This window comes from Eucyclogobius newberryi, unplaced genomic scaffold (assembly GCF_026437365.1).
Source record: "Eucyclogobius newberryi isolate DKJ021-1_F unplaced genomic scaffold, fEucNew1.0.hap1 SCAF_16, whole genome shotgun sequence".
NCBI lineage: Eukaryota > Metazoa > Chordata > Actinopteri > Gobiiformes > Gobiidae > Eucyclogobius > Eucyclogobius newberryi.
This window is the reverse complement of record NW_027315790.1, coordinates 25,668,069-25,792,879: the sequence shown is the minus strand read 5'-3', so window position 1 is coordinate 25,792,879 and position 124,811 is coordinate 25,668,069. Positions and strand designations below refer to the sequence as shown.

Sequence of the window (124,811 nt, the reverse complement as noted above, 5' to 3'; positions counted from 1 at the left end):
TAATACAAACCCAACATTAAAGCTCCCAGCCAGATAAAAGGTGTTGGATCACAATCAAACCTCTACAAAGCAAGATAATATGATAATAAAACATTTTGACCGCCTGTCTTTTGTACATTATGAAATGCGTCCCTTGAAGGCAAACATTTGGACACCCCTGGTATATAAAGTATGAATATAGATAAATTGATAATGAAAAGGTGTAACTTTATCAGTCCAGATTGGTTTCATTATAATATATCAAATTCAAATAAAGCATAAACGTCATTAATAAACGGAGAGTCTTACAAAAATGTCACCTTTTAATGTGTCCTAATTTTTCAACTCATTCAAAACACTTAAGAAGTCGTGGGATCACACCAATACCAAAGAGTTCTTTCCTTTAAGAAGATGAATTACTGTATTTTCTGGACTATAAGTCGCACCAGCCCAAAAATACATAATAGAGAAGAAAAAAACATATATAAGTTGCACTGGAGTATGAAATAAGGTTGCAAGTGTGAAAATAACAAATAATATCAAATATAAGTTACTCTGGAGTATAAGAATATAAGTCGCACCCGGGCCAAAACTATGAAAAAAGTGAAAAAAAGTAAGAAAATATGGTAATAACAATCATATTATCTTCCATTTATCAAACAGTTGCATTGATAGAAAGATACTTTATTGATACAGTAGGAAATTCAAAGTTCGACAGCAGCGAAAACAAAAAAGACATTTCAAGTTAAACATCTACTTTACGTGCTCAAATCTGAGTTGTTTTAGCAGAAACTCGTGTCTGTGTATGCACTTAAACAACTTTGACTCTTTTGTCTCCCTCATCCTCTGTATCACACGATGCTGTTGAGCCTTCATGGCCACGATGTCTGTTTGTTTATGTCTGTAATGATCTGGTATTTACCGGTGATACCTCTTTCTGGACAATATCCTACCCCTTGGTTACAATTCAAACAGCCATAAGAGTGACTTTTGTCTTTCACGATATGACACATTTTAGCATTGTCCGTGTCACATGCTTTTTTACTCTACACGATATGACAAAGTAGACCGCAAATGGAGACAAAGCTTTCATTTTTTATTTTCTAGTAGTAGTTAGGTAGTTAATGTAGTGAAGATATGGTCTTTGATGTGGTCTTTTTACATATAAATGCACAGTTTCCTCGTACTTTTCTATGTAAATATTTGTTTTTGCGTGAATTCCCGTGCGACTTGTCGTCCTGTGAGCGCAGTTTGGGTCAGATACATGGTCAAATAATCGTGATAGTTTACATTTGCCTTTTTAGTCTACTTATTGATCGGCAGGGTATGTTTTTAGTGAACCAGAAATGTCACTTCAAAACAGTCCGTTTGGTTATTTGTTATTATTTGATAGATTTATTTTTTTAAAGCTGCAACAAAAATATCTTTAGTCAACTACAGCCCTAGAATTTCATACATTTTATTTACTACACACTTTTTGTAGACACTCAAGATTGCTGTTTACGACATTAAAAAGGCATAATTTAAGAGAAAACATAAAGTTGACTGCTGAACTGATTGTTACCTTGTTGGCTTGAGTTTAAAACAAAAGTGGTTTTCTCATTTGGAGGTTCAGCAGCCACAAAGACAAGACGAGGTTTCAACAAGAAGCCATCTCGCTCCCAGACGTTTCTGTGTAAATAAAGAAGATACGATCAGCAGCCACGCATACACAATACACAAGTGAGACACAACCATCGCGATGATAACTACCTATCTAAAGCACACCTCTGAATACATTTTAAATAGTTAATCACAAAACATGCTTGAAACACTGATATTGAAAAATAAATGGAATATGGTCTTATGGTGCAAGAATCGTACAAGATGAAGAGGTACAGGAACTGAGAGCTTTGACAAAGAGCAATGGAAGGCTCTGAAATAAAAAGCTTGATATAAAAGTGGCTCTAAAGCGACGGATTGTGCCAAAGAAAGCGTCGCAGAAAGAAAAGATGGATTATTGTTAGACAAGAAGAGTACTGATCAGGATATTGAGGCGATCTTCATTAGGCTCAGAGAAAGTCATCCTTTTCCCATAAATAAATAAATAGGATATATTTTATCGACTCGGACAACATAAATGGGGAACATCACTATAGATTTAATTGCATTTTAGTGCGAAGTAAACGATTTAGAAGATCTTGAAGAAATGTGGGGTGTCAATGTCAGAGATCATCAAAGACACAAAGAGGAAATCTGAAGATGAAAAGTGCAAAGTCAGAACCTGAAAATAGAATCACTTTAACAGGAAAGACTCTTCCTCATTCTTCTATTAGTTTCAGAACAAACAGGGCTGTGTAAATGAGGGGATTTTAGCTCAATGACTAAGCTCCTTTGTGTTTTAAACGTTTCCTACCTAAAGATGACTCAATTGAGAGGATAACTCTATAGTTCCCAGATAGATACATAATGTATATAAAAACAATAGTGCGACATATGCCTTAAAAATGGCACATACATAAATCATCGCAAGGTACAAGTTGTGCAGACTCTTGAAGGTACAAAACGATCTATAAGGGCTACAACAGACAAAAAGTCACTTCAGGCTTAATTACCCCGATGTTTATGGTCTCAGGTGACAAAGCGAGCGTGTTTAGTCCTGACACTGGCACCTGAATGATATATGCCAGGCAGATCAAGGGCACGTCAGTAAGACTGGATAATACACATTAAACAGGGCACTTTGGTATTGAAGGAGCACTTTGTAACATATTTTAAGGAATAAATAAAGTAAAAAATATACAGGAAAATCTGAATTTTGACTGGTAAATTATGCACAAATACATGCCAACTGCAGTTCGCTTAAATGTATATAATATCAAATGTCAAGTTCATTTCACTTAACAGATTATTATATTTTTGTCATTAGTTCATCCATGATCACTTTTCATCTCCGTCTGTCCAGTTCCAAGAAAAATCAGTTCACTCAAAATACCTCCACAGTCGACTGCAGTCTTTATGTGCATTATTAAAAAATATGAATGGACAATTACTCACATTAATTTTGAAAACAAATTTGATATGTGAATTTGTTAAAGCAGCATATTCAGAATATTGTTATTGTGGGGGATAAAATATGACAATAAGAGCTCTTGTGGGAAACATGGAGTACATTTTAGGTTGTTGCTGGTCTCCCACTATTTATATCTTCATTATTGTATTTTACCATGTGTTTTTATTAGGCTGCGTTTACATGACGTCACAAACTGTATCTACCTGCGTTGCACCAATGAAATTTCCCCATGTGGGACAATAAAGGAATATCTTAACATTGCAGATTTGTTGACCTGGTTTATGGTTAATATTTCTGTAATTATTGCGTCTATCAACATAAGACAACAACTGGCACAAGGTTCAGTTGCTTGTCTCCGTGGACATAGGAAAATGTAATTACATAGTAGGCAAAATAGTAACAAGTAGGCAAATTAGTAACATTTCAAGACAAGCAGGTGGTGAACTCTCCAGCAGAAAGGTTTCAAAGTCCACTTTTTTCATATGTATATATATATGTACAGGGGGAAAACTCAACTCCTTTTTCATGAGCTGTAGAATACAAAATACATAAAACAAAGAGTAACACAGAATATCTGGCTAAAATGTCAACAAAACAATCAATAAGTTAACATATGTATAAACACACATTTACACACACAATATGGAATAACTGGCCTTGTGGGTACTGTAACAAGTGTTTTGAATGTATTAAAAAGCACAAGATTATCTAATTTAAAGTTTTGTTACACAGACAGGGAGCAAAGTTACTGAAGGCCTTTTTTTCCCTGATGCAGTGTTGAGACGGTGCGACTGTAATTTAACGATTAGTCCTGAGATCTCACTCAGTGAATACTCGATCTGATATTCAACAAACTTGTTAAACAATCAGGCAAAATACCAATTACACCAATTAGAGAATTATAAACAAAACAAAGCCAGTGCTGTTCTCTTCTTGTTCATTTAAAGTGGAACTAATCTCAGTCCACATCCAGAGTCCAAATAGAGCTGGTAATCTGGGCAGTGCCTGGAGGACTTAAGGGACTTCAAACTCTGCCCCTGCAGTAGGTGTGTGTCATCAGAAACAGAGGGCAGGGCAGTGATGTCACTTGGAATGACACAGGCCACTGGAGGCAGCACACACCCACTTTCGACTGTATTTAACATGGATCTATTATATATTATTTAACCAGAAAGCTGCAAATTTAAAAATGGTCTACAATACAGTAGACAATACACAGACGGTTAGTTTAGTAGTAGATTAATTTAGTCTTTACTTTAAGCAGCCCTTTGAAAATAGTTTATAGCTGCAATAAAATAAGGTTACAAAAATGGCAATAGCAATTTCCTTGCTCTCCTGGCTTATTTTCATATTTATATTTTGTCTCTAAGTAGCAGCATCCAACATATTTCTGACACATCTGCTAAAACAAGGCAACAACTTAAACGTTACCACTAAATGCCACTCAAAAAACGCGTTAGATTCATAAATCCAATCACGCAAAGTGTCGCTGAGACATGACCCCGCGTGTTTCTCACCTGTCGCGGAGCTCGCGCGCGGAGCTCGCGGCGTGTCTCCGCCCCGCTCCGTGACGTTACCCAGCAGTCACCGCGCTCCACCGCAGAAACAGCAGCACGACGCGGGGCAGCCGAAGAAGATGCGGGTCGGTACGTAAACTCCGCTCCAAAACACACGCCTTTTCCCTTCATTTTTAACGCGCCCGGTAACTCCCGTGATACACATTTCCCTTCCGTTTACCCCTCGCGTGCGTGTCGCGGTGACGGCGAGCGTTTCCGGACAGTTTTCTGCGTTGTAAAAGAAAGCAACAGGAAGAGCTTCGGGAAAAGTTGTTGCGCTGAAGAAGAAGTTGACGCCTGCTTCTTCTCCCAATTATTTCGACGCGTCAAAACAAAGGACACGTCTGTTTTTTTTCTTCCTCCTTTTGTTTTAAAAGTGTGTCGTGACAAGCTCGAAATGCGCCTTGTTGATGTTTTACCACGCGATTTAAACTCAAGGAGAAGGCGATATGTCTCGGGAAACGTGATCTGTTTGAATTGTCACACGCGACGCGGCTCCTGTCAGTCAAGTGTACGTCATGTGTCAGCTGAGCCGCTACAAAGGCAAAAGACAAACGAATATGATCAAAATGGGACGACGACCAGTCACTTTGAATACATTTATTGTCATTTACATAATGGTGTTCTCCCTGTGCAGTCTTAGTTGTGACAAAAGAGGTTATTTTTAGGTTTATTTTGGTTTGTTTTTAAAGAACAAAGAGAGATTGTAATGGAAGTCACAGCGGTCTCTTTGATTAGATTAGCTCAGTCACAACAGGAGAAAACAGGATCAAATCATTGTCACGCAGCAAAAAGCAAAGAGGCATTTGCAGCTGTTAAAACATCTGGAGGGCTGCAACAGTTATTCATAATAATCTAATAATCCTTGGTCATTTTAATACCGTAATTGTAAATCGTTGTCTGAACTATACTAGGGGTGCAACTAACAATTATTTTAGCAATCGACAGTTGACTTGTCAAACCATTTGAGATTGTTAAAAAATGTTATCAACTGAACAATGAAGGTAGATAGAATATTAACAAATTTAGTGCTTCTTTGATGAAAGTCAAAATCGGTTTAGACTCTCTTTTTTTATTTTATTTTTTTAAACCTTTTTATTCTACTGTCTTTATTTTAAATACCGTACTTTTGGGGCTATGGTACGCTCCTGAATACAAGCCGCTCCAAAGAAATTTACAAAGAAATTGTACATGTACGCACCTGTCAATAAGCACCAATAAGGTGCCCACGATGTTTACACATGCCGGTTGTCTTTTGAACCGGGGGTCTCGCAGTGGACTGTACCACGGGTCTAATTAGACCAATTTCTCAGTGAATATGAGTTGGATTTTAATAAAACACATCACAGCTGTCCCTACTGTCCCCTCTGTCCATTGATTACTCTGTGTGAGCTGATTTATCTGCGTCTTCACATCTGGTTCATCTGCTTGTCTTTTGATACTTCATAAGAATCATGATGTTTGTTGCACTGGAGCTGCCGGAACTAACTTGGACATTTGGACATTTTATACTTAATCAGAGGTTTTTCCCTCATCCCAGTTGGGACAAGCTGGAGAAGGCTTTGTGCAGTGGTCACGCTCTCCATCATCAATACAAGATCTTTGTGAAAAATAATGCAACACTGGATGGAAATAAATCTTTTAATACTGCAGAAGCTTACTGAAACTATGCCACAGCGAATGTGTGCTGTAATCAAAACTAAAGATGGTCCTAAGATCATGTGTCCCTTTTTCTCTGGTGAAATGTATTTTTTTTCTTACAAGAGTAAGTATGCAGTATCTATAAGGACAGTGGAGAGTGGTAAACCCCTTTTATGAAGCAGCTCGGTATGCAGCAGCTCGGTATGCAGCAGCTGTGATAAAGAACTGCAGACTTCAATGTTGCCTGAAGTCAGCTCTGCTTCAGGCTTTTTGAAAACAAATCTTTTCTGACAGCTGATGATGCACAGGGCTCTGGCTCATCGTATGAGGACCGTAATTAAGCCTTTGAACTGCATTTTTCAAACACAGTAGTATTACATCGATGACTGTAGCTAAGGCGAGTTGCTACAGAACATCAAGTGAAGGATGAAGTCAACATTCGAAGTACAATGTTTTTGTTGTTAGGGCTTCCTCATCCAAGGCCATTGCTCCCCCCGCAGTCAATACTATTCAACATTTTATTGCCATTATATTTTACTAAGGTTTTTTAGTGTCATGAAACCCCCAAAAATAATAAGTGGTTACTGTTGTTTATATTTCATGTTCTTACCTAAGATAAATGGTCTATCTTCCTGGAAAAATATATAAATCAAGAGACGACTTAAAATAAAGGTAAAATAAAAATGTCTTCAGTCAAAACAAGTTGTCTTCTGTCAAATTGCACTTCAACCTCTGACCAAGCAGATAACAGGGGAGTAACACTGTACAATCTGTACGTTATATTTACTCTGTACATCACATGGTTCCTATGTCAACCACAGCTGATAAAACCCACAATGCAGAAGTCTCCATAGTCTCTGTGTGTCTTTTTGTCAGCTTCAGACATGGACTACAGGCTCGTGTTCTCCAGCCTAAATGAAGCCTGTGACGACACGTTGGCCTCGCTGTCCCACCCGGAGGACCTGCCGTACGGAGAGGTGGCCGAGCGACTGGCCACGTACGTAAGGCAGATCCAGGCGCACGGCTCCGCGCTCGAGCCTTTGGTCGCCAGCTTCACAAACGTGTACCACCACTACGACTTTGACGAGCAGACGCCGGGGAACGGTTACCGCACGCTCGTGAAGGTAAAGCCCTTCCACGATCAGCACCAAAACACGTTTATACAATATTAATATTCCAATTAGACATGGTATTTTTCTATTTTTCATGGTATTTTTCATGATAATCTGTCATTAATTCATTATGATTAGTAGAAAAAATAAAGAATAATAATCAATAATACACTTAACATTTCTCAGAATATTCTATATCAGTCGCCATTTTTCACCAGCTATAATGTATTGTAAAAGTCTCAATGTATAATAGAAATAATCGTTTGACTAGTTGACTACTAAAATAATTACTAGTTACAGTCCTACAAATTATTACACCTTAAATCAGCTGTATGTATGTTTATTATTATTATTATTTCACATCCCAACATCTAGACAATATTTTTCAAACAAACAATGTGCAAAAAATAGTGTTGTATTGGAGATTGTCTGATTTAAGTTTGCCCTGGTTCATACTGTGGTGCTGGAGAGGGCTTGGCTGTGCTCTTTGTAAATGGATTATGTGTAAAATGTGTCAGCCATGTTTAGATGGTCATTTGCATTCATTAGAAAAACAGTGAGTCTGTGAGTCTGTGAGTGATCACATGTCTGTGAGGAGTACAACCACTACATTTGTTTATGTTCAAGATGAAAAAACTTCACATAGGATTGCAGTAGATATTGTGCACTTAAGTCAAATCCAAACATGCAAATGGACATCTAACATTTCTGGACTGTAGGAAGAAATTGGTTATTATTTTTATGTTTAATTCATAAATGGCTGACTCTAAATGTCCAGCTAGTCCATTTTGTCATTGGTAATGACTTGTGTGTAATGGCTTGTGTGAAGCAACAAAGAAGGATAGAGATAAAAACTTGCTCTAATGTATCTTTAGTCTTTGCAATACATTTTAAAATGATAATACATCAAAGGCTAATGGACACAGAGACGCTCTGAAACGTGGCAAAAATCCTTCGTCCACTTTGTCTTCTTAAGCTATATCCACTTAGGTTCTTTTGAAAGACAATCAATTAGATGTTATTACCTTGTTATCCTTGTCTCTGCATCTGAGATTTAAACGTGTAGGTGGTTCTTTTGATGGGTTCGGGCCTCCTCCAGCTTCTCTAACTGGCACCTTTGACACCTTCTTTTTACATAATTTATTACAAGGTGATGGCATCTCCTAATTGATAGCCTAAAAGTGTGTTATAGACCATGAGTTTGTGTAAAACATTGATCTAAAATATTGTGCAAAATTTACTTTTTTGTGCTTTTAATCAGGTTATAACATGGTTCCCTCATCCACAACATACTTGGAGTCGTATTTTGGTTCATTCACACTTGTTAATCAATCCTATTGACGAGGTCCTCGGCCTCAGAAAACACTCCATATTTCCCAGTTTTGTGATGTTGTAAGTTGTGCTCCAAGATGATCTGCTGTGTTTTTAAGTCCATAAATCATCACCAGACTCGTTCTCAGCATTTCTGCCATCATCACGTCATAAGGCGCTGGTACAGCTGGCAGCCCGGTGTAAACGCTCTCTCTTCTTTCTCACACTTATTGTGCTTTATCTCCTATATTTTGTAAATATAGTTAGTATATTTTTTCTATTTTACTGTACGATAGGGACACGCGCTGGAATAGTTTTTTAATTAACTTGTTTTGACTTTATTCGGCTGGATTGAGTGTTTTCGTCGTGTCGTTGCGATGTGTCTTGGCTCTGAGTCCCCCGGCTCCGGCCCCGCCCCCCCGGCTCCGGCCCCGCCCCCCGGCTCCGGCCCCGCCCCCCGGCCGGCGCCGTACCGCGAGGAACTCATGAAACTGCGGAGAACAGTCGTCTCACCCGGAGATCGTCACGTTATCCCGGCGCAATACTGACCTAACCTAATACTGATGTGCAATTCTGTCATATGTGCAATTACTGTTGGAATTCATGTGCAATTCATGTGCAATTACTGTGAAATTCATGTGCAATCTATGTGCTGTCGTGACACATATTCATGTGCAATTACTGTCGTGATCACATGCAATGGTATTTATTTATTTGTCTATGGGAGTTTTTATTTATCTTTAGGAGATCTTCTAGTGAAAGTGTTTTTCAGACTTCCTATAAGTGATCTGTTCTTCTGGATCTACCTCTGTATCTACCTGCGTTGCACCAATGAAATTTCCCCATGTGGGACAATAAAGGAATATCTTATCTTATCTTATCAAACCGCGTTCATTATAACTGCGTACCAGCATTAGTGTGTTTGGGGCAAGCTAGCTTTTGTTCATCCCCCTTTGCAATTCCCCGTGCTTCCAGATGGAGCTGTAACACAGATGAGGTAACCTTTCACTGATATAAAGTAATGTGTGCACAGTAGATTCAAAACACGATATGCCAAAGCAAAGGTACTTGAACGGGTTTAATGGTCGATAACAATAATGCATTATATACGTGTCTTTTGAAGCTCCTAGTGGTACCAGAATTAAACTAATTCTGATTTGACCATACACATGATGTGGTTGAAACTGTTGAAATGTGTTTTATCTTTTAGGTCTTGCTGTCGTGCCTTTTACACATCATCCACAAAGCTCGCTACATCTCGTCCAACATCAGAGGAGCCTTCTTCAGAGCAGACCACAATGCAGCAGAGCTGGAGGCATATTTGAGCGCTCTTTGCCAGCTGAGGGCGCTGCTCCACCTGGCCCAGAGACTGCTCAACGACACCCCATGTGGAGAGCTGTGCTCACTGCAGGACGTTGAGTTGAGCCGCAGGTTCGTGCAGGAGTACAGCTCCATGCACAAAGCCTGCTTCTACGGCCGCTGCCTGGGCTTTCAGGTCAGTATACACTTCTCAGACTATTGTGAATGTGTTTAGATTCAATACTCGAAATACTAGAGAAAAAAATCTGGTTGCTTTGAAGTAGACATATTATGTTTTTGTGTTTTAGTAATAAACCTGCAGAGGCCCTGGAGTATGTTACAAATGTGTATATATATCAACAAAGAGGCACATGATGTTATCTTGAGGGAACGAGATAATCATATTGAGATTACGACATTTGGATGGAGTTAATTATCACATGCGCACCACTTACTAGCACATAGCCTGCGTCTGTTGCTGTCCAATTTGGGGCTTAAACATGGTTCAGCTGTGCATTGTTGGCAACATTTATGTTAGGTCATTGTATTGTGTTTTCTCTGCAGTTCTCACCAGCTCTCCGGCCGTTCCTTCAGACAGTTGTCATCAGCATGGTGTCCTATGGGGAGACCTATGGCAAACAGCAATCAGGCATAGGTAAGTCTGTTCTTGATGGTCTTAAATGCCATTAAAGTCCCTACATGGGGAAATACTAAACTTCTTTTCTCTTCCTCTCCAGGCCAGGCGGCGTTATCTCTTCTAACTTCAGGGAAATACGTCATGGACCCAGAAATGAGGGGGGCGGAGTTTGAACGAATCACTCAAAACTTGGATCTGCAGTTTTGGAAATCCTTCTGGAACCTCACAGAAAGCGGGCTAATCGCAGTAGGCACGGCCAAATAACTACACATTTCAATTGTTTAAGTACTTTACAATACGATTAAAGGGGGAAAGAGTGAGCATATGTATCGGCACCTCAAGATATTTTTAAAAATGATGCAAAAGTAGACAAATATCTGCATAAGCAATAAAAGTACATTAATCAATTGATATATTTCCAAATAAAGATATAGGCAATATATAAATAAAAATGAATAGTAGCGCAGTTTTTTTATTAGATTTTTTAATATATTTTTTTAGATATAAAAAAAATCTAATATTTAGTGTCTATATAAAAAAAGAAAAAATACAATAAAAACTATAATAACCTTTATATTTCTGCACTTTTGAGGTTGATTTCATGGTCCTTTCACATTGTATGCCGGACTTGAACCTCAACAAACACATTTTTGCACATTCCTGATACATTATTAAAATCTTGTCTGAAATGCAAAAAAAGAGATACATTTTTGCCCGTCTCTGCCAGGGCTTCAGCAGGATCGCGTCAAGCCCGGTGCAGGTGAACCTGACTCTGTCTCTGCCTCCCGTGACGCTGCAGCTGCCTCTGGCCTCAGACCCCGGGCTCTCCACAAACGTGTCCCCTCCCATCGCACACTGGGGTCCCGGGCCGGTGCTCATGAGGCTCATATCTTTTGAGATTCGGGAAGGCCAGGTACGGATCTTGATCTAATCTTCTGTTCCTCCATACTTCAGTAAAATGTGGAAACGGTTGCATTCACATAATATAATGGATGACGCACAGTGTGTATTATGTTACCTCGGCCCGTCACAATAATTACCGATACTATATTTACTTATTCAATATATGGAAGCTGCAACACTATTTTGGGGGGCTCAATATATTCCATGTGTACATACTGATTCTTTGGACTTCTGCAGAACCTTTTACTTATTTTTTTTGTAGCACGACAAGATACAGTATGTGTTGTAGAGTCGTGAATAAGTAACTTGGCTCAAAGCACTTTTGTGTTTTTATTGTGATATTTGTCATGTTTTCTTTACATTAAGGGTTTTCTGGGATCTGGCTTTAAGATTATTGTGTCCGTGGCATAAAGGTTAAGTTTCATCCGTTTTCATTTGTGCTGCTTATTGTGACTTTCTGTAGCAATAGAAAGATGTGGTGAAAATGAGGGGGGAGAAACGAAACAAATGGAGCTTTTATTGATTTGACTCATCTTTTCAAATTTCTGTAATTGTTATGTTTGAAATCTAAAAGAGGAACTGCAATCTCAACTGAAACTGGGTTGCCAGTGCCTAAACCTGCTTTTTTTAAGGCACAAGTTGGAGGATCTGACAACCCACAGTGAGGAGCTCTTTCAGATTTTAGATTTAGATTTTAGAATCTGTTTGCAACCATCCATCCATCCATCCATCCATCCATCTTCTGCCGCTTTATCCGGGGCCGGGTCGTGGGGGCAGCAGTCTGAGCAGGGACTCCCAGACTTCCTTCTCCCCAGACACTTCCTCTAACTCCTCCGGGGGGATCCCGAGGCGTTCCCAGGCCAGCCGAGAGACATAGTCTCTCCAGCGTGTCCTGGGTCTTCCCCGGGGCCTCTTCCCGGTGGGACATGCCTGAAACACCTCCCGAGGGAGGCGCCCAGGAGGCATCCGGAACAGATGCCCGAGCCACCTCAGCTGGCTCCTCTCGACGTGGAGGAGCAGCGGCTCTACTCCGAGCTCCCCCCGTGTGGCCGAGCGCCTCACCTTATCTCTAAGGGAGCGCCCAGCCACCCGGCGGAGGAAACTCATTTCGACCGCTTGTATCCGCGATCTTGTTCTTTCGGTCACTACCCAAAGCTCATGACCATAGGTGAGAGTAGGAACGTAGACCGACCGGTAAATAGAGAGCTTTGCCTTTCGGCTCAGCTCCCTCTTTACCACAACGGTCCGATGCAGCGACTGCATCACTGCAGCCGCTGCACCGATCCGCCTGTCGATCTCACGCTCCATCCTTCCCTCACTCGTGAACAAGACCCCGAGATACTTGAACTCCTCCACTTGGGGCAAGGACACCCCACCCACCTGGAGAGGGCAAGCCACCTTTTTCCGGTCGAGAACCATGGCCTCGGATTTGGAGGTGCTGATTCTCATCCCAGCCGCTTCACACTCGGCTGCAAACCGTCCCAGTGCATCTTGCAGGTCCGGGTTTGATGGAGCCATCAGGACAACATCGTCTGCAAACAGCAGAGATGAGATCCTGTGGTCCCCAAACCGGACACCCTCCGACCCCTGACTGCGCCTAGAAATTCTGTCCATAAAAATTATGAACAGAACCGGTGACACAGGGCAGCCCTGGCGGAGTCCAACATGCACTGGGAACAGGTCTGACTTACTGCCGGCAATGCGAACACAGCTCCTGCTCCGGTCATACAGGGACCGGACAGCCCTGAGCAAAGGGCCCCGGACCCCGTACTCCCGGAGCACCCCCCAAAGGACACCCCGAGGGACACGGTCAAAAGCCTTCTCCAGATCCACAAAGCACATGTGGACTGGTTGGGCAAACTCCCATGAACCCTCGAGCACCCGATGGAGGGTATAGAGCTGGTCCAGTGTTCCACGACCGGGACGAAAACCACTCTGCTCCTCCTGAATCCGAGGTTCGACTATCGGTCGGATTCTCCTCTCCAGTACCTTGGAATAGACCTTACCCGGGAGGCTGAGGAGTGTGATCCCTCTGTAGTTGGAACACACCCTCCGGTCCCCCTTCTTGAACAGAGGGACCACCACCCCGGTCTGCCAGTCCAGAGGCACGGTCCCCGAACGCCACGCGATGTTGCAGAGACGTGTCAACCAAGACAGTCCTACAACATCCAGATACTTTAGGTACTCAGGGCGGATCTCATCCACCCCCGGAGCCCTGCCACCGAGGAGTTTGCGGACAACCTCAGTGACTTCAGCTTGGGTGATGGATGAGCCAGCCTCCGAGTCCCCGGTCTCTACTTCCTCTTCAGAAGACGTGACTGAGGGATTAAGGAGATCCTCAAAGTATTCCTTCCACCGTCCGACGACATCCCCAGTCGAGGTCAGCAGGCCTCCACCCGCACCGTAAACGGTGTTTGTGAGACACTGCTTCCCCTTCCTGAGGCGCCGGACGGTTTGCCAGAATTTCTTTGGTGCCGACCGATAGTCCTCCTCCATGGCCTCCCCGAACTCCTCCCAGGCCCGGGTTTTTGCCTCTGCGACAGCACGAGCCGCGGCTCGCTTGGCCTGCCGATACCCGTCGATGACCTCCGGAGACCTACAAGCCAGAGTGGCCTGATAGGCCTCCTTCTTTAGTCTGACGGCATCCCTTACTTCCGGTGTCCACCACCGGGTTCGGGGGTTGCCGCCACGACAGGCACCGGAGACCTTGCGACCACAGCTCCGAGCAGCCGCATCAACAATGGAGGCGGAGAACATGGTCCACTCGGACTCAATGTCCCCAGCCTCCCCCGGGACATGGGAGAAGCTCTCCCGGAGGTGCGAGTTGAATACCCTACTGACAGAGGGCTCCACTAGACGTTCCCAACAGACCCTCACAATGCGCTTGGGTCTGCCAAGTCTGTCCGGCTTCCTCCTCCGCCAGCGGATCCAACTCACCACCAGGTGGTGATCGGTTGACAACTCTGCCCCTCTCTTCACCCGAGTGTCCAAGACACGCGGCCGGAGGTCTGATGACACGACAACTAAGTCGATCATTGACCTCCGGCCTAGGGTGTCCTGGTGCCACGTGCACTGATGGACACCCTTGTGCTTGAACATGGTGTTCGTTATGGACAATCCGTGGCTAGCACAGAAGTCCAATAACTGAACACCGCTCGGGTTCAGATCGGGGAAGCCGTTCTTCCCGATCACCCCTCTCCAGGTGTCACTATCATTGCCCACGTGGGCGTTGAAGTCCCCCAGTAGAACAACGGAGTCCCCGGTCGGTGCACTGTCTAGTACCCCTCCCAAGGACTCCAAGAAGGCCGGGTACTCTGCACTGCTGTTCGGCCCGTAGGCCGCCACAACAGTGAGAGACCTGTCCCCCACCCGAAGGCGGAGGGACGCGACCCTCTCGTTCACCGGGGTAAACTCCAACACGTGGCGGCTGAGCTGAGGGGCTATCAGCAAGCCCACACCAGCCCGCCGCCTCTCCCCGCGGGCAACACCAGAGAAGTGGAGCGTCCAGCCCCTCTCGAGGAGATGGGTTCCAGAGCCCAAACTGTGCGTGGAGGTGAGGCCGACTATATCTAGTCGGTATCGCTCAACCTCCCGCACAAGCTCAGGCTCTTTCCCCCCCAGCGAGGTGACATTCCATGTCCCCAGAGTTAGTCTCTTTGTCTGGAGATCTGGTCGCCGAGGCCCCTGCCGTCGACTGCCGCCCAGATCTCTCTGCACCGGCCCCTTATGGATCCTCCTGCGGGTGGTGGGCCCACGGGAGGGCGGCCCCACGTCGCTCTTTCGGGCTGTGCCCGGCCGGGCCCCGTGGGGTAAGACCCGGCCACCAGGCGCTCGCCATGGAGCACCCATCCCAGGCCTGGCTCCAGGATGGGGCCCCGGTGACGCCGATCCGGGCGACGTGAACTGCCTTGATTGTGTCGTCGTCATAAGAGGCTTCTGAACCGATCTTTGTCTGACCCGTCACCTAGGACCTGTTTGCCTTGGGAGACCCTACCAGGGGCATGAAGCCCCCGACAACATAGCTCCCGGGATCATTCGGGCACTCAAACCCCTCCACCACGTTAAGGTGTCGGTTCAAGTCTGTTTGCAACCAAGAAACATTATTATTGTGATGATTAATAGTGTTCATGAAATGCACTGCCTTGCTTATGCCATTGAACTGCCTTTAGCGTTCATTAAAAACTCACATTCACTTTGTCGGCGTTGTTGACCTTGACCTTGTTGAACATATCATTTTTCTCAAAGATCTTGTACTGATTTTTACTTGTGTTGTCGTACAGGACAGTGAGGAGCTTCTCTCTTTCTGTCGGACCGAGACTCGTCCCATTTCCATGTCCCAGCTGCCCTGGGTCCAGAAACAGCCCCTCTCTCCCTGGTTAGTTGTTCATTTCCACGGAGGAGGCTTTGTGGCTCAAACATCCAAATCCCACGAGGTTTGTTAGGGTGCAAACATGTTAGCAGCTGGCATTCACGGCTATTTGATTTAATTTGCGTCTTTGATCTGCAGAATTATCTCAGGAATTGGTCGAAGGAGCTGGGCGTTCCGGTCCTGTCCATAGACTACTCTCTGTCTCCTGAAGCGCCGTTTCCCAGAGCGTTGGAGGAGTGTTTCTATGGTTACTGTTGGGCTCTGAAGAACTGTCATCTGCTAGGTTTGTATAAGTGTCAGGGTCAGTCCACTTTACGACTGATCACGATGATGGAAGAAACAATATTTGATTTAAATAGAATCTAGATTTATAAACCAGTGTCCTGAAAAACACAATGCATTTTAAAAGAAAGCGAAATAATACAAAAAGTATGAATGAAGTATATCAGCTATGTTTATTTTATGCGCAATAATGGTCCATTTACAGATTAAATTTTTACAAAGCTGCTTAAATCAACACCAAATATTCATTTTTTTTTTATCACATCATATTATATTTTTACATTTTGTTGCCAAAACTGTCACATTCAAGAAATGTCAATAGTTTGTCAGCACTAAAATGTAACTTTGATATCACTGATTGCACCTCACTGCATTAAACCCTAAAGCCCTCTAGAGCAGTGTTGAATTGAATGTGTTTTTGCTTCATGTGCCAGTGCCGTGGTGCCAGCTGTGTATCCAGAATATACAGTGCCCTCTTCTTTTATTTCACCGTCCGCTGCGCTCAGTCGATCACAATGGCAAAACTAAAGCAGCCGTATTTACAAAACATCCAGTGACTGCAGACTGTCTAAAGCCAGCGGAATTAGCAGTTCTTAAAGCCAGCAGAAACACACTGACCTTGAGCCAGCCAAATTCACACCTCCACACACCCATTAACTCTAATTAAAATGTAAAATTACCAAGAAATATTATTACTATAGTGGGCCAGGGATCATTCGGAAATATTGTTTTCAATGCTGCACTTTTCAAGCATAAATAAAAGGCTTTGCATCACATTGTAGAAAAAGACACATCTGGACATCTGGACGTTTAGACACTCATCCAAGATGAGTGTCATCGATTGACTACGATATTCAATTTTTTATTTTTTTTTCCAATCTCATGAAATTATACAATAAAAAATCTGTAATAATACTCTTATACCCTTATTTTAAAGATTACAGTACATATATGTTTAATAACCCGATATAACTCCCACCTCTAACTACAAAATGGCAGGATTAGAGGTCGGCCAAGTAGATTTCATAATGAATAGATTTGTCTCTCATTTAGGCTCCACAGCAGAGCGTGTTTGCCTGGCCGGGGACAGTGCCGGGGGAAACCTGTGTATCACTGTGAGCATGAAGGCCATATCCTGTGGAGTCCGGGTCCCAGATGGCATCATGGCCGCTTACCCCGCCACGCTCCTCACCACCCATGCCTCGCCCTCCCGCCTGCTCACCTCCATCGATCCCCTGCTGCCTCTAGGGGTCCTGGCCAAGTGCCTGAACGCCTACACAGGTGAAGGACGTGAGTGTTTGAGCAAACGCGTGTGTGACGCCGTTGCATTGCGGCTCATTTAGCTTTAGAGCATTTTCCGGCACAAGGGAGCAAAAAAACACAACCAGAGGGATTGATGTGTAAACCCGACCATGTGGGAGGACACAGAGATGAGACAAGGCACATTGACTAGGAGCAAACAAATTCAGTCCAAGAGATTGTTCTTTTTACTGATTTTATCTTGCATGAAATCGGAAGTGTTGCATATTTAATGGTTATTTCACAAAGCTTCAATATCTTAGGATGGTGTCAGACGAATTCAGTTATAATCCATGTCAGAGGTAGTTTTATATACAAAAGCTATGTTATTGAAGCAGTTGAGACACAGGACAATACACAATTCTTCTCACTATTCCAATTTATGTTTTCGGATCAGTATGGCACATTTTAATCAAACGCAAACTGTTGAACTTATTTTAAAAATCACATAGAGAACATGCAGAACATGTTTATAAAGGATTAACAATTTTGTTTCTCTAAAACAATAGATTTTTGTTTTTGTTTTTTTACAGCAGACATTCCATCACTTAATTACAGCCTTTTCAATTTGACAACGCTTAAAATTCAAAATAAAGGCACAACGCATACTGCTTGTATTATACTGCCATTCAAGTGTCTATACCATATTTCTCTTTCATTCCATGATTCTTGTACTGCTTCATTTGCTGCTGATTTAAGTTGTTGATATAGTTGCATTGTTGGTGGTGTTGTCACTCTCTTGTGGGTTTGTTGTTGCCGTGTTGTCATTCCTAACATCTGCCCCTCTCAGGAATGGGCTCGGAGGCGGTGCAGCGTGCGGCTCATCGGGGCAGCCTCAGTGCTTTGGGCCGCGACACAGCTCTGCTCCTCAGTGACCTCACACAGGGCGCCTCCAACTGGATCCAGTCGTTTTTGGACCCCAGGCGTAACATGGAAAGACCACGTCCTCAGTCTCTTGTCAAAAACTTCTCAGCCCCGTCTCTAAACCACTCGGGGCTCAGTGACACGCAGGACTACCCAGAAGGCTTTGCACCCCTTCGATCTCAGTGCCTCGCTGTTATAAATCCGACCTCTTGTCCCATCCTGAAAAACCCCTTTGTGTCGCCTCTTTTGGCTTCAGAGCAGCTACTGAGAGGTCTGCCGCCTGTGCACATAGTGGTAAGAGATCTGAACTTACATTTTAGTTTAATAACTTACTGCTGTGTCTTTAGTCTGTAATCTATCTAGTATTCTACTAGACTATAAATTATATAAAATGATGTACGTCCATGTAGAAATGGTCTACTTTGTGCCTAGGAAGTAACAAATATGAGGAGTACGAATAACAAAATAGAATCTATAGCTGGCTTAGTTCAATGCAACAAATGCAGACCAGTGGTTTATATCCAATATAAAATTTAAATTACACTTTTTTTTTAAATCTAAACTTAATATTTGTACTTCCCCCTTTTCCACCTCAGGCCTCTGCTCTGGATGCCTTGCTTGACGACTCTGTGATGTTTGCAAAGAAGCTGAGAGCCATGGAGCAGCCTGTGACCCTGACTGTGGTAGAGGACCTTCCTCATGGGTTCCTCAGTCTCTCTCAGCTCACCAAAGAGACAGATGTGGCAATGCGTGTCTGTGTAAATAGAATCAGGGAGGTTTTCCAAGGACTAAACAATGAACCCACTTTAGAAAATCCACCACAACAGGATGGGACGCAGCAAAACGCAGGTCAATGATTTATGTAAAATAAATAAACAATAGTGCATTGTAGAAAAAATTCAGTTGTATCATCTTGAGTCGTTTTTTTAGCAGAACATTCTTGTCAATCTTTGTGTTTCTAGAAACAGAGTCCAGATGATACAACTGATTTTTTTTCTACAATGGAATACTCCTGGACGAATGAGGGATTTCACCGGATAAATAGTGCACTGGAAACTGTTTAAAAGCTTTTTAAAAACTTACAGGTTTAACAGCCATTAGTTAAAATATATATGCTGAAACAAAGTGGATACTGCACTTGTGCTGGGAATTGTATATTGTCTTAACGTAAAAGTATGTGCTAACTCGTTTTGGGATTCTACATTTGTCAGTGTTTACAGTAAGAAACTGTAATTATCAAGGATATTTTTGTGATACTGTATTTACCAGATTAACTCTACTTTGCACTGCCTGATAGTTAAATCTTACAGCATTCTTTTAAAGAATATTTAAAAGAGTTTACCAACCTCTTAAGCACTACTCTGCTTTGGGTTTACTTCTAAGGCAACAGATTTTCCAAGTGTTTTGATATACTATTTATATCTGAACATTGGGCAGCACCATTAACATGTGTAGGTAGATTAAAACATGCTTTTGTTGTATTGTATGTGTTAATATACATGAGACCCTTTACATTAGTTGAAGTATTGGAGTTTATGTGCCTTATGTGTGGATCACCTGAAAGACTGTTTTCATGAGTCTTGATACTGAACTGTTAGTGGAAAAACAGGCTGCTCTCTTTGACCAATGTTTACAGACATCTAAAGAATTTTATCTGTAAATATGATCTAATGTTCATTTGTTTTATGTGAACTAAATGTGGCGTTATTTACCAAAGTGTCTGGAAAAAAACTAAAATTATATTAAAACGGTATTCAACAAATGATTTATGTAGTTATTCAAATGTTTCTGATGGTCTCACTTGACAAGACATGGACTGAATATCTTAATCTTTTTACTGACGAGGCCGGGGCTTTTCTGTGTGGAGTTTGCAGGAGTTTTCTCTCTGAGTCTGAGTGGGTTTTCCTCCAGGCTGCAGATTTACCCTTCAACACAAAACATGAACAATAGGAAAATTCTCCAGCGAAGATCCTGACAAATCCTTGCCCAAGATCTGTAGATGGCTGAATTACGGCACCCATTTGTCCTGACAGGTTTCCCTGGCAATGTTGAATAATGGGTCAAATGTACAATTAAAGTGCACTTCGGGTTACGGGTTGGAGAAAATGGCATTCAAACACTTCCAGCTTAGCGCAGGGGTTCGCAAACTTTTGAAGTCGGGACCCCCTAAATGGCTATGCAACTGACTCGTGACCCCTATGGTAAAATTAAATTGATGCCGTAATTATTTTAAGTTTATTGTGTTATTTAACCTAATTTCACTAAATCAATATGATCTCATCAATCAATATGATCTCAATCCATATGATCTCAATATATCTTGACATCTTATCACAACCCCCACTTTGGGAACCACTTACCTACTCACTTAAGCCTACAGTGAAAGCATACCTTACCCAGACTGGATCTCTCAGACTAGTCAATTATCAAAATACTCATAATTGTATCTATCTGGCCTATACAGACTCTAGAACAAATGACGTTTTATAACAGACAGCAGGATTATTGAGCCAGAATGTTAGAAAATACATATTTTCTTTCGAGAAGAATTCGGTCACCATATTTCACCCTACAATACATTACAATACAATATACTTAGTTGCAGCTTGTTTACATGGTATTTCTCCATAAAATATTCAGTGTCTCTCTCACTTGTATTTCTACCTGATCATTTCTGTTGCGACTAAACCCAAGAACTCATTGCATAATAAAATCTGTATTTCAACCCTAATAATTTTAGCGTCTCCCCATCCATATGAAATATTACCGTAGATAATGTTGTGATGTCATCTGAAACCCAGAAATGTGTCTACGTGTGAAGTTTATTGTTGTTATCTCGCACTGACGGCAAGTGGCGCTCGCGAGGTTCGGCCCGAGCTGTGAAAAGGAGGCGTGAGCCCCCGAGGAAGAGGAGACGAAGCAGAAGGCGACCATGTTGATTTAAGAAGAAACACAAAGAGCGAATCTTTTCAACGCAAATACAACGAACTAAAGTCAATGGTGACAAAATATTTCATTACCCGCAAACTCGGCATCCTTTGTAAGGGGATACAGACGCACAGGTACGAATTTAACTGTTCAAACTGCGGCGACAAAAATGAAAAACAATCGGGTGGCTGTTTGTTAGCTGCCGTTAGCATTGCAGTCATTTTGGCTAAAGTAGCGTCGAGTTTAGCTCAATCTGAAGAGCTTTATTAAACTTTAAAGGTTTTGTTCGTTTTAAAATTGAAATGACAAAACACAAACCAGCAGTCCAATCGGACGTGCTTACTACATATACACAGTTATAATTCAATACATAATAATTAATTTTCTGAGCATTAGTGGCTAAGCTGTTAGCCTCATTAGCCAAACCGTGTGGCGTTAACGCGAGCTAACCTGGAGCTAACATTAGCCATATTGTTCTGAACAGATGCTGATTTCCGTCAACAAGTTTTATGGTTAGTAAAATGGAAAACTTATGTGTTCTATATCTGCGTAGACCGTATAATTTCCAACTTAATTAGTGTGATAACATTAAAAGTATTGTGCAGTTGAAGTGGGTCATTTCAAATCCAACCCTGTCGCATTTGTTTGCTCGATTTAGCTTCTTGGCGTTATTCACCGCGGTACCCTCCAAAAGGAAAGGCCACTTTAAACGTAGAGCCTCAACTAAACTAGAATTAAAAACGAATGTTCCGAAGCTTTATTAATCACACTTCTTTATTTCTCAGTTGTGATTCACTAGCGAAAAGTGAACAAAAGCTTGAATTATGGGTGGGCGATTTTTATCTCAGGTCGCCAACATTATCATAAAAACAAAGCGCTAAAACGTCATCAAATGTCTTTTGTTGAGGTTCAATTATCCCGAAAATTATTAATCAACCCTAAAATTAATCGTAAGTGCAGAAATTTCACTTGCAATTACATTAGAATGTTTTATTATGCATTTTTCACATCTCCTAAACTGTAAATTACGCCCCCAGTTGTAACAAAACTTCCTGGATGAGTTGAATGTGGTTTTACACATGATTGCTTGACATGTTCTGTGATGACGGGAAATGAGCTTCACAAAAAAACCCGATATGTAAAGCTATGCAATTATAGAAGAAACGAGTTTGACAGGAACGTCATCACGAGTATGAACCAAAACCCTTTACGATGATTGTTGTAAATCCTCATGGTTCTTTGTGTTCAGGTGACCAGTTGGAGCAGTTGGCAGAGTCCAGAAGCCGCGGGTTGATCCAGGCCTCAGTCGGAGCTGTGGAGTTCAGGACGCTGAAGGACGCACACGTTAAAGACTCGAGGGGTGGAAAGCAGTTTAGCTTTGGACTTGAAAACCCCTCGTAAGATTTGAGATTTCAGGCTCTTATTTGCTTTTTCCATAACGCAAGAAACACTTAGCAACGCTTTGGAAATAAGCCGAAATATAAAAGACTATATATATATGATTTTTGAAATAATCTTGTACAAAGTTGGACTTTCTTTTTTCAAGGACAGGGATAACAAGCAACACCTACGGACTCAAAGTGGAACCAGGAAATATTGATTTAGAAACAAAAGCTAAATATTGAACTAAGATTATTTTGAAAGAAATTATTTCAGAGTTCAGATTGCCTTAGTTGTTCTATTTCAGGACTTGAACCGCTTTGATACTTGTTCACGTATAATTTTCTATATTGTGGACAAGTAATTTGATGCAGATTTCTCTTCATTTTGAAGAGCTCTTGTGTATAGAAGTGTTTTTCTTGTTGTTGTACATCAGCCACTCTTGTTAAAGGGACCGAGCTGAATGTACATGTGCATATGTAAATAATACAAATTGACTTCTGTTTAAAAGCTTTGGACTGAAGAGAATAGAGAATATTGTTCGTTAATGCTTTATTAAGACTTTTTTACTTTTGGAGAGAATTTTTTAAAGAAAAACCTAAGAGGCAAAAACCTAATACTTTAACGAAAACTCAAGACAAGAAAATGGCAACGGCCAGAACAGAAAGTGTTGGGCCCATGGTGATGGGACTGAACAAACAAAATGGGCAACTCCGAGGACAGATCAAGCCTTCGGTCCAATCTGCTCCAGGAAAGACTTTGGGAGCTCTACAGAAGAGCTCCATCCCACAGGAGTCCGGAGGCATCAAGTTTGGAGATGACTGGAAGAAGAACTTGCAACTCCCGCCCAGAGACCACCGCGTCAGAACATCTGTGAGGCGCCGGTTCTGTTTAAAGACTGCGACAACCTAAACGCTACAGCACCACTAACCTTTCCCTCTGTTGCAGGACGTCACAGCCACAAAGGGGAATGAATTTGAAGATTACTGTCTCAAACGTGAACTGCTGATGGGCATTTTTGAGATGGGCTGGGAAAAACCATCGCCTATTCAGGTATGTGCCTTTGGTTATAAGATATGTGCAACTTCCATAATAAAGACTGACACTTGATCAAAATGTCTGTCTTCAGGAGGAGAGCATTCCCATTGCCCTGTCTGGACGGGACATTTTGGCTCGTGCGAAAAACGGAACAGGAAAAAGTGGAGCGTATCTCATACCGATGCTGGAGCGGATAGACCTCAAAAAGGACCATATTCAGGGTGAGTTACACTGCCACCTCAAAATGTCTTATTGGTACAATGGGTCTCATTCTCAAATCTAATTCTTACACGTTTATGTTCTGTCAGCACTTGTGATGGTGCCGACTCGAGAGCTGGCGCTGCAGGTGAGTCAGATATGTATCCAGATCAGTAAACATTTGGGCGGTGTCAAAGTCATGGCCACAACTGGTGGAACCAACCTCAGAGACGACATCATGCGCTTGGACGAGACTGGTGAGCTTTTCCTCCTGTAATTCACCGGAACAATATTAAATTGCAAAAACTAAAGTGCACTTGTATTCTTTACTGCTTTAGTGCACGTGGTCATTGCCACGCCCGGGAGGATCCTGGATTTGATAAAAAAGGGAGTTGCAAAAGTGGATCGAGTCCAGATAATGATCATGGATGAGGTAAAGGAAACTAGAGACTAGCTAACACATTTTCTGGGGATTCCATTGAATTTTGATTTCTGCAGAAATGTTCCAAGACATGTCCTGTTATGTGATCTCACTTTTACAGATCAAATTGCAATTATACATGTTGGTAGATTTGAATAGATTCTGAGGGTGTTCAAAATATAAATACTTTGATGTAAACAAAATGTATAAAAAGTCCTGCTCATATTTAGGTGGCGTTTGGCCCTTCATCTCAAAATATCTTAAGACTTACCATCAACGCAGTTGATATAAAGTAGTACATTGTTCTGTTTTGCATACAGAAACTATGAAGGAGAGAAATAACATGCCCATGTCAATCTGTATCCCATGCAAACGTCAGACTAAATGTTACATCACACAATGTATAACTTTTTTATGTCCCCACTTACTAGTATCTTATAGTTTACCTACTAGTTAGTCACATTTTGTGCAGTGCCCTTTATTAAAGCGTTTAAAACCAAGTTTCATGCTTTTGCATTTGTCAGGTGGGCTGTTAAAACAGAAGCTTGAAGTTTGATGCCAGTTACAATGCTAGTCTCATGTTTCTCACACACTTTTGTCTCTTCAGGCAGATAAGCTTCTCTCTCAAGACTTTGTGGTGCTCATTGAGGACATCATCAGCTTCCTGCCCAAGAAACGACAGATCCTACTCTACTCCGCCACCTTCCCCATCAGCGTGCAGCGCTTCATGGTGAGAAACGTCAGTGACTCGATCATGATTATACAAATTTTAATTCCTAGAAGTGCACATACACCAATAAAACGTTTCATGTTATGTGGTAAAAGAAAAGTATAAAATCATCATTCATAAAGCTGACCACAAGTCGTAAATTAAAATGCAGTGAATATGAAGGTGATTCTAGTTCATAGTTGACACTAAAATTTGACCTAATGGTGAGTCGAGTTGGCCACAGTCTGGGCTCAGGCTTTTGGCCACTTTCGTTTCTCTCTCTCTCTGTTTCTCTTCCTGATGCAGCAGATACTTGACGCTACTCTGAGGTTGTCTGTTTTGAGGGCGGCTGTGGCTCATGGCTAACACTGAGATTGTGTCATTATTTTGATAAACGTAAAACAAAACAAGCTTCAGGGTAAAGTATAATGGCTTACATTTTGGCTTTGGGAGGAACTTTACTCACAAACTGATTCATCAAATTAAACCACACAATTCTGCAACAGAATGTGGTTTTATTTTGACTGTGTCGCAACCCTACGTCAGGGTAATTTCACATTCCAGTTCAACATGTAGAGTACAGATTGCATTTGCTAATCTATGGAAGCCCAGGAAGGACAAACTAATGTATAAACTAGGTCAGTAGTTTGAGGGAGTAGACGTGGCTGATCTGTTCATTATTTGAGCCACATTATCAGAGATTCAACATTACAGAACTTGAATGGCTTGAAAACATGTTTTTTGTTAAACAATGTTTGCCGTTAGTCATTTAATCGGTGGTGTCCTGAGTTGTGACTCGATTATTGAAATGTCAACAAATTTGGCAATCAAATAATTGTTACCTGGTCAATACTGACCAATAACGTGTCATGTGCCGGGAGAAAAGTTTTCATGACTGTCAGGATTGCACCACAAGGGGAAAAAAGAAAGATTGTCTGTCAACACTCAGATAAAAAGGTCCAATCTGCAGCACGTGATCTTCATTTCAGTAAAATTTACCGTATTTTTTTTCCTTGCCCTAATGCCAGACCTGGGCATTTGTGGCCCCAGGGGTAAAATGTGGCCCCTAGAAAGATTTTAGTTTAAATTTAAATGTCTGACATCTTTCTGCACTTTTATCCTTAATAAAGATGACATGAAATTAATTGATTCAATAGCCTATATTTGACAGAAAAGGTTCTTTTTATTTTTTGTTTTTTTTTTAATGTTTATTATTTTTAATGTTTGTTTTCACACCAATAATTGCGGGCTGGCTCTCCGCTACTTGCCTGGATTTGAATATGGCCCTCGGAGGAAAATAATTGCCCACACCTGAACTAAAAGTTTAATCAAAGCAGCACTCTGTTAATCTAATAGATTAATGTGTTTGTCAAAATCTTTTTTAATTCTAAACCGGCGTGAGTTTTCTTGAGATTTGGGCTTGAATTGTGGGTTTGATCTGCCTTTTTACAGATGAATGTGCTGTTTACGAGTGCTTTTCTGTAGAAATTGTTACTACGTGTTTTTCCTGTGCACGTTGGGTCGGTTACTTGTTCTGATCATAGAGATGCTTCATAGTTAAGAGCTTTTGCCAACACCATTTAGTCGACAACGGCCCAGGACTAGATAATAATGGGGTACACATTTTCTCATATCTACTGCTTATTAAACCTTTAATTCTACAATGCACTGTCTCTTCCTCCTCACTCTAACGTAAGCTCTTTCCCTCCTGTTGTTTTTGCTTCAGGCGTCTCACCTGCAGAAGCCGTACGAGATTAACCTGATGGAGGAGCTGACGCTGAAGGGCATCACTCAGTACTACGCCTACGTCACTGAGCGCCAGAAAGTGCACTGCCTCAACACGCTCTTCTCCAGGGTATGGCTCTCACACACGTAGTCTTTTTTTTCAATCACAACAACAAAATCACTCTATTTCTTATTCTTTACCTTATATTATTAATTCTTATTCCTGCATGCCATACTTTACTATACCGACATTGCCATTATTTGTTTTATGTTGCACCTAACGCTGAGACCAGTTCCAATGTTTGCGAATAAATGTCAAAGTGTTATATTTGCACCAGAGTAATATCACTACTGTATATCACACAATATTTAAACTACTTTATTCCACTGATACAATAACAAAAAAGGTTTATGGAGATTATCTTTTGATAACTGTAGAATATAATTAAAAACATGAACTGCAATAAATAAATGTGAGAATGGAAAAACGTCTGACTAATAATGGATATTAAAGGCGCGATAGAAGATTTTTCGGCAATTTGAGAACTCGGGCAGAAGTGCGCATGCGCACTCCCCTGTGCGGACTGATACAACACACTCGTGCGTTTATCAGCGAGACGGATCTCATCTCTAGTCTCCCGTAGATTTCCGTCTCTTATGAGACAGCTCGAAAAGTCTTTCTCAGTCTTCATTTTGTCCCGTACACTGAGGGAACTATATGATAGATCTATACGCTTAGACACGCGGAAACATGCTGCTCTCATGGGGATGAGCCGTTGCAGGTGAGCGGTAGGTGCGTTTTTATGATTGATTCGTGGCAGGACTAATCGGCAGTCCACGCCACGATGAAATGAGACTCAGATTTGGGCCAAAAAAAACGTCCACTCAACCTTAAAGTTCTAGAAAAATAACAAAACTTTCCCCACTTCTGAAGAAAAATATTGACTTTATTGAGTCTATTTCTATTTATTGAACTGTAACTCAGCAGGCTGAGAAATAGATTTTCAAAGTTAGAGGAAGTTAAGGGGGCCCCCCAAGCAATTTCAGGGGCCCACAAGCGCACGTGGCGTCATAAGAACAAGATAAATGTGGTGTTTTAAACCTGGTTATTAGCATGTAAAACAATTTAAAGTACTTTTATCTGTTATTTGATATGAAGAGCACAAATACTGAATCATATAAACCAGAGATAATGATCTTTAAAACTGTTTCAGTATTATATTTCTTAGATACAAAATAAATACTGTTTACAGCATTTGACACAAGGAGATCTTGTGAAATATATGAAATTACGTCCTACAAAATAAACTACTAACATATATACATTGCCCCGAAAATCAGACCGGGCATTTCCAAGGACACGTGAACGCAACACGAACGCAGCGGCCAATCAGATGCCCGCTTTCATCGATACGTCACAGAGACCGCTCGGCCAATGAGAAGCATGTCTGTCAAAACGAAACTTAAGCGATGAAAATGCCCCGAATATGGCCAAATTACTGTACTAGTTAAATCTTGAATTTTTTTTCGAGGAGGGGCACGGCGGGCCCCCTCCTATTTCAAACCGCGTGCCCGCCGGAGATTCATCTGCTTCCGGGCCCCCGTCTAATTCACAGCTTGCTCAGTATTAGTTATAGAACCAAAATAAAGGTTAAAACATGGCCAAATGTTTTAGATTGGGAATATTTGTGTAAAATATATAAATTATAAAATATATAATTGCAAATGCTTAATTCCATTTATGGCATATATTGGTGTCAACTTTTCCCAGAGCGTGAATATTTTCAACAAATTTATTTCTAAATGAGATGATCACAATATACTGCAATAACTCGAGACTGTCTGAATATAGTTGTGTCCAGCAGCGTGCCCTTTTTATAACGTGAAAGTTTATTATTTAACTGTGTCCACAGCTTCAGATCAACCAGTCGATCATCTTTTGTAACTCCACTCAACGCGTCGAGCTTTTAGCCAAGAAGATCACTCAGCTGGGATATTCCTGCTTCTACATCCACGCCAAGATGATGCAGGTGAGAAACGCTAGAGCACTGCGTCTCCAGTTTAAGAGTGTGTCCAGCTTCTCCTAAACAACTGCTCGACAATTTTTCAGGAATACAGAAATCGTGTTTTCCATGACTTCAGGAACGGACTGTGCAGAAACCTGGTCTGCACCGGTGAGAATGTCTTTCTTTTTATTGATTTGTTATGAATGAAGACTTATCTAATGAGACCTTTTGTGTCCAGACTTGTTCACTCGAGGTATTGATATTCAGGCCGTCAATGTCGTCATCAACTTCGATTTCCCCAAAAACGCCGAGACGTACCTGCACCGAATTGGAAGATCTGGTACGTTTCACATGGGTTCAACGCCACCGACGCAATAGACGAGGCAGGATTATCCCCGAAAAACTGTTCTAGACGTACAATAGAGTAAAAGGCTTGAGCTGGAAGAACAATACATACATTTAAGTAGTACATTTGTGTCTAGAATGAGTCGTAGGAGGAACGTTTTCAACATTCTACACTTCAAATCTTATTGTAGTTCAGTCCCCCGGTATTGCAAAGAAAAACATTTAATTCTTATGACAATTCTAACCTACAGAGTTGGCAGGTTTTATTCCTCCATAAACACAATCTTTGCCTGAAACAAGTAAAGTAATCTAATCATTATCTGGACTTTAGACCCAAAAGGAATTGTTTTTTGATGAGCACCAATTCTTTTGTTCTTTGTAGAGCATAAATAACAGCCTCTGTGGTTTGATTTTTAGATCTGATTTTTGTGTTTGCGTTTCCTACAGGACGGTTCGGGCACCTGGGTTTGGCCATTAACCTGATCACGTCAGAGGATCGCTTCAACCTGAAGTCCATCGAGGATCAGCTGGTGACCGACATCAAGCCGATCCCGAGCAGCATCGACAAAAACCTGTACGTGGCAGAGTTCCACTGCGTCAACGACTGCGAGGGCGACGAGAGCGACAACAAGCGCCAGGACGGCACCTAAACTGTGAGCACAAGCGCATTTTTACAAGTTCTTCTACGTTTAAACGGCTGATCTTCAGATAAGTTTAGATTAGTCTTAAGAGCAGTATTTGTAGCCACTAATTGGATTTAATTGTGACTTATTTGCACAAGAACATGAATTTATCTCGCACGACGACTACCTCTATTGGTGTATATATTTATTTATTTATTTATTTATTTATTTATTTATTTAGATTTAGATTTAGATTTAGAAGTTGCTCCATGTGACTTTTCTGATGTAGGGTCGGCCTCCTGCTAGTCTCCGTGGATATTATTGCTGGGCTGAAATATTCCACAGTATGATGGCGTGTCATTTGACTATAAAACAAGTTGGACAATAGGATTTTTATCTCCAAATTAGACTGCGTGAGGCTGTGAAGAGGGGAAAGACTGGGTTTGAGTAGGTCATGGTGAGTTTAGCGAAATGAGAATGAATAAAATTGGGGAGGGAGAAGGTGCCTTCTCTGCCTCCTACAGCTTGTGCCTCTCAAAGTTACAGCTCCTTCTGTTGGCCCCAGAGCAGGATGTGTCTCACTGCAGGTGTGAAGAAAGCATGCTTTTTCAGCCTGTGTGGAGTTTGCATGTTCTCCCAGTGTCTGCGTAGGTTTCTCACTAAAAACATGAACAATAGGCTCCTCCCCTCTGGGACCAGGACTCCTGTAAATGGAGCTACACCTCCAGTGGGACTTTCCCGCTTAAATAAAGGTCAATAAAATAAACAAATCACCCAGTGTGTGGCACACTCATGCCCAGTGCGGCACAGCATCCTGTGTGTGTTGGCCTTAATTTTAAGTTGAGTTGATTTTCAAAATCTGATACCTTTTTACAATTCACTTTTTAAAGCAGAATATTATATTTTGAATGCAATAACAATGCATTCCATCCTTTTGAACAACTAAACTGTTTCTAAATACCTTTTTATATAGATATCTATATATCTATCCCTATCCCCCTTGTGAGTGGTTTGCCTCTCCACAGATTTGGCCTGGTGAAGTCACCGGCTTGTTTCAGTTAGGAGGTTTAAAAAATTAAATTTTTTAAAGGTAGTGTCTACAGAGCTGCGGCGTGCGTCCGAAACTACCATGTTATTTTGTGCCGCTGCTCCTGAAACTGCTGGGCCATTTGACTGCGCCGGGTTGGGGTTAGCCATGAGGCTATATGGCACTGCCGCGGCTCTGCAGCCACAGCCTTTTTTTAAGGAGCTGTAGACTGGGTTAATTCAGAATGTGAGCTGATGTGACTCTCCAGTTTGTGTTTCTAACTTGAGCGTTTGTTGTTTCAGAATGGCACTGGTCTTCTGCACAGACCTCGGCCCACAGGCTCCAGGCGACTCTTCAGTTTCACATTTCCTGTTTTCGCCGCCTGTGATGCAGATGTTGAGGCCTTTTTTTTTTCTCCTTTTTTCAAAGCACATTTTCGCCCCGTTTAAATTGGCTGCCATTGTTTCTCCGAGCCGACATTGCTCCTCACTGCTCCGCGCTAAATCTTTTTAACTTCCTCGGCCGTCAAACTGATCTGAACCCTGGTCCTTGGAGATCTTTTCCAGCATTCGGTCTTTAGTTCACTGTCACAAAGGTGCATCAAACCCTCGCGCTACTGTTGTCACTCAAGTGCCTTATAAAACCCATTCATCCCGTCTGCCGTTTTAACCCACTGCAGACAATGAGCACAATACAACGCTGAAACATAAAACAGTTTTAATTTTAGACATTTTATGCAAGAGAAAATTTACTCTAATCTTTCATCCTGAATGTGATTGTTGCAATAAAAAATAAGGGCAGCTTTGTTCAAATACTGCACGACTGTTTCCGGATTCTGTTGTCGATCAAGCGTTTTAACCTCGCGGTGCAAATGATGCTGGAGGTTAATGTGCGACGCTGCAAACTGGAAGCATTTTTAAACTCTTAAACGTCGTCTTCTCGCAGATGATCGTTCAACATAAGCCACAGCTGCTGGTAAAAGATGGGACCGTCGCATCGGTTCAGATAAGTTTTGATGTAGAGTTTAAATTTCCAGCTTTTCGAGTGTTTGGCGCCGAGCAGTGGCAGGTAATGACAACGGCTTTTACCCCGTGACATATTTATTTTGTTTTAAAAAGCCCCATCATGTCAAAAAAAAGTTGGTGAATGTATTTGTTGCCAATGTATTTTTAGTGGTTGGATGCCAAGCTCTTAAGCGTTGTCTTTTCATTTTGTTGCTACTCGATAATCGCTTATTTTTGTTCTAAAACCGCAAGCAAACGTGTTATTTTGTGGACCACGCTTCAAACTTGAACCCAACTTTTCTTTTTTTAGATTAAAAAAAAAGTGATTATCGCAGTAGCAACAATTTAGATTTTTCGATCTTTACAATCTTTTCGAGGGTCGGGGTGTTTTGTCAAAAGCAAAATTGTAGCATCTTTGAAGAGGCAGCTGTGACTTTTTCATTTTGTTCCCCTTCCCTTACAGAGTATACTAACTACGAAAAAAAGACATAAAAAGAATATTTTTGCTTTTTTAAATTTATTTTTGATGCTAAAAATCGACAGAAGGTCTAGGGGGATCAAAGGTTTGGGCTGTGATTTCTCGAAGCAAAGTTATGCTCCACTTTGACTAGTTCTTAAAATCATTTGGAAAGGAAGAAAAAGATATTTTAAGAGCTGGAAAAAGTGCATACTTGCAAAGGAGTTTTCAAATATTATTTTTGACCCTGGGTCCAACTTTTCTTGTTTTATGAGGCAATTTTCAACTCTTTTTGAAAAGGCAAATTGTGAATGATTCCTTGTTTACATTAGTCGTTTACAATTACAAACTATAAAATGCTTTGCTTCATAATTTCTGGTGGAACGTAGATTTTTGTTAATTTTTTTTTTTTTTTTTTTTCAGGATAAACATTTGAAGCAAAACCAAAAAGTGAAGAGTGAATGTGTGAGTTGTGAAAGATTTGAGTGTTATAAATGCGTTTGTATGAAAGTAGTGAAAGGGTTTTGTGTGTGTGGATTTACTACTGTTACATACAGTCTCGATTAAACGGATGTCCTCAAATCAGCAAATATTTTTACCAAAACTTCTGAAAATATCCATCTGAAGGCTGCATGTAATGACGGTAAATCATTTGTATTGTTTTTGTTGACGTCGTGACTAAATGTGACTGGTCAGAGATTTGACTTTCATTTGTCAGTTATTTTCCATGCTCCACAAATGTTTAAGTTCACAGTTATATTTTATTTGACATTAAAATGACAACACTTAATTTAGTCTCTGCCAGTCCATCTCTGACCAGTTGACCCAAAACTCATAAGTGGCCCTCCTAAAATGTATGTGTTAGAGTGAAAATGAATTCAAACTGACAAATTTGCTTGAGAAAAGTCAAGTGAACACCACAAATTAACAAATATCGCATACAAAAAAGTGTGGCTGGTGGTCGCAACTAGAAAAAAATAGTCTGGTCTATACGTTATTATTGGCTGCAAGGGTCACTAATGTGTTTTGGTTAAACGCAGTTATGAATGTAAGTCATGTTGGTCGTTGAGACGTCTTTGTGTTATGCGCGTTCTAAATCCGTGCAAAAAGATGGGGCGGGAGGTCGAATCAAACAATTTGGGAGGTAAACTAAAATATTTTGGGTTGGGAGAGTTGAGAATTCGGGTTGCAATCATGGCACATCTTGAGACCGGTTAAATTCACAATTGGCAGAACTTCTGGAGTCTCAAAAAATGTAACTAAACAAAAAAAAAGGGTTAAAGTTATTTCCCTGTTTGTGCGACACAAGATTTAAATTGTAAAAGTCAATTGCTCCACTAATCTGCTCTTAACGTCGCTTTGAGCACAGATTACATGTTGGAATTGACAATGTGAGTGTTAAAGCCTTATGCGCAGTATTTACAGATGGCATGGGATAGAAAAAGTGCATTTAATTGGGTAAAATGTTTAGTTTTATGAAAAGATTTAAATTTTTCAATCGGGTATCCAGCTAAGTGAAGTTAATTTTTTTCAATTGAAGTTTTTAAAAATTTACAAGTTGTTCCATTGACTTTGATGTGACCCTTTGTGGTTTTTATGGTACATTATTGGACTGTTTACTTTATGCAATACCAAATTTGCATGTTATTGGCCTTAATTTGAATTATTTTTTGTTTTAAATTGGAACATGTAGCAAAAATGTAATTTTTCCAAAAGATGCCACGTGGTTGTCTGTCCCCCTGTTGTAAAATGGAAATACTCGCAAAGGTGAAGCAAACTCAATAAATTGGACTACTGATACATGCACTTCTGTCTCTTTTATTCGATCTGAACAATGCCATAATGTATGGCGTGTAACTGCACTACTCACACTATCTACTCTTAAGTTTTTACAAGTAAAGCTCTTGGATTTTAGGGCACACTTGGCAATTTAAATCATTTTGTTTTTGCAGAAATGTTTGGAAGAACAAATGGTATAATCCTAGTCAGTTTTACATACTATAGAGCTGCGATTGGAGCATGTAAAAGAATAAGTTTCAAAGTACATTTTAATGCATTTAATTTGTAATTTAATTCTTTACTGCTATAGTTTAAAACTGACTTGTTTTAAAGAAACTATTTGATTTGATTTATTTGCCTTAGTGTGCATGAGCATGTAATACATAAACAAACGGTTGTAAATATATATATATATATATATATTCTATATATATAATACAATTTAGAAAGCCAGGATAACACAAAAAAAGCGCACACACTTATTTCCATTGTGGTCCTTGTATAATAAGTAAAAAGGAAATGTAAAACATGTTAATAAAATACATTCAAGTTTGATTCCTGGCTATTTAGACATTAAAATAAAAAGGTTTTGACTAGAAATTTAAAATGACTTATTTTGAGCATTCTGTACATGACTAGGCAATTGATTCCAGGCTTTTATTCCAGCATATAAAAAAGTGGATTTGCCAACAGATTATATAAGCAATTGCGTTGACATTTAGTTTGAAGGTGACAAACTGTTTGTATAGTAAACTTCAGTTACTTTTAACGGCGGTTGGCGGCCAACTGAAAAGGTGCATTCACCGCATTCACCGCCACCTACTGTAGTTTTACGTCTAACTTCTTCTTTGGCGTTTAATGGTGGGTGGTATCCATAAAGTGTCACATTACTGCCACCTACTATAGTTTTACGTCTTCAAAGTATGGTTTTACGCTATACTGAAAAAGAAAGAGCAACCACGCTACACTCCCCTTTTTGAATCTCTTGTAGTGTAAACTTTATTGTAAACTTTACAGTTTGACCCTTTCATACATATTATATGTGGTTTGACCTTGGAAATGGTCTTGTGCCGGAGTTTTTACTTAAAGAACGTCTCGACCAATCACAGCACACATTCCGTTCCACATCCCGCCCATTCCCACCGGTGATTTGATAGACAAACGTTTTACCCAATCACTGATGAGTTTTACGGCACCGCAGCAAATCAGATGGCTATATAGTGCAGTGGGCGGGATTTCAGCGATTTACGTCTTTTTTTCTGCTGCCGATTTCAACTTCCGGCTGCATCGTCCTCTGGAAATACAACGTGAGTGCACATAATTAGCATCGGATTTGATCAAAATTTCCAGCTTAATCTTCGCTGTAATGACCCCAGTTTGTGTCAACAGCCAGAGAAAAAACTGCATTAACCTCAGCTTGTTATATTTTTATTATTTCTGGTAAAACAAGCTTAGGGAGATAGTCATTAGCCAGAGAAGCTAACTAAATCGCTAAACAGCTTGACAGATTTCATTCAAAGCATCAGATTAACGCCAATTCCTCGTTTTATTCCGTACACCTGTTAATGCTACACTATGTATTTAGTGAGAATATATGGTTGACCGTATGTGCCAATCTTAAACATTAATATTGAATGAATGAACCTTGAGAGCGAAAGGTTAAACGCATCTGATCTAACAGATTGTAATGGGACCAAAAGGCTGTGTCAGGTTTCAAAAATCTCTTGTCTGCCCGTTACAGCATTATTTAGCACTATGCATTTATTTATTTAGCTATTGCGTTTGTTACCTAAACCATACTGAAACTTAACTGTGCATTTGTTATGATAAATGTATTTGTAATTTGGTGTCAGAGTGGATATGTTTGGATGTAAATGCAATGTTTGGCTGTTATCAATCCTATGCCTCCTAACAACTCTAATTTTTAATAATACTTCACATTTCTGGGTTCGTCATGTCTGTTTTTACCAAGTCACTCATTTGTTCAGGCTGATTGTTCCTGAAAGTATTTAGTAAGGATAGGTGTTATGCCAAAAGATAATCGTCACACTTTTCTTTGAGCCAGATCCCAACTTATATTTTTATCACAATTAAATAGTGTCTTTTATATGGCTTTTTAAAAGCTAAAAGTAATTTGCGTCTAGTGGGTTCATACTTCTCTGTATTTGGTTAAATCCCCTTGTCAATCACCCGAACACTAACACAGACTGAGTGGGTGAGGAAAAGTGTTGATTAACTAGAAAATGAGTGCAAATTATAGTTTTACCGAAAGATTGAACAGATCACAATATGATTTTTATCACCACTTCCTCGCGCCAAATTGTATTGAACACAAATTATCTTATATTTTTAAAGACACTACAATAAAATGGCCTGCCTTTGGTCCATTTCTCGTCTCTTAGAATGGGCAGTGTGTTGGCGGCCAGCTCCCCGACCCAGCCTCCCCCGGCCACAGGGGCCGCAGTTCCTCCAGGCCTCACGGTTCCTCCAGGCTTTGGGATGCCCTCGGTCTTACCCCCATCCGCCCCTCCAGAGGAGACAGAGGGCACTTTACCAAACCCAGGAGGGTTTGAGGAGTGTCATCGAAAATGCAAAGGTGGAGTATTTGTCATACTTTCATGATGAGCATGTTTTCCCAGTAACCTGAAGGTGTGTGGTTCAGTCCCCACAACCAGCATTGAGTGCATACTGTCGTGTCCTTTGGAAAGACTGTTCACCTTTCCTTATTAATGTGTTGGTTAAGGCAAGGCAAGGCAAGGCAAGTTTATTTGCAGAGCACATTCCATACACAAGGCAATTCAAAGTTGGTGGTGGTTGTTGGGGCCTTGCATCTAGGAGTGTGACTATTTCTGGGAATCGATTTGTTCTTTCCATTAATCTTGTTTGTATCACAAAAGCCTGTGAATAAGGTTTCAACAAAATTTGCGCCCACTCATTTTACCTGTTTGTAATTGGGTAATTTGATGTAATTACTGCTCTCTGAGTTATAAAACCTCTTCTCTCAGCTATAAGTTGACGCATATTTCAATAACCATTTAGTTGCGATTAAACAACTAACTTGTTTCAGCCATTCATGTTTCCATCAGTCAGCCTCAGCTCAACTCTGGCTACTGAAGTAATCAATGAATTGATTAATAATTGCTAAAATAGGTCTTGGAAAAGCACTGTATAAGCCTAATCATTAGTAATTACACCTAAAATGAAACGATATGCTTACATGTCTTTCTTTATTCTGTTTGTAGAAGTTTTCCCAATGCAGATGGAGGGAGTGCGGCTACTCGTTAACAAAGGGCTCAGCAACCATTTTCAGGTATATTTAAACTGGGATTACCTGACCCTTGTATCTACTTATTGTTCCCTGATTGGTTGGAGTAATTCTAACTTGATTTCTGTATTGCTTGATTTCAGGTGAGCCACACAGTGATGCTCAGTACAATGGGAGACTCGAGCTACAGGTTTGGAGCCACGTACGTTGGATTAAAGCAGATGGGTCCGGCTGAGGTGATTCTTTTCTTTTTTTTCAAATGTATTCCTTATTTATTAAAAAAAAAATCATAGAGATATTGTTACTTTAGTCTCCTAAACATGGTGCAAGCTTTACTGACTCAACCCCATTGAGTGACTTAGTATTATTTTCAGAATCCAAGAGTCTTGATGGAATTATTTGCAATTAACAGTCTGGCCACCAGGTGCTGCCAAACTGCAGTGTTAGGAGTAGATTGTATAAAAGTCTTGTGTACAGTAGTCCCACATTTGGCTTCACTGACATCAAATTTGATACTCCACTGCAAACCTAATGAAACAAAACGCTGCATTTACATGCTATTGTGAGGTATTGGTAAATATATTGTGTTTTGAAATGGTAATTAACCGATTGACTTCTCTTTCCTTAGTTTTTCCCCGTTATGGTGGGAGACATGGACAACTCTGGCAGTCTTAATGCTCAGATCATTCACCAGATCAGCAGCAAGATACGCTCCAAACTCGCATTTCAGGTAAAGATCTGTCGACTTCAGGCTCACGATTTGCCATCCGTATAAATCATAATGCTATAATTTTGACCTCTTACTTGATTTACACCTTCAGACGCAACAGAACAAGTTTGTGAACTGGCAGGGAGACGCCGAGTACAGAGGAGACGACTTCACTGCCACGGTTACACTCGGGAATCCAGATGTTCTCGTGGGATCTGGTACGTCAGTGCTGAGATTTGTTTTTGTTAATGGTGCAAAAATGACCCTGCTTCTACTAATATTCAATTAAAAGTCAACAACCGACAGCTATTTGTGAATCAACCCCTTTGACCTAAGATGATGCAGAACTGAACCAACTAGAACTAAATGTTACATTTTAATGGTGATTAGTCGACTAGTTAAACGATTATTTATTTATATTAGCCATTGAGATGGACGTTTCTTAAAAGTGGAAATATGTTGGCTAGAACACTTCAGTCACCATATTTCAACCTTTTAAGAAATGTAATAAAAACTATATTATTGATACATTTTGACATTTGGATTTAATGATGTCACTGTCTTAAGAGGTCTTTTTTTGGCGTGCGTTTTAGAGTCTGTACAGTCCAGAGAATGATAACCAAAATGCATATATAATTAATGAGAATACACAAGGCAATTCAAAGTTGGTGGTGGTTGTTGGGGCCTTGCATCTAGGAGTGTGACTATTTCTGGGAATCGATTTGTTCTTTCCATTAATCTTGTTTGTATCACAAAAGCCTGTGAATAAGGTTTCAACAAAAAGTATTTTTGTGTGTTTTTCAGGTCTCGTTGTAGCTCACTATCTGCAGTCCATCACTCCGTCTCTGGCTATGGGCGGAGAGCTCGTTTACCATCGCAGGCCGGGAGAAGAGGGCGCCGTCGTGTCCCTGGTCGGACGATACACAGGTGCCGGGGTGCAGTTTTGTTTATTGTAGCACAGATTATCAGCAGCGGAAACTATAATGTGACATCTCGTCCTTTTAGGCAACAACTACGTTGCCACAATGACCCTCGGCGGAGCTGGAGCACACGCCTCATACTACCATAAAGCGAGTGACCAGGTAAGAGCGCTCTGTGTCGTAGTGATCATGCAAACGTTTCAACTTGCCCAACTTTTCTCTCATTAAAAATCAGAGTACAAGAGCTGAAAACGGTGCTCGGATTGACTGTAATTTGGCAATCCATCCGTTTCACATATTTAAACTCCTAAACCCATGCATTAGTAACAAGTTATTGATTTAAAGGCCTGCTTCCTCTTTTTGTTGTTTTTAAAAATCAGCAAATATGTGATTCTGGCTGCGCTCACACCACATCAAAATGTGGTCTAAAACCAGAACAAAACTTGGACTCCCGGTAGTTATGGTGACCACAAAAGACAAGAACATACTATAATCAAACTAGAACTTGTTTTGTGAATTCTGGGGTGAACTTTATGGGGTTTTAAATATTTTACCTAGCATAATCCCACAGAAATATACAAATGAATGCCTCCACCCGCACATGGATTTCAGAAAATGACACATTCTATCTTTTCGAATGGCGAAAAGTGTTCAAAGTTGAATACTGTATGTTGCATTTCCCTTTTACGAGACGGCTGATCACTCGCTGCTCTGTGACAGTTTTGTGGTGTCGTGTCCAACAGTTGCAGGTGGGAGTGGAGTTCGAAGCCAGCACTCGAATGCAGGACACCAGTGTTTCGTTTGGATATCAAATAGACGTGCCTAAAGCCAACCTACAGTTCAAAGGTGCGTTTTGTTTATCGAAGCATTACTCGGAACACAGCGTTGCATAAACGGCTTATTTATGATTGTGCAATGGTTACAAAGGTTTTGACGCACATGATAAACACTTCCAGTAAACGCGACACTATCTCATTTGGCGTGAAGCTCAAACATTTAGCGATTAGTTTGAAGTTAGGCAGTTAGTTTTGTTGTCTATAAAGATTTATTACGTGTTGTTACAAAGACGTTTTAGTCTTCAGCTTCCACATAATAACCTTTTTTAAAAAGCATTTGTATACACTTTTACGCTTAAGTTTGAGGGTGCATTGTGGAAAATCTCAGGCAAAGCAGTAACATCTACACTGAGACGAACAAGTGGCATATCCTCTTCCAGAAAAGTTATACATTGCAGCTTTTAATTGTAGTCTTTTTATGTAATTGCTGCCTTTTTGTGACTTAAAGCAAGCAAGTAAGATAAAGAACGTGAATTTTGTGAATGTGCTGTAGATGTAACTGGTGTCTGTCCTCAGGCTCCATAGACAGTAACTGGGTTGTCGGTGCTACGTTGGAGAAGAAGCTGTTGCCTCTTCCTCTTTCCCTCGTCCTCTGCTCCTTCCTCAATCACCGTAAGAACAAGTTTCAGTGCGGCTTCGGCGTCACCATCGGTTAATACTGCGTTCACGGACCTCAAAGTAAAACGGACAGATTATAACCGTCCATCCTGACCTCTGCAGCAGACGACATCCTGGTGTCAGTGCGGCGCTGTTACTGTGATGTAATCGAGACCAAGGGATAAGAACTGACCAAAGGGATGCTCCAGTATTTTGTCCATATGTTTTGTTCTAGTGTAGTAGTAAAGTAATTTAGACCCAATAACACAAGACATTTTACCATCTCAGAATCTGACTCGATCTGGTCCTTTCTAGGTCCAATCAAGACCAAACACTGGAAAAAGCAGACCAAACTAAACCTGAAATATTTGGATGAGCCATGTCCAAACTGGTTTATATGTTAAGTACATCTTTACTCATCTTGGAATAAGAGGAACTGTTTTCTCACGATTGAGAAATTACAGTATTCCAACAGTAAAGTGCAAGAAATGCAATGGTAGATTAGAAAGTATATACAAGTTATTTAGGAAAAATAAGGATTTTAAAAATGCATTTGGCTAGACTGTCATGACATGTATAGGAAATGGTGCTTTATAAAATAAAAAACTGTTGCCCTTCGAGGCAACTGCTGTTGTTCGGGCGTTACGAAATTCAATTGAATTAAAATGCATTTTACAAAGGGTAAAAGCTGACACTGGGTGTGTCCAGTAATTTCATGGGTTTCAGTTTCCTTCACATGGTGCCATTTGGAGGATGATTTATTAATTCATTTAACCAGGTAAGAGCCCAGTTAGATTTTCATGTGTGACCTGGGCCAAAGTGCACAATTTACAACTCAAAATAAAAACATTTGCACAAATAAGTCGTGATATACAAGATAAAAAACGGGAGGGTTAATCTTTAGAATCACTGACAGTTTCAGATAAATGCGCTTTGTGTTTAAGTGTAAAGCTGTTTGTTGACCATGCAAAAGACAATCTTTAGTCTTGAATTGCTTGTTCATTCTTAAATCCATGGATGGATCACAATAAAGGTCAGGTAAAGCATAATATTTAACCCCAACCAAAGCATCAAGACCATAATAGACTGGATTAAACTGCTCAATAACAGTGATGCCACTGTTGTGTATTCTTTGCTGTACAAAAACGAGAGACTTCATGTCTATAAAAGGAGATATTGCTCCTTGGTTACGTCCTACTTTCCTATGCACACGGAGCAAAAGTCCTGCAGTGATCAGGCCTAAACACGATCATTGACTTCAGACTTCCCCTGCCTGGTTATTTACATTATTATTTCTGACATGAAAGGCAAATGACCACAGGCAAATACTGCAATTAGATATATGTAGAATTATTATAATTTTATTAAGTCTTCCTCTTCTGGTTGTTCATCTACCTCCATCTTCTTTGTTTTTAGATGCACTGCTTTTTGGTTTAATTACCGATTATTATCCTTTCAAATACATTTTCCAACTGCCAACAAAATACTGGACTATCTCTTGCATTCGACTTTATTTATATATTTTATTTCTTCGTGTGTAGGTCCAGTTTGGTCTCAATTACAACGCGATTTGCAGAAACGCTGAATCTAACAACTACAGTTAATTTAATGAAAACTCTGACCAACTGTTTGTAAAGTCTCATTGTGAAGCCGGAGCTCGGTGCCTGTCACATTTTTTTTTTATTTCACATTTTTCTGTCTTTAGGCATGATGTGGATGAACTTATTTTACTGAAGTTTTCTGTCCATGCTCCTTTTCTCGTTCATGTGTGTATTTGTTGCCTTTTTATGTTGCGTTCATGTGAAACCGTAAAGTGTGTGTGTGTGTGTGTGTGTGTGTGTGTGTGTGTGTGTGTGTGTGTGTGTGTGTGTGTGTGTGTGTGTGTGTGTGTGTGTGTGTGTGTGTGTGTGTGTGTGTGTGTGTGTGTGTGTGTGTGTGTGTGTGTGTGTGTGTGTGTGTGTGTGTGTGTGTGTGTGTGTGTGTGTGTGTGTGTGTGTGTGTGTGTGTGTGTGTGTGTGTGTGTGTGTGTGTGTGTGTGTGTGTGTGTGTGTGTGTGTGTGTGTGTGTGTGTGTGTGTGTGTGTGTGTGTGTGTGTGTGTGTGTGTGTGTGTGTGTGTGTGTGTGTGTGTGTGTGTGTGTGTGTGTGTGTGTGTGTGTGTGTGTGTGTGTGTGTGTGTGTGTGTGTGTGTGTGTGTGTGTGTGTGTGTGTGTGTGTGTGTGTGTGTGTGTGTGTGTGTGTGTGTGTGTGTGTGTGTGTGTGTGTGTGTGTGTGTGTGTGTGTGTGTGTGTGTGCGCGCACACACCTCTTGGAAACAAGTAAACAACAATTTCTTACTAAAACAGACTTGTGTTGTATGTAAAAGTCAGAGGTGGGCAATACTCATTACATTTGCTACTTTTACTTTGTAGTTCTTGGAGATATACTTTTTACGATTTAAAGTAACAGTACTCTCGAGTAAGTGTTGGTTCCTCTTCCCACTGTGTAAATCTTCAATAATACAATATTCATTATCAAATGAGTGTTTTTCTTGGACTGCTTCAGACATGATTTGTCTTTTGAATATACTATTTTAGCATTCATTACTTTATTTGTCCTTCCAATTACATTAACTTGAATTATAAATCAGTCACTCTAACCTGAGCACATACTTTCACAAATACTTTTTCACTCTTGGGTAATTTCTTGCAGCGCTACGATGTACTTTCATTTGAGCAATATTCATTTGTAACATGACTCTTGAACAATTTTGTCTACCACTTCTTATAAAAGTATATTACTCTTAGATTTACTCGGGTTAGTGGCAACAGTTTTTGCATAGATTTCTGTGTGGCTTCCAGATTAGTTGCAATAAGCAAATTACAAAAGCTGCAATGATTGAATTACCAATCAGCAAACTTTACTTCTGTATTTAAAAAAAAAAAAAAACTGCTAACACTATTTTAGATCTGGACAAACGTGTTGTGAAAAACATTCTTTGGCTTAAAGTATGAAGTGTTTTTGAATGCGTTTAAAATGTGAACTCTGAAGAAAATCCTATTAAAACATCCAATTGCAATATCTGATGTATCAATATCAAATGCAGAACAAAATCTAAAACTTGATCCCACTAGTGATTTATTTTTTTGCTGATATTCTTCACGCACACTTGCACTGTGGCACATGAGGAAATGCTTTTCAGAGGTGCGTCTTGTGTTTATTTTACGATTAATGATTATTAGATACTGTATGTGCTTTTAAAAAAATTAGAGCCAAAGTGATTTAACAAATGTCACTTTGTTGATTTCAAAGTAACCTTTGACAGTTATTTGGGACTGAAACAGACTTGGATATGGTGTACAAACAGTCATCTTAATATTGTGGCTCTTTATGACACTCCAACATCAAGAACTAAAGTTAACGGTCACTTGACAGACCCGCTGACTCTGGAAAGAGGGGTGAGGCAGGGCTGCGCTCGGTTGGCCCCTCTTCCTGTTTACACTGTACTAAGAACCATTGGCCCAACATATTAGACAATCAGAAAAAATCCATGGTGTTATAATTTATAGGATGGAACAACAGATTTCCTGCTACGTAAATGATGTCGGATTGTTTTTGACCAAATCAGAAATTTCACACCTAATGTGATGCATTCCCTTGATAATATTGAGCCAATGTGAGGTTATAAATTTAATATACAAAAAAATGTGTGGCGAACCTCTCTTGACTTTTAGGAGGACCTATCCTTTTAAATGGAAAACAGAATCCCTCAAATATTTAGGTTTGTTCCTGCATAAAGTCAATCGTTCAAGAGAAAAACTACACCCCTTTTCCTCTATAAAGACCTTGTCCTGTTTTGTCTTTTTATTGTGTTTAAATATTCAAAGAAACATTAAATAAAACATAAGTAAAATGAATGTTTTGCCCAGATCTATTCCAGACTCTCCTAATTTCCCCAGGCAACTTTTTATGAGTGGAATATATAATAATCTATAGATTTATATGGCATGGTGGAAAAAAAGCCCCTGCAACTACCAAAAGAAAAGTGTTTTGAGCCCACCCTGTACAATTTTTTAATAAAGTTTGATGAAGCCACAAAAACAACTAGAAAGTAAAAGTATTAACGGTTAACAACAATTTGCAAACTATAATGGTGCCCATTCTATTTTGACTGTTTGGACAGCCCTGGTTTATAGGGTAAATGACAAACTTTTTTTCACTAAGGGCCGCATTTTGAAACTTATAGACGCAATGGACGATTTTTCGGCGATTTGAGAACGCAGGCGGAAGTGCGCATGCGCACTCTCCCGTGCGGACTGATACAACACACACGTGCGTTTGTTTATTAGCGCAACGGAGCGCATCGCATCTCTCGTCTCCCGTAGATTCCTGTCCACTTCTGCGTCAGCTCGAACTGTCTTTCTCCGTCTTCATTTTGCCCCGTACACTGAGGGAACTATATTATGATAGATCCATGCGCTTAGGCACGCGGAAACGTGGGGACGAACCGCAGGTGAGCGGTAGGTGCGTTTTATGAGTGATACGTGGCAGGACAAATGATTTATCCACGCCACGCCATTCCACCTTTAAACGGGGCAGAGGGCCACAAACAACTTGACAATGTCGAATTTGTTGAATGACAAAGTGAATCATTCGAAATTTTGCATTTGACGTAATTGCAATGAGCCTCCACCTTTAATTAGACCTAGAATATTAATATTAGGTTGGTATAACATCAATATGCCTGAATTTTCCCAATTTCACAGTAAAAAGTACTACTTTTTGTTGTTTGGGCCAACATAGCAGGAAGCTGGAGTGCCAACAAAAATTGGTTTGAGGGCCGCATTTGGCCCCCGGGCCCTAGTTTGGACATGCCTGCTATAAACCCTAGTATTTTATAATCAAATCTATGCAATAATTATTAGTACAAAAGACAATGAAACCAGGACTTCACAGTGGCATTTTTATTATTAGAATCCTCTGAGTGCAGGTGAAATAAATAGCAGCTGGTAGTGACTAAAGCAGGGTGGTGGTTTGTGTTTTTACTGGGTGGTTTTCTGGGTGAAAGCCTCCCACAGCGCAGCGATCTGGGCCTTCACGTCCTGAGTGTTGGCCTCCAGTTTGGCCTTGAGCTCCTCTCCGTACGGGGCCAGAGTCTGCTGCACCTCCTGCACTTTCTGGTTCACCTGGGTCTCGAAACCCTGCGCCAGGGGCATCAAGTTGGTCTGGAACTCCTCGATGCTCTGCTCCATCTTCTGCTTCATCTCGTTGGCGTACGGTCCCATCTGAGCCTGGAGCGAGGTCTTCAGGTCCTGGCTCTTCTGCATCAGGACGGTTTTGAGAGTCTCAGGGTCCATGGCTTCGGCGAGGAGAGCGACGTCCCTCTTGAGCGCGTCCAGCTTGGTCTGGAGGTCGGCGACGAACTTCTCGGCTTTCGGCTGGAGGTTGGCGTTGACGGCGGACAGCTCGGTCTCCAGGCGGGACTTCAGGGTGTCTGTCTGCTGCGTGATTTGGGTGAGCAGGTCCTGGGACAGAGGGCCGGCCTGGTTCCTCAGGGCGACCACGTACTGGTTTACGGTGTCGGTGCTTTGGGAAAGCTTAGTGCTGGAAAACATACATGAAATACAATATTAGAGCTACGAAATTTGTGTTACAATTATTGGGAACAAATACACCACGAGTTAACGATTGTTCGCAATTACTGTGACCAAACCACTGATATTTAATTTCTTTGTCCAACATCTTCAGGTTTGTGGCCAGCTTTACAAAACATTCTGAATGACAAAAAGTTAATGTGACAAAAACAGCCAGATAAATTACTTTACATTTAGTTGTATTGTTTGGAATATAGATTAAATTATTATTAAACTCTAGATAAGAGGAACAATCACATGTCCTTAATTAGCGCTGATGGCATTGGAAATTCTATTGTCTTTTGATTGTTCTATATTTTATTCTAATGATTGTTTTCAGATTATACTGTTTATACCACTGATGAGTTCCATATCACAAACAAAGGAGAAAGAAAGTTGGTTGATTCAAAATAAATCCCTCCGATCAGATCATGTGTATGTATCTTGTCAAAAGTATCAAAAATCAGATATTAATCAATAAAACTGGAGATACTTCTTTGAGCAAGAATCAATACAAAATGATCACATTAACAGGACAGAACTGGATCTTTCACAGTTTTAACATGATCTTGAGCTTTATCAGAATAAGACCACAATGTTTGTTTAAAGAAAAATACTATTTTTGAATCAATCAACCTTGAACTAAAGAAGAGCATTTATAATTATCGAAATCGTTATAGAGAACACGACTAGTATCTTGTATTTCCCCAAAAATAACTTTCCAAATGTGTGTAACTTATGGTTTGCTGCTTTGGGTTAATAGAAAATACATCAAATGCTTTAGTTTTGATTTTTCCTTTTTCTAAAGAATTGAAATGAAATAAGCAGCAATGGATGATGGACAAAGCTGCGTGTGAGAAGGTAAATGAAGTTGTGACAGGGTAACGGTTTTAGAGTTGGTGCAAATGACGTCAAACACTGGTCCTTGGTAACGATTCGAGTTCTCCCTCATTTCTAACTCTACAAAATGACAAAAAACTGAACAAAACCAGTCTAAACTGCTCAAATGGCAGTTCAATTCACACATTCTGCGTCTCTTACTTGACTTCCTGACCCAGCTCCGAGTCCTGGATCTGTTTCAGCGACCCCTCGGCCATCTGCGTCGCCTTGGCAACATAGTCCCAAAACGTGTCCCTCACCAGGTCCACGCTGGTCTTGGGCTGCTCGTGCCACACAACGTTGGCATTGCAGACTGTACGAGGAACAAAAGACTTTTTATATCAAAGTAGATGACATTTATTATTCTAAGTAATAAATTATCAACTGTTCACATGTCTATTTATTTATTGGTTAGAAATGCTTTTTATCTTATTAATTAAAAGCGGTAATTAGCTATTTTACCTTGTGTGTTGTATCTGAATTCATCCAACTAATTTAACAAACTAATTTAAAATACAACAAAGTAAATCTGTCTTTGTTTGTACTTGAGTTTTATTTGTCCCGTGGTGTTTTTCAAAAGCCAAATCTATTTTAGTGTAACAAAAAAAACTATACTGTAATTAATAAAGATTAAATTAGTTTGTGCAATTAATTATTTTTGTTTTCCAATAAATATATCATGATTTGATGTCTAATTTAGTAACATCACAAAAACAGCTCTACCCACAAAGACAAAAGTAGTATTTCAATATATGCAGTTTGTAGGTTTTACACTCACCAGAAATAAGGGCAAGAGCCACAAGGAATTTCATCTTTGAATCTGTAAAAAGACAAAATCACATCTTGTTGAATTCAGTCAAATCCTGCTGATGTTTTAGTGTGGAGTGGGTGTTGTTACCGTGGAGTGGGTGTTGTTACCGTTGAGTGGGTGTTGTTGCCGTGCAGCGTGGGCCTGTCCCGTCTCTTTGGCACCTCTGTGTTGGCTCGGGGTGTTGGGCAAGCTTTTATAGAGAGATCCAGGTCCAAAGTCTCCCTCACCTGTGCCCTGCTGGACGAGACCAGCCACAATCCACTCCACGTCACGCGTCACACAGAGGACGACTTGGTAAAATGTAAAAGAACAAATGTTAATTTTTGTACATCTGCTAAAAGGTTCGCTGTTTTATTAGTAGAGTCTGTCTCCAGTGTTTTGCCTGGAAGTGATGAGATGCAAGCGAATACTTTACTTTATGTTCAGAATACTCATTAAGCGGAACTGTATCCTGAGTTACTCTTTCATTTGGTGGTATTTAGAATATATTTACTTTTTTAAATCAGAGGAACACATCACTGTATTTGAACACACAATTTAGGCTTCAAACTGCAGTGAATTAGTGGAAAAAAATGGAAAAGACAGTAGTACAAATGTTCCTTCTTTAATTTGTGATTAAAGTTATCTTGTATAAATAAATGCAGAACAAACGTCAAACAAAAAGCCATTTTGATCTAATTATAATTTTTCACACTATAATATAATGCAACTCAATGTGAAAGTATTCTAAGTATTCAGAACATGTTACAAAATACCTTTTAATGCAAGTATATTTTCAAAGTACTCTTCCAGTAATGTTCCACAGTATGGCATTAAACTTATCCTCCCATGAAGCGAGCAGGAAACAGCACCAAGCCAAGTCACAAGTCAGTTCTGAGTAAGTAAACAAAACTGTAATTGAACAAAAACGGTCCTAAATCAACAGTTGTAATGTCAACATCTCAAACTGTGTGAAAAGTCCAAGTGTTACTTAAGGTCACAAATCTTGATGGCCAAATATTTTATAATTATTATTATTTTTTGTCTTGTCGGTCTGATTATTTTTATCTTCAATATTAATATAATTCAATTCAATATAAAAAAAAATCTAAAATGTTGCAGAAAAAATAAAGATACATTTAAAACATAATAAAACCTCTTTAATGACACTCAATGTAACTGTTGTGATAAAGCTTCATTTTATGGCTTTGTAAGTGTTTTACTGCCATGAATGATGTCATCTGTCCATGTTTTTGTGTTTGTTGTTTCAACCTTCATTTAGGACATTTGTGACATTGTCCCATTAGAACCTGTTGCCTTCATGTTCTTACAGAATCAAACCCACCACCTTCTTGCTATGAGGCAGGAGTGTTAACCAACTGTGCCATTCAAGAGTAGAGTGTGTTAAAGTTCAGTCTAACCCACATTCTTTTTTGTTTTTCTTTGTTTAATATCTTGACCATGACTTTAGTCTGTAGACGACATGTTCTTGGCTGATATGGAAATCTTGGTTTACGTGTATTACGTGTATTTCGAACAACAAAACGCATTTATAAAAAACATGTGTGCATTTATAGTTGTACATAATAGGTATAAGAAAATAGTTTGAAAAGGAGTGGGTGAATTGAAACCTGAAACCTTAAGTAGACCCAGAGTTTACATGGTACTGATCACAATGTTTGCAACACAATACTTTAGTCCTTACAAGTAGAAAGTAAAACTTTTTTCTGATCATTATTTCTTTCTCCCTGAACCTTGCAAGAACAGTATTTTTATAAACTGCTTTGAGTGGGTGAACTGTGGTGCAGAGGATTCTCACCTGCAGATCGACAAACACAAACGTCTCCTGGTGGTTCTCAAAACTTGTATTACCAGATTTTCCGGACTAAAGTCGCACCTTTTTTCATAGTTTTGGCCGGGGTGTGACTTATACTTATATTTATACTTATATACTTATACTCCGGAGCGACTTGTATGTTGTATTATTTGTTATTTTCACACTTGCAACCGCATTTCATACTCCAGTGCAACTTAAATATGTTTTTTTCTTCACAATTTTCCTTTTTTTGGCTGGTGCGACTTATAGTCGGGTATAAGATTAATTTTACCCCTCAGTTTATAGTCCTCCTCGTGCTGACAGAAAAGTCTCTGGATACTATTCGGTACCAGTTTACACTTTGAACATTAGTACTAGAGTTTGATAATTAATTAAATCAGCAAATTTAAGTAGATTGTACTAAGAAGAGTGGATTGTATGGTCTCTATACGACAAGTGGCTTGATTGCACTGCTGTAGTTTGTATTTTAGTCCAATATTGAATAAAGTGCTCTTTACACTGTATTGCCTGCAAGAAAGAATAGACACTTATTCACAAAATGCTTTGGTAAAATACTGGAAAAAAAACTTTTAAAATCTGTGTATGTCAATAAAATACAAACAAATCTTCCATATGTTTCCTCTAATGTTTACATTGTGTGTATTCCACATTCTCCAACAGGAAACAGCATATATGTGGCTATTTACTGCATTTACAATGACTCCAGCTCCGGTTCTGTTCAAGTGAGCTGAAGGTTCTGAAGTCAAATTTGAAAGAAATTACAATAAAACCTTTTTTCATGTCTGTTTTTTTCCTTTTCACCCTTTAATGTTATGAAAAAAACATAAAGAACAAGACCAGAGAGTAAAAAGCCAAAAACAAAAAGGAAGACGAGAGAATAAAAGGGTGAGTCAGACTTATGTGTCCTTTTGCATCGTTCCCTCCTGTCCCAGTGTCTGGCATCATGTCATCACAGGAAACCAAAAGCACATCCCTGACCCCGCTCTGTGACACACCTGTATTTGCGAGTGTGTGTTAGAAATGTCACTTTAAAACAACGCCCGTTTCCTTGTTTTTTTCGCTGATAAATCTCACGCTTATTGTCGACTGCAGCAGAGAAAACAATTGAGTCGAGATACGGCCCGGGCCAAAGTCCAGCAGCTGCGGCCTGAAAATCACACTTCTCAAAGAAAACACTAACACAGAGAGACGGTAACAGTTCAATAATGTGTACAATAAGTAAGGATCAGAAGAAAACAGGCTCCATTATACGCTGTACATGAAAAGCAGCTCAACACACGCTTCTTTTCATTAGTGCAAATAGTGCCTTAGTTTGGGTTTTAATAGATCAAAACAGGTCATCGTTTCCAAAAGACTTCCAGGATTGTGACCTATTCTTCAGCAAAACAAGTTGCCCTATAAATAGATCAGACATTTCTCTCATGGGTTCTACAAGCTTGTTTAAAAATAATAATAATTCACATATATAATAATGAATGAGTGTATGCAATAGGAGCATCACAACTAGATTTGAGCTAAACTTGAACTTTGAACTAGAACGTACTCTAACAGGACAACATTTGGTCTTCTGTGAACAGTTTTGAAATGTTGTTGAGCTTTATCTGAACCAGTTTAAGACCACAAAGAGTTGAAAAGGTCAATCCAAAACGATTGACCAATCCCAAAAATGTCAAATAAAACACGCTGCAAGTTGTTCCACTGACTTAAGAATACATGAGTTGAATTAATTTGCAAATTTAAAGAATCATCACTTACCATTCCATTTATGTTCAGTTTAGTTATACAATTCCTTTTAAGTATATGTTTGTAGTTTCGGTTGTAAGGATGTTTTCAATGCCATGTCTCGCTCGAATGTTGTTTAGTAGAATTTTGTATCCATGGCAGACTCATTTGTTCCCTTTTTGCTTTTTAAAAACACTTGAATAGTATTTTTGAAGTCTCAGTTAAAATATCACACACTGAGTTACATTTTACATTTGTATGACGTCTTCCCAGTTTATGATTTTCCATTTATTTTCAAAGTGGACCAGTTTGTGTTTTGGAATTAGACTTTGTTCATTGTAAAGAGAAAACACACCTTGTAGCCTCATGTCATATTGATCTGTCAAAAATGTTACGTTTTAATGAGTCGTTCAGGCTTGTTTGTGTCCATTAAAGTTTGACTAGTCCTAATGATTTTAGCTGCATTTTTAAACATTTTTGTTAGTCTTTTTTGTTCATCCAATTCATGTTCAAATCACCCATTAAAATAGTTTTTTCATAATCCCAATAGAAAGATCATAAGCATCATAAGTGGGCGCATTATATCAAACTAATAAGCTACATTTCATTGTAGACGTTAGCACAACATTCAAAGCAAGACATTCAATACCAAAAGTATTTAAGTCAATGACAGAACATTTTAAACGCTCCCTGATATAAATCAGAACCAACACTCCTTATCCATTTGGAGGATCTTTCCTGTAACATTGATCATGTTTTTAGAGATGTTTCTCTCATGGCTCAAAGTCAAGGTTTGAATTGCTCAGTAGATGGTGAAATTTGACACGAAACTTTGAATATTTGTATGACCCCCAAAAATGCCTTTTGGTTTAGCCTTTGAGTCCCAGATCTTTGCATCATTTAAAGTCTGGAAATATTCTGTATTTATAATTTTCATAGCAGATGGGAGAGCCAGGATGGCTGCTAGCAACTTTCTGTATGCCAGGGTTTTCATCGCCAACATTTGTTCCAACAATTGAGGTGTTTAGATGTTTTGATCTTAATTGAGAAATCTCCATCTTGTGTAAGTCCTAAACCCTGCAAAGCCAGATGTATCCACAAGATAGAGCTGTTGACATTCTTCAGGGTGCAACTCAGCTAAAAAGCCTGTGTTAATGTTTTTTAAGGGACCTGGATTTATTTGTCACCACTTGAGATCTAGAGACAACGTAACGTCCATAAGTATCCCTTCTTCCTGCTGTGTGTGGAGGAATAGAGGAGAGAGGAATAGAGGGGAGAGGGAGAGAGGAGAGAGGGATAGAGGGGAGAGGGAGAGAAGAGAGAGGGATAGAGGAGAGGGGGAGAGAGGAGAGGGGGATAGAGGGGAGAGGAATAGAGGGGAGAGGGAGAGAGGAGAAAGGGAGAGAGGAGAGAGGGGAGAGGAATAGAGGGGAGAGGGAGAGAGGAGAGAGGAATAGAGGGGAGAGGGAGAGAGGAGAGAGGGATAGAGGAGAGAGGAATAGAGGGGAGAGGGAGAGAGGAGAGAGGAATAGAGGGGAGAGGGAGAGAGGGAAGAGGGATAGAGGAGAGAGGAATAGAGGGGAGAGGGAGAGAGGAGAGAGGAATAGAGGGGAGAGGGAGAGAGGGAAGAAGGATAGAGGAGAGAGGAATAGAGGGGAGAGAGGAGAGGGGAGAGAGGAATAGAGGAATAGAGGGGAGAAGAATAGAGGAGAGAGGAAAGAGAATCGAGACGTGGTCCATGAGCGTCCTCGGGGGTCAAGGGCCGTTGTTGTAACCTCCTGTTGTGATGTGTTTGGACTTTACTCCTCCAAACGTCCCTCGTCCCCGTCATATAAACACGAGGGTCCGGTCCCAGGGCAGAATCACAGCTCACGGCGGGACAAGGGTCGTCTCCACGGAAACATTTACACGCTTCATACATTCAACTTCAGCGTCTGGTTTTGTGAAGCAGCAACATGAAGGTCCTGGTGCTCGTGCTGGTCCTGTTTGCAGGTAAGAACATTTCAAAATAAAAGCACTGGATGAAGTATTCGATTTTTTTACTTAAGTTAAAATACATATACAGCAGAAGCGACTGAATTGATAACTTACTTTTCCTTTTCCTGGTTTTATATTGGCTATATATTTTTGTTTGCTCAAAAAAGGGGCCTACAACATAAGGAAAGAGTAGAGTAAAAGTAAAAGTATCCAATACAAGTAAAATAAAAGCATGTAAATGATATTGTCACATAAACAGCTGGATAAATAAATAGTACTTGACACATATTTTTTATTATTATTTTGATCTAAAAATATTCAACTCAATTATATTTCTTTAAGTTTTTAACGATTATATTGTGACCTGATTGATCACAATTATCGAATAATTGTGACAATGAGACAACAATTTAACTTAATTTGTCATATGATTTAAAACAAGAGTTGTGCATTGTTTGTGTTTGTTAGACAAAAATCTAAATTAAATTGTAAATGTATTTTGAGTTACTTTATTTTGAGCTATAAAGTTGTTTTGATTTCAGCCTAAACTGTAATATTATGTCCTTAATTTGCATTGTTTGTTTGTTTTAAAGTGGGGAGTCAGGGGCGGACGGCCTCCCAAAGCCCGGACCGTCAGGTGGAAATGGTGAAAAATGCTTTCTGGGAGTATGTTTCCAAGGCGACCACAGTAGCCGACGAGTCCCTGAAGCAGATCCAACAGTCTGAACTCGGCAAAGAAGTCAAGTAAGAGCCAAGTCACTAAATACACAACTGGAAACGAGAATAATCGAGGTTAAGTCAGTCCAGTGAATGTCAGAGACAGTTATGAATCATAACATTCGTCATGATCATAACTTATGATCATGACGAATGTTCCATCATATGGCATTAAACGTATTCATCAAGAATTTGTTTCATTACAAGCATTTACTGCTCAAAAACACCTTGAGATCAGGCATTCTTACTCCAAACAAGCCATTGTAGGCAAAGCAGAAACAATAACATCTTCATAAGCAGGATGAGATAAGCAGGTGGTGACAGAAAAGTTGCATTATGTAACTTTTCTGTTTATGTAACCTTTAAACCACTTTAGGGCAGGGCTGTTAATCACATTTTTAATTGCGGTCGAGATTCAGTCATGTTTATTCATCAGTCTTCAGCTTGAGTTGTTTTAATCAAGGAGTTATTTTTTGTGCTAAAAGAAAACTATTTTAGTTTGTTTTTAATACGAGGAAAATAATTTTGCTTTTTTGTCACATCGCCCAGCCATTCAAACTCCTAATGTTATTGTGCTGAAAATCTATTATCTATAGCTGTGTTTCTCGATCTTGCACAGTTTGAGTTTTGTCATATTTAGTATTTAGCGTGACTTTATCTAATATTATTCTCATTTAAACCTGCCTTTGTTTCATTTTACCCTGGTTTCACCCCAATTTAGGCCGAGTCCAGGTTTAAATCTGGCACTGCTCGAACACATTAATCCCAGAACCACTGATCTATTGAGTGTAGTGTATGTTTTGTCAGCAGTGTGTTTAATCTTTGTGAAATCCAAATCAGTGTCGTGTCTCAAGCCTTTTCATCATGATCAACATTTCAATATCGTGACAAGACATTTCCCTGCTTTGTTGCCGCAGTACGTTCATCTCCCAGAGCTCGGAGGCGGTGAATCGATTCAGCGACGCCATGCGGACTCAGGTGGCTCCTCTGACCCAGGACCTGCTGCAGAAGCTCAACAAAGAAGCTCGACAGATGCGCAAACGCCTTGAGAAAGATCTGACCACCTACTCCAACAAAATCAAACCGTACACACAGGAACTGCTGACCAACCTGCAGAAACAGGTGCGGAGCGGAATCAGGACAAGAACAGGACTAAACTAGGGCTAATCCAGAGCCAAAGCAGGTCTAAAGCAGGATTATAGTCAGGGAAAAACATAATTTATAGAAGGAATAAACCAGGATTGATGAGGACTAAACCAGGGCTGAACATGGGTTTAACCACCAGGACTACAATAGGACTATACCAAGACTATTTATTTGGACTAAATGTGGACTAAACCAGGGCTAAAAAGAGTTCAATCTGGATCAAACTCAGGCTTAACTGACTAAACCAGGGCTTAAATGGTGATAAACTACACTAGTACTTTACCAGGACCAAACCCAGTCCAAACCAAGGCTAAAAAGAGTTAAATCTGGACTAAACTCAGGCTTAACTGACTAAACCAGGGCTTAAATGGTGATAAACTACACTAGTATTTTACCAGGACCAAACCCAATCTAAACCAGGGCTAAAAAGAGTTAAATATGGATAAAACTTGGGCTTAAACTTGGACTATGTCCAGAAAAATATAAAAATAATTGTACTTCAAGACAATTTGCAAAACCGTCTTCATACATTTGAATCAAATTTGAAACTATATACATTTTTTTTTTTTACTGAACTAAATTTCTGAATCCAACTCACGACATAATTCTCAAAAAACAGGTTGAGGATCTTCAGAAAGAGGCCGGTACCTTCGCTGAGACCATGGACCCTGAAAGTCTGAAGTCCACCCTGGTCCAAAAGAGCCAGTCCATGAACCGGGACCTGCAGGCTCAGATGGGGCCCTACACCGAGGACATGAAGCAGAAGATGGAGAAGAGTTTGGGGGACTTCCAGAGCAGCCTCGTGGCCCTGTCCCAAAGCTTCGAGACCCAGATGAACGAGAGAATGGGTCGTTTGGCGCCGTATGGAGAAGAGATCAGGGGTAAATTTGAGCTGGAGGCAGAAAACGTGAGAGAGCAGCTCGAAACTCTGTGGAAATCTTTCACTAAGATGGTGTAAGTTTGGACTTCTGAAAAGTTTAAGTTATTGAATACCTTGTTAAATAAAGTAAAATATCTCTATATGAAAAGTGTGTGTTGTGGAAAAAGTCAGTATATTGTGTGTTTTGTATTATTCTGAATGTGCGGCAAATGTTGAACAATAAACATTTATTAAATTTCAAATGAAGGATTTGTCTTATTCTTAAAAAATAAAATACATAATGTGAACTTAAAGAAAAAAGGTATTTGTTAAATAGAATAATGTTACATCTAGTACATTTTATAGATATATTGTCTTTAAATGGAAAACTATTAATTCACACATACAATATATAAATATCTGATATGAAAAGGGCATTTTAATGAAAAGATTGTAGCAAAGATTTCTTATAATTCTGGGGTTAATATTGGCATTTTTACAACAGATAATTGAATCAGTTTACACACAAATAGTGTAATAAATAATGACAATTTGAAATTGTTTTATATTAATAATAAGACTAGAAATAATCACAAACAAACTAGAGAAAAAATTAAATAAAAAATAAGTAAACAAATCGTGTCGATCCATAACAGATATAAAAAAACAAATCCTCTCTCTCTCTCTCTCTCTTTCTCTTTCTTTCTCTCTCTCTCTCTCTCTCTCTCTCTCTCTCTCTCTCTCTCTCTCTCTCTCTCTCTCTCTCTCTCTCTCTCTCTCCTGTTTACATTTGTATTTGACCCGACAATATAATTATTCAATCCTAATATTACCTGCACTTCTACCTCTCACTGTTCACTGAAAACAACACTTCACCTTTTACAGACGAGAAGAAGAGACATGTTTTTGCTTTAGTTCAGAATGATGTACATTTGTTAAATCTGGTCAAAGACTGGACTGACATCACTGACAATGATGAGATCAAATTAGAACGACCTTTGACCTTTCCTCATTTATGGACTGGACTGAAGGAGGTCATAAAAGATAATAAAGTAATTCAGTTTTTGTTTTTTCTTAAATATAATTGTTTTTTTCTTATCAAAACTAAATTATTATGATTGAATAAACTGATACAAAAAAGTAAGAGTTTAAGTGCAAAACCTGATACGTTTTGCTCCTGGACGTGAAGCCTGCTTGAACAAAGACGAACTGAGAGTCTGAAAGAGTCTGTTTGGCTGTGTCATTTTTATCTTTAACAATATCAAATAGTCTGAAGTGTGATTATTAACATTTTAAATTAAAAACACACACTTGAATGTACTCAAGAGCATACAAATATTCAAATGAGTATTGATTTAGTATCACATGATGTGAATGATATCTGAATTAGTAAGTATTAGTATTTATTTATTTACTTTTTACAACCCTATTTTGACTTGGCCAATTAGTTTAATCACTAAATGTGGACTAACGATTCTGGCGGAGGGTCGGCATCTTATCTCCATGGAAATGTTATCACTTTGTCTGGAATTATTCTTATTTTTTAATTTTTTAATTAATCATTGGATTTATTTATCGCCTTTCAGGACACTCCACTCAAAGCACTTTAATGCAATATTCAATCACTCCTCTCTCTGTGGTGGTAAGCCACTCTCATAGCCACAGCTGCCCTGGGGCAGACTGATGGAAGCGAGACTGCTAATCAGCGCCCTCGGCCACTGCGACCATCAAGCACTAGACACTGTGAGCAAAGTGTTTCCTCTCACGCTGCACTGAGGCTCCTGGAGATCCAGGCCCTGCCCTGGAGAGGTGACTCCGCTCACTGTGAGGATACATACTTTTAAAAACCTGTAATTTAGTAAAAGCAACACAGAGAAGTCTAATGCCATACTACGGGACATTGCAGGCTCCACCAGAACCATTGTGTGCACCTTAAATTTGAGCTTCAGTCCATGAAATGTAATGCAGTTGAGTTTACGTCAGGACTAAACCAGGTTCAAACCAGGACAAAGTGTGCACACAGCAGAATCAGTTAAATCATTACACACTTTCGGTCAATCCTACAGTCTTCATGTGTGCGAGAGCGACGTGGAGCTCTGAGGACAAGGAGTCATAAAAGGTGACAACAGGGCAGACGCAGGAGGACCTCGGACACAGGGCAGACAGACACTTTATTGGATCAGATCAGTCAGATATAAATGCAGAGTCCGGAGTGAACTCTGTGTCACTATCACTCAACAACTCGCAGACCACTCTCAGGTAAAGTAACAACCGGGTTTTTCACATGGACTAAGTAGACTTGGGGAATTTGCATGGATATAGTTTGTAAAATATAGCTGCAATTTATTCTAGAAGACATAACATTCTGCAGTTAGATCAAATTGTGAGGAATTGTGAGATTTTCTGCATAATTTGTTTATAGGAAATTATGTCAAAATCTAATCTTGTCTGTTTTGTTTCAGATTGTATTTTTGGGGATTTCTTTTACTAAAGTTGTTTAGAGTATGCAATGCTGACTTTAACACTTAAAAACTGTAATGGAAAATTATGAATGGACTAATTTTCCTCAATTAATGAAGCAGCTACTTATTTTTGACATTTTGCAGAGTGGAATTGCAACTATTTTTTGAATAATCTCGACAATAAAGAAATGATTGTGGTTGAATTTTGACAAACATAATCATTGTAATCAGCATAATCAAAAAGAATAAGCAATGTCTGATGTTCACAAACAATACACATCCATCGAGAAGCTTTCCGTCATTATATTTCAGCCTTTATTTGGTTAAAAGGTCTCGTGTACAATAGAAATCAGGGTTAGACTTGTCGAGAGTTACTTATACGAGATGTACTGATAATATGAGACAACTTAAAGCTCCACCATAAGTTTCTAGCCAAAAAATGCAACAAAATGGAGATGTTATTGCCTTGGATGTTCCGCCGTTTTTTTAACTGTGTTCTCACTTTGATTTCAGGCGTTCGATCTCCCAAACACCATGAAGCTGTTCGCAGTGATCCTCGCTTTGGCCCTAACTTCAGGTCAGTCCTAAAGTCCTTCTTCAAACCTTTTCTTTCTGTAATTTTAGGTTTTAATTCAATTTTGTAAGAGACATTGGAAAAAAAATGCATTTATCCATCATTTTTTCCTAATATTTTACTTAAAAACATTTCATTCTTATTCAATACAACAATAACAACAACAACACTTATACATAACATTGAAAATATACGTCAAATATCTACATTTTCAAAGCTCACAGACAAATGCAACTGTCTATTCACGTCTGATCGAGCTCATCCTAATGTTATCTTCCCCCACTCGTGTCTCGTTTCCTTCAGCCTGCAGTGCCCGGAGTCTCCAGAAGGTGGACTCGTGGGAGGATGCGGTGAACAAGGTCAAGGACTACTTCACCGAGCTGAACGCAAAGGCCGATGACATAGTCCAGGACTTCAGGGAGACTCAGATGAGCCGGGAACTGGAGTGAGTGCAACAAAAAAAACAACACACCGTACTGACCCAAAAGACAAGGAAATAACAAATAATGTGGAGCGTAAACAATAGTAAACATCCAACTATCACTGACACACTAACCTTAAAGTTTATATGACAATATGTTTTTCTAATTATGACTTAGTTTGGTGGCATAGAACTTGTGGTAAATATTCATCACAGTTTTACTTCCGTTAAGTTGCAGTTTGTGAAGACATTTCGAAACATAAAGAGTTTAAAATGACAGGAAGTAGAGCTGAATCCCTCTGTGATGTCATCAAGATGTGACGTGCCACTGAAATAACAGAGACAAGTTACACTTAACTGATACACTTTTCTGACAGTTTAAATAATTATTCAACTAATTAAAGGTATTATTGTTTGTCAATCATAACTGTTGTGTAACTTATATGGATTTATGGCCAACAAATGTGTAGTCCAACCCGTCATATAGACTTTAAATCAGGATAATCCCAGTAAAAAACCTTGACTCATATAATCGGTTCATTTTGAAAAAAAGAAAGCATGAGCTGCAATAAATAAATAAATAAATAAATAAAGAAATAAATAAATAACACAATTAAACACTTTAGTAGTTTGTAGAGTATAATTAGTGATAGTACAGATATAATGTTTTGAATTATTGTGCTATTGCTATGACAATGTAGGACCGTTGTCATGGTAAATCTAATGTCTTCAAATCTAATACCTGAAAAACTCATGAATTTGACGCTGTACAGCTCCATTCTTATCTTAAAATAAAAAAAGTGCCCACAAAGTATTATCCCAGCCATTATTTATTCAACGTTAAGTCGATATAATAATTATCTTTAGAGAATTAGAGCTAACTTCAATGTCTAACGTCACAAACAACTTATCACGAGAAGAATCTATCCATAACTGATCATTCGGTTGTGTTTTTGCACTGGTCCAAAACTAAAACAAAATAAAAAGAGTTATATAAGGTAAGGACGAGTTTATGTGCCAAACTATTTCACCAATCAAACAGTGTCACGTAAGGACAGAAAAAGGCCTGTGCGCGTTTCATCAGCATTCACAACTTTATCTTTATGACTCCGTTAAGGATCAGCTTGACCGTTGTTTGTTGTGGGTGAAAACAGTTTGTTACATAAGAGCAGTCACGTGAAAGAGGTTTATCAGCAGATTTCAACACAGTGAGGAATGTGGAGCGCTCATGATACAGTCGCTGCCATGTCTGCACTAATTAAAGCAAAGATACAAATAACATCAAACGTCCAGTCCTCATGTAGATTTAGTTTGGTCCTCCAGGTTCAGATCCAAGATTAGTCCCAGTTTAATCCTAATTTTTTCATTAACAATAAATACTTATACGCTTGTAAATGCTGAGACACAAATAACTAGTGCTTATTAAGTCCTTATACCGTATTTTCTGGAGTATAAGTCGCACCAGCCAAAAAATGCTTAATAGAGAAGAAAAAAACATATATAAGTTGCACTGGAGTATGAAATGCGGTTGCAAGTGTGAGTATAAAGTATAAATATAAGTGTAAGTCGCACCCGGCCAAAATTATGAAAAAGGTGCGACTTATAGTCCGGAAAATACGGTAAATAGTTTACTAAGAACCTTATTTTAAAGTGTAGTATGTTTTCCTTTAGTTTTACGTTTGATTCTGTTCTGCAGCACTCTGATCCAGGACAGCATGTCGGAGCTAGCCGTGTACAAGAAGGACATGGAGACCAAGCTCGCCCCGTTCGCTCAAGAGGCGGCCGAGAACCTGGGCAAGGACCTGGACCAGCTCCGGGCCAGAATCCAGGACCACATGGTGGACGCCCGCGAGCAGCTGGACAAGTACGCCGAGGAGCTCCAGACCATGATGGAGCAGAACGCGGAGGACGTGCGGGCGAGGCTGAACTCCTACACGCGCAAGATGAAGAAACGCCTCAACAAGGACGCGCAGGAGGTCAAGAGGTGAGAAGAAAACGATGCAGCTAAAAAAAACGTGTGCTCGATTCTCTCCAGAGCCTCTGAAACGTGCCATAATCAATCAAAATACAAGTTTCAGTAAGCAGTACATGTCAAAGTAAGATCTTCAGCAAGCTCACTCCATAGCATTTCCTTTTTTATTTAATTTACTGTTGTCCATATACTTATAGTCTAAAATAAAAATAAAAACAACATTTAACTATTAATGGACTAAACGACGAAAGGCCGGCAGCCCAACTTTCCTACAGAAAACTCACATAGTGCACCTTTAAACTAAACAGACAAGAGCCGTGCAATGACAAAGAACACAGTAGTAAACAGTCAACATAAGGTTCTATAACCTTATGTTGACTGTTTACTACTGTGTTCTGTTTTAAAAGAATATGACGTCAAGAAGAGCCAATGGGACGTCGTGAAGTGAGATGTTAAAGAAGACAGAGAGACATAGAGACAGAGAGAGAGAGAGAGAGAGAGAGAGAGAGAGAGAGAGAGAGAGAGGGGTAGAGAGAGCAGTAGACAGAGGACATGGGGAACGCAATACAGTAAGAGTGAATTTGGCATTTTTTATATTGTTTTAAAATCCTTTACTATTATTTACTTGCTAAAGTCTTAAGTCTTGGAATAAGTTAAATAACTAGATTTTCTTTTTAAATATATGTTTGTACTAATGGAAATGCTTGATACTAACTCTATACCGAAGTATTATCATTGAGATCATTCTTAAACTAAAAGGTAATAATGATAATTAAATAATAATAATAATAATAATAATAATAATAGTAGTAATAATAACAATACTTAAATCTGAGTATTGTATACGTTGTATGTTTTTACAACCCCATTTTGACTTGGCCAATTAGTTTAATCACTAAATGTGGACTAACGATTCTGGTTGAGAGTCCGTAACTTGTTTGTCTCCATGGAAATGTTATCACTTTGTCTGGAATTATTCTTTTATATATATTTTTTTTAAATTAATCATTGGATTTATATATCGCCTATCAGGACACGTTGCATGAGTACATAAGTCACAAAGCTTGGGTATAGAATGAAATTAAACCATATTTATTCAAGTTTAAAACGTTAAAAAATATAGTTTATTTCGAGGGCCTTTTATGATAACGGATTCAAATAAATTATATATACATTTTGTTTGTTTGCTCATTTGCAAAGCACAGCTGGCGCTCACATTTGGTTGGTTGTTGGTCCACAATTCATCACTGACTTTCACGCGGTTCTGTTTTTCAGACACGTGGAGGATTATGTCTCTGAGGTCCAGGGCCGGGCCGCGGACAACATGAACGAGCTGAGGGAGCGCGTGGACCCGTACCTCGCCCAGGTCCGGGACAACGCGCAGAGCAAAATCACCTCCATCAACGAGCTCCTGCAGAGCCAGGTCCAGACCCTGAGCGAGACCCTCCAGGCCAGAGTCGAGGACCTGAAAGAGAACTTCGGGAAGACCGGGAAAGACATGCGCGCGACGCTGGAGGAGAAAGCGGACGAACTGCGCACGTGGTTCGGCCTGTGATCGACCTGGACCCTCAAATACACCTCTATTTCAAATAACAGTCATCTGCAACAAAACACAGGCTTTTGTACATGTGCAATAAACTACATTACCACTGAGCAGACGAGTATTTGTGTGCTTTTTGCATTTATTATAGTCTTTTAATCAATCATTTTAATTTCATTGCAGGAATTTCATTATAATAACTAGCTTTGTCCAGAATGTTCAGCAGCAGTGTTTTTGTATTGACATAAAGTAAAATAAAGTAAAATAAATGAAATAAATGAAATAAATGAATTAAATAAAATACAGCTAATCCTGTATGGTGATCACAGGCAGCACCTTTAACAAAACCGTATGACTTTTGAAACCTTGTCTTCCTTTTAAGTCATGTACGTAGGCAATGAGTAAATTCAAAATCTTGCCGAAGGACATAAATAATCAACTTATTCACCATTTTATGTCTAAAGTGAGTAAGAGGATTTATGCCCAACAAGAAAGTAACGTTGCACGCTGCAAAAATAATTTTTAATTTTATTGTTACCAAAGACTTTTAATTTTGTACTTTGTACTTTTGTACTAAAAAATGTTAAAGGTGCAGTGTTCCTATTAATTATTCTTAGTAGTTTCAGGGTCATTTGGATTGTTAAGTTTAACCAATTTTGTCAGTGTATCTCAGGGAATTAGTTGATTTTTTTTTAAATGAAACAAATGGACTGTTAAATTCATAAAAAAGGTTTATTTTCTAACACAAAATAAATGTACATTCCCACACAAATTTTGTGGATTATTTTTTTCTTTTTTTTATTAGAAATACAGTTTGGCCATGGCTTGTAAGAATCTCTTTTTCCTCTTTTGAGCGGCGAGTTGCAGCACCTCTTCAGGGTTACTCGTGTTCAGCTCACTCTGTCCAATCGCTTTCACCTGGAAAAGAGGGAGCAAGTAAATTAAATCTGGTTTGCAAACCGATAAACTGACGTGATCGCGAAGACGAGGACGGCAAGATTTACATAAGGCCTTTGTTCATTAATTACTTGTTCAAATTGTTCAGATTAAGCAGCCGTTCCAAAGATGCTATTGATGACAAATTGTACTTTAGGGCAGTGGTCTTCAACACGGGGGGGGGGACGTGACAATATCAGGGGTCTCCATTTGGGCAACGACACCCTTCAAATGCAACGATAAATGAAGAGACTTTTTTGTTTTGTTTCTAAAGTCATGTCACTATTTTCTTTTTTGTCTGCTCTACTTGTACATATCCACGGGTTTCTCAATGAGAAGAAGCAAGGACCACTGCCAAAGCGATGAACACTTTAAAACAAAATATACCTTTGGAAAGGGGAAAAAGTGCTCAAAATGTTGCATAAAACAAAAAGCACCTACATTTGTTAATTTGCAAAATGCTTCTCTACATTCTGACTGACAACAACATTTTATCAACTGATACATTTTGTTTTTGTTGTTGCTTTTTTCAGCTTAATCTTTGGGAGATTTTGTTTCACTCAAAATGTCAGCTCTCATGCGTTTTTTTCACTCGTGGATACAAAAAACCCAGAATACTGTGATATAACCTCTATACGTATTTTCTTTTTACCTCAGTTGAACCATCTTGATATTTTTTGCCATTTTGCAACTTTATTTTACATTTTTGTTACCACTTTCTTTTTGATCTGATATTATAATCCATGAGCTACTGTGTCGTGTCCAAGTGATTTCCCTTATGAATCGATAAAGTTTGCTTGTTTCATCTATTTAGGCCTATTCCTATAAAATAACTACTTTGTGTCACATTTAAATCCTATAATATTGAGGGTGGTTCATTTCTTTGTGTTTTGCCAAGGCCACTGCTTTGAAAGATAAATCACAGATGCCTCCAGAATGAGAAAAAAACGTAATAGGAATAGATAGAATTACAGACGAAATGATCAAACCAAGATTAAAAGTTTAAATCCTGCTTACTGCAATTTGTCTCTTCTCGGCCTCTCCTCGTTTGTGGTGGATGTCTTCAGTGAAAGTCAAAGATGCGAACATTAAGCCTTTTCGACAGTTTTACTAAAAAGGCGACTCATGTCTTCTGTAGCGTTTGAACTTTTAAAAAGGATACGCGTGAGATATTCCAAGATGGTGACGTCCCAGATGTAATCGTAGAAAGAATCCATGGCATCGTGGCTGAGGAGATTGAAAAAGTTCAGTGTAAAACGCCGATGTAAAAGGACAGAGAAAGTTTAATATGTGTTTTGGCTTTGCCTGTTTTGCTCCTGAAGCGCTTTAAATGCAGTCATGTAGTCCACCTCCCTCAAGAATTGGCAAAGAACAGCCACCTGTGGAATAAAAGACACCCCAGATTGATTAAAATACAAGCTTTAAAAATCTAAAACACATTTAAAGTATTGTGAATATTGACCTGTGTGTGACAATTCATCATCGAACAGCACTTGATCATCCTTTTCAGCACCTGACCACAAAACGAGACTTTAATCAGTTATAGTTTCGGTAAAGACGGACTCGTACACGTGCACAAAACTATATATTATACAGTTAACGCATGCAAAAGGTAAGTTAAGTGTGTTTTTCACCTGATCTGTGTAGACGTCGGGTGGAACAGGTTTGGTGAAGAAATCGGAGGACACAGCTCCAGCCTGAAGGTAGAAGTTCAGAGCAGCAGAGTACAAGTTTGTCACTGTAAAACAAAACAAATGACAGGAAGTAGAGCTGCGTTCAAAAATGTGATGTCATCAAAGTGCGACGTGCCATTGAAAACACAGAGGCAATTTACACTTAGCTGATACACTTTTCTGACAGTTTAAATGATCATTTGACAAAATAAAGGTGTTTTATGTGGTATTATTGTTTGTCAAATCATAAATAGTGTGTATTTAAATTGATAACAGTTGTGTAATTACCTCTACCTATGTCATATTTGCTGCACATGTCCAACCAGGAAGTACAATTATAAAATGGTCAAACTGGGGACAAATAGGCAAAAATTTTGAGTAGAATCTGAAATATAATTGTGTCCACTACGTTTTAATGAAATGTGTAGTCTAACCTGTCAAATAGACTTTAAAGTATCAGCCCTTTATGTACACAGACTTGCGTGCATCACATGGGCTTTTAATTGATGTATCGACTGTTAAATAAGCTACCTGGACAACTCAATCTCCCCTTTTAGTATTTCTAAAAATTCTTTCCAAAGTTTGGCGCTGGAATTGAACCACCGACTTGCCAGTTATAACGCGACCACGCCATTCGTTCTGTAATCTCTCACCAAAGTATATATCGGCCTGTGTGACGAGCCAGGACTGGTTATTGGGGTTCAGCGTGAGAGCGTAGGACACCAGCTCCTTCACCGTAACGGCCACCGCTTCCACATCTACAGCCTGAAGACTAGAATCGCAACACAAACATGTCATAAACGCGGCAGAAAACACATGGATTTTATTACAATTTCGCCGTCAACTTACTTTGCCAGCGTCGAGGGCCAGATGGGGAGATGTTCCGCCGTCACCTCGTTCACAATGTCGTCCTGTTGAAAGAATATTGACGAGGAGTTAAGTTAGTAAATACATTCTCGAGCTTTTGTTTTGGGTACTTACTCTGACAATACTGTGGAGTCTGACAAACAGAGAAATGAGCGTCGTCAACACCAGTGGCTCCTGGGAAAGAAAACACAACAGAATTGAATTAAAGAGTTCAAAGATCAGTCGTGTTTTTATTTTGAACTGACTTACTCGAAGTTTCTTGACGAAGGTGATGAATTTGCTCCTAAAAGAAGAGACCACAAAAGCATGATGAGTCGGGGCGAGGCAGTGACCAAAAACAAAACAGATAAGCCAAACATTCCAAACTCTATTTTGATATTAAGAAAAAGGATTGATACTCGTCTATTCCTATGCCACAATCATTTCAGACAATTGGATGTACCGGTAATTTTCAACACCAAAATATATCTAAATGTTTTAATGTTAAACTACTTCTGATATAGACCATGACCATTCCAAAACTATTCAGGAAAAGTCCATATTTTCCCCCCCCGTCTTCAGTATTGATAATACTCGAGATTAACTGATATTTGCACTTTTCGCTCATCTGCCTTAAATCATCTGAAGGGGTTGAAATTGTTTTTGGGCTTACCATTTGATTAATAAAAGACACAAAGCTTTATTCGAACACTTTAGTGCAATGATGGCACAGTGTAAAGTGTGATTACATACATTACTGTCGTATGAGTTGGAAGTAAAAAAACAGGGTTGTGGCCGTCTAAAAACATTTCTATTGAGGTTATTTTCCCTTATTATACTTTTAAAATGCAGCGTAGTAAATTTTATTGACAGTTATTGAGTGTTTAGTCTTTTCAAATCATATATTTTTGGGAAAATGATAAAAATTTGACAAGAAAATATTGGCAGAGCTTATCATCCACTTCTACTAAATCCGTATTGACATTAGCCATAATAAAACCACAGTCTTCCTCCACCTCTGTAGGATGCCCATGGACGACTCCCTGTGCTTGATGAGGCCGACTCGTCCGTCGCTGCTGCGTTTGTGTTGAACCGAGACGCTGCAGATTTGAACCACGGTATCCCACAGCTCTTTGGCCGTGCGTCTGGTCTCCTTCGGCCCTGGCAGCTCTTTACACGTGGACGCCAGCAGCTGACCCAGCTACGATTGCACACGCACAAGTACGTAAAACACGAGACCACGTGCAACTACTGACAAGAAGTCTGGCAAACCTTCTCACCTTGATATATGGATTGTTCATGACTAAAGATGGCGGCACTTGCAGAGTTAAGTAGTCGTTCTCTCTCCAGTTCAACATGAAGGCGACGCACTCCTCTCCAACGACCTGACGCAGCGGTAAATCTGAGAAACATAGACACAGTTTAATGTGGTCCTTTCTATTTTTGATAAATGTATGTGCAGATTTTGAGGGCGAGCGATGCCAAATAACATTTTAACACAACAACACAAGTTTAAATCTTTAACTATGATCTTACAGCCAGTGTTTGAATGTAAGAAGAAAAAAAAACACACACAATTCTACTTCTGATATGTATGAGGTCCATGTTTCTTGATTCTGATGATCAATTTTAGTGTTTAATTGTACAAGTAGTGAAAGTTATGATAATCTCTTAACATTATTGTGATCCCAAATGTCTTTTAGTGAACAAACGGCCGAGTGTGAGACTTAATTTACAATCAAATGTTAAAGAAGACATATTAGGCTTTTGTCTTCTATGTAGTTACAATATAAGACACCCGTGGATAATTTTTTTATATTTTGATTCAAAACTTCTCAATTAAAAAGTGCTGCAGGGATTTTGGCCTGTCCCTTTATAGTTCGTAATACAGAATGCGTAAACATGCACAAATCACTCCAAATACAACTTTTAGTGTGTAAAAAAAAGGGAAAACAATTCTCCTAAAAAAAACGTAAAAGTGAATGAAAAGCTGTGACTAATACCATGAATCCTCATCTCCAGGTATCCCCGGACCCTGCTGACCAGGTCTGAGGGCGGTCGCTCTCTGCTGCCCTCTACGGCCTGAGTCTCGTGAGCGCGAACGTCCAGCAGCAGCATCTCGTTCAGCATCACCTGCCTCAGTTTAGGAGAGAACTCAGTGACCAGCTCCAGGCAGGCCGAGAACAGCTGACGCGCGTGAGCAAAGTCCTGACAAGAACAAGTCATAAAACACATGCATGTTGTTAAAACTAAAAAGCAGAAAGGTGAAGGAACAGTGAAGCAAATTCATGATTCATTTTTCCTATTCAGCTTATTAAGCCCCGCCCACTATTGCCTCTATTTGTAACAGATCGGATTCTGTTGCAAATCTGCATCTGAAACTTTATAAACCTCTAAGCTATGAAAACAAAATATTAGTCCTAAATTAGTTTTTTGCTTAAAAACATGGACATTAGATAACAAATCGCTGGTTTGCCTTTAAACTCTTAATATTTGACATTTTCAAAAAGTCCATAGGAAAACTGAATGGTGAACTTACTTCAGAAACTCCATACAAAGGGTGTAATAATGTACTAGATAAACCAGTACTGTAGCTCAAGATATCCAAACCACTTTAAATGTCAATATTTACTCACTCCACTCATGGTAAAGTACTTCTGTAACCACAGCGGCCCAAACCCTCTCAACAAAATGCACTGGAAACTTTTCAAAATGAAACCCTCCCACATGTACTAATGTCTTCCCAAACCAAAAACACTTTTGACAATAGAAAAATACCGTAAACCCTAATAAAAACAGATATATTTAATATTCACTTCACCTCACACAAATATGTACATAAATATTATATAGGTTTTTGTTCTCACCGGGTTCAGTTGATATAAAGACAGATTTATTGTATTTGTATTACTAATGCTGATAGACTGAACGTCTAACTGAATTTCTCAACCAAATTAGATACAAAATTACAATAGTGCTATTTTGACACATTTTTCCTGTGCCATGTTCAGACCTTTATGGAAATGCAGTGCAGTCCTTTGGCCATAAGGATGTAGACCAGGTCTTTGGTCAAACCGTCTTTGATGCCGAGAATCACATGAATGTAATCTGAAGGAACCTCCCACTGGAAATAACAACAACAAAAGATCAATTATATTCTTTCTGGCAGATTCAGATAAGTAATTTGTTTAAAAAATAGCTCGGTAACATTTATCTCATCATCCTAGTATAATCAGGAGGCAGCAGTGACAGTTCATCATCTCTTACCTGGACAAACGTCACACATTTAAAAATGCAATACAGTATTGCTTGTGTATGTATTTATATTTGTTTTTGCAGGTGCAGACCTTGCTGTTGACCCTCCAGAAGGGGCGCTCTGCCATCCCGTGCAGCTCGATCAGGATCTGTCTGATTCTGCGCGGCTCCAGGGACAAAATCAACTGCTGCTCGAACTGCCCAATGTTCACCGACGCAGACGCTGAAGGGAGACAAGAACACAACGTCTAAAACGTATAAAACAAACAGTACAGACTATTTGTGCCACATTGAACAAGAGGTTGAAAAAAAAACTAGCCATTTCCCCATTAAAAAAAAGAGTTGTGTTGAAATCAAAGGAACTAAAGACTCAACAGTAAGATTCCTGCTTAAATACTTGATTTTTATTGTCTTAAATAATAAAAAACACAACTATTTCATATTAAATGGTCCAAATGTATTACTCACTTTCTGATTAAATTAATTTCTGGGCCAGGACTCTACTAAAAAAGTTATTTTCTAGTTAAAAGGCACAGTACCTGATTTTTTTTTTTTTTTTTTTTATGTGAAAAACAGAACTAATTTGCGGCGGTTCAAAGTTTCAAGCACGTTTCACAACTTTGAGAGGCCAGAGCGGAGTCTTACGGTCACGGCAAAGCTAACGACAACAAGTATCGACACTTCCTGGTTCTAAGGCATTAAAACGTAGACGCAGACAGCACAGAGCAGTCTCATTTTGACCTCATGTCATCCTCGTTTCGTAAAGTTTGAGTTTTACATTAATCTCAACACAACCATAAAGTCTAATAATTATTAACAACAATAAGACAACAAATCTGCAAAATTTCAAAATAGTTTTATAATTTGCTATTATATATTAAGTAATTTCCCTTGTGGATCAGGTCTAAGGGCGCATTCACATTTGTTCTTTTGGTCCTCAATTGAGCCCATTTTAGTTCTGGTGTGGACTTGGGTTGGTCCTGACCTAGTCCAGATTTGTTTTTTTCGAGTTCAATCCTGGTTCAGTCACAGTTTGGATGTGGTGAATGTGTAAACGCACCCTAATGCTACAATAGTTTGGTGGTTCAGGTCAGGTCAGTGTTCCAGAAACACTGGTCTGACAAACAAGAAGATGAATGAAGGAATATAAGTATCTAGTAGTGCCTGGGATGTCGTAGAAGGAGGGCAGTGGTTTGGCGCGGAGGTTGACCGTGGCCGACCTCCTCTTCATCTGCTCCACCAGGACTTTCCTCTGGTCGTCGTTGAGAAGCTCCGCGAACAGTTTATGAGACGAGACCGAAAAGACCAGCGACAGATCTTCCAAACTCTCACACAGAGTCCTGCACAAGACCAAACCAGGTTCAGGACGTCATCGGACAACTTTACGATTTGAAATGGCATCACATAAAAGTAAACTAGACAAAGTTTAATTGTTTCAGAAGACATGACAACATTCTATAATATTTTAATGGATTTGGGGGTAAGCAAAGTAGATTTTTATTACACTACAGGGAGTTCAAATAGCACCTGCTCATCGGTTTTGTAATATAATAAAGTTCATTGAGACCAAACTTCACCTGAACAAATTCCCCATGTTTGTTCTGTGCGTTTCAAATGAGCTGCCCTTTTCCAATGACCTTGTGCAAACCTAGAAAACATACACAAAACTATACACACTTATTTTAATTTCAAACATAAAATAGCAAATTAAATAATGAACAAATTATTCAGTAATAAATAACCTGAAGTAATGAATACCCCGACTCCCACTATGTGTTCATTATGAATTATGAAGTCTTTGTTCATGCTTTATTAAGGCTATTAAAAGTACAATTAGACATTTTTAACATGTGTGATACAGTATTGTGTTGTTAAAAAGACTTGCCTCTAAAAGGAAGTCCACAATTCGTTTGCTGGGCCGCAGAAGCAGCTGTTGGAATCTCACACTGAGGATGTCGCCTTCCAAAGTGTCTCGGACGGCGTTACAAACACACAGCTTCTGACAGACTTCCTCCAGCCCGGACTCACTACATGGACAAAATACATGTTATACACACTTAAAATGAGAAATATTTTATGGATTTTATTATTACTGGTATCATTACTATTACTACTATTTTTATATATTCAAATTGTTATTATTTTTTATTTATTTGGATGATTATGATTATTATTATTAATTAACATGCAAGGATTAAAAAAAAAAAGCAATACAATCAGCAATATGTCAGTACTTAAAAATCTAAATCAGTTTCTAAAAGTAATTTCAAATGTTAAAATGTGATTGATTCTTAGAAGATTTGCACAGATTTCTTAAGTCACACATAAAAAAAGAGAGCCATCCATTTCATTTCACACTATAACAAAGTACCAACATCAGACTATATTAAATTTCATATGATTTATTGTGTTAATTCTGCCATTCTGTTGCCATAGCTTTGCGTCAGCAGACAATAACTTAAAACTACTTAAATCACTGTTTACTTCAGTTTAGTCCTCACCCTTGTTGAACTTTGTAAATAAACTCTCTGAGAACCGATCTCCTGAAGTGAGTGGGAAGGCTGCGGGTGATGTTGTCTTTGATGAACGCCTCAATCACAGCCTGAAAATCCAAAAACATTTTTGGATTGTGCAGATTCTGAAGTTGGAATTACTACATCTGAAAGCCTCACTTACCACAAGTTAGCCAGTAAACATGTTAAAGATTAAAATAGCCCGTTCACGCCAAAGAAAGGTTTTTGGATAATTAAATAAATGAAGAGCTAATTTGCAAAAACAGAAAATAAATTATAATTTCCTGGCAGTGTTTTCAAAAGCCAAATACATTTCAGTGCAATGGAAATACTATTCCACCCTTTCTAGTGCAAATCCCCTCAAATACACCATTATTTAAAATATACAAAGAAGAAAAATAAATAAAACTGGCAGACAGATTTCCAAAACGGACACATCTGTTTTGCAAATTAACTATTTTCTTTTAGTCTAGTTCGTGGCTGAAATGTTATGCAGAGTGGTCTTACATTTCCTGTGGTCCTGCACTCGCTGCGGTCTTGCACTCGCTGCGGTCTTACATTCGCTGCGGTCTTACATTCGCTGCGGTCTTACATTCGCTGCGGTCTTACATTCGCTGCGGTCTTACATTCCCTGCGGTCTTACATTCCCTGCGGTCTTACATTCCCTGCGGTCTTACATTCCCTGCGGTCTTACATTCGCTGCGGTCTTACATGCCTAAACCTGCCCTGACCTGGTAGTTGTGCGCTCTGATGAGGCTGTTGATCTGGTTGTATGGTGAGGTCTGAGAGTCCAAGGGGTCGCTGTCTCCGGTCAGGGCCCTGCAGGCGTTCCAGTATCCGGTCAGTCGCTTCTCATCCAAATGAACGTGTACAGGGCAATCCAGCTGAGAAGAGGAGGACAGTTAACATTTACCGTCCGCAAATAAAATATCAAGTTTAGATGAAATACTGTGCATAAAACCTGGATTCTACCTTCTTAAGCAGTTCTTTGGTTTGTCTGAAGTGATCTCTTGCTTTCACATAGGTCGGCTGGTCTGTGCTGCCTTGTTGGAAGAAAATGCCTCCCAAATCATAATGGACCTAAAACAATTAATTAAAAAGGTTTTCACAAAAGAAATTTCACTGGCAACGGAGCCAATTATTGCTAAATACATCAAAGTCATGCTACCATAAATTCTGGATATACTCTAATAAAGAAAATGGTTTGTCAAAGCAAAATCCTTCTGGTCTTTGTGTTAAAAATATATAGATTCAAGTTGTATCTAAAACATTTGGCAAAAACTTACAAACAATTAACTGTTATTGTACAGAATTCTACATTTCAAACATAAATTGCAAATCTAGAGTGCTCCTCTTAAACAACTCCAGGATCATTTGAGAGAAGATTGAAATATGAACTGCAAGAACAGAAGAATCCCACAAATTTCAGAACACGTTTTTAGATGTCTAAACTACAGGTAGAACCCGATTTCAAAATAAAAAATACAGGATATTTAGTACTTTGCAGAGGGCATTCTATTAGACAAATAATTGCAGCCGCTGTGATTTGATCAAACTGTGATTTGAATTTGATTGTGATACATTGTGCGGCCCTAAATACAAGTTGAAAAAACCTGAAGGAAAGCTGTAATTTTAACGATGCCAAAATAAAATCAATAAATACATTTAGCTCCCTTCATTCCCATCATGGCGTCTGACCTGGCAGTGGAGCTCGTCAGCGCTGATGCGGAGTCCGGCTGTCGATGATTCCGTTTCCCCGTTGGCGGCTGCGTCTGAGGCCAGCAGCTCCAGCGTCCTCATGGTGTGAACGTAAAAGTCCTTCTTCAGACACAGAGTCCCCTCCAGGACGCTGATCGAGTCTGCGGACTGCTCTTTCAGCTGCAGGCACCATAGAAATACACTTCATCTGGTTTATGTTTTTATTTTATAGAGAGATAGAGATAGAGATAGAGATAGAGATAGAGATAGAGATAGAGATAGAGATAGAGATAGAGATAGAGATAGAGATAGAGATAGAGATAGAGATAGAGATAGAGATAGAGATAGAGATAGAGATAGAGATAGAGATAGAGATAGAGATATGATTATTAATATGTTTCGCCCACCACGGTCAAAATGTTTTCAGTCATCTCCTTCTCTTGCTGCACAATACTCAACCTAGAAAGACATAACATTGGTAAATAAATAGGCTACTGTATTGTAGAAAAATAAAATAACTAAAAACATATGTGACGTTATCATGCCTTATGTTTAATTCACAAGATTTTGAATTGATACTGACAAAAATTATGAAACATATGGATTATATTTTTAATTCAAAATAAAAAGAATAATAACTAGAAACAATGCGGTCAATCCAACAGTTACGACATTACTCACATGTTCATTTGATGAGGTCCAGGTTTGGTTTGTTTCTCTGGAAAACTACTAAGGACAATAGTTCTGATGGCCCTACAAAAAAGCAATAAACATTTGTATTAATTTGTATCAAATAAAGTTAAAATGAAATAGAAGTAAATAACATATGATCTCATTTCTGACCAGCGGTTGTAGATAATGACGGCCATGGCGGTGGTGGGAGGCAGAGTGGACAGGTCCAGGTCCACGTGTTTCACCCCAGGAGGCACTTTGCTCACACACAGCAGCTCGTTCAGTAACATGTTCAAAACCGGAATGGTCAATCTGCACAGGAATGGTCAAGAATTCAAATATTTTATGCTGATCATCAATAGACAAATGAACGGGTATCATCTGCGTTTTGGCAAAAATAAAATCAATAAAATAGAATAATAGACTTAAATCAAAATGCAGTCAACAAAACACAGTTTATACAAATACATCACATTTGAAAAAAGGCTTTTAAGGCAGTTGGGAGGGCTTCGGATCTTTCTTTTATTATTTTTCCTCATATTGATCGATAACATATTTATTTGATTTTGTCTGATTAAAAACAAATAAAATGGATATAAATTTCATGAACATAAACGACAAGACGCACTTTTAATATTTGCCAATAAATATGAGAAAATAGTAAAATGTCTTCCACAAAACTGCTCCATGGCAAATGCTTTTACTGACAGAGGACTGGATGTGTGAACCATTTGATTTAAAAAAAAAAAAAAACAGATTCAAATGATATTCATTGAACTTCCCCATCTACCGGCAGATGTTTTTTCTCTGATTCCGAGGAGCACTTGACCCTTAAATCTCTGTTGACCCACTGAAGTATACCTTTCTAATCGACACCAGCATGTTAGTGTTATCTTTTTATGATCAAGTTAAAAATAATATAAAGTAATTATTTCACACCAAATATTACCATTGAGAAGGTTTAGGTGGATTCTAATGTTGTGATTGTGTATGGGTGTACATAGTAAGCCTATTTTTTATCTTGTAGATTTTAATTACTTTAATTTTTTACTTAGATAGGTTGACTTTATATAGATTGTTTTATCATTGTTCATGATTTTATGTTGCACCGAATCACCAAAGCAAGTTCCTATGCTTGTGAATTCTGTTAATTGACAATGGAAATAAACCCTTCCTGATTCTGAAGTATCATGTGTCATGGATTTGTTTTTCCAAGTTTCATAAATACTGATGCATTACCCTTTCTCAAGAGCATCCAGGTCCCACTTCATGTATGCTGCCACCTTCAGAGCGAGCAGTTTGAGGGTGCGGTTTCTCCTGTTGTCGACCGGAGGTTGGACCTGGTTCTGTTCATTCAGAGAAGGTTTTGAGGCCTGCTCCAGAAACTGCACAATCAGCTGGACTGAAGGTGGGTCTAGAGAAACAAACATACCGTTTTTAATCATGGGAATTAGTTCAACACAATGATACTGTAAGTAAATAAATAGTAACCTGGGTTTTGTTTCTGAAGATGTTTCTCCAGTAAAGTCCCGTCCAACAGAAACTCAAACCATGATGTCTGGAGAGGAGTACTGGGCCGACTGTTCACCGCAGCCACGCGATCTGCAGCCTCCGCACTCATTTTCTTCTGAACACGAGAGAAAAAATGAAAAACACTCACAAATGCAAACACCTTATAATGTTAATCTGCACCACTGTGATGTTAGATTTAAGTCCATTTCAATAGTTTATCTTGATTGATTGTATGTTTATATTATCCTGCTGTTGTGAGTCTCCTACTGCAATCTCCCCATTTTGAGACAAATACATTTATCTTAAAGTCATGATTTATACACAAAAACTGCACTTCTCTTATTTCATGATTAGGCCTTAACTAGGAATATCAATAATTACTCAACACCAAATCATGCATATTGTCATGACGCATAAAAGACTTGATAAAAGAGATTTAATTTTGATTGAGGAGCATCTGAAGGCTCAATGGATCTATTTTAGGCATTAGATATGACTAAAATGCTTTGAATTTCATTTCAGAACATCGGCAGAGGCTGCTGCTTGTCTCTGCACATCTGAACATGACTTAAAGATGTTGGATTGTCCAGTTTTCTTCAGCGGATCAAACACAGCTCTCCCATCCGATCACTGTTTTGTCTGATGCTAACCAAAACAAGGCTAACAGTTCAAGCTATCTGCCTCACACAGCGCTGTATGGCACACGCAAGAAAAAGGACATTCTTACCTTTATTCAAATGTAAAAAACAGTCATATAATAATGCCATAAAAAACAAATAAACCTAAAATTATCGTGAGGTTATAGAGACTGATTCGTGCTCACATATTTCATTCTGCGGCTCATTCTGGCTCGTGTTTCCGGTTCCGCTCCGTCGTCAAGGAAACGGATTGGCCGCTCGCTTCAGTTTTGCGTTTTTATCCCATTTTTCTTTTTTTTCAAATTATTTTTATTACAGTTTAAAATATTTATATTTGGAACTGACTGACTGATAAATATAAATGTAAATATATATATATATATTTTTATTTTCATGATGCATTGATTTTAAAGGGTGCCCCTTTAAAATCAATGCACTTGGACTTTTTAAATGTCCAATGCCTGCTTTTAAAAGGTTGGAACTTTTAAAATGTCCAATGCCTGCTTTTAGAAGGTTGGAACTAATAGGCAAAACAACTTAGGAAACTCTACCAAACCAAGTGTTTTGGGGGGATAATGCCTATCATTGAAAAACCTAAATTTTATTTCCATATTGTGGGACATCTCAGGCAAAGCATTTTTAACAGACAAGCTGGTGGCGGCCCTCCACCAGTAAACTTGCATAGTGTACCTTTAATTAGACGACACAGTAACATTAAAAAACACATATCTTTTTCTCATGTCTGTGTATACTGTATTAGAATGGCTTTGAGAATGTGCATGTGCCTGTGACGTAACAGACACAATTTAGTATTTTTTTTATTTTTTTGACTTGCATATACTCATATGACAAAGTAAATCGAAAGAGAGTAGCTTCAAAACCAGCATAAAGTACTCCGAAAGTATGTGATTTTGGTTCATTCACAAAAACATCCCTCGCTAAAACAATACGAGATGTTTTAACACAAGGACATAACAGCAGCAACAGTGTTCATACAAATAACATGAAATACTTTGCTTTGATTAAGTTGATAAAAAACAAAATGTTTGCCATTGTTGTAACTTAGCTGGAGTACCTAATTTTCACACTGCAAAACCAGAAGAATGTATTTAAATGTGTCTTACTAGATCCTAGCTCACATTGTCAATATACACAAGCATTCAATTTCAGTGCTCAGCGTTAGAACAGCTTTTTCAGGCGGAACATCAAAACTCGTGCCGACCGCCCCAAGCACAGCCAATCAGATCGCAGCTTTCAGTTGTTTCTGGGAGGATGGGACATAAAATGCTTTGTTAGATGGACACAACACGCAGCGGTCTAATTTTTGTCACAAAGTGTGGCTTGGGAGATAACCAAAAGCATGACTCATTTACAAAAAAAAAGTTAGGTACCCCAGCTTTACCTGAATAATAGATAAATGAACAATGCTTACTGGTCAATTTTTACTTAGTTATGGTTAATTTTGAGAGGTATATTTGCAAGAAGTGAATATTTACCATGTTATACCAATAAAATCTACAAATCCAATGTCTGCAAAACGCTGATAAAACTTTCCATTGCTTAAGGCAAGTTTAAAGGCATTGTTTGGGTGCAAAGAAACAAAAGCGATCATCTACTAAACCATTGTTACTCATGACATGGTTTTAAAATTTCATTACATAGTTGTTAAATTTCCCTTTTATAATCCTCTTTACTGAAAGCAAATTTACTCCCTGTAAAACAATTCATAATGGAAAAACAAACAGTCACATTTTTAAGGCAATCATACACCAGGTTAACATATTTAAAAGGGCGTAACAAAAACTAAATAAAACATGTTTTGCATAAAGTTAAGATTCACATAATGACAACGCATGGCTTATACCAACAGTACAATTACATTTTATGGCATAGTTCTAATCCATTTTAATGAAGATGCAGTGTATACGACGTGGACATCTTAATCTTGAGTCTCTGCTTTTTCCTTAAAAAGTGGGACATTTGTGCCTTCATTTTGAGGCACGAGGCCGAGGTCAGTACTGAAACGAGATGACGGAGTTGACTCTGTAGATGTGGTACGACCGGTTCCAAAAAACTCTGGTGAAATAATTTGTGTACGGAGAGTAGTTCATTTTTATCTCGTTGCAGAATCTTCCGTGTTTAGAAAACGAGTACATCTCGCCTTTGTCATAGACCACCTGAAAGAAACATGGGAATTCAGAGATAATGTCTACAATATTGTGTGGTTCATCAAACAAACGCACCAATTCTATGATAATTTGGCACAAAGTTGTACAGAATAATGTAGGAAAGGTTTCAAATGTAGTCATCAATCAATAAATCAATCAATAAATCAATCAATCAATCAATCTTTTCTACCATAGACCACTCTTGGAGGCTTGTTATTCACTTGTTTGTATATTCTTTACGCTGTTAAAATCAGCATGAAAAATAGGACTTAAAATACACCTTTAAAAGTATCCAAATAATAATAATGTTAGATCAATGGTGCTTTAATTATTTATTTTTTTACTTATGCACCCATTTCCTTTTTAATGGGGAACTTGCACGCATATCTTTCTTTTCTTCTATATTATTATCATTATTAAAAACAAAAAATAAAGGAAAACAGTCAAATGTGGTAATAAACTGTGGGAGGTACAAACCACGCCGTTACACAAGACATAAAATTGTCAAAATCAAAGAAAAAAAATTGCAAAAAAGCGACATAAACAGTTCCACTTACATGACCGTTGGAGATGTCCAGCAGATCTTTGATCCGACATCCTCGGTTCAGACTGAGCTCGTTGCAAATGGCCTCCTCTATGATGACGTAGTTTGTCTTTTGACTGCTCAGGATCTTGTAGACTTCTTCGGGCGAGCGCATTGCATAGACCTGGAACGGCTGCAGAGGGAAACACCGGGTGGTAAGTGACAGTTTACTTATGATGCAACTCCAAATGTCGCTCACGTCTTCAACCCTCCGGAGCAAGCCCATGTCGGAGTAAAGTGGTAAAGTGGTGACGATGGAGCCGGAGCACAACTTGACTGTTCCCAGAAGCTGAGGGCTGCCTGCAAACACTGCGGCTATGGGAGCCTGCGTCCTGCACGAAGAAAATAAAGAATACATCAAGGAAAATAAAGGAGAACAATGTAACGTTTGTGAAAGGGGGGCCGCCACCTGCACGTGTAAAAAGGTAACATTGCATTGCCTGGGATGTTCCACAGTATCTTGCGTTTATTCAATTTCTAAAGGAAAATGTGGGAGATGTGTCATTGAGAAAAATTTATATCTCCTTATTTTTTGTATAATCGCAAAAATAATTTCCAGACAATATTTTAACAAAGCATTGAGAATGTCTTGGTTAACGGAAAAGTAAGACAATAAGTTAAGTGATTGATATAAGTAGTATTTATTTTAATTTGAGAATATTTTGACTCCAACAAAACCTCCAAAAAGAAAATGGCCGATATGAAAATTGGGTTGATAAAAAAAAAATAAACTAACTTGATCCAGTTGATGAGCTCGACCGTATCGGGATCGTAAAACTCCTGCAGCTCCGCCAACTCCGAAATGACCCGGGGACAATACTGCAACGCAAATGTAAGAAAAGCTTCACCGCGACGAATTCACAAAGACGTTTGGGACAAAGCGTGAATCGTACCTCTCTCCACAGACTAAAGCAGATGATGGTGGGAACGGCCGTGCTCAGAGTTAAAGACTGTGGAAGAAAACGTGGGGACATGAGTCAGTTTAAGATAAGAAATGTTATTTTCTATGTGGCAGGACGGTAACGTAAAAAAGGCATCTTACCAATACTACAGGGTCGAGAGATTTCAGGTTCAGCCACTTAAACAGCGTCATCCACAGCTTCGGAGAACACACACCGAACGCAGTAAACACGCAAACGTACGGCGTCCACAAGTACCTGGTGCTGTTGAGGGGGAAAAAGTGAATACTGTTGCAGCAGTTGTTCAGAATATGAGCTTTGACACTGCACTGTGTATGGCAATATAATGCAGTACTGGGTATAATCACAGACAGTTTCATAAATTACAATGAAACTACTCTACTACAAACAATCTTACCTTTGTTATTATAATCTTGGCTTGAATTGATTTAAAAATGTAATATGGGTAGAGTAACTAAAATATAAACAATGCGTTTTAACATTTTTTTGGGTTGATCCAAATCAATACTTTCTGATAGCTTTTGGTATCTATTCGCCCATCGCTGTATTCCTTCCTGTTTATGTGGTATTAGAGACAGGCAGATGATTGTTGGCCAATATTTCCACAATTTAGCGTTCCTTAAATCTCAAACACAGGCCGATATGTTGGTTTGGCTCTCCACCAGACTAAATTTAAGACATTTAGCTTTCTTTGAACACTTAAAGTCTATATGAGAGGTTAGACTACAACATATTTCAGATTTTACTAAACATTTTGTCTATTTGTCCCCAGTTTGACAATTTTTGTAAAGTTTATAATTATAATATAATAACGAGCAATAACGACATAGATAGCGGTAATTCCACAACTGTTACAGAGCAACCATGCTGTATACAAGAGCCAAAATATAAATTACACAGTATTTATGATTTGACATACAATATATACATTATATACTGTATAATATATAACACCTTTATTTTGTCAAATGATCATTTAAACTGTCAGAAAAGTGTTTTCATTGGCACGAAGCACATTGATGACATCTCAAAGGGATTCTGTTTTAGAACTCTACTTTCTGTCATTTTGAACTCTTAATTTTTTTTTTAAATTCTTCACAAACTGCAAATTAACTGCATGTATTTTGGGTGAAATAATCTACAGCCGTACAAATCGGCCCAAAGATATCAACAGAGCTTATCGGCCTTCGATGGCTCTGGTTTTTAAACAGCCAATATCGAAACAGAGTATCAAAAAACATACTGGTCATTGTAAGAAATATCCTAAAAATAAAATAGATTCATTTTTAAACCCACTAGTTATTTGTCCATTGAAGACATAGAGTAATGAACTCACCCATCAAACAGCAGCGCTAAACCTCCAAACAGCAGCGTATGAAACAGGTGGTAGTTGACCTCAGGGTGGTCTCCTATTCGCCCATCTTCAAGTTTGACTTTATCTTCCATTGTCTGACCACTGAAGAAAAACACACACGTTGAATACTGATCACTATAGGACTGGATTCGCTAAAACAATCAAATGCTCGCAGCTGACCGTAGTCTCTTAAAGATGGACTCGAGTGTGGACAGAAGACACACTGCAAGAACCAGGAAGTAAAAGGGCAAAACTGAGGCCCGGGTGAGTCTGAGAAACAAGTCCTGCCCTGGTCTCTGGAAACCGTCTTGACACAGGAGGAAGTTGGTCACAAAATCACTAAAACAACAAAATAAATACTTTAATTCGATTTTATTAGCATAATACCAGAAAATGTTACAGGCTGGATATAGTATTATCTGTTAAAGCAGTTTTTAGGCTGCAAGATATAGAAGCAAAACGTAATCACAATTTGCAAGGTCAAAATTAATTAACTGTAAAGGCTGCCACTACTAATAATTTCCTCTGCAGAAAACATAATATCCTTTCTCCATGGGGTCTTAAAACCTCTTGTGCTGAGGGGCTTGTTTTCTAAATTAAACCCAATTCAAACTAAAGCTGTTCCGTTGGACTAAAAACACTGTAGTTTAGTATTCTCATGTCTGATTTACGCTACTTATAAGTGTGATCAAACTCAGAGGAATATCAGATCTTAAATCCCGCCTAGATTTATTGGTTAAATTTATGAATGAGTAAATCTGGTGTCTGTATGGTCTGTATGACACTAGTTTGGGTCCCGATTTATCTTTAAATTCTTCTTTAAAAGCTGAAAGATTATATTTAGGGACTTGTAATAAAGAAAAAAAGGTCAAGGCAGAATCCATATATAAGTCCTATTTTTTTTTGTGAATTTGGAGAACAAACTGACCCTGATTCTTGCCATGTTTAATTAGAAATAAGTGGGTTACCGCTTGTTTTTTTGCGTGTAACACATTATATATTATACATTAATGCATATATCTATATATATCTATATCCATCTATCTATCTATCTATCTATCTATCTATCTATCTATCTATCTATCTATCTCTATATATATATATATATATATATATATATATATATATATATATATATATATATATATATATATATATATATATATATATATATATATATATATATATATAGCTTGAGAGTTCCCTTTTATCTGATGGTGGACAAAACGGAATAAATAAAGATAAAGCCATGTGACTAAAATCAGATAACCGTTGGAGTTTGCCCTCTACAAACATGTTCTGAAAAGCATGCAATTCTTTTAATTACTTGTTAGTTTAAATCATGGATACTTTTAATACATAATGGGCAATGACACACCATAATTGTGATGTGTTGTGAAGTAATAGTGTAACTCACGTGGTTGTGTTGAGCCCAAACTTTGCTTCAAGAAACTTCAATATGAAGTCACTCTCAGTCACAGGAAATACTTTCTGTTTGTAAAGATATAGACATTAACGGGGAAGGATTAAATGGCTGCAAATGAGCACACATTCTATAAGTAAAATACTATAACCCACAATTAAAATGTACCTTAATTAAATAGTTGAAGGTGATACTTGTTGTGAAAACTAGATAAAAGTGTAGAAAGAGTTTTATTATTCTGGCCACGATGGGACCTCTCTTCATATTTTGCTGTAACAAAGAAAATTCTGTTATTTTTTCCTCAACGTTAATAGAAAAATGTCTATATACCGTATTTTCCAGACTATAAGTTGCACCTTTTTTCATAGTTTGGCCCAGCGACTTATATGTGATATTATTAGTTATTTTCACTCTGACAACCACAAGAGGGCGCTCTAGGCTCTAAGCGACGCAGAAGAAGAATCTGCACTTCCTTTACCTCCAGAGTTTGTGAAGTTGTTTAGAAGTGACACAGAGGAAGAATAATTCAATGGATTTAGTGATTTGGGGTAATACTGATGCTTTGGTAAACTTGTTAGCATGTTCTTTATGCTATAATTATCTGAATAACTGTTAATATGTTACGTTAACATACCAGACACTTACCACAGTTCTGTCTGTGCCTCATGTAGCTGAAGGTGTTACGTTAGCATACGTACACCTATTCATCATGCTCTCTCATCTTGTTATTATCTTAAATTGCATTTCAAGAGGAAAAAATGCGACTTATACCCCAGTGCGACTTATATGTTTTCTTCTTCTCCATTATGCATTTTTTAGCTGGTGCGACTTATACTCCGGGAAATACGGTAATTACAAGATCGCCAATAAAACAGGATCCATTTGAGACTGCGCTGACAGTGAAGTTGTCTGTACCTGAAAGTATCTGGCGAGCATGGATCCAAACAGCAGACTGAGCAGAGGCGAGGCGAGTAGTGCTGGGTTCTGAAACTGGCACCAGTACGCGGCGAGCAGACAGGTGAGGTACAGCTTGTGCATGTCAGCCACCTCCACAGGCAAACGCAGACATCAAGTCAGAGTTGTACAGTTTACACCGAGAAATAAATGGTTAAACGTGTGCAAATAGTGAAGATTCTCTAGCCAATGTGTTCAAGATTTCGGTGTTTAAATTCTAAAGTTCAATTAGACTAGGTTTATGTGTCCTGAGATGAAATATTTTGAGTCACAACAATAAAATGGACTGAACTGAAGTCTGAGTTGTGAGGGTTCAAGAGTGTACATATTTGAAAGTATAAAGTAGGCTTGAAAAGTACTACGCAATTATAGTATTTTATGTCATTTTAGAAGCATGGTAGGTCAGTCTTAAACACAAAACTTAATGAGATTTGATGAATTAAACATTTTAAAGCAGAATCGAGTTGTTTTAAACCACAATCCATTCATTCCCTGAGCGTAAATCGGTCAGAGCAGAAGATGCAATGCCGTGCTGTGCATTTGTAGGTGTAGAAAGCATATTTTTTACACTGAATGACTACATTTCTGAAATTCAAGGTTTAATCAGACTTGGATGACAAATCTCGAACCGGTTTTGTCTCTTTTTAAAATCACAGCAGTAGAACGTCTTGTGATGAGTGCGATACCTTTCTCTGGGGGACGAGGTCGAAGGAGTCGAGCAGAAACAGACACAAGGCCTGAACAAAGAGCACGTAGTGACTGTGCTCCCAGACCAGCAGAAAGAGGAAGGTCACCGCGCTCATCGTGAGAAAACAAAGTGTCTACAAGGAAACACAACAGTTACAATGGTTTAAACTGAATCAAATATGTGCTGTTGTAATATAATAGTGTTGTCGACTCCACATTGTATGCAAATGTTAAGAAAAATTCCCAATATTATATGCACATAATAAAACTTGTAAATATAATAAGTAATAAAGATGAGGAAGGATCTTAGAAAGAAAATGTTGTGTAATTTAACTATAGATAGAGATGGGAAAATAGTCAAAACGATTGTAGTTTTTCTGTATTTTCTATTTTTTCCTCGCAGTAGGAGAGTCCAAGGACTAAATTCCTGTGAACGTCAGCTTCAGATTGTTTCATTGTTTGATTCTCTAACATTCTTTTGGTTAAATCAACAATTCTGGAATGCCCAGCGGGTTGACTGCTGTTTTTGGTGTTACAAAAATGAATTGAACTGAATTATGCCAATCAGTACTATGGACAGCCATCATAAATATCTATAATCTGGTAATAAATGTTGTGGTTGAGGTTCTAGCATTGCCTAAAATGGACAGTAAAACTAACCAGAAATACCACTTTATACCCTTACTCTTTTTGCAGACTTTTTAAAAACTATTTGGTATAAAAGCGGATCGAATTTTGCATGTCTCCCAAACAACTATTGCGTTATTCCATATACATATCTTTATATCTTATCTAGTCTCTTGTCGTAGTACCTCGGTAGCAGAGCTGATGCTGTTGCAGAGATAACCCGTCAAAGCTGCCACTTGACACGAGAAATACGGCAGGGCCCAGTTTTCTCGCAGAGGAACGGCATCATCCACTCTGGTCGTGTCTGGTCTGAACAGGATGTAAATGCATAAGATGGGTTAGAAAACCCACTTAACTAAAACTTCACATCACTTTATTTAAGATTTAGTTGAAAAATATTGCCCAATTTCCTACTTGCTTACTTTACCTCTTTTATTGAACTCTTGTTTATTATGTGTTCTGTTGGCTGTAGCTAAGCTAGTTTGAATGTATTTATATACATTTGTAAAAAATATATTGTTTTAGCTCATTATAATCAAAACTAGTTGTATTAAGCTGTCCAAATACATATATTTTACAGACTTAGAGCAAGTATTTGCCAGGAAAACCGTCTAAAAAACTATAATATATGGCAACATCCTTTTCTTAAATTGTTGTTAAAACCGTCATTACAAACTGCTGCTTGACTGATGTAAAACTATGATAAATATTTACCACAGATAGTATCCCACCAAACAAAGTTATGATTAGAAAAACACAAAAACCTTCCTTCAACCACATAAAATAGATGATATTAAGCTACTATAAAAGAATGAAGCTAAAAGAATCTCACCTGTTAATGACATACCAGGCCACGGCCAACATGCCGGCCACCCAGGTCCTGCTCAGAACCCAGCTACTGACGAACAGAGCCGTGACGTAGACGGCCTGAAGTCCAAACACCATCCCAATGTAGAAATAGATCGGCTCAACCATGTCCTACAACACAAAGTGAACCATCATCAACACAAGAATACACCACTGCAACACATTCACGTTTAAATGTACAGAAGTTGTGAAAGTCGTCTGAAAATTAACCTCATAGCAAGTATTAATGTGTATGTTTGTCAAATTAAAATGTGAATAAATAAGAAGCAAACTAGTTGTACAGTGGGTTTTAGGTTTATACAGTAGAGCTGGAATTAAAAAGAGGCTTCAAAGTGAGTTCAAATAAAGCAGAAACTATTGTATGAAAACTCATATCAAAGTGTGTTTTCAGTGAGTGACTTAATTCATTTTTGAAGCTGTCATGTGAACCACTTGAGGAGATTGTTTGACTAGACACATTTAGTTATTTATTTAACCTTTGGCACGCTATGTAGTATTTAAATGCAATTCTTAAGTCATTTTCGCACAGGAATTCATGATTAATTACATCCACTGGCCCCTTTACTTTAACGTTGGAACCAGCATAATAAAAAGTTATCACAGTTTATGACGCACAGTTCCTGGACTTGAGGGAAAAGAAAACGCCACAGCAAAAATACTTACGTCAGCGTCAAAGAGTTTGTAGGTGAAGCTTGTGAGGAGCTCGGGAAACAGAGAGAGTCGCTCCACTGCATTAATGGTCTGACCAGACACCGTTCTGTTATCTACCGTCAGCTCGTAAAACCCTTTAGACAACACATACAGAGTCGTGTTAGAAATATGAAGCTCAATAAGTTAACTTTTATGTTCAACAAATAAATAAGTACCTCTTTGAAACGAAGGCGCAGCTAACATGTGCTTGTAATAGTAATAATACATTCCACTGCCGGCCTGGAACGTGATCTCCCTCTCCAGCTCCTACGACACAAAAGATTTAAAAAACAAACAAACATCAGACCAAAACCTATAAAACACAACCACGAGGGGAAGTATTAAAACATTTAAACATGAACTTCTACCTGTCGCGCTGAAAACCAGAACTTCCTGTCGTGATAAGCGGACAAATAAGCAGCGTAAAGGATCCCACAGGCCACAGCTGCCACGCACCCGAAAACTCCCCTCACCAACCGTTGCATGAAGGTCGCTGAGATGAACACAGGAAAACAACAATAAATAGAGCATTACATGTATGCACTTCCTTTGGGCAAACAGTTCATTAACATAACTAAACTGGTAAATATGAGATTCGTTGAGGAACACAAAACATCATGCATCATCTGAGAAGGTACCTAATCCATTTTATAAAAGTAATCCTTAAATATTAACGATTTCACAAGTCAATCATCTATTTAAAGTTAATTACACCACTAGTTGATGATGGTTCTGCACAAAAGTATCACAAAACATGACCATAGCCACAAAAGGGAAGAAAAATAATAATAATAATAATAATAACTTTTATTTATATAGCGCTTTTCAGTGACCCAAAGATGCTGAAAAATTACTTTCAAGTTTATACCCTTGGGAGAGTAATCTATAAACTATAACATTATTATCTAGTAGTTATCAATAGATCTCCCGCCACTTGTTAATAGTAAACCAATAATTGATTAATAAAGTATGTTAAGGAAAGTGAACATTGTGCATTCCTAGCAACATTACAGTAGTGATGAAAGATACTTACATCTTCTTCTGCATTTCTTCTCCAGCTGCTCCAGGACTTCCGATTCAGGTTTTGAAGTGTCCCCGACCTCTTTGGCGTCCTCCTTGGCGTCCACTTCGTTTGTCCCGTAATTCTCCTCTGTACAAGGCTCGCTCGCGTCTGACAAAATGACAGACATACAAATGACAAAAATACATTCTATGTCCATTTGTACAATTTATTCTATGTACATTTTAGTGTAACTAACAATTATTGGTTTACAGCTTACAATGACTGAAACAAAGAGCAAAAAACAGTAGAATGCTTATTTGTCTCTCATTCAAAATGTCCAAGATCACAGATCAAAATTCCCAGTCTTTATTAAATCAAACCATCTGAATGATTCAGTAAAGTAAATAAGTCAACTTACAAATAAGTATATGATTAAACAAACAGCCAGCTATAATAGCTTTTTACAGAGAATGAACTGAAATGACTTCTAAAATGGTTGCAATTATTATTACATAGTTTGCTCAAGGAAATTGTGATCTCGGTAATCACGATTATCGATTCACCGAATAATCCTGACATCTCCATCCACAACAGAGATTCATAGATCAGGTGTAAACATAAACTCAAGTCAGTGTTTCCCATTGATTACAGGGAGACTATGGAATGATTAATAATTTGAATTAGAATATAATATACCAAGTGAAAGGCCACTAATTACCTCACGTTATATTTAAGCTTTAAGGTAAAACAATAGGCAACAAAGTTTGATCATGTCCAGGTTGTTTTGAGATTGTGTTCTTGTGTGCTCTCCATAGTCTCTATAAATGGGAAATATAGCATAATCTTACCCTTATGGCTTGTCTCGTCCCGTTCATTTTGCTCTTCATGATCCTCTTCTTTCGCTCCATCTAAATCCTCAACATTCCTGCATCTTAATTCCGTCATGACTAAATCAATCTTACACAATGTTATGATCCCAACAACATGCTAACCCAACAAACTAACCGGAGAGCGCGCAGACCCGAGCTGTGAACATTCACGTGTCGCTGTGGAAAACACGAATGACAAGCCGATCTATGGCGTGCTCTTCATCGGATCGTGCATTTCCTGGACAAACATGAGCAAAAATATCTACAGACGCATTTATGGGGGTGTGAGGCTGGTGTGAGGATGTTTGGTTCCGCTTTGCACGAGCCACGGCGGGCTGAGGCAACAGGGCGGAAGTGGAGACACGCAAAAGCGGCAAAGAAGAGCGCACTTCCTCCAGACCGTTACTATGGAGATGATTGGAATATTTGGGATTTTTTTGAAAGACTTATTTTTTTCTGTAATCATCTATTCTAGGCTTTCTGTTTTTCCTGTTATATGCAACATTTCGAGGACGTTTCCACCATTCTAAAAATATACATATTCTTTTAATCGTTAATCACCATGGATATCGTCACTATGACAACGGTCCAACTTCATGAATGAGTGCTCAAATGTTCAAAATAGCAAAACGGAGGAACTGGAGGCAAAACTTATTACGGACTCACAATCTGAGATAAATACTAGTGATTTTAAGTATTTATAACAATCTCTATTAGAAAGGATGAAACAACTATTGTGGGTTCAGCTTTTCTATCTGTGATTTTACTTTATCAAAAACTGCCTGTTATAATCTCATCAATATTTAAACAGGCTCTGATGTAACTCACATGCAGCAAAGTGCTTTACATTTGACAAAACCAAACTTGATTTGATGTATTTTGTGATCATTTGTAGTTAATGTGATGTGATTATGTTCCACAATTTTGCCTCCATTCTAAAATTTAAAAGGTTTTTTGTTTACAAACTTTTAAAAGGGTTTATGGTTAAGACTTAATACAAAGTCTGCGTCTTCATCTTTTACTCTTGAGTCTGACTCTGGATTCATGGAGTAAAGTGGGCTTTGGCTGAGTACACAAAGTTGTAGAAGCACTGTTAGTTCTGAAATCTGAAAACAAGGACTAAAAATCATAAAAATCATAAACAGTTAAACAAAGCAATTTATTACTAACTATTTTATTCCACTGAGACAATGTATAATGACAGAATAATGCCTTCAAAAGAAACGTGGCTAGGATCAAATGCCATTAAATAATTCAGTATAAAATGTTCACAATAAAAGTTAGTGCAAGGGAAAACTCATGACAGAACAACCCAAAACATAAAACACTAACTGTGGGTGAATGTAAAAAATATAAAACGGGATCGCGCGGAATGAACTTTTCCAACTTTTTGCCTAAATTTCGATTCGGATTTGTTGTGGAGATTCAGTTCATTCTCCATCGGACGCGTTGGCTGAGACTTCCGGCTCTTCCCCGGTTGTTTCTTCAGCGACTTCCGTTTCTGCTTAAAATCAACAAAAGTTAAGTGGCATTATTTATCATTTAACACCCACGTTTATAATACTATACGTGTGTGTCATGTTGCAGAATACCTTTCTCGTCACATCTGTCGAGTATAATCCGTATTATTTTGTTGATTTCAACGTGGTCGGCGATTCGTACCAAGGAATCATCGTCTGGGAAGAAATTACTCTAGTTAGAGACGTTAGTTCAGTGAAATGGCATCATTTGTTTGTCAAAAGGATGATGGGAGTGCACAGAGACGACATGCAGACATCAATTAACAGAGTTTGATAGTAGTTTTTGATTACGTAAAGAAACAATATCGTCCTTTAAAATAGCAACTGTAACTTTAAGACAATATTTGACCATTACCTGCCACAAAGCTCTTCCTTGGCTCATCGAAGCTCGTGTCTTCCTCCTTTGTCTGTCTTCCCGCCCTTTTCACAACGTTCATCAGCGGCTCGTCGTCAGAGCTTTCACTTGACGACTCTGTGCCAAAGTAAATGTCGTTAGAGAGAGAGACCGAACAGTCACGTCAATAGCCACCAAACTCGCGGAACTTACGTCGTCTCGATCTCGCCCGAGTCTGTTTGATCGATGCATCGTCCGAGCTGCCACTGTAGTCCACGTATTTACCTGGAAAGACGACGCGACCTCAGCATTTATGTTTAATATTAATCGTACCGGAGAAATTACCCATTGCCACTGGTAATAAAGACGTAACCGTCACAGAATCGTTAACATATCTCAGCGCTTGCGTCAACAACACGTACAAAAACGGCACGCGAACAAAATCTATAAAAAAAAAAACAATAAAATATATTTCCCCCCCCTCAGAAAAGTAAAAAAAAATTCAGTCAGACACAGCATTTGTCTCCAGTTCGATACAGCCTTCGTCGAAAGCATCCTCACCTCATCAATAAAGAGTCTGATACGGTAGTTTGGCCTCTCAATTGCGTAACAAACTCCAGCACATCGTAATCCGCTACAGATCCATCACGTTCAAATCAGTTTCAAATCAGTTTCAAAACTAGTTCCCAAAGCCTAAACCGATCCCTTATCCCATTGTTCACTGTTCATTGTACACCTGTGTGCGTTGTTTGACCGGTTTTGTCGTGAGCATTCCGAAAACAAATTCCACCAACTTGTCGTGTGGCCATTAATACACGATTTTGATTCTGGCAAAGATCATTTAACCTGTGCACGTTTTGTTCGATGTTACGCGGCACCTATGAAGTCATTTCACTTCAATCCGAACATCTTTGCAGACCACAAACCTCGCAGAACTTACTTCGTCTTGATTTTGCCGGAGACCGCATGACCCGTGGAGACGTTCTGAGTTTGCCTAACGGTCTGTCGTCGTCCGAGCTGCCGGAGGAATCCACATATCTACCTGGAACGACAAAGACGAGTGTCTTTCAAACTGTTTCAAAGACGAGTGTATTTCAAACTGCACGAGCACGTGCAGTTTGAAATACACTGGATAAACATCAGCGAAAAAGAGATAAAACTAACAGGTTGTAACTTCGGAGTAAATGCAGTAATAGAAATAAGAGTGCTATTTTTATTAAGAGTATAAGAGTTTTTTTCCCTAAGTTATCAGTTTTTTTAAATTATACTTCTGTACCTAATCTGTGTTGCAACAGTGGATCTTACATAAATGTGTCTCTTTTGGTCAATGATACACAATACTTACCATATTTTTCACACAATAAGGCGCACTTAAAAGCATATTTTCTCCAATAAATGACGTGCGCCTTATAATCCAGTGCTCCTTAGATATGTGTTAATTCTGGTTGTGCTTACTGACCTCGAAGCGATTTTGTGTGGTACACATTTTGTTTTGCTTAATGCGCCGTATAGTGCGGAAAATACGGTACCAGATTACGCAGTTCAAAATGTTAAATTGACTTACTCCGTCTGGATTTTGCTGGTGTTCTTTTGGCTGGAGTTCGCTTCTTCCTCGGAGATTTTTTCCTTTTCGCAAAAGGATCATCGTCGTCTGAGCTATGACTGGACTCCACGTATTTACCTGGACAAAAACACAACAAATAAGTGCAAAAAAAACAGAGAACAGAGAAAAAATACATTCAAACGAGAATTTAGAATGACATTTAGATTGCAACTTTAACTTGCAATGATCAGTCAAACGTCTGCGATTTAAACCTCGTTCTTCCTCCGGGAAATATGAAATCCTCTTACTTCGTTTGGGTTTTGCGGCGGCGCGTCTGGCGGGTTTCGAGCCGGATTTTTTCAGGTTTGCCAGAGGCTCATCGTCGTCCGAGTCGTCGTCGTCGGAATCTGCAGCTTGAACGTGGACAAAAAAAAGATTTGATTCGTTCAGCATTCGTGTATTCTGCCTGACTCGAACCAGACTTTATTGTGTTTAATGTTTGTCTCCGCTTTTCGACTCAAACGGCCTGCCAAACCTCATTGAACTAACCCTTGATCGACTTACCTGGTTTGGATTTTGCCGGTGTACGTTTGGCCCCTTTCTTCGCAGCAGATTTCGTTGTTTTAAGTTTCGCTAAAGGTTTGTCATCATCGTCGTCCGAGCTATGACTGGACTCCACATCTTTACCTTGACAAAACGAAACAACTATTTAAATTTGAACAATAATTTAAAATGACGCGCAAAACTGGTGCAGATAAACATTTCCGTCGCAAATGCCGACAGAGTTTTACATTTTCGACTTCATTCTACTTACTTGGTTTGGCTTTCGCGGCTGTGCGTTTGGCTGGCGGAGATTTGGATCTTTTTAGGTTTGCTACAGGTTCGTCGTCCGAGTCGTCGCCGGAATCCACTGCTTTTTACGTGGACAAAACAAGACAACACTGACTCAAAGCAGCTCTTAATGCTTAAATCACGTTTAATGTTCGTCACGTTTGAACCGCTGCAAACAGATTTTAACAATCAACTTACTTTGTTTTGATTTTGCGGCCGCTCGTTTGGCTCGAGGCGACTTTTTCTTTGTCGGAGACTTTGACGCACTCGGTTTCACGAACTCGTCGCTGTCCGTGCCGTCGCTGGAAGAATCTGCGTATTTGACTGAAGGAAGAAACACAAAATCAAACCGTGTAGACAAACAAACAAAATATGAATAAAAATGCAACGGAATACCTCTTTTTTGAGTTGAGCTTCTTCGGGAAATGCGCGTCTCGTCTGAAGATTTTGTTTTCCGTTTTCTGGCAACTTTTTTAACGACTTTTTTAACGCTCAGAGGCTCGTCGTCTGAGCTGTCGCTGTTCGATGCTGCAAACAGAAAAATTAAATGTTTACAATAATATAACTAGCTACGAACTTCGAACATTATTGTCTAGATCTGTAATTTTTCCAGCAACAATTTAAAACCTCCATAAAGATTTAAAAAAAAAAAAGTGATAAGTAAACGAAAGAGCCTTGGAACAACCTGATCAAACTACTGGTGAATGGTACCTTTTTCTTCTTTCTTTGTTTTTGTAGTTGAATTCCCCTTTGTGCGGCTGGTTCTCGTCTTTCCTTTAAAAAATAAACAAAATAATACCACATGAAACGACCAAATATGTGCAAAGTATCCTGAAAACAATTATAAAAACTAAAATCAACCACACACTTGTGTCTGTCTCTTCCTCTTTAGATTCATCGGATGCTTTTCTGCTTCTTCTTGTTTTGTTTGACGCTCGGGCCGGCGCCTTCTTCTTCACAACCGGCTCGTCGTCAGAAGAGCCAGAGTCTGTGGCAAGAGACAATTAGCACTCAAACGGTGAGCGCAGCAGTACATACAACGCAGAACGCCACAAGAGAACAAGCAAACAAAAAGAACACAAGCAGTGCTAAACAGCAAAATAAACATAATCACGGAGCCTGTAAATGAAAATAAGAGTCGCTCCATGTCTGTTTCAAAATGACAGAAATACTTCAAAACATCTATACAAAACGTGTCATGTTTGCTGCATTTAAAAACTAGTATTGAAACTACAAAACAATGCCGGAAAAGGACACATTTGGACCCTTCCTGAATAATTTCCTGAATAATTTTGAATAAACCGTTATTTAGTGTAGAATATTTGAATTAAGTAGTGTAAAATAAGATTACAATAATTTCACAATAACGGTGATATCTTTATTTAATGTCTTTACCGCTTCTCTCTTTGTCTGAATGTTTCTTGCGTTTAGACGACACGTTTCTCTTTCCCTGTGTTTTAGTCGCCTTCTTTGACAGAGGAACGTCGTCTTCAGAGTCTCCACTGTCTATAAACACAGACAAAGATAATATCAGTGTTCTCGCTGAGGGGTTTTGGCATGCTCCGGCGGGCCCCCGCCATGCTGAAAAGATACCGCCAGTTATTAAGATAATCGTGCGCGCGCCGTTGTTGTTTAGGTGTTGAAAATGGCAACAGGTGCCAATAAAAGGATTCTTCACTAAACACATTATTGGGCTCTTAAACCACGCGTCCAAACGCATTTAACTCTGTCAGTCTAGTAGCTGGTGGCACAGGGCTGCTGGCCGCTACACCCTCTTTTACAACAGCACCCTGGAGCATACATACAAACACAATAAAGACAGGAAAAGAAAAAACAACAAATAAAGAACAGAACTTTAAAAATGAATAAAAACAAATCACACTGAGCAATAAAAATGGAACTTAAAAGAACTTTCAATGTTCTACAGCCATACTTTGTTCCGTCTGTACGGCCCATAGTAGTACGGCCCACCCTCAGTTCACTATATGTGGAACATTCAATACAAAGTGCTGCTGTGCTCGAGTGCAATGTGTAGTTTAAAAGTGATGTTAAATAAAAATGTAATTTTAAATACTGTTCACATCCTTGTGTGAGAGATGACCATACAACTTGTGGTACAAAACACAGTGATGTGTGCGGTCGCCTGTGGTCAAGTGGCTTTAAATCTTGTGCAGTCGCATGTTTATAAATGTACCATAGTCACCATAGTCCAAAACAGTGGCTTGAATGATGTTTTTTCTGCTCTCAGATGTGAGACACTGTTTATTTCTGGAGGAGGAATCCATGTTTCATTTTCATTTTCTGACTCAACTTTTCAATGCACATTTTAAAATTCAGGGATTCATCGATCCACACTCCCAGGTATTTGAATAACACTTCAATCCTCAAGATTAATCATTTGGGATTTTCCAAAGAGTATAAAACATGTTTTATCAGCCACTAGGGAAAACGACAGAAGCGCTCTGATGCACGTCTTATGGATGGTCCAGACAGGATGCACTTTTCCCCCAGGCTTTCAGTTGTGATTAAATATTACAGTAAAATTCACTCTGTAGTTTAATATATCTTCTGGACATCACATTATTTTGTACCCACATGCATAATAACATATGAGCTGAGGGTGAATGTTCTGTGACACCCTGAAACTTAATAAACAGTATGTTAAGGTTACATCCTTATTTAATAATGTCCTTACCGCTTCTCTCTTTGTCTGAATCTTTCTTGCGTTTAGACGCCACGTTTCTCTTGCCTCGTGTTTTAGTAGCCATCTTTGACAGAGGAACGTCGTCTTCAGAGTCTTCACTGTCTATAAACACAGGCAAACATATAAATTACATATATATAAGAGTTTTTTTTTCTGTTTTATCTGTTTATTTAATTATTATTTTATTGTTAGTTTCACTTTTTTATTATGTTAACCCTTGTGCAACCCTCAAAGAAAGTGCACAGGTTAAAAACACTTGACTATTTAACAAAAAACTGTTTTCAAACGCTGTAGAGAGAGGGGGATGTGTTTGTTTATGGACAATGGTAATAAAGCGTTCCAGATTGTGAAAACAAAAAATTGTGTGTGTAAAGTAAGTGTTTCTACTATTTCCATTTCAAATATCCTGCTTTGCAATAAACATAAACCAAATACAAAATTCTGATTTTGTTACCTTCTATATGAAATATAAGTGAATGTCTTATTAGTGAAATGATTCTCACCTTTTGGGTCACTTTCAGAACCTTTCTTTTTCTTTTTTAGTGGAGTATCAACCCCTGAGCTGTCGTCTCCTTCTAAACAAATAAGTACATTTTATTATGAAGCACTTTTTACAGAGCAAAGTCACAAAGTGCTTCACAGGCTACAATGAATAAGGACAAATATAACAACAATAGACTACAATAAACTCAACAAAATTAGAATGCTTAAAAAAAATTAACTCAATTATAACTTTAATTCAGGGACGCTGAGTTTTATCATGAACAACTATTTGATTACATTTTGTGCTTAGAAGACTGTTAGTACTGGTAAACAGAACTAAATCAAGCCTATTCCCTTGAAAACATGTTAATGAACTAGCAACAAATTATTAGGCTTGGCCCTCTGCACGCTAATGTGCATTCATTTTGTCCCGCCAAGGAAAAAAATTACAAATTTTGACCCACTGAGGTTTGTGCACCCCCGGTAAAAAAAAAAAAAAACCTTCTTAATTTCCATACCATTCCTACTGCTCTTCTTTTTTGTCATCTTGGTCAGAGGCACATCGTCATCTGAGCTGCCGTTTCCTAAATAATAAAAGATAAAGACAAAACGTTATTGATCTCACGCAAGAGAAATTCACTTGTGAAGCTAATAATAAGCAATAGTGTCCAAACTGCAAAGAAAATAAGCATGGAAAGGTGACAATAAATATCAACCAATTGTTACTTTCTTTTACCATTTTGATCTTTGTTTGAAGTTCTTTTTGTTTTTTTGCTTGACTCCTCATTTTGTCTTTTAGAAGCCAACTTAGACTTCACTTCCTCGTCCGAGCTGTCCTTGTCTAAACAGAGAGAATCATTACCGGGTGTCGGCACAGGAAGAATATTATACAATAAATTCAATGCTCGGTAAAGTTAATCGCACCGTTTTTATTTTTGCTTGAAGTAATCGCACGTTCCTTCTCTTTTGTTTTTTTTGCCGCCAACTTTGTGAGAGGGACATCTTCATCTGAGCTGGAGTTGTCTTTACCTGGACAGAAAGATTTACAATAAATTAACAAATACAAATGTAATAACGCAATCCATCCAACTTGTTTGTTGCATATTATGTTGTGCTTTACTTGTTTTTTTTACCGTTTTCATTGCTGTTTGATGATGTCACACTTTTATTGTCGTTCTCTTTCAAAGACGCATGGTCATCTGAACTACAGCTGTCTTTTCCTGAACAAAGAGATTCACACTCATTAAATACTGTTACATATTTTACAGCCAATGTAGCCAGCGTAATCAAGTACACTGCCACACTTCTTACTTTGTTTCTGTTTCACCATCTCTGAAACAGGCACATCATCTTCTGAGCCGGCGCCATCTCCTTAAAAAGGAGTTCAATAAGACCATTAGTGACATACTTCGACCGTACAGCAAGAACAAAACATTACAGTCAGATCATAACTTCATATAATTCTAAGGTCGACATAAAAGAGCTTTTGGTCCCAGTGTAAGCATGCATGTTCTGGAGCGCAGTAAACGGCCACTTCGGGACCACTTATTGTTAGAGGTCTTCTCCCACATCCTGGTGCGGGGAAAGTGTGAATGCGTCCAACCTCAGGCCGACTTAAACGTGAGCAAAAGTGCTGGAAATTTGATGAAAAAGTGCTTGGACCGCATATATTTGCATGCATGGGATCTGCAGAGCTGTCCGTTTGCAACCGGCATCTGACAAGGCAGATTGGAGCGGCGCATGTGAACACAGCCAACCCAAAAGTGAAGTAAACAGACCTAAATCTAGTGCGCACTAGAGCTGATTGTTTTGGTAATGACTCCTCCTTTTGATTAGGAGTTTTTTTTTTTTTTAATTTCCCTTCATTTTGAGAAAGATGTTTTCCTGAGCTAGAGCTACCTTCTCCAGAACAAAGATAAAACCCTGTGCATATGTGTCATTCAGTATTTACGTTGTACTTTCCCAAATAGTTGACTGTGTGTTAAACACTTCCCTAAATGATGCTAAAACCATTCACAAAAAGTAAACCACAAATACTGAAATTTTGTTGAAATGGTCAGATCTATCCTTACCACTTTGGTCACTCTTTTTATTGGATTTATCTTCATTCTGTTTATTTGTTGTCAGCTTTGAAAGCGGCTCATCTTCCTCCGAATCATCTTTATCTGGACAAAGAGCATCACAATGATAAACACATTTTATATTTAACAATGTGTAATTGTAATATATGTTTCAATACCATTTTCATCACTGTTTGTCGCTGCAAAACTTTTGGCCTCTTTCTGTTTCTTGACCTTGGACAGGGGCACATCCTCATCTGAAGTTGAGCCGGAGCAGTCTCCTGTAAAACATAAAAAAATACCATGGCACATTGGTTTTAGCATTTTGTTATGAACGAACTTTGACCTCAAATCTTAGCCAGCAACTCTTTGGGAGAATAACAGCACAAGTGTTCTAAAAACACTAGTGCTGCAAGTGTAACTATATGATTATTTCTATATTGTACATTGAGCTAAGTAAAATATTGAAATACGGTGAATGAACACGTCTACAGAGAATATTCATGAATAAAATGTAATATAATATATCATAAATGGTTTCTTCTTTTCACATTTGTATTAATATAGTACAGCTGTTTTTGTTGTTATTTTTAGCCAACTGAAAAGGTGCGTTTACCGCCACCTACTGTAGCTGTATGTCTTCAAAGTATATTTTATACCGCTATACCTTAAAAAGAGAGAGAGAGAGAGCGAGAGAGCGAGAGAGAGAGAGAGAGAGAGAGAGAGAGAGAGAGAGAGAGAGAGAGAGAGAGAGAGAGAGAGAGAGAAGAAAGAGAAAGTGAGCAGCTGTTTTTGTTGTAAACAGTCTTTTGGAATGTGTTTTGGAGCAAGTATACTCCAGACAACATTTACGATGATCAAAATACGATTATTTTAATAGTCCAACTACCCACGATAATTCTGCTTATTGGTTGCCCCACATAGCATACATTACTTAGTGTTCAGTCAGTTACATGTTAATCATAATTAACCAAATATCCATTTGCTTACAATTACAGTGTAGCAACTAATGTGATTTGCCTTAAACAATCCGAGTGTTTGTTACCTGAACGGCTGACTTTGTTTAGTGCACGGCTCATCATCTCCGAAGCGAACCTGAGCCGACCGCGCCTTCTCGAGCTAAAATGGAACAAAATTATGCAACGAAAATAAAACTACTAAAAACGACACGGAGCAAACAACACGAAACGGTAAAAATAATATATAAAAGGCATGAAAAAACAGTCCTAACTGACGGTGCTTGAGGAGGAGGAGAAGAAGAGCGGGAGGTTTTGTATGAAGCGGAAATGCGTCGACTGTTGATGACGTCAGGCCAAACTTTTACCAAATCATTTTATTTTTTAATCAAATGTTATTCGTAGATTTTAGTTTTCTGTTACATGCAACATCTTTAGGACTTTTTTCCATTAAAAATGTATATTTTATTTTTAATTTGTTAATCACGATGGTAACGGTTTTAATTTCTCGTAATTAACCGTTCATTTAGAAACAAATGAGGTCCGACTATTTAAATAAAATAATTTATTGTGAAATGGGAATAATTTCCCAATTCACATTAAATAAATAGTTGCAAAATATCGGTAGAGTTCCCAAATTAGAAAAAGTAGATGAGTAGCCATTCAATTCATGTTGGCAGTCAATAGCTGAGTTTATTACACACATACTACTACTTTTTAATCACATATTTTCATTAGGACATGATCAAACAGACGCGAAAATTACACAATAAATCGTAGAAAAGACTTTGTTGAGTAAATCTTAGGAAATACATTGCTCGATCACACTTTTATATCATGATTTAGTGTTTTTGTATATTTTTTTTATTTTTTTCCCTGATCATAACCTGAGAAATAAGGTAAGTCTAGTTTAAACCAACTACTGTTTACTTTTAAGTCAAAAACCGTGCTAAATCAATACTGCTATCAATACCTCCACTATACCAAGCTACTACATAGACAAAGACACACAATACTTAAGTTAATGTAAGTGTTCTGAAACATAGAAATATCTATAATGGAGATCAAATCCCTCCTCCAAAAGAAACAAAATCTGTTTTCATGCATTTACACTTCAGACCAATTTATAACTGAAGTGCCCAAACTTTTAAATTAAAGTAACATCATTCTCCTCTTAAGTCAATAAAGAAGAAACAAATTTCTTCCAAATAAATTAGACATCTATATTTTCCAAGCCCTTGTGAGCCAACCTCGACTCAATTCATGAGACAAAAATGTTTTAACTGATTAACAGACAGATCACAGTGAAATTAATGCATTTTCAAGTGAAGAGGATGCGATTCCTCAGTTGAGATAACAGTCTTTAGTTGCATGTTGGGGCCGATGGGCAGTGCTGCTGGTGATGTGGAGAGTTCAGATATAAATTCACATTGCCGCCATCTTGCTAGCCTCCCTCACTCCGCTCAGATATGCTCCAGTTACAGTTTGTGGGAAATGTCTGTTTGTGGCCTGGAAACAGAACAAAGAAAAGCGATATTGAAGGAGATTCATCACATTATTACAACAGATAAGAGCAACCTGTCCAAACAGTCCTTTAATCCTACTCTATATCCCTCCTCAATAAACGTACAAATCCAGTCCGATCCCTGGCCCGTGCACTTTCCTCCTAAACCTTTTATCTTGTTCATCTTTATAGTGCTGCATTCAAGACGCTGTTTTGCTCCAAAAACTACCGTTTTGTTTTTTAGTTAATTTACGATGAATCTGACAGCGTTACCTCTCCGGCAAAGAAGACTTTTCCCTGTATGTCTTCAGCGAGGATATCGTACGCCTCGCCGCTACCTCCTGTCTTCACAAAGCTGTAGGACATCTGCGCCCACATGTCTCTGCTCCAGCGCGTTACGAAGAAACTCAGTGGATCTGGAACTTCCTAAGACAAAAAACACATACATCCGATCAACCATTATCACCGTTTCACATTTATTGCAGCTTGTTGAGAGTTGTACCTGTTCTTTAAAAAGTTCCCGTAGGACTTTCATGCAAACTTCTATCACTGCCTTTTCCTCCATTTCTCTGACAGCGGCCACGGCATCTCCAGAAATAATAGACATAAGAACGGCATGCTTTCCCTGTAAACAGAAACATGTAGAGTTAATAAATGTAAAGGTTATAGCAGGAAATAATTCATGTTGGACAGAGCTAGAACGATAAGGTAGGTAGGTTGGTAGCAAAGTACAAGAACTGTTTACAGTGGATACTTTTTACCTTTACTTCACTACATTTGGGACTAAGTACTTTCCAACTACATTTTTTAACAACACTAAAAGGTGGATCTACTTTTCTTGACTGTTTTAGACCACCTACAATGGCTAAGGGTTGTTTAGTTGACATCCCAACTTTTAGCAAACCAAATTATACAAATCAAAACAGCAGGAAAACTCGTTTCTATTGAACAAATCTGTACTTCTTTTTTTAACCAGATCATTACTTTTCACACGTCAATAGTTCTCAAAATCTTTGCTCCAAAGTACATTTTGTCATATGATACTTTTCCTTTTACTTGAGAAAACATTTGCTCTTGTATCTGTGCTTTTACTTAAGTAACAAAATCTGAATTGCAAATATTGGTCACCTGTGGATTCATGTCGTAAAAGACACTGAACATGCCTCTGTGGTCTGGACTTGGGGGAATGTGACCAAAATAATCTGCTCCCTGGATTTTACCATCCCAGAACCTGAAGGGAAACTTTAGGGCGACCTGAGGAAGGATTGGGTAAGAATAAAGAGAAATTAAAAAAATATACATACAAAAACAAAATATTCCAGCATTACATTCATGCACGTTACCTTCTCGATGATGCCAGCTCCAAGACTGTGGATTGCTTTCATTTTTCTTTCCGAAAGTGGAGGATTGAACTGAATGAAGTTTTTCTGAAGCAGCGTCAAAGGGACTGTAACCAAAACCTAAAACCAAAATTTAAATTAACAATTTATTCAATTAACATTGAATAAATTCACAAGTCACACTTTATTCACAATGCAACTTTGTTTGGTGTCATCTTGAGACGTTAATGCTTTGTAATTTATCTATTAACAGTTAGGGCCGGCTGAATTTAACCAGTGACAAATGTTGTGGTGGTTAACTACTCAGATACACATTTTCTCCTCATTATAATTGTCACGTCACAGTGTGAAATGGAAGTCCCTCGACCTTCTCCAAGTCCACAAATAGAAATGACCAGCTCAAGCATTTTTGTCATGGGGAAAAAAGATTATTTTACAATAGGTTTTATAGAAGTTTTAGTTCAGTCAGTAATTATTACTTTCTGCGCTGTCCACTGAGATCCATTGGCTGATGTTACTTTGACATGATCTCCTGAGTAATCAATGGACTTAACCTGTAATGAAATAAAATAATAATCAATAACGACTTTACTATTACAGTATATCAAACATTACACTTTGTCCTACCGGACACTTGGTTCTGATGTCCAGTCCTTCAGCGAGTTTGTGCAGTAAAACGGAGTATCCTTTAGTGAGAAGAGTGTGGTCTCCAGAGAACTGTGCAAAAAACTCATTGTGGTCCCAGGATCGAGCCGAGACCTAGAAAAAAAAACAAAGCAGACCCGTTAAATACAAGAAGCCATTTGCAATTAAATACAATGACATGATGTTGATAACTCATTGTCAATACAAATATAATGGTGAGGTCTGTGTTTTTCAAACCTGGCCCAGAGGACTTCCACAGGCGAACTCCAGGTTACTGAGGTGAAACTGAAGAACTTTTTCCTCCAGATCACTGAACTGCATCCCAGAGTCCTGCAGAAAGTTCTTTTTCACCTCTTGGACTTTTTCTACAAGACAGAATGCAAAATTAAATGTGGGATTCATAGGCTTTGTGTACATTTTATTTAGGTCAGAAGGGTAAACAGACTTTCAATTAAATAGTTAGTCTTTATTAGGTCTAGGTTAAACATGAAAGCCTCAAGTATGTAGTGGAAATACAGTTTGGCAGGTGAGAATGTATTCTTTAAGCAGCACAACATACCTTACATACCAGGTAGTTTAAAGTGCAATCGAGTTAGACTCGATTCTACAAAAACATTGTGAACATATTTTAGGCAAGATATTTGCCAATTTTTACCCAGTTATGCAATTTGGATGTGAGCAGACATTATATTGTAAGCAGGGCTACAATTTTACAAACGCTAATAAATGACGACACCTTTATTTGTTAAAGGATGATCTAGACTGTCAGGTTGTCAAACTTTAAATTGCCTGCATTTTGACTGGATGGTCGCTTATTGACGACATAGACAGAGGGATTCTGTTTTAGTCCTGTCAATTTCTATTTTTATTTATAAAAATTCTCGACAACTTCAACTCATGTTAAACTGTAATACATATTAACCAAAGCAGAACTAGGTAGCTCTGGAGATGGAGCTCTCCCTGCAGCTCTCTTATGAAAATACATTGTTAGAAGAGATGCAAAATCCTTTGTCTTTTTTTCTTTATCTTAATAAGAGTATAATCACATACAAAAAAAATAAACAAATATAAAAAAAAGAGCCAGGGTTTCTCAGTCGAGTTGTCTTCGGGTCGATGTTGCAATGCTGGTTTTCTGCTTTGAGACAGCAGGGGGCGACGCTGGGCACTTCAAACACCCCGAAAATAAATGTTTAACCATCACATTTCCAAACACGTTTCATAAGATCGAAATTGTTACTTAGTTCTGCTTCAAGTTATATTTAGAAAGACATATTAGTACCGGTCATATGCACTTAAAAGATGATGGAAATTGAAACACAACAGCACACCTCCTAGTGGCGTGTCCTGGTTCTGCGACTTGTCTTTCCTCCACTCTGAGACCACGTCCAAAATGGCGTTGAAGTGAAAGTCCATCCGTTTGTCGATGGACTGATCGGTGACCTGTCCTCCCTCCTGAAACAAGTCACAGCGCTCCCCAAGTTTATGCATCTTTATCCCCATCTGAAAACAAAAGCACAATGTCAGTTCTAATATTCATTCTACCTTTTAGCACGGGAAGACAAACAATTAGCTCAGGTTTTATTATTCAAAACGGTACATTTTTGTTCAGTTCACAAACATTGAATAGATATATTTAGCTGTGTAGCAAAATTTGGGAAACATTTTCAGCTGAGAAGTATCAAGGAGGCATTAATAATCACATTAAACTGTTACCTGTTCACACATAAGTGCAATAGGGTTATTCACGCAGCCATTGACGATCTGAGCACCGTGACCCACAGTGACCCCCATCGAAGCGTTGTCCCAAACCCGACCTCCGACCCGCTCTCTCGCCTCCAGCACCACCACCTGGAAGTATATTTACAGAATGTGAAGTTCCTAACGGTGGACTACTGTTGTTTTAAGTGTGGTTTATTCTGCAGAAATCAATGTTTCTAAGTTCTTTTATTGTTCCGTATCATAAAGGTGCAGCATATACAGTGACGTTCCACCATTTGCTTGACTCCATAATGTTCCACAGTATAGAATGTCTAGCCCCGTCATGATAATTTGTATATTGACTTATCGTTAAGTAAACAATAGCTGGAACAATATTTTTTTTAGGCTTAATATTAATCTACGGTAATATTTACTTTTCTTTACGCTTGTGGGAAATGTTCTGCTATTTTTATGCAGTAAAATAAGATCTGAGCTTTAGAAAGTCGAATAAGTTATTTTTAACATAAATTATAGATACTAACTAAGCGTTGTATTTATAGCTTTGTACATCATACATTTATAAAAAAGGTTGTGTCAGTGGCGTAGTAGTGGTTTCAATATTGTTGTATATCATATTTTGATGTAGCAATATGTGGTACTTCAAAATGTGTACTTGTGACAGGCCTAGGCAGGGCTTTCTTCTCCGTGGAGACTATCTAGCAATGAAAATGCATCAAATTGGATAAATAACATAAATAAGCTTAATGCCATACTGTGGAATATTCAAGGCAAAGCAATAACAACTCTAAGAATAATTCATATAACACATATGCTGCAATAAATATGGAGCGCAATAAAACACAATATATAGAATAATGAGTAAAACAAAACAAAAGATACATACAATAAATATTCAGCTGAAAATAAAGTTCTGCTTTTATATACTGAACAATAAGTTACTAGTAAATTACTGAGCGACAGAACAGTCTGGTTGTGGTTTTGTGTGTTGTTACCTGTGTGCCAAAGTTGTGCAGTTGTCGAGCTGCAGCCAACCCAGAAGCCCCTGCTCCGATGATGATAACGTTTTTCTGCAAGTAAATACAGGTTTTTATGAGTCACACATCGGCATAGCTTCATAACACAGCTGTAATACCAGGACTCATTTATCTCTGGGTTTTGGTAAGTCTTACTATAATAACCCTGCTTTAAATGAAATGGACTAAAGTTCTAGGAAATACAAGCAAGAAGATGACTATAAATGTTCAAGAAAAAAAAGTTCAAGATTTGTGTTTTTGGCATGAATAATGCTGGGCGATATGGTGATAAAAATAGAATTGTGATCTCATTCCTGTGATGTCATCTATTTTGGCATTATTAAGTTTCTCTGCAGCTTTATTCTTGAAAAAAGAATAAAGTTTTCTTGAAAAAAGAATAAAGCTGTAGCTGTTGAGCACTTCCAATTGATCAGCCTCAACAATGCTCTGAGTGAGTGACAGGAGGATTGAACCTTCATTGAACTCGTGATCTGGCAACAAAAAATCTTTTTTTAGTCATTGCTCCCATATAAAAACACAAAAAAATCTTCTATATACACACAGGAAGTACGAGCTCCTTCCCCAATGCCACTTACGGAGCGGTGCGTCTCTGGCAGCAGAGGCCGGGACACAGACAGAACCCCGGTGTTAATCAGGCCTTTTCTGGTCATAAAGTGAAGCACTCGGTCCATCTCCTCAACACAGCGGATTCTCACCAAACCTCGGACAATCACGTGGAGGGCACATTTTTCAGACGTCAGCACCTCCTGAAGAAAACCATGGTAATTGGTAATTGAGTGAAACCGTTGTTTTTTCACATCCTTGAACTTGTTTATGTCTAAGGGGCAATGGACTGTAAAGGGTAAATGTTTACCCAGGGCCCCATCGCAGGAAAGGGGGCCTTATCATAGAGAACATGTAGTACGGGCTCACATCTTTGCACATCGGGCAAAGAATTTTCTGTTATAGCCCAGCTCCAGAGAGATAACATTTTGAGGGAAACATCTAAACTGACAATCCAAAACATGGAACGTACTTTTTTTTCTTTTGGTATGGCTTGGATCAACAAACTCTTTATATTAAATCACACACCAGTATTATCAAATCCGAGATACCCGTAGTTAATTTTGTGCAGAAGCAGCAGTTCCATGTAGTATGTAACTTTTATGTTAAAATTACTTTTTGTTACTTTTTGTTAAAGTAAATTGAAATGATCAGATTTTTGGTGTGTGTTTTGTCTTTGCCACATTTGTTTGACAATGTTTTTTGCATAACCTTACTTTCAAAACCTGCAAAAGTGTGAACAATCAAAACAATCAAACCAGATTAGTCAACATATTTAACAATTACATGACATTTCAATAATCTGATACTCCAGCAATCAGATAATGATCAGATTTTTAGTGTGCATGTGACCATAGCCTTTGGTATGAAGGTTCAGAGTTTATACCTTACAGTTTCGGTGCCAAGAAGCTAGAATGAGGTTTCTCAAAGCCAGATACAACGTTGGGTCTCTTGAAAATTCAGGAAATTCGTAAAGTTCATCCAGCTCCATCATGTCTGGCCGCACACACAGGGCCTTGCCACATTCATTCGGCTGGTAAAAGGGCTGGAAGTACGGGCACAGACCTGGAACTGCACAAAAGACACGTACAGAGTTAGTACAGTGAATAATATATATATTATATATATATATATTATACATAAATCATAATATAGTATATCATATATTATATCATATCATATATATTATATATCTATTATAATAGATAATATATTATATTATGTTATATAATATCATTGTTATATAATGATGATATATAGAGAGATAGATAGATAAATAGATAGGATAGGATAGGAATACCATCTTCCCTAAAATGTAAATCTTAGGGTGCATTCACACCACGTTAAAGTTGAGGACTAAGACCGTACTAAATGGGGACAAAGCCAGGATTAACTCAGAATAAAACAGGACCAAATCAAGTCTAAATCAGGATTAACCTAGAACCAAATACAAATACACATGAGTATGAAAACACTCAGCAGACTCACTTTGTGGCTGAACAGCTCGACAGTGATCTGCTCTTAGTTCATTTGGAGACACAGAGGAGCCGGAGGGACTCATGCCCACACAGTCTGGGTAATAGGCTGCGAGGAAAGGACTCGCTGGACTGTCTTTGAACAGAGGAGGCAAAATGAGCATCGACTGCCACCAGTTTTCACCCACCTCTGCCACTCTCTGAAAAAAGACACAAAGATGAGTGAATAAATGGACAATGTTAAAGTGCATTCATTTATGTATCTAAATATTTATACAATTAATTGCTGCATATGGGTTATTTTATTGGTTTTCAATAATAACAATCGGTTTCATCATTGTTAATCCTTATATCTAGCGATACAAGTAAAGTATTAATAACATATAATCAGAATCAGAATCAGAAAGGGTTTATTGCCATTGTCAATGAACAAAATTCACAATTCTTGGTGATCGGTGCAACATAAAATAATGAACAATGAATAAGTCAAAAGAGGAACAATTTAAATCTACTATGGGATAAGAATAACAATAAGCTATCAGATAAAAAAAAGAAAGAATAAAAATAAAAATAGGCTTAATGTGTACACAAATTTACAGCTGTACAGATATACATATGTAGCGCAGAAAGTGAACAGTGTAGCAAGTGATTCAATTATGGTTAAAGTGACAGTGAGACAAGGTGAGAAGGGTCAGCAGTGATCCGACCTGCTCGTCCCAGAGCCCTGGGGACGTACAGGTCCTGCAGAGATGGAAGTCCGCAGCCAATCACCTTCTCAGCAGAGCGCACAACACGCTGTAGTCTCTTGTCCCTGGCTGTGGCTCCAGCATACCACATGGAGGAGGAGGTAAAGATTGACTCGATGATGGCCGTGTAGAACTGCACCATCATCTCCGCTGTCAGCTTGGCTTTTCTCAGATGCTGCAGGAAGAATATCCTCTGCTGGGCCTTCTTGATGAGGGAGCCAATGGTGAGCTCCCACTTGAGGTCCTGGGTGATGGTGGTACTGAGAAAGCGGAGGGAGTCCACGGTGAAGATGGGGGAGTCTGTGATGGTGAGGGGGGGCTGGGGGGCTATAACTTTTCTGAAGTCCACGATCATCTTCTCTGTCTTCTGGGCATTGAACTCCAGGGTGTTACCACTGCACCAGAACACCAGCCAATCCACCTCCCTCCTGTAGACAGACTCATCCCCGTCCGAGATGAGCCCGATGAGGGTGGTGTTGTCCGCAAACTTTATTAGTTTTACAGAGTCATGGCTGGAGGTGCAGCAGTTTGTGTACAGGGAGAAGAGCAGGGGAGAAAGTACACAGCCCTGTGCAGAAAGTTTGAGTGTCTGAGACATTCTTTCCCAGCCGCACGCACTGCCTCTGTTCCGTCAGGAAGTCAGTGATACACCTGCAGGTGGAGTCAGGCACATTGAGCTGGGAGAACTTGTCCTGGATCAGTGCAGGGAGGATGGTGTTGAATGCAGAGCTGAAGTCCACAAACAGGATTCTGACATAGGTTTCCGGGTAGTCCAGATGCTGCAGGATGAAGTGGAGTGCCAGATTGATGGCGTTGTCCACAGACCTGTTGGTTCTGTAGGTGAACTGCAGGGGGTCCAGCAGGGGGGAGGTAAAGGACTTGAGGTGGGGAAGGACCAGGCGCTCAAATGACTTCATGACTATAGATGTCAGCGCCACAGTCTGGCGCTGACGGTCTGTAGTCATAAGGCTAGTGATCTGGGGCTTCTTGGGGACAGGGACAATGATGGACGACTTGAAGCAGGCTGGGACATGGCATGACTCCAGGAAATGCCAGTGATGACAGGGGCCAGCTCACCTGCACAGTGTCTTAAGGTGGCCGGAGTGACACCGTCTGGTCCAGCAGCTTTTCGAGGGTTGGATTTCCGAAATAGTCTGCTTACATCCTGCTCTTGAACTGTGAGAGTGGTGGGGGTGTGGGGGGACCGGGGTTGGATTGGCAGAGGTGGCCACCGTGGGGGAGGGGGTGTCAAATCTACGAAGGTGATTTATTGAAGGTGACTTTGGTGTGTGCTGGTATAATGCTCTCCTCACAGAATAGAATGTTTGATGTCACAGTGTCCGTGTACTCATCCAAACTATCTGTGGCAGCTCTGAAAACCTCCCAGTCTGTAATGTCCAACAAACATGCACGTAGCTCCTCCACTGCCTCATTGGTCCACTTCTTAGTCCTCACTACAGGTTTGGAGAGCAATAACACCAAATATAACTCAAAGATTTAAAGTGAACTCACCAGGTCCTCAGGTTGAGAGCAATGGTCTGCTCCTTCAGTCTTTGGAAAAAAAACAACAACAACAACAACATTGTAAATGTAACAAACAGTATTAATTTGGATTTTTAAAGGATTGGCCCTAATTCTTTATCAGTGTGGGAAGAGCAGGGGGGACATCAACAAATTTTACCTTTACATTGTTAAACTTCATGCCACATCGGTATGACGCAGCGAGAGAAGCTGTGAGTTGAATTTCTTTGGTCAGCTGACGCCACTTCCTGCAATCTGAGTTTGCGCACTGGATCTGAAACATAAAGGAACAACAGTGTGTGATATGTGGTTCAATATCAATATCAATATCAATATCAACTTTGCTATAGATATTTAAATTTGACAACATGAATGGTTAAACTAACCCAGTATGGGAGTTGCTGGTCCGCCATGAAGGCTTTGAGACTGGGTTCACTTTTGCCGTTACTGGTCCAGACCTTTTTCCAGGCAGAAAACATCTCATAGCCATCTTTGTGACTAAAAGAGGACACAAAATATAGAGTAAAAATATGATGGTATTGCACATCAGGCTGTGACTGAGCGTGGAATGGTAATGGTAACAGTAACTGAGAACTGAAATGGTAAGAGTTAAGAAAAAAGAAGAAATTAAATTCAGTCTAATTTTTGGGTACCATGTTCACCAAGATCTTGCATATCACAAATAAAGTATAAAAAATAAAGACAAACTTGCCTTCTGTAGTAGTGATCAAAGCACTCATTGCAAAAATGTTCCCCACAGGACAGATGATACCAGCGAGATGTGTATCCATTTTTAGCACATCTAAAAAAGATTAATTATAAATATTTTTAATAAATCCGTATTAACCTGAAAGTGATTTACACTAGAGGAAACAGTTGAGGGGAACCTTTCAGAAGCACTTGCGAAACAGACGGGATACGTGGCCGAGCATCCGGACTTCTCACACCTCCTGTACTTCTTTTCTGACTGGTCCTCTTCCTCTTCTGTGTCTGTGGCCTTTCTTTTGATCTAAATACAAAAATCCCAGAATTTAACAAAACATTTGCACAACATTTGTTTGAGACAAACACATTTTGTTTGGGACAAACAAAATGTTCTGTGCACATGTCAGCAGGACCACAGTAAAAGAGTCTTCTTAACACAGGTTCTCAGATGAAATATTGTTGTATTTCAGTGAATTTGCAAATTGCAGAAATGCTACATACTGCTGACACGCAAAGGATAAGAATGAAGCAGTTTCTCATTATAAAAATAATCATTTTGGCATGTAATATCATAACAAGTACTCACTGTGGACAGGCTTACTTCTCCACATATCTGACTTGAAATTTGGCTTGGTGGGGGTCACCTTCTTGTTTCCATAGATACAGATAAGTTTAATAACCTAGTATTAAACTTTTCAGGAAGACCAGCACTAGACTGAAGGGAAGGTGTGGGACAAATAAAGGATATCTTCTCTTATCTTAAGTTTCCTATTGCACATTTAATTTCTTTACTCCGTAATATGCAATACAGGGTAAAGGATTTGAATGATTCCAGCAAGAATTTCCTGTGCCACCTAAGTCCGAGCAGAAACCTGCGTGGTGTGTACCTGTCCCAATGGTAGTGGGTTGCTGGTGCGTTTGACCCTGATGTTCATCTGTCGCCCTGCAGAGCGAGGTCCTTCTCCTGGTGATTCACCCGAGCTCCGCTTTCGGACTCGACGGGAACCAGAGGCATTCCCCGAGTAGTCTGGATACATTACAGAACAGGACTCTTACTGTTTTAGATATACCCAGCATGTGGCAGTGAGCATTAAACTATAATTATATAGTAATGAATGGTTGACAGGTTTGAAAAGTAAAAAACGTGCAGAAATAAATATGACCTGAAGACAAATGTGTTAGTCAGGTCACGCTTACTCTCATTTGTTAAAAAGCTTATTGTTTCTTTAGTGTCAGTCTGGATCCCAGGCATGGTATATGGTGCCATATACAAGATTTCAGTGCGTGTATGAACAAACACGATTTCATCTTCATTGTTTTAGGAGAGAAAAAGTCATTATTCTAGAAATGGTCAGTTCTATGCTGCAACGCTGCACATAAACACTTCTCACATCAATCACTTTAGTCTGACAGAGAAAATACACACATTCAATACGTCACTAACTGTGCACAATAAACTAAAACATCATCATTCAATGGAGCTCAACTATAACACATGCCAGGCTAAGCTATTGTCTTATTGTCTTATATAGAGCATTAGTGAAAGAGATCACTATAATATATTGGCTTATATAATATATCAAAAGACACATACTACATGATAATAATTAGGTTAAGAATTATGTAAGCAAAGAGCATTAACAAAAAACAAGGGTAAATACAACAACAAGCCCTTTAACAGCAGCTAACCCTGTGTCAAATGTATCATGTAGCCAGCTAATGCTATCATGTATTATTCAACACTGACCTGCGTCCGACAGCATTAGTTACGCCGGGGCCGTATTTCAAGCTGGATTGAAGTTATCGTTGCAACGCTAGGACGAAATGTTTAGGATCTGGATATCTTTTATTGTTGTGGGTGAAATCAATGCGACGACGTGAGCCGAAACCACTTCCTGTTTTAGGAGGAAGAGGGCGTTTCGCGTTCCGTCGCATTTTGGACTCACGTCGCTCTCCGTAGTACTACAGTCTGTCTCCATGGCGACATCAGAACGCCTTTCGGACTTGGACAACGACAGCGGCCAATGCGGAGATGCGGGGCGATAAAACTAAAAGTGTTGCGGCGCGACAAAACGAAAATTGAGTCACTCTTTGTTGTAGTTCTTTATTATTATTTTAGCAACCACCGTTTCCCGACACGTTTTCACAGGTTAGAAGTGTGTGTACTTTTTCTTCTTTGGTGTTCCGTGTGAGCAATGTGTTCTGTTATTTACGTATATTTGCCGTGATAGCTGCTTTGAAGTGCTTATGTGTGAGCAATGTGTTCTTTCGGACCTGTTGGTGAAGGTTCCTCCTGTTTAAGGTCTGCGGGGGGGACTCCGGATTAAGGTCTGCAGCCAGAGATTTTCTGACAAATAAACAAATGGATTCAGAGAAACTACTGCTGAGAAAACCGTTAATTCCCTCAACTGAATCAGCAACAACTGACGGAAAACACTTAGAGGTAATGTGCTTTTTGTTACATATTTTTGCTTAACGTTATATTCCTTCATTCAGCTTAAACTTAGTCTAAGCAGTAATATAACGTTACCAATAACACGAATGCAACGTTAATGACATCAACATCTATACTGATCATACATTTCATCATTTATTTTAGGTCAGTGCCAAAAATATTGATCTTCGTTCGGTGATTCATCTTCTTGAAGATCCTTTAACAGTAAGATAAAATCACATTTTGACTTTCTAGTTGTTGTTTTTGTTGTTGAATCGTAATAAAACTGCAATTGTTTTAAGGGGAATTTGAAGGAGAGGCACCTCTTTGTATTGAAGAAAATATTGAAGAGAAATCCAAATGGCTTTGTATCCTTTTTAACATTAATTATTAAAAGATTTACCATAATGATTTTGTCAAGACTTGATTTGGAAAGGTGTTTTTCAAAGTTGTACTATTATTCTTTAAATATTTCAGCAATCTGTATTCTATTTGAAGAATGCTGTATTATTTGTGTCTTGTTTTGATATGGGATGTGAGGTGACTGCTGTCGGTGTGCTTTCTCTTAATTATCACCTAAACTCTTAAATTTGCCCAATGGTTGTCCCTTGGCACTGTCATGGAAATACATGTGCTCTGATGTGTCGTGAGCACAGAGGCAACCACCGTCCCCACGGCTCCAATTTAGCCCTGACACGCCTCTCAGCAGTTTCCCTGTTCAGATATAACCACAGCTTTGTTGACACTTCACATCCCTCTTTGGGATTCACATATTATGCATTTGTAACCCAAGACCTCAGAAAACCTCCTGAACTATTTTAAGCTCTTGAAAGACCTGAAAGGCCTGGCCAAAGTATTTGACGTCTGTGCAGAGAAATCTAATGATGATCCAGCTTATCTGCCTTTCTTGCGTGAGGCAATTAAATTATGCAGGTAATTTCACATACAGTATTTAATGTCCGCCTATAATTGAAAACAAATAAATAAAAGTGTTGATTCTAGGCTTCCCTTCCTGAAGGAGAGGGCATCAGATGAACCAAACTATGCCCAAGATGTGATCAATTTTCTGTCACAAATTGGTGAGCTATTCATCACACTACCATAGACTGCAAACACATCTTATTAACATCATGACAGTCCTGTGCAAATAATGTACTATTTCCTTTTTCTTTTTAAAAGGGGAGGATTTGTAGCCTGTACTGGTTTAGAAACCAAACCTGTGTTTCCAGAGCCTTAGCCTGCAGATAGATACACGCATAAGTGTTTCTCCTTCTCAGTTTGTGTTCAGGCCATAGCTCATGTTCAGCTCCTCCCCCTCCAGATCTCCAGCCTCACTGAGCTGCAGAGGCCAAACTAGCACTGATTCATGATGGACTTTAGTGACCATTCATATCAGAGAGAGGACAAAGCCAAGGTTTGAGGCCAAACACACTGGATTTTTGCTTTGAAATTGGAAACACTGATGAGAGACTCGTGTGAGGCCCGTTCTGCTCTCTGGATAATCAAACACAAAGTTATAACTTGACCATTATGTCCAATTGACAATTGAATTGTCTGTAAAATGCTTAATGGACAGAATTGTCCATTACAACATGAATCAAAAATTATAGAATTGTGTGTATATTAAAGTCATTTTGTTTCCATTCCTAGGTTATTTGATGTTTCTGCCTTGTCCAGATGTCAAAGAGAACATCATTGCGTGTGTGAGGTCCTTCTATCAGTGCTTGACTCCGCAGCAGCTGCCTGAGGGTACGCAGAGGAGACACAGGACCACAGCCAGGCCTTTCCTCTTTCAGAATCGATTTTCTAAACTGCCTCTAAGTGAGACTCTATGGCTCCTGTGGTGGTGCAGTTGTGTTGATTGTGATGTCTGTGATGGTCTTGGTGGTGTTTTGTATTCGTGACTATGATAATGGAGAATAATTTATGGAGTAATGTTACAATATGTTAAGCTATGGTAGAAAGGTTTTTAAGGTAGTTTAGACAGTGTTGTTTTTATTTGTCAGAGTCATGCTACATTGAGGAGATGTTGTGTTGTCAATGTGGAAATTTGGATCTAATTAGCATTAAGAGTAACTAGTCGTTTGTTAAAATGTTTTCAGATTCCCATTTGCTAACTTTATATCCCTCTATTATTAGTGCCATGGTTGAACCTTAAATGTATTCAACCCCAATAGAATGAATTAGTGATACTATATTATATTCTTGTGCTTAAAATCTTCTTGTTCACGATCTCAACTTGATTTTGTCAGGACCCCAGCCCACGTCTGAAGGGTACAGGCTTCAGCTGCTGGAGCAAAGTGACTTGTCCCAAACACTCATCTTATCTTTGGCATCTGTGGAACATCGTCATGACATCAAACTACAGCTGCTGCAGGCGCTGAAGCTGCTCTCCAGCTCCTCTGGTCAGTATTCCGTTCGATTTTTACTATGCATTTAAAGACAGGAAAAATGTGGAAAAGAATAGAATTTATCAGTCACCGTCAGGTAAAACACAATTAAATACATTTGCTCTTTTTCAGTCTATTTGTCCTTGACTTAAGCAATCTGAATCGTTTGTCAGAGGGAAGGGCATTACATTTTATACTGGGATGTCCAGGGAGAGAGTGGTCTCGGTATATGCCTTTTTCTCAAGTTTGATTTCATAGATGTCCCTGAGGGCAGGTAATGGTGCCCCAAAGGTCTGCTCTGCTGCGCTCACCACACAGTGCAACAGTAGGTCAGGATGCTCTTTATGGCTGATCTGTAGAAGAGGCACTGAGGGAGAGAAACATGATCAATCCATGAATAAACCTTAACTAAACAAATCAACTTTGTTTTTAGCCCCTAGTGTAGAAAATCTGGTATACAATATGAAATTAAACAAGGACTTTACCTGGACTAATAGACCAACATTAAACTGCAGCTACTGCAGGCTCTTAAACTGTTCTCCAGCTCCTTTGGTCAGTATTTATTACAGAGACTAAAAAACATGTCCAGACTTTTAAATGTTTTCTAATCCAGTGTGTTTAGGCCCCAGCAGGAATAAGTAATAACCCAAACGTAACCAGGACCAAACAAGGACTTAAACATATACAAACCAACTTAAACTCCACAATGAACCAGGACTTGATGCAGAACTACAGGATTAACAAATCAGTCAGACTGATGTCACTGCAAAGTATCAATAAACCGTGACCAAATCAGGTAAAATCCAGCAGGACAAAACCAGGACATGTGTACAGCTCTGCATGTCGTTGATTGTTGAAAGTATCTGAAGGGCATAATGCGTCTCAATCAAACAAGCAAAACAGTGATTTAAGTGTCCTTGAGTCAAAGTCAATGGATGTCAATGGGTTTGTCCTTAAGTACTGCTTATATGTTTAACAGACTCAAACTGTGGCCTAATGCTGAGGGCCCGAGGAGCAGAGAGCCTCTGTTTGCACATGAAAGATGGTCCAGTCCTGTTTTACTCGACCGAAATCCTCTGGAACCTCCTCGAGGGCAGCAACAAACACGAAGTCGTGGCTCAGCTCAGCACCATCGAGTGTCTTGTGTATGTACAAAAACTACAGGGAATTTTCATATCTGACAGTGTAGACTTTTTAACACTCTTACATAAGAATATGCTCAAAACATCTGTAAAAATGAATTAGAAAAACAAAAACTTGAGACCATACTAATATGACTATGGGATTGTATGAAATAAAATACGTACGTGTAGTATATATTTTACTATTTGTATTTGATCACAGATCTCTGAAAGAAGCTTTTCTGCACCTGTTGTTGACGGCGGTCCATCATTCAGAGCTGAGCCTGAGGAACGACCTGATCGTCCTCATAACATTAATCTCTGAAAATGGCAACACTTTTCTTATTGTGAGTTCACATTCAATCTAAAAGTACCACTCGGAATTGCTGAAATCTCTTCTTTTTCAGGAGAGTTTGTTTGCGAAACTTCTCATATCCTTGTCCACATTCCCAGAGTGTAAGGTACCATTCAATATAAATATGTTTGATGTTTACCTCTACAACTTTGTTTTTTAAATCTATTTTAGTGAGACCCACCAATCATTTGATCCAAGATTTAAAGCTGAACTACTCACATGAAAACTTGAAAATGAAAAAGATGCTTTTGAATCTACTGTCCTTGATGTCTGTGGATGAGGCTGTTTTGCAGGTACACAAGTTAAATTGGTAGTTTTCAGATTCTAAACTTTGATTATGTCCTACTCTCAGAAGATTTTACAATAGGTTGTGTTCATGTGACATCACAACATTGTACAATCTCAATAGTTTACAGTTTAGCAGGATACAGGTCAGAATTATATTTGCTGATTAACTTGCAATGTTTTGACCTGGTTTAAAAGTGAATATTGCTGTATTTACTGGCTCTAACCACATGAAACAAAAACTGGCACGAAGTTCAACGTCTTCTTTGTCAGCATGAATAAACAAAATGGAAATACTTTTGCTCACAATAGCTTCATAAAGTGGTGTTATTATTCAATGATCATTGTCAGTTGAAAGGACTTTAAGGGTGTGTTCAAACTTGCACAAAAACTGGGACTAAGTCAAGACTAGACTAGGGCTAAACCAGGACTAGACCATGACCACAACCAAGTCTACATCAGGACTAAACTGGGCTCAAAACAGGACTAACCCATGGAATGTGTGAATACATCCTAAATCATAAGATTACAATGGCAAGTTTAAGGAACCAATCCCAAACAAATAATGATAAGGTTCAACATTTGTGGCTCAAACGTTTAGAATTCTTCCAAATAATGTGAATCTGAGTTATATAAGCCCCTGAAATTAATCTGACATCTGACATAACACAACCTATTGATTACATTGTACTTTCACAAGATATAACCAAACAAATGCCTAAACCATTGAACTTGACATTACAACATCTGCTTTTTGACAATATTCCTTTTACGCTATATCTGTATTAAATATTATGGGCCTAGAGAATGTTGCGAGGACATCTGAAACCCAGCAGTAGCTAATTCTCTCTGTGTTTTTTTTGCATTTGAAGCTTTACAAAGAAGAGAACGTGCTCCTGTCTCTCCTGCTCCTCACCAAACCTCCGCTCGCCTCACCTCGGGCTCGGTCGGCCTCCCACAGCTGGTCCTTGGTCCAAACGCAGGAGCTGAGGCTGAAGGCGCTGCTGACTCTGAGCTCTCTCGCTCCTCTCCTGCTGGACGAGTATATGTCCTACCATGGAAACACGTTTGTGCTGCAACTGATGGACTGGTGCATTCAGGAAGGTCAGACAGCAAAGAGGATTACTAAAATCGTAATTATTATTTGTGGGACAGTAAGGTTCGCATATCATTTTATGTATTTTGAAATTCAAACTGTTCTAAGCGATTGCATCAGTGTGTTAGTTGTATCTCATTTTTGGATAGAAATGATAAAAAAGCGGATTACAGTCTCTCAATAAATGTTTATTTTCCCTCAAGATGAGACAAGACACAAGGTTGGGTCCACCAAGACAAGACACAATTTTGACATCGTTTATCATACTTAAATTACTTACTAAATAGGTCTTAACCCTTTTTTGTCTGTGCTAAATGTAAACACTGTTCTCCACATGTGTCTGTTGTGAGTGTCATTTTTCTCTTGGGAGATCTCTGTGTGAAGTGTCATAATTATATTTCTCTCTTTTTCAGATGATGTTCCTGGTCAGAGTGGAGGCTTCAGTGGCTCCGGAGGAGACTATAAAAAGACCCTGATGCTGTTCTGTGTCAGACTCCTCACAACAGTCACTTCACTGGGAGAAGAAGTTGTCATCGAGGACCTGTGTGACCAGGGCACCATCAGTGTCCTGCTCGGTACATAAACACACGTTTTGGCAGAGATCAAACCCACAGATGTTTAAACGATGTGTTTATAGCAGCATGTTTAGCCGTCAAAGCACGTTACATCATGAACCATTCTGATTTCACATTAATTCCAAAAATGCTTCTTTAGTGAATTTATCCCTCCACTAATCTGACTGATCCTGGACAGACGCTTTTTATTTCAGCTTTTGTTTATCCTTAAAGTCATAAAATGTACAAGTCATGGAAATGTGATTCCACTTCCTCCTGTGCTGATATAATGTTTAGTCCCACTTTATACATTGAAATTTGCCTTTATAAACCAATCATGAACAAACATTGAATTTATTGCAACAACAAATTGTAAAGAATAATTCAGGCTTACTAACTACGTAAGGGGTTTGGAGTTAGGTTTAGGACAATAGTTAAGTAGTTACTGAGCCTGAATCATTCGTAATAAATTATTCTGACTTTATAATAGTAATCTTTGTCCATGCTTAGTTAATACACGTACATTTTTTTCCAGGCGTGTTGATGCAGTTGGAGACGAGCTCTGATGATGACGATGTTGTCTCGTTGGAGATTAAGTCAGACATTCAGCTCATCCTCTCCTCGCTGTGTGACACCGACATGAACAGGAAGGTAAAGTCTCTTCATGGGTCGTTGCAAAGTGGTCCCGCTCTTTTGCCAAACTGCTAAGCGCATTCCTCAAAACTTGAAGGAGCTGTTTGGGTCTGAAGGAGTCGAAATGGTCATTCACTTCCTGAAGAAAGGAGGCGACCGGTTTTACAGCGGTCTAGGACACAACAAGCTCCTCCTCTCCACTGTCGACTGTGTGTGGTCAGTACAGAACGGTCAAACGTTACACTCTGCACTGCAAGTCATTTACCAAGACCTTTTCAAACATATCCAACCAGTTAGTGTTTTCACAAGCCACAATCAAAGTGTATAATCTGTATTTGAATGTGCTGCCTGTGTCATTTATCCTTGTTTAAAACCAGATCTAGACCGTAAAACCAGATCTAGACCTGGTATAGTTCTATTATAGATCTGGATGGACTGGATATTTGCTTAGGCGGTGTGGAGTGTGCAAAATATATACAGTCTGGTATTAGAATGCAGCTTTCTAATTCAATATGCATAAAATAATGTCATAGCAAAAATCAGCATTTGGTGTTGATTCCCAACAATGTTCATTTTGTCTTCTTTTGATTTGTGGTGTTGTGTTAATGTTGCGTGAATATCAAGACCTCACACAATACAGTTACATATAACAAATATAGACGGTATATTATCACTTAATGGTGGCTTGCAATTATGTACAGTTTGAAGTAGATTGTAAAATATCTAAACAAAGCCCATAGTTTTGAAAACATGTCGCAAATGTTCATTGAGAATATTGAGTCGGATTTGATATTTTGTGCTGTCTTAGGTCTTGCATTGTTGGCTGCTACACAACTGAAGATTTCTTTTTGGCCCAAGAAGGAGTGTTTCGACTGCTTGATCTGCTACGCGTATGTTATTCTATTGTCTAAACATGTGACTATTAGCAACAACTGCACTCAAAACGCTGTGACTTGTGTAAATGTGTCTATTGCAGTAAATTAGACAGTTTACGTTTCTTTCAGTCGAGTCCCAAATGCGTCCACGGCCTCGTTTTGGCGACGCTGCTGGAGCTGTGTGACAACCCGAACACAGAGTCCCATCTGAGGAGCTGGGTGGACAGAAGAGGACACACCGCGCCCAGAGTTTTACTGCAGATGTGGAGGGACAAAGAGGCCGAGCTCGGAGTCCAACGAAACCCTGAAGGGTGCATCACAGGCAAGTCTAATTTTAAAACTTATTTATCATTCATGTACCCAGGAGATTTGGAAGCATCTCAGAGGTCCAGACCACGATTACTATAGATACAGGAACAATAAAACTGCTCATTTTCCTGAGGTTTTGTGCTTTTGAAAGATACAAGCTGCTCTTCTTTGTCGGCTAAAATGCTAAGAAATAATGTTACTGTTTTTGTCCATCTGTCTCAAACTTCTTAATTTGAGAGACATACATTTGAAGTTATGCCATCACTCTTCAGCAAACAACTCAAGGACTCTATAGACACAGTTAAATTAAAACACAGTATCACATATATATTGTATTATGTTTATGTTTTTTTAATAGATCCCAAAAAGCCACTGCGTCACAAGCAGCAGGACGACACTCAAAGTCAGTGTCTCGACGGCTCGTCCAGCGCAGCGATTCTGGAGTCAATGGAAAATCTGAGGTCCAAGATTTACCTGATCTTCTGTGCAGTCGGTAATGTCCTCCACAAAACAATTACGCCTTTTATGTGTCTCTTTTAGAAATACGGATTTAACAAATGTTGTGCTCTCCGACATTTAAAGGCCCATCTTCTTATTTTCAGGATTTCACGACCTTCCTGGTTTATCTCCAGAGGACTATGTGACGCTGAGTATTGTCAAGAGATATCTGGACTTTAAGGTGCATCTTTCTTTGTAATTTTATGATACAAACACATTTTTAGCATTTAAAATAGTAAATAACATCTAATAAAATCTACAAAAAACAGGCACATAATTTTAACTTAAAGGCGCAATGGACAATTTTTCGGCGATTTGAGAACGCATGCCACTCTCCCGTGCGGACTGATACAACACACACGTGCGTTTGTTTATTAGCGCAACGGATCGCATCGCATCTATCGTCTCCCGTAGATTTCAGTCTACTTCTGAGTCAGCTCGAACTGTCTTTCTCCGTCTTCATTTTGCACCGTACACTGAGGGAACTATATTATGATAGATCAATGCGCTTAGACACGCGAAAATGTGGGACGAGCCGTACGCGGTTGCAGGTGAGCGGTAGGTGCGTTTTATGATTGATACGTGGCAGGACTAATCGGCAGTCCACGCCATGAGGAAATAAGACTCAAATTGATGCCCAAAAAATCGTCCATTCAACCTTTAAGGATCCTTTATTCAAATGACACCTTTTTGAATGTAAGGCAAGGTCTTTTAATGTCTGTAAATTGGTGGTTTATTTGCTGTTTTATGCTGATATTTGGTAAAGACAGGTAGCGTTAAAAAGCAACAAATATCACCCAAGCAGGTCCTTACATGGAGATTTTTATACACTTTCATCATGCTGACCAGCTCAACCCTTATTCATAAATTACAATTGTTTTTTGGACGGCTGAGGTTAGTACACTTGTTTCTTCTGGACCAAAACAAGTGTACGTCAAGACTAAACTGGGCTTAGAATAATCTGTAAAGACTATTGTCCATTAACAATAACCTTTCTTGTGTCTTCTTGTTGCAGGTGGGCGAGGTGTGGGACGAGGTCAGCGCAGAGTTAAACCATGACAACATCAGACCCATAACTCCAGATCGAGAAAGTTTAGAAACCATCTGTAAAACCTTAGAGGACTCGGCCAAGAAAGTGATGGAGGAGCAGCGCAGCATCCTGCAGAGACAAGAGAAGGAACACCTCAGCCAGGAGCAGCTCATGTACTCTGAGGTGAGGGAGAAACGTTTAAAATGTACTTTGATATCGATCTAAGTTGTACTGAGTGACACTGGCTTTTTGCAGCTCAAAACCGACCGGAAACAACAAGAACTCGCCAAAAAATCTTGGGATGATTATGTGGCCAAGACGTCCAACTATGAGGTTCTTAAGGTAAAGCAATGTTTTTGTTACGGATGCTTCAACATCTTTTTATTTAATCCATCTGTTTTTACATTCGGATGCTCATCGGTAAAGCTCTATAAACTCAATAAACTCTTTTGAACAAGTATCGATACTAAAATAGGACAAAAGTGTACATTTCCTGTAATGCTTTAGAATGATCTTGCTCTATTTCCAACCACATGGTAATAATAAAGAAACTGCTATTATGTTAGCGGTTGAAAATTACATTCTATTGTCTGAAACAAATTTTCGGAAAAACAATACCACAGCAGTTATGGGTTCACTTTGGACAACAATGAATCACTCTGACCCTTTTCTGAAACAGGAAGTGAAAGCTCGGAGAGAGAAGGCGAGAGTAAAGACTGAAGACGATGGCATTCACCCAGTCAAGGTATTTTCAATTGTGTCTCGATGGTTCACCTTGCACAAAAAACACCTCAAAATTCCGACTAACCTGGGTTTATGTATGTATGTATGTATGTATGTATGTATTTATTTGTTTGATAGGAACCGTGCATATTAATGAACTCCATGATTAGAACAGGACCAAAACAATTCTACATCAGGACTAAATTTGGCTCAAACCGGGACAACACCAGAAGTGTAAAACACGCCTTAAGTATTTACAAAGTCGATTTAGTGCAATTTACATAGATTTTAACTTAGGAGAGAATGTATCCAGTAAATCTCACAATATTGCTAAAACAAACATTGTTCTTATTTGTATTTGACTATATTGTGACCAATAAAACTTGAACACTATCTAAGAGTTTTGCATATTTCTTTCTTTAGAAACTATGAACCAGTTACTCTGTGTTCTTTGTAACTAATTCATTGATTTATGTTTTTTGTGCATTTATATATTTAGTACTTCAACATGCATTTTTGACATCCATTTACTGCTGGGACCTCACAATACTGATAACTTTAATTGTTTTGTTCCAGCATTTCGTAGGCCAGATCATGTCTGTGGAGCCGACCGGAGCAGAGGGACCAAACGGAGTCAAAGTGTCTCTGGCCCGAGTCACCGTCCAGACCAGCCCCAACTCGGACCCAGAGTACTTCAGACCTGTCTCTGTCAAACACTGAACAGAATACACTGATCTGATTAGGACTATATTTGACAAGGAGAGACACTGGTTTTGAATGGACAGAAATCAGGACGTGGACACAGTCAGAGCCTTGTTGTCTCGACAAACTCAGTGACCAACGAACAAACTGAGGAGTCTTTGTGGCTCAACACGTGTGATGCAACTTTATAGAAATTAAGCATCTATAAAATAACATTACAGTGAGTAAAGTAAGTATTTGAACACCCTGCGATTTTTTGCAAGAAATTATGAAGGGGTCTGAAATTTCAACTGTGAGACAGAATCTATAAAGAAAATCTGTAAATCACATTGTATGATTTTGATGATGTTATTGCTGCAAAAACGTATTTGAACTCCTGCAGAATTCTGGCTCTCAAGACATGTTAATCTGCCTTTAAAATGTCCACCTCTCCTCCACTTATTAATCAAAACTAGTAGCATCTGTTTGAGCTTGTTAGCTGCATAAAGACACCTGTCAATCAGCCCAACGGCTGCCATGGGCAACACTGTCTGGCAAACTTCAGACGGGCATGTGCTTTTCTTAGATTCTGTCTCTCATAATGGAAATCTACGATGATTTCAGAGTGAGAGAACTTGCAAAATCGCAGGGTGTTCAAATACTTATTTTCCTCACCGTGTAATGAATATGAACCTAGTTATAGACATAAAGGCAAAGTTGTTTAGGTTAATATGCAACAAGTTTTTTGTGCTTATTTAGACTGGAGAGTGAAATGGGAAATGAGAGAGAAGGGAGGACATGAAGTAAATGGTCAGAGTTGGGATTCAAACTCACGACTCTGCGGACGGCTGCACTTGGAGCCCGGCATGCGTGTGCTGTGCATTAACCACTCCACCACCGGGCAGCACGATATGCAACAAATTCAATAAAACAGAGAAACACTGACATAACATTTAGAAAGAGTCAAGTGCATATCCTTTTAAATTGTGGCTTAAATGTGTTTTTAATTCTTGATTTGGTTAATAAATCTTTATGCTACTTAGATACAAGTAAAGGCAATTCACTGATTTCTAAAATCTTGAAAGACTGACAAGATACATATTTGAACATTACACTGTTGCATTCACAGCATAGTTCACAGTCATAAAGCACTTGTAACATCTGGATCTAGAATAAAATACACAAAAATAGACTCTATTTAACTTGATTAACATAATGTATGAGTAAACAAAGGCGTTAACTTTTGCATTTAGTATTATTACATCAGAGGATTGTGTTATCGCTCATGTAAAGTGATAATTTTCTAGTAAGGTGGATATAATTTCCTTAAAGGTTATCTTATATTCAGACCACCAAATACTCAAAACATTCAGCTTAATTTGTGTAAATCATGATGATGATATACAAGTAATCTTTATCTAGAAATAAAATATAAATAAGCATATTATTTTCTCTTGCATGGTTTCTTTTATGTAACCTCCAGCAAAGGCGTGGCTTAT

The 124,811-nt window shown here is 38.9% G+C and overlaps 11 protein-coding genes across 13 annotated transcripts; 6 read left to right on the top strand and 5 right to left on the bottom strand.

Moving 5' to 3' along the window:
- Positions 1 to 4,621: 4,621 nt before the first annotated feature.
- On the top strand, positions 4,622 to 20,066 carry lipea (lipase, hormone-sensitive a). 3 transcript variants are annotated; one of them, XM_072448121.1, is made up of 11 exons: positions 4,622 to 4,677; positions 7,105 to 7,352; positions 9,862 to 10,146; positions 10,515 to 10,605; positions 10,688 to 10,833; positions 11,315 to 11,500; positions 15,771 to 15,923; positions 15,998 to 16,142; positions 17,195 to 17,422; positions 18,231 to 18,598; positions 18,901 to 20,066. In XM_072448121.1, the coding sequence occupies exons 1-11, from the start codon at positions 4,668 to 4,670 to the stop codon at positions 19,159 to 19,161; spliced, it is 2,121 nt and encodes a 706-aa protein (XP_072304222.1). In that variant the 5' UTR covers positions 4,622 to 4,667; the 3' UTR covers positions 19,162 to 20,066. The 3 variants fall into 3 exon arrangements, with proteins under 3 accessions (XP_072304222.1, XP_072304220.1, XP_072304221.1); XM_072448119.1 differs by having other exon boundaries at positions 17,195 to 17,431; XM_072448120.1 differs by having other exon boundaries at positions 4,667 to 4,677; positions 7,111 to 7,352; positions 17,195 to 17,431.
- Positions 20,067 to 21,177: 1,111 nt separating this feature from the next.
- ddx61 (DEAD (Asp-Glu-Ala-Asp) box helicase 61) lies at positions 21,178 to 33,971 on the top strand. The gene is made up of 13 exons (XM_072448123.1): positions 21,178 to 21,366; positions 22,482 to 23,485; positions 23,561 to 23,665; positions 23,742 to 23,871; positions 23,959 to 24,105; positions 24,187 to 24,281; positions 24,877 to 24,999; positions 26,705 to 26,833; positions 28,617 to 28,733; positions 28,814 to 28,877; positions 28,948 to 29,049; positions 29,502 to 29,707; positions 31,007 to 33,971. Exons 2-12 carry the CDS (start codon positions 23,258 to 23,260, stop codon positions 29,702 to 29,704), a joined length of 1,443 nt encoding a protein of 480 aa, XP_072304224.1. The 5' UTR covers positions 21,178 to 21,366; positions 22,482 to 23,257; the 3' UTR covers positions 29,705 to 29,707; positions 31,007 to 33,971.
- A 1,231-nt stretch (positions 33,972 to 35,202) lies between these two features.
- tomm40l (translocase of outer mitochondrial membrane 40 homolog, like) lies at positions 35,203 to 40,617 on the top strand. Its single transcript, XM_072448125.1, has 10 exons — positions 35,203 to 35,251; positions 36,347 to 36,540; positions 37,187 to 37,254; positions 37,353 to 37,445; positions 37,838 to 37,939; positions 38,031 to 38,136; positions 38,723 to 38,845; positions 38,924 to 39,000; positions 39,582 to 39,684; positions 40,191 to 40,617. The coding sequence occupies exons 2-10, from the start codon at positions 36,348 to 36,350 to the stop codon at positions 40,328 to 40,330; spliced, it is 1,005 nt and encodes a 334-aa protein (XP_072304226.1). The 5' UTR covers positions 35,203 to 35,251; position 36,347; the 3' UTR covers positions 40,331 to 40,617.
- Positions 40,618 to 45,197: 4,580 nt separating this feature from the next.
- LOC140362085 (uncharacterized) lies at positions 45,198 to 47,619 on the bottom strand. The gene is made up of 3 exons (XM_072448118.1): positions 47,539 to 47,619; positions 46,923 to 47,073; positions 45,198 to 45,852 (listed from the first exon to the last, which is right to left on the bottom strand). The coding sequence occupies exons 1-3, from the start codon at positions 47,570 to 47,572 to the stop codon at positions 45,291 to 45,293; spliced, it is 747 nt and encodes a 248-aa protein (XP_072304219.1). The 5' UTR covers positions 47,573 to 47,619; the 3' UTR covers positions 45,198 to 45,290.
- A 6,057-nt stretch (positions 47,620 to 53,676) lies between these two features.
- LOC140361470 (uncharacterized) lies at positions 53,677 to 56,071 on the top strand. The gene is made up of 3 exons (XM_072447179.1): positions 53,677 to 53,830; positions 54,721 to 54,925; positions 55,569 to 56,071. Exons 1-3 carry the CDS (start codon positions 53,730 to 53,732, stop codon positions 55,905 to 55,907), a joined length of 645 nt encoding a protein of 214 aa, XP_072303280.1. The 5' UTR covers positions 53,677 to 53,729; the 3' UTR covers positions 55,908 to 56,071.
- A 1,863-nt stretch (positions 56,072 to 57,934) lies between these two features.
- On the top strand, positions 57,935 to 62,891 carry apoea (apolipoprotein Ea). Its single transcript, XM_072448117.1, has 5 exons — positions 57,935 to 58,067; positions 58,784 to 58,847; positions 59,148 to 59,289; positions 60,962 to 61,249; positions 62,513 to 62,891. The coding sequence occupies exons 2-5, from the start codon at positions 58,805 to 58,807 to the stop codon at positions 62,790 to 62,792; spliced, it is 753 nt and encodes a 250-aa protein (XP_072304218.1). The 5' UTR covers positions 57,935 to 58,067; positions 58,784 to 58,804; the 3' UTR covers positions 62,793 to 62,891.
- Positions 62,892 to 63,374: 483 nt separating this feature from the next.
- ints8 (integrator complex subunit 8) lies at positions 63,375 to 76,769 on the bottom strand. Its single transcript, XM_072448114.1, has 28 exons — positions 76,706 to 76,769; positions 75,862 to 75,997; positions 75,610 to 75,784; positions 74,542 to 74,682; positions 74,380 to 74,451; positions 74,106 to 74,157; positions 73,699 to 73,878; positions 72,973 to 73,080; positions 72,732 to 72,884; positions 71,989 to 72,089; positions 71,373 to 71,514; positions 71,065 to 71,135; positions 70,652 to 70,827; positions 69,580 to 69,710; positions 69,246 to 69,356; positions 68,236 to 68,440; positions 67,513 to 67,634; positions 67,249 to 67,433; positions 66,503 to 66,536; positions 66,368 to 66,427; positions 66,236 to 66,297; positions 66,040 to 66,158; positions 65,348 to 65,451; positions 65,176 to 65,226; positions 65,019 to 65,092; positions 64,876 to 64,940; positions 64,731 to 64,774; positions 63,375 to 63,695 (listed from the first exon to the last, which is right to left on the bottom strand). The coding sequence occupies exons 1-28, from the start codon at positions 76,724 to 76,726 to the stop codon at positions 63,579 to 63,581; spliced, it is 3,012 nt and encodes a 1,003-aa protein (XP_072304215.1). The 5' UTR covers positions 76,727 to 76,769; the 3' UTR covers positions 63,375 to 63,578.
- A 582-nt stretch (positions 76,770 to 77,351) lies between these two features.
- Positions 77,352 to 88,915, bottom strand: LOC140362083 (probable C-mannosyltransferase DPY19L4). Its single transcript, XM_072448115.1, has 19 exons — positions 88,645 to 88,915; positions 87,827 to 87,964; positions 87,162 to 87,286; positions 86,970 to 87,060; positions 86,767 to 86,888; positions 86,069 to 86,214; positions 85,422 to 85,545; positions 84,609 to 84,743; positions 83,884 to 84,015; positions 83,137 to 83,238; positions 82,963 to 83,036; positions 81,726 to 81,884; positions 81,528 to 81,647; positions 80,314 to 80,434; positions 80,165 to 80,221; positions 80,008 to 80,090; positions 79,471 to 79,603; positions 79,246 to 79,404; positions 77,352 to 78,697 (listed from the first exon to the last, which is right to left on the bottom strand). The coding sequence occupies exons 1-19, from the start codon at positions 88,739 to 88,741 to the stop codon at positions 78,533 to 78,535; spliced, it is 2,283 nt and encodes a 760-aa protein (XP_072304216.1). The 5' UTR covers positions 88,742 to 88,915; the 3' UTR covers positions 77,352 to 78,532.
- An 890-nt stretch (positions 88,916 to 89,805) lies between these two features.
- On the bottom strand, positions 89,806 to 99,430 carry LOC140362081 (uncharacterized). The gene is made up of 24 exons (XM_072448113.1): positions 99,186 to 99,430; positions 98,320 to 98,421; positions 98,153 to 98,245; positions 97,392 to 97,451; positions 97,214 to 97,300; positions 97,005 to 97,109; positions 96,817 to 96,921; positions 96,599 to 96,664; positions 96,101 to 96,172; positions 95,589 to 95,699; positions 94,289 to 94,399; positions 93,762 to 93,881; positions 93,605 to 93,667; positions 93,290 to 93,421; positions 93,092 to 93,217; positions 92,877 to 92,975; positions 92,627 to 92,749; positions 92,371 to 92,475; positions 92,084 to 92,200; positions 91,460 to 91,561; positions 90,733 to 90,822; positions 90,541 to 90,657; positions 90,258 to 90,341; positions 89,806 to 90,169 (listed from the first exon to the last, which is right to left on the bottom strand). Exons 1-24 carry the CDS (start codon positions 99,220 to 99,222, stop codon positions 90,096 to 90,098), a joined length of 2,301 nt encoding a protein of 766 aa, XP_072304214.1. The 5' UTR covers positions 99,223 to 99,430; the 3' UTR covers positions 89,806 to 90,095.
- A 953-nt stretch (positions 99,431 to 100,383) lies between these two features.
- Positions 100,384 to 112,242, bottom strand: kdm1b (lysine demethylase 1B). Its single transcript, XM_072448112.1, has 21 exons — positions 112,076 to 112,242; positions 111,216 to 111,355; positions 110,511 to 110,632; positions 110,336 to 110,425; positions 110,010 to 110,121; positions 109,784 to 109,897; positions 109,615 to 109,653; positions 107,370 to 107,556; positions 106,768 to 106,952; positions 105,914 to 106,084; positions 105,297 to 105,371; positions 104,299 to 104,433; positions 103,914 to 104,085; positions 102,823 to 102,950; positions 102,568 to 102,699; positions 102,420 to 102,494; positions 101,944 to 102,060; positions 101,729 to 101,854; positions 101,103 to 101,225; positions 100,874 to 101,026; positions 100,384 to 100,605 (listed from the first exon to the last, which is right to left on the bottom strand). Exons 1-21 carry the CDS (start codon positions 112,089 to 112,091, stop codon positions 100,522 to 100,524), a joined length of 2,496 nt encoding a protein of 831 aa, XP_072304213.1. The 5' UTR covers positions 112,092 to 112,242; the 3' UTR covers positions 100,384 to 100,521.
- Positions 112,243 to 112,565: 323 nt separating this feature from the next.
- On the top strand, positions 112,566 to 123,602 carry LOC140362079 (cilia- and flagella-associated protein 69-like). The gene is made up of 23 exons (XM_072448111.1): positions 112,566 to 112,771; positions 112,928 to 112,987; positions 113,065 to 113,130; positions 113,586 to 113,695; positions 113,765 to 113,841; positions 114,413 to 114,511; positions 115,015 to 115,167; positions 116,132 to 116,297; positions 116,497 to 116,620; positions 116,681 to 116,729; positions 116,800 to 116,921; positions 117,786 to 118,017; positions 118,423 to 118,584; positions 119,099 to 119,214; positions 119,294 to 119,412; positions 120,005 to 120,086; positions 120,201 to 120,393; positions 120,739 to 120,873; positions 120,983 to 121,059; positions 121,894 to 122,091; positions 122,164 to 122,250; positions 122,588 to 122,653; positions 123,208 to 123,602. Exons 1-23 carry the CDS (start codon positions 112,691 to 112,693, stop codon positions 123,349 to 123,351), a joined length of 2,718 nt encoding a protein of 905 aa, XP_072304212.1. The 5' UTR covers positions 112,566 to 112,690; the 3' UTR covers positions 123,352 to 123,602.
- The last annotated feature ends 1,209 nt before the right edge of the window (positions 123,603 to 124,811 follow it).

What these genes read in the sequence shown, in the direction of transcription:
- LOC140362079 (XM_072448111.1), top strand. Translation starts at nt 112,691, where the DNA reads ATGGATTCAGAGAAACTACTGCTGAGAAAACCGTTAATTCCCTCAACT. An exon ending in TTCTTGAAGATCCTTTAACA is followed by an intron (nt 112,988 to 113,064) that starts GTAAGATAAAAT and finishes AATTGTTTTAAG; the next exon opens with GGGAATTTGAAGGAGAGGCA. An exon ending in CCAACTATGAGGTTCTTAAG is followed by an intron (nt 122,251 to 122,587) that starts GTAAAGCAATGT and finishes TTTCTGAAACAG; the next exon opens with GAAGTGAAAGCTCGGAGAGA.
- lipea (XM_072448119.1), top strand. An exon ending in GAAGAACTGTCATCTGCTAG is followed by an intron (nt 16,143 to 17,194) that starts GTTTGTATAAGT and finishes TCTCTCATTTAG; the next exon opens with GCTCCACAGCAGAGCGTGTT. An exon ending in TGCCGCCTGTGCACATAGTG is followed by an intron (nt 18,599 to 18,900) that starts GTAAGAGATCTG and finishes TTTCCACCTCAG; the next exon opens with GCCTCTGCTCTGGATGCCTT.
- ints8 (XM_072448114.1), bottom strand. Translation starts at nt 76,726, where the DNA reads ATGAGCCGCAGAATGAAATAT. An exon ending in ATTTACAAAGTTCAACAAGG is followed by an intron (nt 71,515 to 71,988) that starts GTGAGGACTAAA and finishes TTGTCCATGTAG; the next exon opens with TGAGTCCGGGCTGGAGGAAG. An exon ending in GCGCTTCAGGAGCAAAACAG is followed by an intron (nt 64,941 to 65,018) that starts GCAAAGCCAAAA and finishes CAATCTCCTCAG; the next exon opens with CCACGATGCCATGGATTCTT.
- LOC140362085 (XM_072448118.1), bottom strand. Translation starts at nt 47,572, where the DNA reads ATGAAATTCCTTGTGGCTCTTGCCCTTATTTCTG. An exon ending in GGCTCTTGCCCTTATTTCTG is followed by an intron (nt 47,074 to 47,538) that starts GTGAGTGTAAAA and finishes TTCCTCGTACAG; the next exon opens with TCTGCAATGCCAACGTTGTG. An exon ending in GAGCTGGGTCAGGAAGTCAA is followed by an intron (nt 45,853 to 46,922) that starts GTAAGAGACGCA and finishes TATGTTTTCCAG; the next exon opens with CACTAAGCTTTCCCAAAGCA.
- tomm40l (XM_072448125.1), top strand. Translation starts at nt 36,348, where the DNA reads ATGGGCAGTGTGTTGGCGGCCAGCTCCCCGACCCAGCCTCCCCCGGCC. An exon ending in GTGTCATCGAAAATGCAAAG is followed by an intron (nt 36,541 to 37,186) that starts GTGGAGTATTTG and finishes TTCTGTTTGTAG; the next exon opens with AAGTTTTCCCAATGCAGATG. An exon ending in GGCTCAGCAACCATTTTCAG is followed by an intron (nt 37,255 to 37,352) that starts GTATATTTAAAC and finishes GCTTGATTTCAG; the next exon opens with GTGAGCCACACAGTGATGCT.
- LOC140361470 (XM_072447179.1), top strand. Translation starts at nt 53,730, where the DNA reads ATGGTGAAAAATGCTTTCTGGGAGTATGTTTCCAAGGCGACCACAGTA. An exon ending in GAACTCGGCAAAGAAGTCAA is followed by an intron (nt 53,831 to 54,720) that starts GTAAGAGCCAAG and finishes TTGTTGCCGCAG; the next exon opens with TACGTTCATCTCCCAGAGCT. An exon ending in TGACCAACCTGCAGAAACAG is followed by an intron (nt 54,926 to 55,568) that starts GTGCGGAGCGGA and finishes CTCAAAAAACAG; the next exon opens with GTTGAGGATCTTCAGAAAGA.
- LOC140362081 (XM_072448113.1), bottom strand. Translation starts at nt 99,222, where the DNA reads ATGATGAGCCGTGCACTAAACAAAGTCAGCCGTTCAG. An exon ending in CGCCGCAAAACCCAAACGAA is followed by an intron (nt 92,201 to 92,370) that starts GTAAGAGGATTT and finishes GTTTTTGTCCAG; the next exon opens with GTAAATACGTGGAGTCCAGT. An exon ending in ACCAGCAAAATCCAGACGGA is followed by an intron (nt 91,562 to 92,083) that starts GTAAGTCAATTT and finishes TTGTCGTTCCAG; the next exon opens with GTAGATATGTGGATTCCTCC.
- kdm1b (XM_072448112.1), bottom strand. An exon ending in TCGAGCTGTTCAGCCACAAA is followed by an intron (nt 106,953 to 107,369) that starts GTGAGTCTGCTG and finishes TCTTTTGTGCAG; the next exon opens with TTCCAGGTCTGTGCCCGTAC. An exon ending in CTCAGTGGACAGCGCAGAAA is followed by an intron (nt 102,061 to 102,419) that starts GTAATAATTACT and finishes TTTTGGTTTTAG; the next exon opens with GTTTTGGTTACAGTCCCTTT.
- ddx61 (XM_072448123.1), top strand. Translation starts at nt 23,258, where the DNA reads ATGGCAACGGCCAGAACAGAAAGTGTTGGGCCCATGGTGATGGGACTG. An exon ending in TCAGCGTGCAGCGCTTCATG is followed by an intron (nt 25,000 to 26,704) that starts GTGAGAAACGTC and finishes TTTTTGCTTCAG; the next exon opens with GCGTCTCACCTGCAGAAGCC. An exon ending in TCCACGCCAAGATGATGCAG is followed by an intron (nt 28,734 to 28,813) that starts GTGAGAAACGCT and finishes ACAATTTTTCAG; the next exon opens with GAATACAGAAATCGTGTTTT.
- apoea (XM_072448117.1), top strand. Translation starts at nt 58,805, where the DNA reads ATGAAGCTGTTCGCAGTGATCCTCGCTTTGGCCCTAACTTCAG. An exon ending in CGCTTTGGCCCTAACTTCAG is followed by an intron (nt 58,848 to 59,147) that starts GTCAGTCCTAAA and finishes CGTTTCCTTCAG; the next exon opens with CCTGCAGTGCCCGGAGTCTC. An exon ending in CAGATGAGCCGGGAACTGGA is followed by an intron (nt 59,290 to 60,961) that starts GTGAGTGCAACA and finishes TCTGTTCTGCAG; the next exon opens with CACTCTGATCCAGGACAGCA.
- LOC140362083 (XM_072448115.1), bottom strand. Translation starts at nt 88,741, where the DNA reads ATGACGGAATTAAGATGCAGGAATGTTGAGGATTTAGATGGAGCGAAA. An exon ending in GGACGAGACAAGCCATAAGG is followed by an intron (nt 87,965 to 88,644) that starts GTAAGATTATGC and finishes TCATTTTGTCAG; the next exon opens with ACGCGAGCGAGCCTTGTACA. An exon ending in TTTGGGCTCAACACAACCAC is followed by an intron (nt 81,885 to 82,962) that starts GTGAGTTACACT and finishes TTGTTGTTTTAG; the next exon opens with TGATTTTGTGACCAACTTCC.